The 144,179-nt window shown below is 39.2% G+C and overlaps 1 long non-coding RNA gene across 1 annotated transcript; it reads left to right on the forward strand.

Annotated features, from left to right (window-relative positions):
- Nucleotides 1-9,871: 9,871 nt before the first annotated feature.
- On the forward strand, nucleotides 9,872-112,695 carry LOC135330133 (uncharacterized). The gene is made up of 9 exons (XR_010391943.1): nucleotides 9,872-10,024; nucleotides 19,437-19,514; nucleotides 46,953-47,042; nucleotides 49,160-49,247; nucleotides 52,751-52,798; nucleotides 53,301-53,383; nucleotides 70,076-70,134; nucleotides 110,908-110,955; nucleotides 111,317-112,695. It is a non-coding gene; the product is annotated as an uncharacterized LOC135330133 (long non-coding RNA).
- Nucleotides 112,696-144,179: the final 31,484 nt, after the last annotated feature.

Here is a 144,179-nt window from a genome sequence, read left to right on the forward strand (position 1 = left end):
CCTGAGACTATCTGCTGCTCAAAATCTTCAGTGGATAAAATGGTTAATCACTGACTTCAATCCCAGCTTCCCAAGCAGATGAGGGTCTAGACTATACTACTGTGTGGGCACACATTGCTTTGAGAAACCTTCACAATGACTGTAATAAGCAGAATGTAAATTAGAGATGCCCCTTGTTTACACTAGAGGTTGGGCTACTCCCAGCCCAGAATGTGGGTGAGCAGTGGTGGTTTCCAGTCCTCTTGCATTTCTTCCTAAGATTCAGGTCTGGAGTATCTGCTGTATGTTGCACTGACTATTTATTTTCTTGTCTGAAACACAGGAGACTGCAACCCACGTTGTCCTCTCTGTTCACAGGTGCTTTAGTGTGTGTTGGGTGCATCTTCCAACACGCATGCCCACCAGTATGATGTACTTACTAAGTTAAAGTTACATGTCGAGAGTCCAGTACCAGTTCTGGGACTATCTTTGATCTATTGGCTCTTTAGAAAGGCAGCTATGTGTGTATATATGCTTAATTATATTTTGAACTGTAATATTTTCACTTGTTGCCTTTTCCACTTCTGAATCTTTAGATCAGCCCAATCAATCTGGGCTACTAGAATTTCATATCTCTATGTTTTATATATTTAAATTCTGATACTGCTTCTGTCCAAACATGCAGGTTTTGTAGCTGTTATTTCTGTGTAGATCAACTGTTTTTTCTTTCCCATTTTTTTTCTTCTTCTTCCATGTTGAAATGGGTTACAACAGTTCTGTTTCATTGAAGTGTATCCCATACACAGGGCAGGTTCAAACCTAAGAGACTCTCAAGTGAAAAGTCTTGTATGCCATTACCAGTTTCCTAAGGCAGCTGCAAGCCGCAGTAAGTTTTGTCCACGGCTGTCTTGCAGTTCTTACCATCTGACATCATTGTTCTGAAAGCCTTTATCCTGGAAACAGTAGGAGAGAGAATTATTTTCTATTTATAACATCAGAAGAGGGGAAAAAAAACGTTTACACTATAAGGTTTTTAGAAATTCCTGATAACACTGTAGGTGTGGTTCAGATGATAATGTTGCCTATATATTGTAACACAGAATTAGAAAAAAGAAATAAGAGAACTTTCTTCAAGACTGCATTTTTTCCCCAAAGGAAAAGAATAACTATTACAGAAGAGTGAATATGTAACATTCATCTTACACATGTAATTTTACAAGGAGCCGAATATTAATGGGACAATAGGAGATCCCTTGTTGGGGAGGGTAGAGAAGGGGGAAATAAATTCTGAGAAATTCTGTTTCTGTTCTTCTTCACTGAATGTCAGTGCAACTGTGCATTGTAATTCAATGCACACCATCCACACCTAAAAGCATGTATTCTGAGGTTCTACACTTTTTGTCAGATGCCCAGATACAAGATTGCAACCCTTGGCAAACTTGCACTTGATAGGCTGGCCGCGGTCCAAATGCTGGCAGAAGCACTTCCACAAATACAAAATGTTAGCTTTTTTTCTTCATTTTCAGACAGACACAATTCAACAGCGTTCCAGATTACACACCTTCTGTTAAGTAAAGGAAAGAGCGATGAATGCCGTCAGGAAGCCAGTCTGAAAGTGGAAAACATGATTCAATAGCATCAGTTCAGCGTAGCCTTCCTCTCTGGTTAGCTTTAGTCCCATTTATTTTTACTGAGTTGCCTGATTTGGATGATCAAAGATGATTGAGCCCATCCTGTCTGCTTACAGCCGCAAGGCCTGTTAGGATGAACCCAAAGTGATTTGAGAAGGTGATGGTGGGGGGCAGGAAATCAAGTTAATGATGGGAAAAAGGCAGAGCCAAGGGGAAAAATGGTTGATGTCACAGCAGAAATGGAAGATAATGTGCTGCTGGGATACTGTACATACCATCTCTCCATGCCACACCAAATCACACTGGAAGATACTCATTAAAACTCTGGCTAGTGGTGTGGGGTTTGATTTGCTTTCATCACCTAGTCCTCTGCAAGCTGAAAACAGGAGCTGTGTGAGGGTGATTTGCAGTTGTAGATACTTCTGCTGGCTGGCTGTGTAGATGAAGGGTACCTACGTGTAAGGAGACAGGAAAAGCAGTTTCTGCTAGAGGCTGTTGAGCAAAACTAGGAAGTGGGATTCTGATTTATCTCCAAGAAACATGGAGTCAGATTTCCAAAGGGTTTAAGTCCCACCTTTGAGAGCACAGAAATAACATGTTTGCTTCTGAGTGTTACACATTAGAGCTTTTTTCTTTTATCACCTCCCTTTTCCTGTTTCTTGTCCTGCTGGACAAAGAGTGACAGCCTGAAGAGCACTAGTGTCCTGGGAACCCCCGACTCTTCTCTGAAAATGATTGACAGTAGAAACTGTTCACAGTGACCCAGCATTTCACCAAGGGATTCATGAATTTTCACTACAGGCAAAGCAAAAATTTATAGAAATAAATTTCAGTCTATCTACTATTCTCATTTCCTTGCAGACGGGTAATCTCCAGCTTGAAAAAAAATGGTGCTGTAATACTCATGTAGAACAATTAAAATTAGAGGCTTAATCACACCCTAATCAAAACTGCTGGTTCAAAAATGCTGTATAAACCAAGCCTTATTTGATTTTGCTGTAGCCAAGGTCACTGTAGCCTTGTCAAAAGGCTGCCACAGGTGGGCATAGGACGCTAGGCTGAATGGACCCTTGGACCAGGTGCTCTCCTCCCAAGACCCTGTGCTGGACAGTGGGCAGATACCAGAAGAGCTTGGTGGGGCATTTGAGCTGTATTTTCTGCTTTGGAGGAAAGGAAGCAGTAGAGATGGCTGCATTCTGTGGTCAAATTCTGGGTTGTTATCTGCTAATTGATTTTTTTCACTGCTTTAAGCAATAGATCTGTGATATCCTTTTTTAATTTTTTTTGCCCTTAATAGATTTCTTTTTAGTCTACTTAAGTGATGGTGGATCTGATGAAAGAAAAAATTTTCAATTTTTCCAAATATTTTGACTGTCTTGCATATGTGTGTGTGCGCACGCGTGTGTGTATGTATATATGATCAGTAATTTTTTAGGTCAATTACAAAGATCACAATTTTTTGTATTATTCTGCCTTACTGGTGGCAGTATCAGGCGCATCAGCTTGTGAGAACTTGTTTTCCTTCAAGTACAGTGTTTGCATATACTGAAGGCTGACAAGTGAAAACTTCATGGCGCAATTTGATCCTTATTTTTCCCTAATAACTTACTGTGTTATTCCAAGAATTTTCAGAATATGCATCATTCAGGCTTTGCATGAGCTATTCTTGTGCTTGCAAAGGCAAGGCAAATTTCATCATTTTAGCTACCCAATGAACGCAGGCTAATAGTATTCACAAAGGAAGCGAGGATGAAGAAAGCTGAAGCTATTACAAGAGCCAACATGATAGATGGTCTAGGATAAGCTCTCTGCAGTTCTGTGGTTTCACAGGGAATGCGGTCATCCATATGCTAATTTAAGGGCATAGAAACACAGGACTGGAAGAGACTTGGATAATTACGTCCATTTTTCTATTGTAGGCAACAGCATCAAATAATCACATCATAGATGTGTTAAAATGACATTTCCTCTGGCTTCACACTATCAAGCGAAACTGATTTATGCTGTCTTGAGTAGCTGAGCTGCCAGTCGTCTGCAGTTGTTTGGACTGAGAGAATTTGTGGCAAGTGATCAAGAAATTCTTTATTATAATTAAAGAATAAAAGCCCAATCCACTAGAAAAAAAAAAACAGAAAAGACATAAAAAAATAATTGAGAAGTGTTAACAAGTTGACAGCAAGTACTGAGATCAATGTTTCACACTTTGATCAATGTTTCACACTTTGGTTCCTTCAATTAAGGGCAGGGGCTCTTTTCTAAGGCCAGTTGAATAAAGAAGAGAGACTCCCACTGACTTCCTGTAGTCTTTGGATCAGATACCACAATTCATGTTTAAGTGTTATGTATGCTTGGATTATAGTGTCTGGCTTTGTGTAGTCACATTGGAAGACTCTGTGTACCCTGTCTCTTTCTAAGGCAAGTATTAAGAGCTTACACCAGGAAGTTAACAAATTAAAATGATGCTTTTTGCATTAGACCTTGAATGGAAAAGGTTAAAAGACCTGAGGAAAAACATATTTTGTAGTTGTGAGATTTACAATAGTAACCCATCTTATCTCTATCATCACTGTATGATGAAAGAGAAAAGTGTGAGAAGCAGCAAGAATAGATCATCATAACAACAGCAACAATGTTCTTTATCATTTTGGACTTGTCACTCTTGGAATGATTAGATACTTGTCTTGTCCAATATACAGTAAATAAGTGGTGTGCTTCCAAAATAAGTTAAAGAATCGGGTGTTTTGATATGCAGGTAGAAATTTTGAGACACTCCATAAGTTTTGGTGGGGGCGATACATGATCTAAAAGCTATTGGCTTATCCCTAGTCCAGATTTCTTTTTCTTCTGATTTCAATAAGTTTTTGACCTAATCTTTAGTACATCCCTGTGGTATAGCCTGGCATATTTGGGTCATGCTTCTTTTCCCATTTACTGGGTAGTTTGGGGACAAGAAGTTAACAGGCAAGGCAATTTCCCCCTCATACTCCATTTCTCCTTTTTTATTGCCTTTCTTCATCCTTCTCTCTTCATATGGCTAAGAAGAGAGCTAATACTCAAAACAGAGAAGTTATTGGTTTAAAATTGATAATCTCTCTCTCTATGTCAGTAATCTGATATGTAATATGAACCTTCTGGATAAATGTCTTTTTTTGTCCATCTTTTGATAACAAATCTTTATCAATGCTGGATGTTCTCTGTCAGACTGAGAGCCAGGTGTTGTTATGAGTTGGGTGCCTATTCCACCGTACTTAGCCACATTCTCTAAATAGTCCAGACCCATGCCCAAGACAGTACGTGGTCTCATAAGAATGATCTTACCAGATCAGACAAAGTCCATTTAGCCTGGTATCCTGTCTCTGATAATGGCAAATAATGTTCAGCAAAGAGCATAGGAACAGGTCTAGAATTTAGTGATATTTCCCCAGAATACTCTCCCAGATCCAGCAACTTGTGGCACAGGGACATCCCAAGCTAGAAGTGTTTTTTTTTTTGTGTGTAGATTTTTCTTCCATAAGTTTGTCCAGTCTCTTTCTGATCTATGGAGACCTATAATCCACAATACTCTGTAGCAAGGAGTTCTGTAGCTTATTGCATGTTTTCTGAAGAAACACCTCCTTTAGCTTGATACTTCTACCTACCAGTTTCATTTGATGCTGTCCCCCTCTCTCCTTCATAGTTCTTTATTTGGAAGCAAGTCATCAGTCTTGGCTTTCTACATGATATCTGCAGTTGGATAGATTTCTATTGTACCTGCCCTGAGCTCCCTCTTTTCCAGCTCTGCCCTCATTTCAAGCCTTTCTGGGTCAACTCAAAGATCATCTGTCTTAATGATACCTACCTGACCCTTTTCTAGAGGAAAACACAATAAAACAACTCATCCTGTTAGGAAAATACAACAAGGTTGTCACATAGAGTAAGGCAGGCTGTAAGCGCTTCTGATGGTGTCACTGCTCCATGTTCTAGCAGCAGCCCATGCAGCTAATGCCCTTCAGGCACGAGCGCTAGTATTTGCAGCACTGACTGGGACTTTTACTTGATTTGGACCTGATTTGTCTTTTTCGTTAGAGCAGTTTAGCACCCAAAGACTCCATTATGTTGAAGAAAGGCCTCAACATCTATGAAAATTAATACCTGATCACTGGAGCCTTGAAACTTCTCTTTTTGGCAAAGTCCTCCTATCCTTCTGCTTTTGTGAAATACATCTGGAGCTGCATTTTCATGGCTTGGTTAGAAATGTTTCCCTGAACTGTAGGGAATGAAGATATTTTGTTTTGACTGTGCAATAGGTGATGCCATTTCCTAACAGCTGAACTGAGCATTCAGAGACTTTAGGTACAGAAATGAGACATTAGGAACTAGTTCACATTTTTCCAGGAAAGTGGAGTATCTTCATTTGGCTGATAATATGCTCCCCTGGGACTGAGGCAGGTGAAAGGTAATATTTCTTTACTAATCTGATATAAAAAGGGCTCAGAAAATGCTTTCTCCAAATTGCTGTTATTGGTATTCTGTTAAGACAATAAAAGGTGCAGAACTGTTTATTTAACCACTTCTCTACTCTTTCATGTTTCCCAGAGAACTTGAGTAGATGCAGAGACCTGCAGGTGGAGCAGGAAGATGCTAAGTGGCTGGTCTCCTTCAGCAGTAGGTGTATAGGATACCCTTAAGAGATCTGTGCTTGCACAGTCTGGAAGTGTGATTTCAGCTCTGTCCTTGAAACACAGAGCAAGCAATGCTGCCAATTTGTATTCTTCCCCATTAAACATTTCACTGGCTTGGGAGCCTGTGCATAGCTTAAAATGTACATCCTTTGCCAGGGTTACTGCAGTGTGGTGTGGGGGGCTTGTTTTATTTTTTTGTTTTTGTTTTTGCAAAGGATGCACTTCAGATACTTGTTTGTCTGCTGCTGAGATAACATGATTCCTTTTATTTGCTTTTTTGAATATTGCAAATTTGTGTTGTCACTGTTAAGGAATTCACTACCCATGAAATCAAGTTGCTCCAGCACAGGAAGTGTAGAGGCGAATATCAGTCCACACAGCCTCTCTCTTTCTTTGCTATAGTGCTCTGCCTTTTAGGCAGCCAGCCTCAGCTTGCTCTTCCTCGCCCCTTTCCACATAGTTTGCTCTCTTCTTTCCAAAGAGCATTTCAACAAGAAAGCTGCAGGAATGCCCGGTTATGTGTCTCGCAACCAATGCATGCATCACTGAGCTAGTGTGAACACGCTTGCCCCTTTCCTTATTGTCAAGGATTTGCCTCTCTGTCAGTCCAGCTGAACTAGCAGCTGCTATGGAGACAGAACAGTATTTTAAAGCATGATTTCATATGTGTAATTTGAGAGATGCCTAATGATTTGGCAGGTCCTTGGGTATGTTGACCCTCTTCCTTCCTTCACCAGCTGTACTCATGAGAAGTTGTTCTCACCTTTTCCTCCTCTGTCCCTTTTTTCTCCTTAGTGCCTTTTAAAATGGGCCAGTAGATCCTTCACTAGCTCTGAAGTCATGGCATTTGAGGGTCTACGGCTTGATTTCTCATCTGAAGTGGAATTGCACCTGCTGAAGCATTTACCTCTTGGAGATAAAAGGACTGTTATGTTTGGCGTCTTGTAATGTGTGCATTCACCCTCACAGTGCCCGCGAGTTTTCTGGTGTGTGTTTGGTGTTCCTGAGCAGTAAGGTGGTGGTGTTCATGGCAGAAGTGCAGTGCATGGCCTGAGGCAAAGAAGTTGTTACAACAGTCTTCATCAATGGAGAATCCTCCTACAGATTGGTAAATTTACTGGTTTCAAGGCTGCTATTAGTGTAAATTTCCTGATAAGTCAAGACCATCCTGTTCTTTTGTAGCAAAACATATAATAAAAGCTTAGAATAACTGCTGAACCATCACTGGTGTAGGAAGAACTTGTTTGTAGCACTCACAGATGGGGCTTTCTTTCGGCCAGAAGAAAAATGCTTGCCCATGTTGATTTCTCAGAGAAATCATTTATTTTGGGTTTGTTTTTATTTTTATTTTTTTGTAATATGCTAACCAACATTTCTTTCTTAGGAGATGTACGTGCCCAATTCAATATAGCTCAAGGGAAGACTACCTTTTAGAGGAGAGAGGCATGGCACTTTTTGAAAACTGTGAAGGTATTTGTAAACTAGGCTCTAGAAAATGGAGACATTGAAAATCAATTAAAAATTAGGCTCGCAGCTTGCAAAATTATTAAGAAATCAGTGACCTATTGAGGACTTGTATTCTGCAATAGTTTAGAGAGAAAACTTCTAATCTGAGAAAGAAGAGAGGATTAAAACTAGTAGTGTTTTCTTAGAAGAATTTCAATCTGTACAAGATGAACTAACACACCTCTTTTAGATGACAGAAGAAAACTGGGATGTATATCACATTTGTTCTTGCTACTCACTCATAAAGAAGTGTCCTCCTTGTGTGTGCCATAGTTGCGCGCTATTGGCACCTTGTCAATCGTTAAGATAAAAGCTTAGGGAAACATCTGCTGTGTTCACTCAGCCTGTAAAAACACTCTTTTCAGAAATGGAAAGCAAGCCCAAAATAAAATAAAATAAGAGGAAAACAGGAAGGCGTGATATATGATGATTGTGTGTGTTCTTCCCATTATCTTTTTCCTCCCCCTCCATTTGGATAATCTGCTTGTGTTGCAGAAACCTCTTTTTTTTCCCTTTCCCTTTCCCTTTCCCTTTCCCTTTCCCTTTCCCTTTCCCTTTCCCTTTCCCTTTCCCTTTCCCTTTCCCTTTCCCTTTCCCCTCGCGTTATACCTGTAAGCTGTCCCTATGAAGTCAATCCAGCCTCTGTGCTCTCTCCTCTCTGACCAACAGTGTCTAAGCCATCCTGTGTGCCATGGGCTGGGTTGTGCCCTCAAGCTCAGTGCAGGAGGCGAGCCAGGCAGGCAGGCCAAGGTGTTTTCACCCAGAGGTTAGAGCTCTCTCTGTTGCAAAAAGCAGGACAAGGAGGGCTGGGAGAGAGCTGGCAGTATAATTTTGCAGGATTTACTTGAGTGTGTTGGGCCTCCTAGGACTGAAATAGGCAAGTGATGTGGGAGAAATGAGAGTCCTTGGTGCGCTGATGTCTTCTCCATGGTAGAGCAAGTGCCTGGTCAGGGCTGTTGCTCTCCTGGGGGCAGTTGGATAGTTTCCATAGGGCTCAGCACATATAGTGGGGTTCTCATGAAAGTCAGCCCTCCCCAGTTTGGGCCTTGGTCTGAACCTGAGCTTGGCAGGGACAGACCATTACTTACATCATCAGTCACCTCCAGGTAAGCTGAATCAGGCACAGGCCCAGAGCACATCTTAGAGCAGGACACAAACAATGTACTTCCTCAGCAGTTTGTTGTTGTTATGGTGTTTGTTGTTGTTTTTTAATTTAAACTTTTTGTCAGTGTTGTGTTTGCAAAACTCAAGTCTTGTGTAGTGTTTCATCTCTGAGTTGAGACCTAGTTTTCACTCAGTTTAGATTTAGGTCTCCTTTTTGGGCTGGATTTATTGTAGGATTGACTGAGGCTACATTCATTCAAAGCCATCTCGTGAATGTTTTCAAGGCATTAGCACAGTGAAAAGACAAACTCTATTGATTGTATCTAACAGCCTAACAAGCAAGGCCTTTGCTTCCTTCTTGACAAATACAGATATAAATAAATCACATATAGAGAGAGATTTAGCTATCTATATAAGTATATATATGTATACATACATTTGCTTAATTTACCCCATTACAGAAATAATGCAAACAGCCTATGTTAGGCTGGAAGGTACTAATAGCTGGCAGCTGGAGGGGTAGCTGTTCTCTGAAGAATCTGAAAAAACCTTTTAATGACTCCAGAGAAGTAACAAAGCTGTTTTATCAGTGACGAAAAAAGCTGCGGATACTGGCCCCCCTTGACTAAGGTGCCTGGCATGTGTGGCAGGTACATCCAAACTATGGGGACTGAGGAGTATCCTTGGTTGCAATAACATGGCAGGGTTATTGCTTGCAGGCAGCACATGTAGCAAGAGCAAGCAAGAGATTTGTGTTTGGACAGCAACTGAAGTGGTTGCTTCTCGAAAGAGAGTATGTGAGAGAGACTTGAGGTTTATGAGGTGGGGAACTGTTAAGCTACATACATACGGCTCCTGCTGTATTTGAAAGGTAGGTGGGTGTTTTTTGAGCATGTTTGCAGTTAAAAAACCAATTGACACCGGGTCATTTGTTTTCTGAATTTCGTTTGAATGGATGCAGAGCTCTGAATATTAGCTAACTGCTCAGGCCAAGGAGTCACAGACATTACAGACTTCTCAGATTATCTAGATGCTGATACGTGATGAGCCATGCTTTGGGTCACCTGACAGAGGGAGGCTGACCATATGTCTGGGACACATGCTGGGCGTGATGAGCCCAATGTGGGACCTGCCACTCGGATGGTGAGTGCGGCTGGGGTGTGGGGTCAGTGGTGGAGCTCCTGCACTCTCGCAGAAGCCCCTGGGTGTGGGGACCGCAGCTGGTGGTGTTGCTTCGGCTGTGGCCAGCCTCGCTCCCCTCTCTCGCAGCCAGCGCGACCTGGAGCACAGCTGCCGGCAGCTGATAAGGGAGCAGGAGTCTCCTGGAGTGCAAGGCTCGGCGAGTTCAATAAGTGCTTTCTCACAGGCAAACAAAGTACGCGCCTGTTTAAACTTTTTCCAGTCGTAACCTTTCCAGTGCTAAACAGCCTATAATGAAACTGCTTAAAAAATGATACGGCATTAAATTGTGACAACTTTATTAATGTTTAGCTTTGAGGTTTTACCTTTGGAGAGGCCTTGATAACATCTTTTGGTTTTTTTTTATTTTAAAAGTGTGCAAGTCAAGCTTGGAGACATAAAGAGTGAAGCAAAGTTAGGCATTTCTAATTTTAATGAAATAAGCTGCAATGAGAGAGAAATGTATGGTGGATCAGAGATACTAAGGTGAGAAATAGTGAGGGTTTTGCTCAAGGATCAGGCAGTAAAGTGTCACTCAGTAATTTAGGAAGAGAGGTAGTGAATATCTTAGGAGTAGGAGGAGAGCCTCCCCTAGCCTTGGATCAGAAAAAGGAGTGTGACTTCTAGCTCCCGAGACCCCAGATCTCAGAGGCTCTCTTTGAAATCGCAATGTAAGGTAACAAGAAAGGACAGCGGCAATCCACCTTTGTGTGCCAGCACAGCCAAGGGCACTGAGGGATAATATTAGGGCAGCTTCAGAGCATCTTTAACTCACACTGTGCTCCGCAACATGTACCGGCAGTGGAGCAAGTGCGGTGTCGCCTGCGCCTGGCTTGCTGCCCCTGCTCTGGGTACGGCTCTCCCGTTACCCTGGGGCCTGCTCCCAGTCCATCTGCTTCTCAGGATGCCATTTCTAACTCCCTGTAAAGTCTTTTCTTCTTCTTCTTCTTTTTTTTCTTTTTTAACCTCCAGTCAGAAGGGGAAAATGAACTTTTAACTTAGAGACACATACAAACCTGGGTCCCCAGAATGTGAGAAACCAAATCTGTTGTCTCAACCATCGCCACTGTGCTGGGAAGAGCTGAATGCTTTGCTGAATGTCTTCCATGGGACCCCATGTTCTCACAGTCAAAAATTACATCTTCCTTGAACAAAAGCTTTCCTTCCCACACGCACGCAATCTCATCCAAAGCCATGCCTAGATGAAGCCTCTCTTTCTGCTCAGCTGCATAATACTGCTCTTAAAATAGCTGCAATTTGATTCCTGTTTATGAGGTCTACCAGGCTGTAAATAAGATTAATACAGAGATACGCTTACAGCTATGGAGTTGCCTAACGTAGATTGAACTTCCTTTAATAGGTTTAGTGATCCATAATTGCATTCTTTAGTAATCGCGTTAAAGCATATTCTTTACATTGATCATTTTAGCTGTGCTTCAATTGTTTTTGAATTGATCACAATGAAACTGACTGTGATTTGGCTGGTTATCTTTAGAGCTGAACATAAAGTGATCAAACTCAGTCTGTGAAAATGTCAGAATATTTTTTAATTTCCTGGCAAAATGTCTGTAAGCTGAACATTTCTACACTTAAAGAAGAATGTTTCCAAAACAGAAAATCTCATTCAGTTGCAAAGAGACTATATTGGCCTCTGGAGGGGCTCCAAAATTGGAAAAATCTCAAGAAAGAAAAAGATGATCTCTCTAAATTTGAAGACAGTATTTTGCAAGAGATAAGATATTGATCTCAGGTTAAGTGAATTTAGGCTATACCCCTGTACTAGCCTTGTTCTAGTTAATGTGACCTATGGAAACTCAATGGGTTTTGGGGTCATCAGTTTTGCAAACAGTAAGAATTAAACTGCCCTCACTAAAATGTAAAAAGTAATAACCAAAAACTCAAAAGCTCTTTGTTTACTTATGTTTTCCTATCCTAGCCACTTCAAGTCTATTTAACCTAATAAAGAAGTAGAATATGTTAACACAAAATTGAAAAAAGAATTGAAATATTTTGTTCATTTTGATCAATTCTGCTTCCCCATGAATGTTTAAATTAGAAAGCAAAAAAGGAAAAAAAATACTATGTGATTTTTCTATCCTCCTCTCTCTCCAACTTTTTTTGGACACTCTTAGCTAAATACAGAGATAATGGAGCTTAGTCCTGACAAAGGAGAAATGCCAAGCCTGTCAGAATGGAAAGTGACTTGCTTGTTGGTGCCTATCACCAAGCTACTTTGTTTCTCTCCCCATACTGCTTTTCCTAACACTCCTCTTTTGCTCTGATAAAATTAAATTTAGTGCCATACTTGGAAAAGAAAGGCAAAATGGGATGCTGGTTTGGATGTATGTAATACATGCAGTGCAACATGTGCAATGCCACCGCGGCAGACATCAAGACTGCAGGAATTTTAAAATGAGATTATTTTGCAGAAATTTTAAGAGAAGATTTTTTTTTTTTAATCTAGTCTCCCCTCCCACATAAGACAGGCCAAGTGCTTTCACCAAATGACTTTGATTTCAAGGGATCAGGTCTCTCAAATGGCTTCATGTCTGATGCATGTGGCAATATGTGATGAGGCAGTAGCTGCAGCTGCAGGCTTCTGCTGGAGACTGTGCTGCTCAGTAGACGTTTTTTGAGGATGGGGCTCTGCTAGACTGAAATATACCCCCAGCTGCTATAACTTTTCTGATTCACGACCCTGTACAGTGTCTGGTCAGCAGGTCAACCAACTGGTTGTGCTGGTAAGCAGATCCACACACTATTGCAAAAGCTCAGCTCATGCTGTGGAGGATCATGAAAGTCTCACTGTGTTCTGCCTCTCCCTTGCTATATAACACTTGACAGCTCTGTATGTTTTTCAGTGGTTTAATTAGCCTTGTATCAGTGGATTAAGAAAAGCAAAGGTATAGTGACTACTTTGATGGAGTTCTGAAGGCTGTGAAAAAAGACCTAAGGTAAAGCGGGATTTCAGCTATCTGTACCTGACATCCTCCCCAATAAGCTTGCTTTAGTTTTTTCCCTGGAGCTTTCCCTGCATCTGTGATGAGCTGCATTCAGATTAACATTGTTAGTGTTTCGGTATGAACAAACAGGCCGCTGCAAGCAGAATTTATTCACTCTTTGACTCCACATTTGAACCAGTAATGTATGGCTTGGTTTTCACTTGTTGCTTAGCATTGCAATGTCAGGGCTGGCTTCCTTTTAAGGGATGAAACATTCCTTTTAAGGGATGAAACAAAACAAAACCAGAAAATGTATGTTTGGGTGCTTACCGCTACTCTTTGCCAATGCAGCAAAAAGGCAGACTGCACAGGTTTCACTTGCTATCTGGGACTTCTTTTCTGCCACTGCTTCTAATACTGTGCTTCATGCATAGCTAAGGGTCTAATGTTGCTGATGCAACTGTACTTGTTTAATTTCATCCCCCTAACTATGCCACTTGGTGTGCTTAGTCATCTGCTTAAAAATCCTTTTGTTAAGATGAAGAACCAAACACAACATCCAGTGTTTGATCCCATCTATTTATATGTTGCTAACATCCTTTGCTTTTATGTTCAGCTTGTTTCTACAAAAATAGAGAAATATTAATTGAGCTGTTAAGGATCAGAGTTGTCCTTCTCTCATGATTAGATGGTCTGCAGAGGATGTTCCTTTGGAAAAGGGGAAAAGCTTTGGTGCTCTCTAGCATCACTGTCAAGAGAGAGGCTGTATGTTGACGTGGGCTATATGTTATTATTCTGATGGGCTAAATATTTTTGCTCATAGGAACTGTGGTCAGACTCTTTCAACTTCTGTGAAATCAGAAGAAACTGAAGGCTCATTTTAGCCAGCTTGACTTCTGATCATCTGTTTAATGCTGTGGTTCTTAGAAGGTGGGGGCGCTCTGCAGCCTGTCTTTTTGTTAGGTTTGGCACTATCAGCGTGGCTGATATGATGACGATCTGCAGTGAATGGAGCTCTGTAACACTGTAAAATCAGTGAGGGGTGAATCACGATCAGATATTTAGGACAACCAGAAAGGCAAAAAATTTTTTTCCCAGTCCACTATCTGGGATACGTGCTTTTTGCCTGAGGTTTTTTATACTGTAGACCAAATGCTGGGGATTTTGAATGTCTCACCTGAGGGGTAGGTTCCTGCACAGATGAAGCCAGCTGAGAAATTCCTCAATACATTTAGCTCACCATATGTTTTCAGAAAATTCTTCTCCTGGAATAAGCATTCTTAAAAACAGGAGCACTGAAAGACTTAGCATCTGTTCATTTACTTGCTAAGACCTAAAGTGCACTTAGACAAGAGACAGTAAGTGGTGGAGATGAGGGAAGGAGAAAATATAATTAAATGATCCCCTCTTTCCTCCTGAAATACTTACATACCCACAGATTCTAAAAAAATCACCATTTTCTTGATGCTGTATGCTTTTCTTATTTCTATTAAATTAAGCATTTACTGCAAGTGTGTGTGAACCTCAGGCTGAACTTCATGTTGAAGTCTGATTTTTGTATCGTTGAAAATCTCACCCAGATTAATTTGCTTCTGAGAGTGAGGTCAGTAGCAAGAAAAGCATTTTTGTCAGCTTAAATTCTCTATCAGTGGCTTTAATATGCCCAGGCCTTGAAGAAAGCACTTTTAGTTTGAAAGAAGGTGGCCTTTCTGTCGGTGCTCGGCCTTTCTAACCTATGAATCTCTGCTTAAGTGTAGTTAAGCAAGATGCTCACAGAAAAATATCACAGCTTTTTCATGCCCTGTCAGAATATGTTGTAACTGTTAGAAAGATAAAATTTTTAAATATGCCATGTGTGCTGTTTTGTTTTTTTGTTTGTTTGTTGTTCGTTTTCAACCTCCATCCTTTCACTTCTTCCATGTGAGATGGCTCTCCCTAGTCTGCCAGGCGATTGTTTTCAGCAAGGGCACCACCACTTCATTTCTTCATGTGAGTGTGTGTAAGAGCAGGGTGTCAATGTCAAAAGATGGTCTGCGCTCCTTCTCTCAGACGAGTCGGGAGCAACCCATCATGCCCAAGGGTAGGCAGTGAGCATCCTTTCTTGTGCGACTGGTTCCTAAGGTTATGGCTGGGAATAGAGCCAGGCCTCACTGTTTTCCTAGAAGCAGCATCAATTGCCATTCTTCTTACAAACCTCTTGTGTCATATGCAAGAAGGAAAGTTGGGATGAAATCTCAGGTGCTAAATCTACTGGATGCTAAGGCACCCTGCTGAGGCCGTGGAACCAGACCTCTGTTAATTCAGAAGAGAGATGCTCTGTTTTAAGTGCTAGTATTTGGAGGAAAAAAAAATTGGGAAGGAGAAGGAAGATTAGCATTGCACTGTAACTCATCCTTGAGTTTAAGGCAGCTCCTGACCTTCTGCCCTTGTTTAGTGCCTTGTTCTCAGGAGAGAGAAAAGCCCATGTGAATGTGTCTGGAGAAGCAGTTGAGACATCTTGGCTTTTCTTCTGAAAGGGTACAAAATACAGCAGACATCTCAAACAAACCAGAATCAATATGTTGCCTAGAGGTAGTGAAGATGGATGGTTTCGAGTGCAGTGTGCCACTGGTGACTGTCATAGAAATTGAAAGGAGTTTGGAGCGAGCATGATATCCTCGCACTTCATGCTGTGTATTGCCATAGTGGCAGGAGCAAAGGTGCAGATGTGGCAATAGGTTGAGCAGGGGGCAGATAGGAGGGAGCTTGTCTGAAGATGCTGGCGTTAAAGTAGAACATGCTCAGATTGAGGGGTAAGCTCAGGGAGGGGACGGATGTCTTTTAAGTGCTGTGGGAGGCTGGTACTGTGCTATTTTTATTTATGTAGAGTTCTGAGAAGGCTTAAAAGGGGCCCTAATATGATCCAGGTACTTTTGAAATAAGGTAGAAATACATGACAAAAATACCCCCAGTGCAGAAGTACAAATGAATATTTCAGAGAAAGTGACAGTAAAATGAATTTAGGGTTGAGAACTCATTTTAATAATGTAGGCTGATCTACAGCACCTTCATTTTTCATCTGTAAAATGGGGCTAATGATGCTGACCCACTTTGTAAATGAGCCCTGAGATCTTCTGAAGAAAAGCAGCACCAACAGAAGTGGTGGTGACAGAAATCAGTGTTACAGATGTGGTATAATTGTTTCAAACTAAAGTGTTAAAAGTACCAGGACATCCAGAGTAGAAGTTAAAGAAATCCAAATATTTTTAAGCGTGGAAATGCTCTCATACAGTATTTGAACACTTCTGCTGAGGAGCGATGCCATATGGTAACCGTGCAATTATAAGCAATGTGTGTTGTTTTTTTATAGTTGTGGATCAAACTGATCTTTTTAAAAAAGCATGAGTTTTCTGGAGTCGGCTCCTTCTGCTGTCTGTGTGTTGCTGTTGCTCTCCGATGCCACGTTGTAGGCTGTTTCCCAAGCCTCTCATCCTTTGCTCCTTGATGCTCTCAAGGCCCTTTGGCCTGGGACCAACAAGTCCCATCCTTTTCACCCTCAGTCAGTGCTGTCTGTGCTGCCAGAGCTGACTTGCACTTTGCCCCTTCAGTTTTGCAACAATCAGAAGAAAAATCTCTGCAAATCTCAAACAAATAAGTAACTAGGAGGTGATTAGAAATGGATCACTTAAAAATATAATTAAAAAAATGCCAGGCTCTCCAGGCATAATCCCTCGACTAGGGAAAGAGATTGTACTTTATTCCACTAATGTGTTTTATTGACTCTGCTTATATTAAAACAAACAAAAAACAAAAAAACAAAAACCCCTTGGCTTCTGAGATCCTATCCATGTATATTTAATATTGAGGGTGCAGATATTCTTTGGGACTTCAAGATAAGCAGGTGAATAAACCTTTACTAGATGAGAGCATTAGAAGCCAAGGCAAAGCATGAAGCTGCTGTAGGAAGACCTCATGAGGTGCTGCAATAAATGGCAGTGGGAGTGTACTTACCTGCTGCTCTTCAGGTATTCCAGGGCCTGTTGTTCAGTGTGTTTGGTTTTGACATGTAGAATGATTGTAAAAGAAATAAAGAAAACACCATTTTCATTATTATTTTTGGGGTGTTTGTTTCTTAGTTGGCTAAAACTTTATGTGCTAGAGGATGTAACAGGAATGTTGGCTTTTATCATGTCTTTATATTGATGTGCCTGAGACCAGAATAGAACCTTACGCTAATAGAAAGATGGAGTTGGCTGAAAATTCAGCTAATAATGGAAAGCTACCTTCCACTTTAGCTATGCAGCCTCACTCTATAATAATAAATCTGTCAGCCTTTCTCCCTTCTTGTAGTTACAAATGTTTGCAGACTTTTCATTTTAGCAGAGGGGACATTTGTATAAAAGAAAGGAAGAAAGTTTATATGATTTTTGTCTGTTAAGTAAGTAAATGTTATGTGCAGTTTTTGTAATTTTGAATCTACGGGGGTTTGAAAAGTATGTGTACTCCCCCATTTTTGACAATGCTATTTGACAGATTAAGAAATAAAATGCTAAAGTAATCTTGCATCTGAAAACAAAGTGGAAATAGAGCAGATGTCATTCTGCAAATGGGGAGTAAAAAGGTTTTTGTGTTTGCCAGCATGCACAGTTTAGAATAATTTCAGTGCATCAGGAATTGAGCTTTAAATTATTCTAAAGTGGTTGATAAGTGGAAGCAACACAGTTAAATTTATTAAAGCATTTTTTTGGTAAATAATTGACATAATGTTAAAATAAGACAGTACATTACATATTATAAAATAATACATTATGTAAATAGATGTAGCACATTTCCTTCTTCTTGAAACTAGATTCTACATTGTGACTAAGAATTTGGAAAGAGCTCAGTCAGTTTCTCTCTAAGGGCACAGGCATTTTACCTGTGGAAAATATGCAGATGTGTTGTTTAAACTACTTTCTCTATCTCCATACAGCTTTTAGTTTGTTTTTGAAATTAAAAAAAAAAAACAAAAAAAAACCCAAAACAGATCTAGAGGGAAACACAGGCCAGCTTACTTAGTACAAGTGGCTGGAGGAAAAGACCAGGAACTTGACATGTCCCCCAGTGTAACTTAAACTGTTTTCAGAGATCTATTTCTCTGGGCGATTTGCTGCTGCTGAACTCGTACATTTGTCTATACCTAATACAAATGCTGGTTTGAATGCTGTCTTTTTGATTATCTTTTAATATGGGTGTGTATTTGTGCTTTATAAAGGCAATGATACAATTGTAGTAAAATGGACAGTTATTTTCAGATTTTCTGGAAATCAGATTTAAGGTAGAGCATCTCTCCAGAGTCCTTACCTAGGTAACACACTACTCGGATCCCTCTACTACTTCTTGCCTGTTTGACCGGCCCTGTTACATGCCTCAGCAAGGCCTCTGTAATGACATGGGGATCTGTCCTCTTTTTGCTGTCAGCTGGTTGCAAAAATTTCTCTTCCTTTACTGGCAGAATTGATACTTGTAGTGAGTCCATAGTGTGAGTGGGCACCTTGTTTTGGAAGTTTTGCTTACAAATAGTTTAGGAAAGTTTTGCTAAATGCTGAACATAGGCATGAATAGCATAAAGTATAAGCATAAGACATGGTTTTTATGTCTTCTGCTAGTAAGCAAACAGGCTGTACTCTGTAATAACTGCCTGGAGCAGTTAACTGATATCAGTTGTTAACTCTTTATCAATGAGGTGCTGATGAAACCTATATTTAGAATATGAACAAACATTTGTTGCAATAGACACTCTCTCACTCTCAGGAAACTATTCTCAGGCTTTCTACTATGTAAGGAAGGTATTTTCCCCAGGCTCTTAGCTGTGTTGAAGGAGACTACTAAGAACATTTTGGAACATGAAAATGTACTAAATGCCTAGTAAACTGGGTGAGGCTCAGCATCTAACGTAGCAGGGGAGGCACCAAGTTCTCATGACACCTTTCTCGTGTGCCCCTATAAACTTAATTCCAAGTTACTTATGCTCAATCCATGTAAAATATGTTTCTCAGAAAATCTGTCCAGCGGTGGTTGTTTTTTTTTTAATTCTTTTCCTCTGTTTCTTTCCATCCTGTGTAACAGTGGGTGATCACAACATTATTTCACGACTATGCATCTTTGTTTTTCTCTCGAACGTTAAAGAACAACAATTTTCAGAACAGTGTCCTTCTGTCTGATCTCTCCGGACAGACGAAGACACTTGGGTAGAACTAAGAGCAATGTAGGGTGAACGTAAACAGAGGACTTCAATCTCCGCACCTTTTCTGATCTGTATTTACTAAGTCCTTGTACGTGTAAGTAAATAATTAAGCAGTTTATAATGGTGAATGTAGATTTTGCCACCCACAGCTGACATTCAAGACATAGCCATAAGCTCTGGAAGGGACATTAAGCAATTCACTTTACTATGGTTTACCCTCTCATTGCAGACGATACACCAGTGTTGTGGTCAGCACTACGATAACCCTGTACTTACGGAGAAGCGCTTGATATACATCTCTCAGGAAGTATGTATCTTCGAAATTTCCACATTTCTCAATGTGATGGGTATTCAGAGGTGACTGTTTAACATTCAGAGAGAGACAGAAATGTTTGATATTGTCACAGGGAGTGGATAAGGGAGCACCCTCTCTTCCCATCCCCTCTCCTCCTCCTTCCTTTTCCACCTTACTGCCTGGTACAAATTCGTCTCATGGCTATATGGGTATAAGCCCATAGAAACATCACTTGAAGTAAATGGATTTTTTGCTAGTGTGGCTTGGAGCAAGGTTTTTTTCTCTCTTCATAGTCTTTATCTAAGCCTGCTGGAATTAGCAAAAGAAGACAAATAGTTAGACAACAATAATATGGAAAAATTGCTCCAATTTTCCTAAATGCATCAAGGTATTTGTTACATGCAATTTAAATACAAAATGATATGCAGGAAGTGACTGTAGAGTTTAAATATGCAGCAGGACTTGCTGTGTTATTTCCACCTCTTCTCTTCCCCTGACATCTTCTCACTTGTTTCATTTTTTCCTCTGTTCTTCCTTGGTACCGGTTCCTCATCTTATTTGTATCATGGTTTAGTTCTTCTCAGAGCTGTACCTTTGCTCAGCAGTGATATGCCCAATTACCCTTTCTGTCGGAGCCCTCCTCCAAAATCCACACCACCCAGGCTTGTCACATGGCAGGCTTTTGCACTTTTTCCTTTTCTTGCTTCTGCCTGCCTCTGCCTGCATCACCATGGTGCCTTTTAACTGGGTGACTCCCTGACCCTTTCCCTTAATGTGTATGGAAGGCAGCTAGGAGCACAGCACTAGCTAGCCTTGTGAAAATTGGCAAGGGGAAAACCACGTTGAGGGATATGACCTGAAACCTCCTTCCAAACGTCGCTGTGATTTTATGTATGAAGGACCACAAAGACCCTGTGGTATAGCCATAGCTCCCCATACCTACCCCCACACCATGCTCTCAGTATGGACCCGCAGTCCCTGAGAGGGGACAGGATGGGTGGGAGCTTGGAGGACAGCAAGTGAATGGGTCCATGGGAGGAATGGAGAGTGGGACGTTCAGCTGGAGGTTGGAGGGCATCAGAGGAGGATATATTAAGCCCATCGCTGGGGAGAGCAGGGATGCCTCGTGCAGAAAGCAATGAAAATGGAGGTAGTAAGGAGCAAAGAACTGACGGGTGTTATAAAGCACTTCTGGAGTGCTCACTGAGCCTATTCCTCAGAGGGAAAAAAAAAACAATACGACCTTTTTACAGCACAGTACTTAAATTGAACCAGATAAAGAATGACCCTTTTGGCTGGGTTTTTATCCGGGGTCTCCAAATCCAGCTGCTACTTCTTTTAATCAAAGTCTGCTCTGAACCCTGCCACTGCTCTCCTCTTTGGTGTTGTTTTCTTTTGCCTCCTGTCTTCTCTCTCACATGCATCTCTGAATTTACAGTTTCAGTTGTGGTTTCTTTCCTTCTGCTGTGCTCACCATGTGAGACTTTGAAGTGGGAGTGGGGTGGAAGAGAGAAAGGAGTAAGTGCAGCCTGCAGCCCTGCAGGTTGTTTCGGAGATGGGGAGTGACCCCGGAGAATCAGCTCTCTTGCTGGGCTTGTGAAGACAAGGGAAAAGATAGAATTAATGAGATGAGCATGAAAATACAAATATTGCTTGTTTTCATGAGCCTGTGCTCTTCCTGTTCAAATTGGATATTTGAGCATCCGGGGGTGTGCATGGGTGTGTGTTTGAAGGTCTAGGGGGTGTAGAAACAACTATGATGTGCCTGGTTTGGGTTAGTAGAAACTTTCCCCTTAAGCTGCTCCATCTGCAGAGCTGGATTTCTGTCTCTTCTTGCCAGCAGCTGGCATTTCTGACTATTGTTTGGCCTGTTTCAGTGAACTTGTTTGGCTGGCATATTGTATGGGATATCGCTTTGTCCAGTAGCAGTTATACTCTGCTGGGCAGATATAATACCCATCAGCTTTTATCCTCTCTTAATTCACTCTGATACAGTTTGATTTCTCAGCTAGAGAGTCATTTTTAATATGTCTGATGGTATGATAGTACTTGTAGGAAAGGAGAAGAGCATATTAGTGTGCTGAAATTGTAAGCAGAACTAGAAGAGAAAGATCTTGGGAGAAATTGGGTGTGTTTATGACAGTATTGTGACAGGAATTTTAGGGAAGGAAAGACGTTTTGGAGTAACCCCTGGAATATCCCCAACCTGGAGCCCTAACAGCAGTCATGTGGCACTTCTGTGTTTTCCTCTACTCTTTCCAGCTGTTAGTCCCACACTGTAAAGTGTCTTAAAGAAATCCTTTTGGGAGCGATAAGAAATGGATGTTTACTTTTGGCTAGGCTTTCCAGAGGAGCTGAAATTATGCCGAGAGCAAGGTGTGCAGGTCATTCAGAGATGGAGTGTTGGTCATTCTGGGAGGGCAAGCTAAACAGAAATAGAGCCCCAGTCTCAGCTTTGACTGCTGATTTCCAGTGCAAGGTTTAAAGCAATGAATGCATGCCACGGTGCTCTTAATTTATCTTTCGGTTTTTCAAAACCTCTGTATTACCCAGAATTGAATGGAGTGCATTTTCCTGAGCCCAGTGTGTGTGTGTGTGTATGTGTGTGTGTTTGTGGAGAGTGGATGGAAACGGAGCAATTGGCAGGAAACAGGCTGCTGATGGTCTGAGATAAGGAAATAGGTGAGGCTTTGTGATGGGCTGTCAAGAGTTTTGTCCTCTGAGATACTTGATGGTTTTGTATAGGAACTCTCTTCCCCGCTGGTGATCGGAGCCTGTTTGTACTCCTGATCCATGTCTGCAACAGCCTGGTCTGATATAACACTGCTTCTCACTGACGACCGCCTGGTGAGGCGCCCACCAGGTGGACAGTGTGAGGGAGTGTGGAGGGGAAACTTGTCAAACTGTAAATAGTGAGCAAGAGCAGTATTTTAGTGTGGCACACAGAGTATGGCACACAGAGTATAAATGACACACTTCTATGAAATGAGGGGCAGAGTAACATCAACGGTTGTGACTATGAGTCTTATTAGATGTGGTGTGATTACCCTTAAGAAAAAAGTACTGAAAGCTGTTCCTTGCAGTTTCCAATGCAATGGGATAACATCATAGGGGAGGCAGGAAAATACTATCTTAGTCCAGGACATCCTTGTCCTTAGTCAAGGACAGCTTTGGTTCTCTGCTTTTTCCATTTAAAAAATTACGATATGGTTTGCCATCACTGCCACCTCTGTCTCTTATATGTCTCCTGCTGTATGAAAGAGGTTGTACTGTAATCAGTTACTCCTGTTTAATAGAATACTATTTTCCCTCATTCCCCCCGTGGAAGCTTTCATGGTTTTTGTGACTTTTATAGAAGAGTTAGTCACATAGCGTTCCATAAATTCTCTGGCCAGTTCTCTGAAGACCAGGCTGATCTCAGTTCAGTTGAATGCATGTGGTACTCTTCAAGGTGATTGTCTTAAAAGTTGCAAACATGGAACGTAAAAATCTCCAAATGTCTGTCCTGTTCATCAATAGATAGTGCCCTTTGCTTTTCAAGACCTGCCTATTGTTTTTCAAAGTGTATTTGTACCAGTTGCAGCATCAACGGCACCATAGCTTTATTAGGGGCATGGCAAACTCCCTGGATACTCCTTCATGCTGGGACGCGGATTGCCCAGTGGCTTCCTCATCTCCAAACTGGGTGCTTCTCATTCCTCTGTACCATGCAGGCACTACCTCAGTACCACAAGAGGGGCAAGATCATGGCTAAGACTAGAGTTGAAGGATCAAAGGAAAAATTCTCTCTGGGGATCTGACTTTTGCATCTAGAGCGGCAAAGGGTTCTTCTGAGGCAGATGAATGTCAGCTGATACACAGAGGGCAAAATTTAAGTCACAGTTTATTACAGCAGGACCAAATGGTCCCTCAGGGTTTTATAGATGGTCCGTAACTAGTCACTCACTGGGGAGTCTGATTTTTCTCACTTTTAAAACAAATCCTCCTTTCCAAGCCATTGAGCTTATTAAAGACTGCTTAAATAAGCTGTTTGTAATTGTTGCTAATTGTTTCCCTCTGTTTATTTAATAGACTAAATATATTTATAAAATCCATCTCAGTTCCCCTGTGACTAACATTAGCACATTTGGTTATTTTAGTTCCCTTATCCCTGTCATGTAACCATGAACAAACTAATATATATTGTAGTCGGCTGCCATCTGATTTCTCAGCGAACATTCATTTTTGCCTTCAGATCTTTGAGCAGTCTCTCCAAAAACCACATTAACCACATCTTGTGCCTTGTATTTTCCTTTTTTTCAGGTAATTTGTAGATCTTTGTAGAGATTTGCGACACACAAAACCCTTTTCCCTGCAGGCAATCTCTGCACTTTATACTGTATTCCTAATCTTTTTGTTACTGTTTGTATGTGCCTGTACATTAAAATATAGAACACGAGGAACATTTTTCAAGAGGGCTTTTGCCTAAGCTGTTTAATATTCTCTCTAATTCCATCAGGAGGAGGATAATCACTGCTCAGCTTTAGATGCTACAAGCATTGCTGCCAGTATCAAGTATTGGCTATCTTTAGGGCTGCCTTTCTAGGGAGAAAAGATGAGAAACTTCATGGATCTTTTAATTGCTTATATGATAACACAGCAAATAAAGCTGGACAAATTCAGTAAAAGAGGGTTGGTGAATATGTGTTAATAAATCACATTGTGCTAACTTTAAACGACCAGCTCTGGCAGCACACACTTAGGTAATGTGCATTCCCTTATGAGCCTTGGCAATTAAAAATTCCTTCAGTGAGCTGATTTATTCCATTTGTCCTGCATCCTCCAGAGTAAATTCTAAACACTGGAATGCTGTTTCTGATCTGGCCTGAAATATGGTGTTCAGAATCTCTGGGGTCTTATGAACTTCCACAGCATCCAAGGCAGTGTGTGAAGGGGTGCCTTTTCAGCCGTAGGACAGACTCAACAGGAATCTACTGGAAGCTGCTGGTCCCTAGACCTGAAGAAAGAGAGGTATTTGCCTTTGAATCAGGGAATATGGGAGTTCCCTGAGTCCTTTCAGGGGGAAATATATATATAAATATATTTTTCGTTTCTGGATGCCATTTGTCCTGAAGAATAGGCTGATCCTGGGAGTTTTCTGTTATCCCAATTAGAACAAAATATTAATTGCTTTCTGTTAAAATGTGACCAAAACCAAACAAACCTCAAACATCTCCCTCCCCACCACCAAACACATTTCAGATTACCAGTTCTGTTCCCAAACTGCAGTTTTTGCAGAGACTGTTGGTACAGAGCCCTCTATCTTTTTTTTTCAAACTATCATTTTCTGCCTTAAACATAGGCTCTGCATTTCTAAGTTGAACTTTTTACATCTCTGCTGAGATGAGCTGAAACTTTCTGCTACGGAAGAGCATTGACACCTGGATTTTGGAAGAGCTGTAAAAAAGATTAGACATATAAACCCGCGCTTTGGATCCTGAGCAAACCTAGGGCTATTACAGAAAGACTAACAACTGCTTTGGAAGGGATGTCTTCCAAAAATATTGGAAGGGCTTTGAAAATCGTATTTGGGGAGACCTATGCCAACTGTTAAGTCCATGTGAATACCAGAACATGGTCCATGAAGCAAAAATGGCAAGCATATATTGGTTTACAAGCCAATGACTATAGCTCTAATCTGGCTGGGGCTTCCCAAGTTCCAAAACACCATGTTATTCTGATGAGTGCACAATTGTATTGCAAAAAAGTGTTTCTGATCATTCTCTTAGATGTGTTGTTATACAAGCATAAGGAGCTGTCCTCAGTTGCAAAGCAGGATCTGACTGGCACAGGGGTTGCCCTCCAGCATGTGTGGAATTTGTCGGCTATGAAAATACCTTGGAACTGCCTCCTTCTGGGCCATTTTGCTCTTTCTGCCCTCTCATTTCCTCCTGACCCATCACTTCTGGGCCTCACCATCTCTTTTACTTTCCTAGTGTCTTTAGGGGCTTTTGGAGTTTTCATATTTAAATGTCTGAGGGACGTGTCATCTGTCTGGCAGGCACACAAATGCCTGAAGATGGTCTAGTTCAGCAACTGCATAATATACTACAAGCTTGTTTCTTTTGTGACATGAGAACCAGGATACTGAACAGAACTGCGAAATCAACATCTTTATTTTACACTGAAGAAAAGGCCTAATTATGAGTGGTGTCTGAAGGAATTCATGCTGGGCTAGGCCCTTGGGCCACCTAGCACAGTGCTGCAAAGTTCATTTTCAGAGGAATTTGTGTAGTGCTGAAAGCCTTCAACGTCATCGAATTCTCTCTCTCTCCCCTTAACGAAACTGTTCCCACTGAGTGATATGTTTTTAATGATTACCCTCACCATATACTCCATACTATGGTGATTTACAGTCTTTAAGATCCTTTTTTATTTGACAGCTCCTTCCTACTCAGTTTTTTGTCTCTGCATGGCAGATACTGCAGTGATATTGTAGTGCTGACAAAATGGGAATTACAAAGAAGCACTTACTGACCTAAGGAAGCTGTAGGCGGAGAGACAATGTGAGTGTTTAAAACTACTTTCTGTTTAACTCATCCACCTGAGCAATCACAGTTTGTATTTAGTGGCCTTGTTCAAAATTCTGAAAAAAAAACCCAAAACCCTTGTCTTGAAAGTTGCTGGTCTGGTCATTTATTTAATGGGAGAATGGCCCTTGATATAAGGCGTCTCATCTTTATCAGGCAGAGACCCTTTGTTCTTGTAAAATCCTATTTTCTTCCCATAGGACAGGTTACATTCAGAAATGCTAAGATGGTGGCTATGATATCCAGAGAGCATGGGCTCTGTGTACACTTGCGTATTAATCCGAGAACACAGAAACGCCAAACAGAAAGAGCAGTTTCCTGGGATCTAAACATACTTTGTTCATTATGGAAAAATAAATCGTATTGCCTTTTACTGTTTCTTATTAAATGATCATAATCTTTCATTATTGTCATTCCAGCTCTGTTTTGCTTGGTAGAGAGCAGCCTTCTGAGGATTGCCTCTCAAGGAGCCAGGATGCTTTGATTGTACACCCTCTGTAAAAATACCCGAGTCATTTAAATGAACAGGATTTGTATCTCCCTTCAGCTTAACTGTTTCCTATTTCCCACAAGACACCCTGTCATTGAGCTATTTAAGCCATAGCTACAGCACAGCAACAACGTGAGCAAATCAAGCCTTGGTTTATAACATTTTACTCTCTCTTTATGGTCTCTCTGTTGTATAGGTGGCATTGTTTCTGAACAGGAGCTGAAGAAAATCTATTTGAAGCAAGCAGCTCAATGAATGCAGTCCTTTTATTCTGATAATGAATTATCTGTGTAGAAACTCACATAAATAGAAGTCTTTGTTGCTAAAAATTATCATGAGAATGGTTTAGAGTTAACATATTTTGGCTGAACGTCTGGCTAGATGCACACCACTGTCTGAAGTAATATCTATTACTTTAGCTACTTCCTATACCAAACTTGCTATTTGCACTTTGTGATTAGTCTCCTGTATCATGTGATATTGGTTGTTTTCCCCCCAGCGTCTCACTCCCAGACCCACAAGGGTCATCACACCACAGCTATCAAATATTTGGGATACGTGTGTTCCCTCCATACATTTGATTGTTCTGACAAACAAGAAGGTACCTGCACTATAATATTTGTGTAAAGTTGGTCAACAGAATAGGAAGGCAATCAAGGAGAATTTACATTTGGACAAGAGTTTACAAGTAGCTATTTTGCATTATTTGCCCAGCTCAAGCGTGAACAAAGCTGATTTAATTACTTTCCTTGTTCACAGATGGCACATAAATAGTAACTACAAAAGTACTGTGCTCTCTATATAGCTGGATTTTGTTTCTTTTAAAGTCTCTCTGCATTATTATAGCAGTTAATCTATCTTAGCTACTTCTATGTCCCCCATGTCATAGTGTCTGAGCAGCTCATAATCCTTAATGTATTTATCCTCATAACACCTTTGAAAGAAAGGGAGGGGCTATTATCTTCTTTTAATGGCTCTCCTATTTATGCCTGTGTTCCTTTCAGATTGAAGATATGTTGGCTTGAAGAGGTAAAATCTTGTGATATTCACCTTAATCTTTCTCTCCCCCCTCCCCCCATCCAACACCCCACATCACTGTTAAAGGCTAACATTCCCATGGAGCAGCCAGGGCTGGCTGGGTGAGGAACTCCCTAATGTGTTTTGGCCAAAATGAATGAGGGAAGCAGACACCTACCGTTTAACTTGTTAAAATAACCTGACTCCTTTTGACTGATGGAGGGGATAGTGTGATTAGATGAGCAGCTGAGATGAGATGTACGAGGCATAGGAGAGAAGAGGAGCTTGAAGGGGATGAAGGTCACAGTGTCCTCAGCAGGAGGAGGAGGTGGGTGTGAGCCCATGGGGTGCACTGCTGCACTGGCTCAGCCGAGCCACAGCTGCAGGCTGCCCCTGAAAAGGAGGCATGTTCCCCTGTGCCAGCTGTGTGCTGCCACCATTTCCCTTGTGCCAGCACTGTCTACCTCCACACTGACCTTGTTTAAGGACCTAAACCAGAGGAAAATTAACCCTGTACTCAAGGATTGAGTAGTTTTCAGATGGAGTTTCTCCCTACCCAGCTTGCAGTGGTTGGGCAAGCATCTGCTTGGAGCAAGGCTGTAAGCAGAAATGCACCACAGGTGGCCTTTGCAGAAGAGAGGCAGAACATCTCCTGTTTCAGCAGACACTGTGTCACAAAGCTTCACCCCCATCAGACAGGCTGAGCCGCACTGCAAAACCATGTATGAAGTGACTAGCCAGGGTTATGCAAAACCTGTAGCAGAGCAGCTACTTCTGCCCATGTTTTCCAGTTTCTTGGCTGCTGGCTGATACAGTTCTTCTGTGAGCTTGTTCAGTTCTTTTGGTCTCATCTGCTGTCATCTTGTATTCCTGTGGTATTATACTAAATGAGATGGTTACAGATTTTAAAAATAATCTTTCTCCTGAGGCCCAGGTAGCTAGAGAATTTATAGTGGGAAATACTGTTGCTTTGTTATCTCAAAGTTACGTTAAAATCTTTTCATTAAGTAGTATTTCCATACAAATTTTATGTATTAAGATATATTGCTAATTTTAACAACAGCCTACAGAATTTGTTGAAGCAACATGTGACTGTTCCTAGTATGCGTACATGGTCTAAGTATCCCTGGTTTCCCCTTATCTATCTTACTATATGTTAACAAGGAGCTATCTGATAGCAACTCCAACTTGAGAAAGTGTCTTTGTCCAAACGTAAATTTTTCTTTATTTTTCCCCTGTTTGGGAGCACAAGAAATTGCAATGATGATGTGTGAGGTGCTTTTTTGATTTGCAAATTGGTTTTACATTTGATTTGATTTTTCATATTTATGTAAGAAAATATTTTTCATACTTGGTATGTTTTTTTCTTCATTCTCCAGAATTTGACTTCATGAGAAATTTTGAAATATATCTTTTCTTTGATTATTATAATGAAAAAAATATTGGACATTGTCAGGTTTGGAAAATCAAGCTCTGATCAATTCTTCATGCTGACACTCTGAAAAATGGAAAAACATCATTTGTTTTTAAACAGATTTGACAATAATTTATACAATTTTTGAAAGCAATTCAGAAGAGCAAAAGTGTCATGTTTCTTTGTCCCCTAACAAAAAGGCAACAGTTCTCTAGGAAGCTATTTAAAAACAAGCTGTCCATAAAATAGAAAGTAGACATTGCAGTAAACGGGAGACAGTAAGTGTAATTTAGCTCTAAAAAGCAGGATGACTAGGAACTTATAAATAGAAAGGGTCAAAAAGAGCAGAAGAGCACATTAAAAGCCAGATTTGAATATCATTCTGCTAATATACCCTTGTGTTTTAATTAAAAATGGTAACTCTTATCTCATGGCAGAGTTTATAAATAACGTCATCTGAAGTTCCTAGGCCATAATCCTTCTCTAATTTAGAAACCTATTTGTGAAGAGCATAAGACAGGGCTGAATGTCTCTAGTGAGTCTGTTGGAGTTTGCTCGAATGCTTTAGCATTCTAAAATATGTGGGCATTTTTACGAGACCCGCTTTTCTTCTGAGCTCTGGTATTTCCAGGTCCCAGCATATGCTATTGAAAGAGTCTTCCTTGTGTCACTTTTAATTCTCTGTGATAGTCTTTTGTTGCTGACTTTGTTTGCAAACCAAATGCAGGGCCTTCAAAACCTGGTTTTGGCCCTGAGATTGTAGAAAATAATGTTTCACCATTGTGTCAGCAATGTAGCAAATCTTAACCGGAGACCTTATAGGAGAGAAAGGTGATTTTATTTAGAAATAAGACTGATTTCAGTCATTCAGCTTGTGTGTAGAGGAGTGTGAGTCCAGGTAGCCTATTCATCCTTCAGGCACCAGGATGTGCATGTCCAAGTAGTCCATGCAGGATTTTGTGCGATGACACTGAGGACAAGGGATGCCACCTACCAAGGCTTCAGCACCTCCTCGAGGTTGGTGGCCATGTACTGGTTTTGGTGTGCCTTTTTGTACCATTTAGGAGCTGACAGTGATCAGCTTCTCCATCCCATCCCATCTCTGTGGGTCATCAGGATGTCCTCTGTCTTGTGACCTGGGTGTCCAGAGAAGCTGTACGGAGATGTGTGCTGGGGTCTTGGTGACCTGTTCATCTGAAAGCCACCAACACTTGAAGCTCTTACAACCCCTCTCTTGTCATGGTGCTCCCACACCCCCTGGTTTCCAGTCATTCTCTGGTCATACCGGCGCTAACATTTCTCTGCAGGAAGAAGTGGTGGTGGCAGCTGTGGGTAGGCAAGCAGGGCTGTGTGTAATTCGCTGCGATGCTACCTCAAGCGTCCCTTCTGCCTTCCTGGAATTTCCTTCCTAAATGTATAAAGGGGCATGACATGAAAGATTGTCAAAGAACATTGTCTGAAGTTTCTTGAACATTGGACAAAGTGAAATCATATTCTGACTAAACTGGCAGGTCACATCTTCCCTCATGCAAACTTATTTATAACTTAGTTGGTTAAAATCTGCTGCCATTTTTAGGAGAATTGTTTTGGGCATTATATATTACATTGTGGAAAGAACTGTTCAAATCAAGTTTCATGCTAAGGCAATTTTAGTAGGAGATTGTTTGGCACAATAATGAAAGGAAAAATTACTGCTTTAGTAGTATCCTCTGTGAAAGCATGTGGTATATATGCCTCCCTTTGTTATTAGTAGATCCATACATTTAAAGTCAAAGAAATTCTTGCCATCATCCTGGCTGACACCCATATGTAACACAAACCACAGAATTCATCCAGTAGTTCTTGTATCAGTCCCAGAACTTCTGCAGAGCTAAAACATAAAAAAGTATTACAGAGGAGCTGGTTTCTCCAGCCATCGACTCTCCTCTCTGTTTTCTTGATACATGTGCAACCCAAGTTCTGTTACTGAAAGTCCTTCTCTTCAGTATATTGTTTTGCCCAGTGTGAAAGGTATTGGTGGGATGGGTCTGGTTTTAAATATATCAGTAATGGGGGGAAAAAAGCATTAGAAGTGGCCTATGGTTTGCCAAATTGCTGTTAGGATGCTCAGCAGTGCGTGCAGGCTGAGTAGCTCCTTCTGTAAGGCCTTTGTGATAGTGTGCTTCTGCATGGCTTGGCTTGTAAGAAATGCTGTTGTACCTAGCATTGGAAGCAAAAGACGTTCAGCTTCTCATTTTTTTGTTAATGTGTTACAACATTAGTATCTAGGAAAGAAATAAAATGTTTTAATCAAAAGTGCCATAAATTTAGGTATACATCACTGGTATGTATGTAATGAAGGCTGTCTAACCCACAGTGAATACTTCTTCATCTCCCAGTGTTTACAGTATCTTTTACCATCTGGAATTTCCTCAGCATTGTATGAAGTATCCTGTCTGTTTCAAAAATTAGTAAGAATGAAATTAATGTCAAAATTCACCTCAGGGTAATCTAGCTTTTTTTTTAAAAAAAATTTATTTTTAATTTCTGAATACGCTTAGTCTTCTTAAGAATATATACTTAGTTTCCTTTCTAGCCTAGTTTTTTCAACGTAAGAACAATATTATTAGCCAAATATTCAATTTTATGCCCCTAAAATATGTGAAATTGTGAATGTATATAAAAGAAATATCACCAACATTCATTATTAGCTGTTTTCTGTTTTTCAGGTTTCTATAGAGTCTTTTTGCTGTTATTTGAAGCCATGAGATCTATAATTGTAATCTTGTTTGCTTGTGAACTTCTCTCCTATACTCATTTTCATGATTCGAGAACCACAAAACCTGATGAGGTGTCTATTTAATACTGGTTCAGTTTTGTGTAAAATTCTTGTTGGAGGGTGGTATTGATCTGAAACCTAACCCAAAAGTACTGTATAGCCTGGTGCTACTGAAGTGCATGTGGATGGTGTGTTTGCCAGTTCCTGTAAAGTGGAGCAGATAACCTCTGCCACTTGCTGCAAGCTCTTCGGAGTGAAGCAAAGGAAGGGATGGGGCTGTAACTTTACTGGGAGGACATCGCTTTTCCATGATCCACCATTTCCCATCCTTATGTTAACCTGTAATACTCTTATGTGTGGTTAATTTTTATTGCATTGTGGGTGTAGGGAAGAAGAAGGAACATGGAGGTACACAGAGAAATGTACAGATATGGCCGTATATGCTGTGGTTGATGCAGCATCTCGACCACAGCTCTTGGACAAGCCCTGAGGATCTCTGAGCTCTCATCTTGCTCTCACTGCTAACTTCTCACTGATTGTGGCTGTGGCTATTTCCTCTACCTTCTTTGGCCTTGCACTGGATCTGTTCTCACCATTTTCCTGTTTATACTGTGAGGTTTTCAGGGAGGACTCTTGTTCTCACTGCATTGTATCTGGTTCCTCAAGGGCCTCTGATTGTGGTTGGGCTCTCTCAGTGTAAATGATAATGGACTTATGATCTCAAGATGGTTTTACTTTTAATCCACTCAGTATATCTATCCCTGGATCTTTTATGATAGAAAAGCAGTGGCACAGACAGAACAATTTTTCATTTGACAGAAACAGAAATTAGTGTGCATGCACAACGTGGCCAAGTTCAGATCCCTAAAGTCAGGCTAACTTCTATTTTCAACTGTGCAAAGTAAAAGTATGTTAACATATGTAGGTAGGTGGGGTTTTTTTGTTTTTTTTTTTTTTGTCTTTAATATCACAAGCATTAGCTATAGATCCTTACAGACTTTTCTTTAGTTCAGGCTTATCCCATCTGTCAAGGAGTTGTATAATTAAGACATATTCCATTCACGTTTAGTGGGGAGCCGAAGGAAGGGGCTGCGCTCTGTGCAGAAGTATACAGTGAGCGGTTTGTGTCACACTGGAGACAACAACTGTGTCACCCAAAAAGGAAGGATCAAAACATGTTATGAATGTGTACACATTTCAGAGGGGACTTTACATATGTTGGGCAAAAAAGCAAGCTTCGCAAATGGGGATGCATACATCTGGACTCTCAAAACCCACATTTGGCCACTAAGTGCTGCCTAGCTGTCAAAAGGATTGGCCGGTCTTCTCTTTCATTAAGGCATAAGTACGTGCTCAGCACCCTCTAGAAAATAATATTGCTTTTAGTTTCAGTGCCTCAATGTGGATTTATGTCCTAGACTGATCTTCAAAGTCCGAAGGTATTTTGGTGGTCTATTACTTTTGATTATAATAATGATCCTGGCTAATTTTAATGTTTGAAAAATGTTGATCTTGACCTCTCCATGTGCCAGTTTCCTCACTTTTGCTCCAGATGCCAGAATGGAGGCAGATGGAGTCTATGCAGCTTAATCTCTTTGGGGTCTTTAAGTGGTAGGCATAGTATCAGAGAATAGTAGTATTGGAGCTGCATATTTTGTGGTTGTGCAGTATTGTCAGTTTTTTCTATCTTCTCTCCCCTGAATAAGAGCATGCTGTCCCCAAGGACTGCAAGCAGATAGCTTTGGATGGAGGGAAGCAGAAAAAGTTGAAAGATTAGTTCGTCATCCCCAGAAGTGTGTTTTCCCTTTAGTGCCTCTAGTTCTTGTTTTTCTGTAGATCTTGTGTGTCAATTTTTGCTGTATGGTGTGCTGCCGTTTCACCACAGATGAGGCCTTATTTTGTGTATATTTTAGATAACTGTAGATTTTTCAGTTTGTTTGCCCAAAGATTTGCAATCCATCTGATTCTTAAGGAAATTTTCCACTTTCACTGATGAAAAGGGAGTTCAGATGGTTTCTGATTTGGAAAGTGGCAGTATATGCACTTTGCCCTTCAGTTTAAAGCTGTGTTATTCCAAAATCATAAGGCAGTGGTAAGTCCTCTGTTTTGCATTTTCTTAAACCTTCTACAGCATAACCTTAGCTGTCGTGAAGTGAATTTGAGGAAGCTGCTATTCATCCTATGTGGAGGCTGGAAATCAAGTATCTAATCAGTGAAAACATGTTTTTTTACCCTGGTAGTGTTGACATTCTCAGTCACAGTGGCAATATCAAAGCCTTCTGCATGAGGTTTTAGCCAGCAATTGAAACATATGGTGGAATATTTTTGTGCTGCTGCTGTTCTACTATAGTATCTTGGATTTGTGCTTGCATCATTTTCTTCCATTAGTTCGGGTCCCCCAGCTTCACCTTTCCAATTTACTGGAACTTAACTGTTCATTGTCAACTGATTCATGAATGCAGAGCCAAACTCCATAGTCAACATATGGCCTGAAGTTAGTAAATTTAAATGCATGAAGTAGAGTAAATTGGAACTAGTATTTTAATGTTGATAGCTTTTACTGCAAAACTCTTATTACATCTGTCTTGGAGATTTTGACTTTTTTTCAGATGTTCTCCATGCATATCATTTTGTACATATGCGTGGCATACCAACTCTTTTTTCCTTACAGGGGCCTAATGGGAAAACATGAGTTTTCGTACAAATAAAAGCCTTGTATTCACTGAAATGAAAATGATATAATTTCATCTTTTAGTAAAGACCCTTGATGACATTCTCATAAACACCAAGAGGAAAAAATTGAAAAACACATTGGGATGTGGGTGAGAGAAAAGCTTTTAGTGCATGAAGAAGCAAAAATTTTCTCTCTCCTTCCTTCCTAATACTGGCAAAATATCCAGGCAATAATGATAAGAGCAGGCAAACCTTTCATGGTTCAAGATCAGTATAGGCTCATGGAAAAAAGGTCTCAGAACTGAGTGTGCTTTCACTATGTGCTTTCATTTTATTTTTGTAGAATTCAAATGTGCTGTGAGACCCCCAGCTACCTGCAGGTACTTTATCGGAATTTATTGAACCCTCTTTATGTTGACTTGGAAAGAAAATTGTATTGTCCCTGTGTGTTGGCTGGTGGGTAGAGGATACAATTTTATTATCAGGTAGCTATTTATTTAGCTTGCTGAGGCCTGAGTTTCTCTTCCCAATTTCCCTGTACAAACTGGGGAAGTTTTAGCACTTTTACCATTCAGCATTTGCAGGGTGGATTGGTTAGAGCCTGTAGAAAGCTATAAGCCTGAGGTATGAGCCTCTTCTGATCAATATTGAAGATTTCACTTCCCTTTACTCAAAGTCATGATACAGTCATCACAGTCTCTCATTTCTCCTGATTTTTATTGATGCCAGTTCCCAGGGCTGCTGTTGACTTTAATGGCAGTAGGACAAGCACCTTAACTGATTCTGTCTTTCCTGTTCCCCTCCTCCCTCAAGATCTGTGGTGATAGGACATAAATATTTTATTTTACTCTATTCTGAAAGGGCTGGAGACTCTGAAGAGACTGCTTGTGGCATCCCCTTCTGTGGAGTGAGTAGGAGATTATTGGGGTCAGTGATCTGAGACCAGCTGAAAGACTAACTCGCAGAGAATTTTTTATTTTTTCCTTCTCATAAGACTCGGCAATGAAAGAGCAAGAGTGACAGCCTTGAGGCCTCAGTGGCTGCACTTTCCACCATGGGTTTCTGTGGGTGTGTTATTCAGCTCCAAGGGTGGCTTTCGGGGAGGTCCTCAGCCCAGCATGCCCTAAATCCTGCTTCTCCTTTGCTGCGGTAGCTTTGCAGACAGGCTGCAGGCTGCCCTGGACGCAGTTGGCTGGAGCAGGGCATTGCAGGCCCTTGGCCTGGCATGGAGGCTGCATGGATGGTATGGTGTGTGGGCAGCACGCAAGCTCAGCGGTGCTGTGAGAGACAAATGTCTGATGCTCTCAGGATTCACCAGGGTTTTCCATAGACACTACTTCCACCCTAGCTGTGGTGGGTCTTTAGTGACTATTCCTTTTATTCTCTATTGTGAACACCCATGCTCTTTTTTCATTAAGTCTGTGGAAAATCAGCCTGCTTATTTTGTTTTAAAAATACTTCCTGAGCACTTTGGGGTGAGGGAAAGCCTGGTCTTTGATGAAGATCCATGGTTGTCTTCAGCACTGTTGCACCTACCCTTCTTCCCAGCCTTGCTGCAGGATGCTGTGGCTCCCCCGTTTCCTCTCCCAAGCCCTTGAAACCAATCACGGAAGGCAGGGTGGAGACATGGCAGCTGGAGTTGGGATTTGGGGTATTATCTGCTCCTGCAGAAAGCTCCATATGCTTTGGCAGCACCTTGCTCATACTGTATCTCAGATTAAATGGTTGGATGTCATGAGGCCATTGCACATGGCAGCACTCCATGATTTCTGAGGATTATTCAATAGTTTTAACTCCCCTACACAAAGAGCAGGCCAAAGCGCAGTTTTTGTGGAAAAATTTCTCATTATACTTGATGCTGGAAAACAAAAGAATTGACAGTGATTAAGCATGGATCTATACAGATGGCAGAAATAAAACTTTATGAAATGGTATATGATGAAGAAGCCAGAATGGATGCACCAGTCATTCTGTTAGTATCAAGCATTTGTGCTAATCAGGGGAATGATTTAGGTGGTGGGGGCATATTGTTGTACTCCTGTTACAGACAGAGAAACTAAGTAATGAAGAGATTAAGTGTTTTCTCTGAAGTCACACAGCCTTGTGCAGATTCTGTATGCCCTAGTTTCTCCTCCTACTTTGTGCCTTAGTCCCAAAGCTTTATCTTTTTCATGTTATATACTGCTGTATCTGAGTATATGGGCTATAGCATTAATTAATTTTTTGTTGGACAGTTGAGCTGGTAAATTTTAAACACAACAAAATGGATTAAAAAACTTCTTTTTCAGACTGACTCTTCCTCCTCTCTTTTCATTCTCTCCCGCCCCCAGAATGCTTTGACATGAAAGTAAACACTCATTTATGAACACTTGGAATAAAAACAAAGGAAATGAGTGTCTATCATCACCAAACAGAGAGAAGGAGGAGTTTCTTGCATCTCATTTTACCCTGTTACTAGTGACTAGGGTGCTTGTTGAGGTAATAGGAGATTTGGAAGACTGTGTCAGAGGAAATGTGAACAGCCTTATAGAGGAATGTCTGCCCTATATACAAAAATAGGTGTTGACTTCATAATCTTCTCTCTATATAGTGTTTAAGAAAGCCTTTTCCCTGTTTATTACAGATGGCTGGCTTGAGTGGGCAGCTTGTGTGAAGTCATTGAAAAGCTTTGTGGCTGAGCCAGGAACTGAACTCAGCTCTCTTTATTTGTAGATAAGCAACCAAACTATGAGGCCGTCCTCCCATATACTGCTGTTCGGCTCCACCACTCCAAATGGAGTGAGTCCCTGTTAGCTGGCTTCCCACTTTCTCTCCATCTGCCATTCCTTTCATAGGTTTTGGTGACTACTCACACATGGCAAATACACAAGAAGCTCAAGAAAGTTATCACATTGTTTAAGGATAGGATTGCTGGAGAAATACGTATTCAAATGACTTTGGCTTCAGGTTCTGCAAGACTGATTCCTTGGACAGTATTATTGGCCCCATGGGGGTTTCAATGCATTTGCATGTTTAGATATTTTCTGCTGCAATGAAAGATTTTGCATTACACTTGTCTTTCAGAGTAACAAGGCACTTACATGAACAAGGAAGCAATAACTAGATTCTTTTTAATATGAACTTAAGCTAGTCTAGAAATGCATTAGTTCAAAGAATTTGATAAACCTTGCTTTTGTGTTGTGTGTGTGGGAGAGGCCTCAGGCACTTCTGGTGTTTGTCATTTCTAGCTTGATCATTGTCACACTTCTACAATGCTTGTTGTGTTTAACAAAAAAAATCCAGTATATAAAATGCAAAAAAATCTATGCTGACACTGCTTTTTTAAATGTGAAAAACCCTGCAACAATAGAGCTTAAGTAGAAGCAGAGAATGTAAGTGGTTTCACTAGTAGAGAGAATTTCTTGCTTCAGTGTTTAGACATATGGATCTGATTCATACAGACACCTGTTCACTTTTAATGACATACTTAGATCTTACTGGCTGTAGTGTTTTTTTCCTTCTATGTTTAAACTTGAGTTTGCAGGCCTGATTAGAATAGCATGAGTCAGTTGCCGTAACATCGTTTATGGTGTTGTAGTGAGAAGGGCTGTAAATTCCCTGCTCCTTACAATATCACTTTTGATACGTGGCTTACCTTGCTGAGTGCACCAGACGACAGGGATATTTAAAGAGGCACAGGTCCATACCGTAAATACTGCAAGCAAATAGAGTGGCTTAGCAGGTTCATCTGGCTCATACTTCATCCTCAAAATTGCTACCCTGGAAATGTATTGTGTAATGGAGTGGTGAGTACCTGAGGAAAATGCTTCTCATTGGCGTTGGCTTGCTCCATTCCTGAGGCTAGATGGGGCCTGTTGTGGGACTGAGAAGAATCAAGGCTTGATGGGCAAAAGAAGGCTGCAGCCCCTGCGCTTTGCCTGGCCAGTTCTTCAGACAGTCTCTGCTGTGAGAAATAAACGTGCAGCCCTGAAAAGTCCAAACCCTAGAGACATGCCTGTGAACGTTGCTGCAAGCTCGGATAAAAGTAATTTGGAGCATAGAAGTGCAGAAAAGAAAGGAGCTAGAAAACTGATTATGTCGAGCTCTTTTTGGTTTTGATAACTCAAAGTAAAGCAGTTTTGGTTCAAAACAGATTATACTGCAATGAGCAATTCAGGCAAATGCCTCTTCCATGACTTTAAACTACTTTGAGATTTTTACAAACTTGACTGCAATAAATAAACATACGCATATAAATAAAAGATAGCATGCAGACCCATGCTTAACAGAGTGTTTGTAACTTTAAATTCCCACAAATCTGAAGATTAAATCTCTTTTCCATTTGATACTGTGCAGCCAGTCTCTTGAGACTCTTTTGGCTCTGTGAAATTAAAGTATGTAAATTTGAGGCAAAAAGATGTCGGGAAGGTAGAAAGTGGTTTTTGTTGTGATAGAACTGAGATTTTGCCCCTCCAGTTCCATTTTATGTTACAGAGCCTGGAACATGCCCATAACCTGTTACCTGACTCAAGGATCATCCCTGTAAAGACAGTGGTGGTATGCTATCTGTTCCCTTTGTTCCCTTCAGCATTTTGGATAAAGGATCTCATGGTACTTTATGGGCTGCATTGGTTTTAGCAGGGATATAAAATGATAGATTTCCTAGTTTTCCTTCATCGTTTCTTTTTCCAAGATAAAACCTTTTCTTGTGACACAGAAATCAAGAATCTTGTAAAATCATTCACCTTTGCCTTTTCTCAGTGTTTACAGACTTTTCTTAAGTACTTTTTCCTCACACTTCTTTTTATAACATTGAGGCAGTTTACACAGCTGGTAGAAAGAATTTGAGTAAAACCACAGTGAAACATTATCTGTGAAGAGGAAGAAGCACTACCTTTCTTTGGCCTCAGATACCTTTCTTCCCTTCCTTTATGTTCTTCCTTTTGAAAGGAAACTAAGAAATACTTATTTTTTGCAAATTTATAACTGCTCACTTTGTTCCTTGTATCTTCTTCTGAAGTAAGCATAGCTCCCAGATAATCTTGTGCTACTGTACTCTGAAGGGTGGCATCAGATGTTCAGTGAGAGCTTGGCACTTTCTTAGCCTTGGTATTTTAATATGAATTCTACCAGCTGCTTCTTTGCCACTTTGGTTCCCATTATTACATTTGGGAATCTTAGTGCAACAAGAGGCAACATCAGTGGCCAAAAACTTCTGCTCCGCTCCCCTTTCTGGGCAGTCACAGACTGATGCAGTTGTAGGACTGGGCTTTGGGAATGTCTTTTGAGTGGCAGGTCAGCTCAGACAAATTGCTGTACTTAAGTATTTTGATGCAGCTAGATGGTGCCCATATCCCTCACATTGGCTGCCTTCTATTCTCAGGATGGCAGGAGTTAAAATTATGCCTAATTTGTGAAATCTGTTTAGGGCTAATTATAAACCAAGTTAAAAACAGACTGATGAGGACCATGCCAGATGGAAAAAGCCTTTGCATTTCTTCCTTGCAGTTGTGGGTGTAGTTAAAAGAAATATCCTCCCCCAGTTCGTCTATCAGATATTACCTCCTGTTGTAACAGTTCTTAAAAAAAAAAAAAGGAGGTGGGGGGGAAGGAGCAAAGAAACTAAACAACACCAGCAACAAAACTGCCTAGCCACCTGTCTCTTCTCCCCTCCCCCCCCCCCCCCAAAAAAAAGGGGGGTGGAAAACTCATTTTAACCTCGAGGCTTCGGAAGAAGTTGCTCAAGCCCAGATGACTTTCACTGACAACATCAGAAGTTAGCTATATAGTACAATTTGAAGCTTCGAGCTCTGAGTCTCATGTTATACACCATGTGGTTCTTTACCAGCCTCTTGAATATCTCATTAGCTGGCTTAAAAGGCATGAGAAGACAGGAGAAAACTGGGATTTTTCTAAAATACTCATCGAGCAATTTCTGTCCCTTTGCTAGCTTCTAGTGGAAGAGGTAGGGAGCTGGCTTGAGTCACTTCTAGTTGTGCTAGAGCACAGCTGAAGACAGAGCCTTGCTGGTGCTCAATTTAAGCTCTTTACTTGCTTACTGTTTTCAGTGGATCAAAACATGATTCAGTCAGAGAGGAGAGATGGGAGAAAATTTATTTTATTTTATTCTTTACATAAATTTATTTTATTCTTTACAAGTCTCAAGAATTTTGTTCTGATAGAAATCTTGTGACTCATCTTGATCTGATTAGTGGATGCCTTTTACCTTACTTGAAAAAGGTTTCCTTTCTTTCTTTCTTTCTTTCTTTTTTTTTCTTTCTTTCTTTCTTTTTTTTTTTTTTTTTTTTTTTTTGGTAAATGTAAAAAATGACAGAGTTTAGTTCTGAGTCAGATAAATGTAAAAGATCACTGGTATTACAAGATATCCTGTTTGGCTGCTGGCTGAATAGGATGAAGTACAGGAGAGGTTTAGAAGTTGGTGTTTTAATGACATTGAAAGATGTTTTTTGATCTTCTGAAATGGGCTTTCTGTGGAGTTTTCCCCCCACTGCAGCTCCCTGGTTCTTGTTATGCTAGATCTTCACGGACAGACCTAAAGTACATATTTTTGCTTAATAAATTTCCCTTATTCTGCTCTCACTTATTTCAAAATAAATCAGAATAATTCCATTATTTTCAGCGGAATTAAAGCCATGGAGAAAATATTGGGGGAGCAAATGGAGCCAAAGGTGTCTTTATGACAGCAGAGCAAATGCTTTAATCTTAGAGCTGGCTATTCTGGTCCTACATTAAGAATTACAATTTCTTTTAACTTTGGAAAATAAGAGTCTAATAAAAACCACTAGTGTGGAGACTCTTGAGGAAATGTTTGACATTGAAAATAATTTAATACCAAAAGAGGTGAAAGGATTCTTGTCACTGGAGATTCAGAGTATCTCTTTCTCCCTAGTTTATTCAGTCTTTCCTCTGAAGATGTCTAAAAGAAGGACAAAATTAGCAAAGTCCCTTCTCACTTCCTCCCCTCCTTCCTTTTCCAGTCACAATAATGTGCTACATTTTAAGTTTAGTTTTGCGACCCATTAGAGAAATAGAAATGCTTCTTTTCAGAAGGGTAAAGGCTGTGTAAGTGAGTTGATACAAGAAGGTTCAGCTGCTGCCCAAAGACTTTCTTTCCTTTAAACTTTGATCAGCATCTTCTCTTCATCCAGCATTAGACAGGATATTTCTTTGCCTGCAGCCAGTAGATGAATCTGTAAATATCCTGTGAATAATTGTCAGATGATGAGATGGCAAAGGGGCCACAAAGGAACAGCTGCATGCTTTAAATATAGCCTATCAGCTCAACCCTGGCAGGAGCATTGCTCCGCTGGAGCTTTAAAATCCAGGTAGCCCAGAGCCCCAAGAAACAGTTTTTTGATGTGCAATGTAGTGAGGTTACAAAGTAGAAGCCCAAGAGTGGAATTATCACATCTCCCCTCATTTACAGTAGGGAGTACTTTATGCATCTTTAGCCCTTGGAGATTGATTGTAGGCCATTTACTCATGTGCTGAGGAGAAGGCATGTGGTGCAATGTATTTCAAAGAAGGTGGACGCACCTCTTTTGTAAACAATCCCTTCAAAAGCATTGCGTGAGGCATTGTGCTTGGCTACACTTCTCTGGGAAGTATGGCACAGAGGGAAAAGCTCTATGTTAAAAAAGAGAACCAACAACATTTGTGTAGCAATTTTCACTTTACCTAATTTGAATTTTAATGGATGAACTCTTACAATAGTGGCAGACTGAAAAGAAACAATGATTGAGAAGAGCCAAAGGAGGATATTACTAGATAATTACCATACAATTTAAAATGCATATTCCATTCTTTCTGTACAGAGTTTCACAAGCATAGCATGTGAAGAAGTTATAGCTGAGAGTCACAGCCAGGAACAGAGCGAAATACAGGCCCCCTTGATGGTAGTCTGTGTTTTCCCTTCCAGCAGGTGCCACAAGGTGTTGGTGGTAAATGAAAGGGTACCTTGATGACTATGCATGTTCATCAAAGCAAGAACCATTTGCAGAGCAGGTTCACAAAAGAAATGAGAGCCATGTAAACTGTAGGAAGACAAAAACTTTGTGTGAGAGAATGTGAATGAAGATGGTGGAGCTGGTTCTTGCTTTTTCTCAATCATAAATGGATAGACTACTGAAATATTGTCTGCTGTGATTTCAGCAGGAACACCCTTTATAAAAAACTTCATGATACAACATTTAGAAACATTTGTCAAATGGTGTACAAGTTTCTACCAGAAAACTGTCTCTGTGCTCAAGTCTTAGTGCCTGAGCAATTAGCAAAGGACAAATCAAGACTGAATTTTAAACTGTTGTGGGGTTTCAGCCTGGGTTTGTTGGGGCTGTGTTTTCTTTTTTTGTGTAGCTTTCCAACAAATGTTTTCCGCTTTCTGCAAGTGTACAGACATGTCATACCAAAAAGTGGATGGAGCTGGGCTTTTTGTATCCACTTGGTAAAAAGGAAACAGAGAAGAAGGAAAAAAAAGTCCCCTTTCTGAAAAGAACATAGTGTATGTAATCACCACTCAATTTGTGATTTAAAAGCCTCTGTTGAATAAAGAATTTGTTTCAGCAGTGTTTGCTTGCTCTACCTTGCAGGGTTAACTACATGAGGAAAGCATTTCAGGCCTCACTTGAAAGAGGGGCCAGATTACCTTTATCTTTAATAGCTGCTAGGCTCTTCATTGCTGCTCTTCTAGCAGATGTCTAGCTTGATTGCTTCTCCAATTCTTTGGTGTAAATTTGCAGAAAATGGATATTTTGTAAAATTTTGTTGCATTGTCAAAAGTCATTCAACTTTTTTTTTAATTCTCTGAAGGGGAGAGAAGGCTACAATATCCAGATATGCATGGCTGAATGATGCCCTTCAGCTTTCACCATTCGTATATGAGGAAAATAGATGAAAGCAAGCTCTGGAAATGTATTTGCTGTGTTTGGGGACACACACGTTTTTACTCTTGAAGACACGTTCTTGCACTTGAAGCAAGTTGGACTATTCTTATTAGTGAAAACAGCCACGAGTTTCCTCTTATGCTTTTAATGTGTACGTTAGCAAGGAGTCCCTTGCCAGCTGTGTTCTGGAGAGTGCCTGTTTTACACAAAAATGAAAGTAGGCGAGTTATATTGAAAATAAGTCCTTTGTCTGTTTGGTCTTGTGACCTAAACTTATTCTCAGTCCAATTTCTCATGCAAAGGATCAACATGTTAAAACTCCTGCATGAACCTACCGGCAAAGAGAAGGAAAAAGACCTGAACATTTCACCCTTGGCTTACATGGAAGTGAGCCAGTAGGTTTTTCCTGATCAAGAACTGTCTCCCAACATCTCTAGATTGGATTTATCTTTCTGTATCGTCTTTGGAATAGGTATTCATTTTTTTCCACATTATTGCCATTGCATTGCATTGCAGGTTTTGACCTGTGAATGGTGTAGCCCCAGAAAGACGCGGGCAGCCCTAGGCTGGGTGGGATGCAGATGCCTTGTCCCTGCTCTCTCCTGACAGGCTCAGGTTTGTCTCCTCAGGCTCAGATTTGCAAGAACCTAGGGCCCTAAGTTTCACCTGTACTACTGCTCTTGATATTGCTTCTGTTTGAAAAGCTTTCCTTTTTTTAGAAAAACAGTTTCTGTGGTACATATAAGTGCTTTAGATAACTTAGAATAGGACAAGCATAGAAACTGTTTATCGTTAAGACACTTCATAACAAGACAGTTTGTTCCCCTTTCCAGACTGAACTCCTGTGGCCCAAGAGTGCCCACACTGGCATGTGAGGGAACAGAGGAGGGGTGTTTTACCAATCTCATCTTGCTCATAATCACTAGTGGTAAAACCTATGGATGAATAGACAGGTGGTTTCTGGTTTCTTTTACTACTGCAATTAGCCCTTCCAGGTCTATGGATTTGTAAGCTGGTGCTGAGGAACTGTAATTGCTGACATGTGTCTGTTCAAGGAATGAGCACATGCTTTTGATATCTAGAACTGTTAATCTGGCTGTGTCAGCCACTTCCTTTTGTTTTGAAGAAGTTTTTAATTTTCTGTCCAAGTTTTGTACAGGAGATGTGTGGCTTTATTTTTCTTTCAGAATCAAAGAAAAGAAAGGAAGTAAAAGACATTGCTGAGAAAGAAATACATTTTATCATTAATATAATTCACTAAAGAAAAATGTAAGGAAATAGCCCCTATGAATGAGTCCAGATCAGCTTCCCCTACTGTTACATACAGTTTCTCATCCTACATTTTTGGTACTGACTTTTACATGCTGAGGCTGAAATACTTGCCAGTATAGTTGTAGTGCCAGCACTGTCTAGCAAAACCATACAAAAGCACTTTATACCTGCCAAAAGCACTACTATTAAAGTCATTTACATTGGATTGCTAAACAAAAGCAGTTATGTCATCAAAAGCTCATTTAGATTCCTGTAACTGCATCTAAACAAGAGCATTGATGGTGTAGAAATGTTGCCAGAAAACCATATCTCTACCTGACACTGCTACATAGACAACAATTTCCTAAGTAGACCTGGACAGAAAGAATATGACTCGTGTGTGCACGTGTGTGTGTGTATCTCCATGTATATATGTATGTATCAACTTTTCTGTTGGAAAAGCAAGGATTACCAAGTTGCTTTTCCTTCTGATCTCAAAAATGTAATTTAATTTTTTTTTCTTTCCATGGAAAAAGGTCAAAAAGACACTTTGCTTTCAGTTCACCTGACTTAATCCATCTAGAATTTAATCATTCAGGATCCTTCTATTATTCAAGAGAAAGCAAGAAGCACTTCCAGGAGTAAGTCACCTGTCATTTGTCTTAGGAAGGCATAAAATATGCCTTTGGAAGTGTCTATGTCTCCCCATTAGGTATAGAAGGGACCCGGATAACTAACTTACACTGGATAATTAACCTTTTAATGGCCAACATTAGGTGTGATGTGGCTCCTTCCAACTAACTTTCTAAATAATTCAAAGGATATAAAGAGTAAAGAAAACCTTGAGCTGATGCCAGGCAAACTCCTCGCTGCACTGGTGGGAGCCCTGCCAGCATGCTGCGGTGCACTGAGTAGGCAGTGGCAAGAGCCCAGTCAGGCTGTGGCAAGTGGCAAGGTCTGCGTCTGCCCCAGGCTGCTGGGCACGTGTTGGGGGCTTCGCACTCTCTGCTGCAGAGGGTGGTGGGGACCCGTGCCCCGCTCTTCGGCATTCAGTCCTTGTTATAATACCTAGTGCTTTTGCTTGTTGCTTTTTGCATGAAGGAGCCCACCTCTGCAAGCCTCCAGTCGTTCCTCTAAAGCAATCAAGTAGTTGGTAGCTTCTGTATCCTTTGGTGGGACAAGCTTCCTTCTGAAGTCACTGAAAATCTAATTATTCTTGAAAACGCTTTATCTCCAGCAGTGGATCTGGCAACCACTAGAGGTTGTCTGCATGCCTTGGGTCACACTGGGCCTCTCTATTAACGAGCAAAAGAACATTTGAGTGTTTGGTCTCTGTTTCATTTATTGATTTGAAGTCTATGCTGCTCTGTACTTTCTCACAAGGTGTGACAGTCACTCATGAATGACTTCTATATCTTCTTGTGGCAGAAACTGTGTGGCTCCTCATTTTGTGAGCTTAAAAGCCTTTGCAGCAAGATGCTTTACATTTCTTTGTGCCATGGCTGTGAACATTGTGAATTTAGGAACATTTTTTTCAAAAGCCAGGGCACATGTGAACTCCATAGAGGTTAGTTATAAAGGTACAATGTTTGTTTCTCCATTCACTGAATGGAATTGTATGGCTCTGCATCCTCGTGGGATTTTATGTTGGTTGATTTTTAGCAGAGATTTCACAAACTCCTGATAACTTTTTCTACTACTTTAGTTTTAGAGTTTGGAAATTATTTTGTTTTGTTTTGTCATTTCTTGATAGAAGACCCATGGCTCAGAAAATGAAAGGAACAGCACAACTGATGAACAGAAAATTTATGAACAGAAAATCAGCCCAAGCTCTTTTAATCAACTGATGATGAAATTATCTGTGAATGTGTTTTTTCACTGTTTAACCAGTAGTTTTATATAAGGCTCAATAATATTCATCATAGAAAATCTTTTCTGTTCCCCCCTGTCAGCTGCTAAATAAATTACCAGGGAATAATTTTTTCATCCTTCAGACAGAGCTGTATTGCACAGATTCTGTTTCCATCAGATAGTCCATTTTGTAGCTTTGTAAGCAGGCAAAGTGTGTGTTTTTGAAGTTTGAAAGAAGCTGATCCCATGTTTTTGGTTTAAGTGCCTCTGTAGGTTCACAAAGATGCCCTTACTTCTGCATGTCATTTCTCCACCTTCCTCAAAAAATTAAATATAGAAATAATTGACAGTTCTGGAAGAACAGACTGCCAGGCTCTGCAATACTGTCATACTCTTAAAGACCTGAGAAAGGTTCTTAATGAAAACTGCTGGTTTGCTGCAGTCAGGATCAGGACTGGCTCAGAGCTTCTGAAAATTGGAGGCAAAACTCAAATTTTCTGCCAGCGCAATGAGACAAAACCAAGTTCCTTTGTCCTCTTCTGCAGGTGGTGAAATTAAGTGTGGTGCTGGAAGCCAGATGTATACTCCAGGTGCTGACCTCTCTGCCTCTCTCTTAGACTTCAGCAGCAAGGACGGTGGGTGTCTGGCAAACAACAGTCTTCTCCTTTTCTCCACATCTGCTGAGTTCATGTGCAAACCCCAGAAGATAATGTCATCATCTGAGGCACAAGGAAATGAGGGTTAATAGAACCAGCCTCTGTCCTTTCCTCTCAACTTCACTGGGTTATTTTACATCTCTTCTTGTAGCAGCATGAAGGAGTTGAGTCAGAGGCAAACAAAAACTGTGCTGGACACCCAGAAACTAAAACTTGGGTGTCCACTGCTGGTTTCCAGGAGCTTGGTCTCAATCAAAGCTGCTGAAGGATGGTGATGGGGCTGCTGCTGCTGAGGCAAGCCACAAGCAGTGACTGCTGCTGCTGGGAGACCCAGGAGATGATTGTCCATTGCTCAAGGCCATATTTAGGGAATAATTTCCTATATGTAAACCTTGTGGGTGATCAGCAAATGAAAGAAGTATTCCGTGAGCTTGTTGTATGTTATGTATACATGCCATGAATTATGCTTTGGTTTCTATGCCTAATCCTAAAACAAACTTGTTTCATCCACATTTGCTCTGCAGTGCTGGCTCTGGAGTGCAATTGCAAAGTAACTAATATTTATAATAATTTGCCCTATTTACTTCCTATTACAATGTGGAAAGCTAATCTCCTTTCATTTCTGACCTGAGTTAATATTCAACACCCCTTTTTTTTAAAGCAGAGAGCTGAATTTTCATCATGAATTACAAAGGCAGAAAATCTATTTCTTTAGGAAAGTCTGTTCTAAAAAGGTAGTCTTCTAAGTCTTCTAAGACTTAGCAAGCTAAGTCTTCACAATGGAAACTTTCAGTATCTTTATAAAAAGAAGTGCACAAAAACAATATTTCGTTTCTAAAATGCACACTATAGATATATATATAGTGGAGAATCGATGAAAATACTTTCAAAGAAATGTTGCTTGACAAACATACTACATTAGCCACAGCCTTTGTGAAATCTCTGCATTGTAATATTTTGACAAAACAGGCTTTGAGGCACAACACATTATACTTCTGTCAGCGGTCAGAAATCTGAATAAACGGCAAAGAATTACATATTTCAAGTGAATGAATACTTGAAACAAGTTCTTAGCTTTCAACTCCTGGCTGTTTGATATTCAGCCATAACTGCCTAGTAACTAATAACACAAAAACAAATTGTAGCGAAAAGCTATGGAGCTGCACAGGATTCTGGGTATGTACCCATAACTGGCTATTTTGGATCATCTGAAAAAAAATGTATAGCCTCACTTTTTGCATGTTCTGTGAAATATTATATACCTGCATTGTTCTCTTTATATATGAAGTTAATTATAGTAATAGTGACATTAAATTACTTAGGCTTCTTTTTTTAAGGTATATGGGGTGCATATGATAAAAGCAGCGTACTGTGTGTTCATTCACAAGGTGGCAGGTATCCATACGCTATTCAAGGCCAAAACAGGGATGATACTTTTGGATGTTAATTCTTGTCCTTAACAAGCCTGTATCTTTTATCCAAGGGGAATATATTGACCTTAACTGCACAAGTAAAACTCAAGTGGTTCGTTCATGTCACCAGAATTCCAAGATAAATGTTATAACAGGGATCAGCCACCATGTATTATATATCTACAGACAGTGAACATTTTTCTCCCACTGTTCTTCAGGACTGAGACTTCTTTAGGTGACAGTTATGGAAAATCTGAAGTGCCTGGAATGTGCAAAAATAGAAAGTTCTGAATGCGTTTAATAAAACTTTAATTTGTGAGTTATGTCAGTGTAGAAATAACTACTGATGGGTGAAAGGTGCATCAGTTCAGACAAAGTTCTATATCTGAACTTTTTAAAGAATTTAGTCTTGTCATGTAGGCTGTACATCATTTTCATTCCTCCTGCCTGCCCTCATTTTTCTGTGTTTTTTATGCCCAAATTGACCTGCTTGTGTGCAACAAATCTAAACATATCTTCTTTCTTCCTAATGTTTCAAATGGCTTATCTTTTATGCCAATGTGTTCTGGGGGAGTAATGTGTTTGTTTAGCCTTTTTCCTTTTTTCTTTCCCCCTGTGGACTTTGGCAAGGGTGTTCTGTACAGAACTCATGCCTTTCTTGGACTTCATTGTTATATTTTTTAGGTGCTTGTTCCCCAAGCTGAGAAGCTTTAAAGACCTCAAGCCAGCTCAGCAGATGTTGTTTCATCAGATGAACTCCAGCACAGATTGTGTAAGTGTGTTGAGTAGTGTTTAGAAATGCAACCTTGCTTTACCCCTTCCTCCCATCCACACTTTCGAACAAAACATTTGGTCTTTTAGCTAAAATTTAGGAGTCATTGTTTGAATTAATTCTTACTACACAGGAGGTGCCATGAAGACTTCAGCATGTGCAATGTCCTAGTAGCTGAAGAACTGCAATTTTCTCCCAGTCGAGGGAAGGCCTTAAAACTAGTGTCACCTGGTTGATAAACTTCTTAACTGAAACTTCCATTTAGCTATATGTATGCAGTTTGGTTTACCTCGGACAGAAGTTCTGGTTTGTTTTAATTTCTTCACTGATGTAGAGAACTTTCTCTTTCTGTTAAGGATTTTATCACATGGGTTCTGCAGACTTGCCAGGACTCAGCAAAATCTTCCTGCAGATTTGGGCTTCTGTTTCTGTCTCAGTGGGGAAATCATGTGAATCTGTAATCAACCACAAGTCTTGATGACCAGTGTAGGGCTCTTACACGTTTGTGAGGCTTAAACAAAAAGGTTTCATATTAATAAGTGCTCTATGGTTCATGTTGTTCCCTCATTTCTCTCAGAGGTGCACGTATCAATGGCCAATATGTAGAGATAAGCAGAACCAATTATTGGTGAGCAGAGATCAGCAAGTGAGTACTGACAGGTAAAAAAGGGGAGTATTGTTATAGCAATTGCAAAGGCAATTGGTAATGGAACTGGCTGAAGAGCTAGAATTTAGTCGTGTATCCATTTTAATGATGTCATTAAAATAGGCATTTCTGAATTTTTTTCTTGATAATGCAGTGCTGTTATATACTTTTTTTAAATGTTATTTACCTTTAGAGGTTCTGCAAGGAAAGGGATTGTGACTAGATCACTTGTAAGTAAAAGCAAAAGGTACTGTTATTTTTAACCTCAGTGGGAAACATTCCCTTGTTATTTCTTCAAGCTGTGATTGAAGAGCAAAAGAAAGAGCTGCCATTTTCTAAAAGAGCATTGTATTAGCTCTGGTGACAGCAGCAAACCACCTTTTAAAAGATCATTTTTCTTCCTGTTGGACCTGATTTTGATGTTTGCTCTAGTGTAAATCAGGAGTAACTACAGAAGCCAGTGCATTTGCACTGAATATGAAAGTAGAACAAGTGAGATCAGAACTGTGTTTGCTGGGTGTGGTACACTCCTGTAGCCTCTGGTACTATGTATTTCTTGTCATATTTTATTGTAAACGATCAAAATAAATGTGCAGACAGTGGAGTTCCACCTGTTCAAAATCACATCTGTCTCAGATCATGAGTGACTCAATAAGTATTGAATTCTTCAGTCATCTCTGCTAATTCTACCTTAAGAAAAATTATATTAGCTCTTTAAATCTCCTGAAAAATCACTGGACTTATTCTAGAATCCAGGAAAAAAAATCCATGCTAGCACAGGTGTGGCCTGGCATAACTCCTAGGATGTAAAAGAAAGTACAGCAATATGACAGGATGTGCTGATTTGAAAAAGTTAAAAATGAAAGCAGTAAGCAGGAAGTCAAATTTTGCAAGGTGACTGACAAGATATGGGAAGTACACGTCTGCTGGCAGACACAAAAAATGAGAATTGACACCCTGGTGAAGCCAGCATAGTAGGAGGTGTGAGAGAAAAGGCAGCCCTCAGAAAAGGAGGCTGAGGAAGCATTGGAATGAGTGCATCTGAGAAGGTGGTTAAAATGTGGATATTGGTGCTGCTTTGGCAGACAGATGAAGATTGTTTGCACAGTTATTTAAAACTAGGTGATGTGAGGAGGAGGCAAAGAATAAGAAAGAAGAGACGCTGATTAGCCCTGAGGAGTGGAATTTTTTTTTATTTTTTTCCCTAGAACAGGTGCTAGCAGTAAGTGCCTCTGAACTTAAAGGTAGCTGAAGTCAGGAACATCCAGAGATTTGCCTTCCTCTTGCAGCTACAAAACTGTGAAACTTGTCATGGTATGTTATGTTGTGGACATGGACTTTCAAATCATTTTACAGACGCTACTGAACAACTCTTTTACAGCTGTAGTTTCTCAAGTCTAGTACAGGAAACAATATAGGAACATGCAATTTGGAAGAGGATCCATGTCCCATTTTTTGTTTCCCAAGTTACTGGGCTCTTTCTGCTCCCACTTGCCTATCTTGCTAACCTGTGGCAGTCAGTTAGTTTAGAAATGTGTGTGAAAAAAGAGCAAATGCAGTATAAGAGTGAGGGGGAGAGAGACAGAAGGCAGGGAATCTTTTTATAGTTCAGGAGGAGAGAAATATAAAACAGGGAAATACATGGAACAATAAAGCTATAATACATTCTTGATGCATCATGTCAAGGAAAAAATAACTAATTAAAAGTCAAACCTTCAAATCTTCTTACTGCTTCAAGAGACTGAGCCGGGGCTAAGTGGCACAAATGAATTAAAGCTATTTGTATAAAAAGTACATCTTGATTTTTAAAAAAAGTAACTGGCAAGGAAAAGGGACAGCTTAGGGATATACTTGAACTTTTATAACATTTTTGGAGTATTACTTGATTATTTTTCCCCATTTATGATTGACTGATGATGGGAGAAACTCTCAAGAGAGAAACTTTTATGATTTTTTAGATTCTTAAGGTGGGCCTGATAAAAACAGTAACCCTGTAACTATCTCTGTGATTGTTCAGATTGTCTACTGTTGATGTGTTCAAAATTTGTCCCTGGATAATTATCTTTTGCTCTGATTTCCCTTTGTTTCTTTGCCATCTTAGCTTATGGACTTGATGAACATGATGGTCAAGGAACTGCACCATGCTTTGGGCAGTTTGCACCACATTACTGGCAGTAAGAAAGATTTCCCAGGGATAATACTGAATCAAAGCAAATTGTTCTGACATTTCTGTTCTTCTCAGTCCAGTACTTTTGGTGGAGTGGATTAGGCTCTTTTTATTCCATCCCTATTTCTGAATCTGCTTCTGGTGTCTGCAAGAATCTGTCATAACTAATGACAGTCCAAACAATTCTTCTAGCTACACTGAGAGTTTCCCAGTACATAATTGCTTTAGGATTAAGATTAGCAGAGCACACAAGCATTTTTGTCCCATTTCAAGGACGGATGTGTTGAATATAAACTGCCTGTAGGGCTTCCCCTTTCGAAATGGCAGCATGGTCTATATACCGATGGTCTGGATCTATGTTTGTTTGAAAGTTTTTTCTCTTTATTTTTCGTTAAAGCCTGATGACCTGTTGTTAATTTCTGCAATCCTTACTGCTTTGATCACTCACAAGGGAAGCCCTCGGGCAAGAAAGAAAATGATAAAGCTGGATGGTTAGGGTATTTTGAAACCTGGACTTCTGAGCAGTGTTCCTCTACAGATGGTGCCCTTAGAAAACCTTAGCGGGATTTTCACATGTGCAGGTGTGTGCACTTGTGAATGTGTTTGTGATCTACCAGGTCATATAGAAAGTAACAAAGTAAATTGTGAAATATTACAGAATATTTTAAGATGCTGTGAATCTTTTTTTAGATATTCCTGGCAACGTAGGGAACTACTGTACAAGAAAAACAAACTTTGGTGAGTGACATTAGTGAACATGTGGGTAGTGATGTGGATCTTGATGTGAAGGTTTAAAGATTGATTTATACTTAAGATTTATGTAAATATTATCTGTGTTTTTCAATGGAATAAGAAATCTTCCTTCTCAAACTACAATTTACAAGATCAAGATTTAAAAAAACCTATTTCCTTCATATTTGCAATACAGCAGGCTATTCTCCTCTAAGATCATTGCCCACAGAAGTCCAGTGCTTCATCAAATTCATAGCACAAACACTAAAATAATTAGAGTTTGCAAATCTTCTTTTGAAAGCAATGTTGAAAGCAGGTATTTCACCTGGGAAAATTGTTAAGAATTTGAGGAACTAACTTTTCTCAAAAGCAGTCGTAACCTTTGAAATGTTAGTGAGGTTCATATCTAAGAGGCTTTTAAAAAGTGGGGTGAGGGTGGGCTGTGTATTCAAAGCAGTCTTCGGGACTGAATGTTCTGAATTTCCTCTTATGTTTCCTCTTTGCACAGATTACTGTTGACAAATTGTGAAAAAGCAACAGATTGACTCACAGGTATAGAGCAATATATGTCTCGATGCTCTGCTGCCAAAGGTGAGTTATATTTTTTTAATGGATAGTTTTCATTTCAAGCATTTTTATCCTCCAGATTCAGTGTGGGGTATGTTTTTAGCAACTAGAGATGAATGCTGAAAATAAAGAACACGCTTGTCAATAGCAGTACTCTAACTAGCTCATCCTATTAACTCCCTTCCTTCAGTACTGACACCTTGCTTATCTTTGAGGGGACTAAAGAGCAACAGAGGCAGGATGAGAGTCAGAGATGAATCTGAATGCTTGCCCTCAGGCCATTGGTCCCAAAACACAATGCCAGACTTTATAACAATATGCTTCCTATGAATAATGAACAGGTCTGGCTTTATGAAAAATACCTCTATTCAAAAAACAATTTAAAAAAATGACAGAATAACCCTTATTCACTGCAGTCTGCCAGCCAAGAAAGCAAAAAGACAGGAGCACAATATAAAGTTCTATTTGCTGACAACTAAATCAAAAAATGTCATCCCACTGGGCACACAAATACATGGTTTGGAGAAAAATATACAGGTGAGGACTGTACACTATATCCTGTTCCTTCCCACAAAGAGAGCTGACTCCATTTAAGGGCCTCATCTTTGTGAGTTACTAGTACTGTGGGCAGAAATGGTGAAATGATGCAAAGTACTGTTTATGTGCTCCACCTCCATTTCAAACAGTGGTTAGCTCCTGTGGCTGAAATGGCTTATTTAGAAAGCATTTCTGCTCCTTCACTGCATGGGTGGGTATACAGACCCTTTTAGAGCAAATACTCATTGTTTTGCATTAACAATAGGTTGTCTATGTGATAACTGTGAGGATAAAAAAAAATACCCAGAACTTTACTGAAGCCCTGTCAGATAGTTGTGATAAACTTTGTGGGTTCTAATCTTCGACTGAGGGCTCTCTAAGGAGGTCTTATAAGTAATCTTTGCAGAATTAACACAGAAACCTCCAAATCTGAAAGCACAACTGTCTGGGCCAGACAGTTTGAATTAGAGGATCAGTGTGGAAGCATGGTGGTTGTTAGAGACTTTACATAGTGTGATGGGTCTAAATCTAGGGATGCAGAGGCAGGCTCTATGAGTTCTGTATCTCTGGCATACACATAGACCATTTATACCAAATAGCTTTTGATTTCATACACAAATTTTGCAGATAGTCCTGCCTGTAACAGGAACCCTTGCTTTCTGTGAACATTCACATCAGCTACACGTGTAAGGTGTGAAGTTGAAAGCATTGGTATCATTCATTTGTTTACCAAAAAAAAAAAAAAAAAAAAAAAAAAGGAGGGGGCAGCATGTGTAAGGGGAGGCTGGGTATCAGTAAGACATTAAAATAATATGGAAGCTAAAAACTTTTGTATGTCTGAATGCAGCCCCTGAAAAGACATTTCCAGAGAAGAATGAATGAAAATACACATGAAATCCATGTAAATATTCGTTATGCTGTAGTTAGCACAGCACTAACGGTCAAAGAAAATTAGGGGTGCATATACTTTATTTTTGCTCATACTTCCATGCCCGTGATTTCCCAGAACTACATATGGGGTAGTGGAGAAATGAAAGGACTGCTTTGTTTTCTGCTGCAGGTTTCTTCTTCATTTTCTGGACATTTTTTTTTTCAGTTGACCAAGATTTTTTATGAGATTGTTGGCATTCCTGTTGACTTTAGTTGATGCTGATATGAAATGCTTCAGAAATCAGTTTTAATCCAAACCCAAGCTATTGATTCTGAAAGCATTAGCTCAAAAGAGAACAAGCTTAGCCAAAATCATGTGGCACTAAAGCCTGAATTGAGAAGTGTATCTGCTCAGTGACCTCTCACTCTTCAAGAGCTTACAGCCTTGGTTTCCTGCCTAACTATTTCACATTACAAGTTATGGCTAAAATTGTTATTTTCTTAATAGAATATTGTTGAAAACTAAGTGTCTTGCCTGACTGTTATGTCCAGGGAAGCATGAAAACTGTAATAATAAAAAGATTTGCTTTTACACTCTTTACATTTACTGTTTTGAAATCCAATTATAAAAATGGACAGTGCTAAAATGTAAACAAATATTAAATTATTTGCAGTACCTTGTCCAGCTTCAGTGACAAATGACTTTTTTTTTAAAGTATAATTTCACAGCCTTGGAAAGCTTTACTTCAGTAGGAAAGCATAAATACTGAGTAAGTGCTTGTGATACAGAAGATTAAACTGGCTTCTGAAAAAGCTCACCTCTGTTTCTGCAATTGCTCCAACACATATATCTTAACAGAATTTGAGCAGCAGCCACAGCACAGAGAAGAACTGTGATTTGAGAGTAGCAGATTGGCAGTACCATTAGGCAAAAAAGGAAGACTCTTCTGTCTGGAGTGAGATCCCGTCCTTGGTCTTCTGAACAACCTTGTTCATATATAACTAAATGGAGCAAATTTTGGGATCTCTGAATTTGGCTTGGCTTGGATCTCTGAGTTTGATATAGTCTTTTCCTTCTGTCCTTCCCAGTCCTGAGGTGACTAAGACCTGCAACTGGCAGTCCTTCTCACTCAAACAGCTCTCTTACCTACCCACAGGAAGCCCTTTGCAGTTTGGTGGCATATGTAGCATATCTTTTGCCTGCAGGATTCATGTTGTTTGATTCCCTCCCCTCCATGCAGAAACATTATGCGTACACACTTGTTTTCTTCTGATGTTGTTCATGGACTGTACTGAAGATGATAGCATCTTTCCACCTGTTGGGAGGAGCACTTTTGCTTTTCACAAGGTTTCTTGTAGATTCTTCTCTGAAGAACCCTATCAGGGCACAACCCTAAACAAGAAAAAGGGAAATATGGAGTTATTGTGAAACAGCATCCTTTTCTTACTGGCTTGAATGACTCGTAGACTTACAGAACAAATTCAAGAACTAATGCCAACACCTGGCAATAGATAAAGGGTGAGAACAGACTAGTAAAAACAAAGACAGCCAAGTTTAGACACAGGATCTAACTCAGCAGGAACACATCTAGGCAGTCTTTAGGCAGAAACTGCAATGTAGCATTACATTAAAGGCAAACAAAAATCTGCTAGAACTGTTAAGTAATGGATTTTTCAGTCTAGTGGCCAAACTTAAGGATGGGGTGGGTCGGTGTGTGTGTGTGTGGGGGGGGGGGGGGGGGAGGGTTTGAAGAAAAGGCTCGTGTTGACTCAAAATGGAAGGTTGTGAGATTTTTTGTTTTGTTTTGTTTTTGGTAAAGCAAAGACCTGAGGAATACGTTTCTGTTCAGTTCCAAAACATATGATACAAAACCCAGATAGACAGTAACCTTTTCAAGGTATTTAAACCTTTTTAAAAATGAGGTCAGTTTCAAAACAGATGTGCTGGTTTTTGTTTGTTTTTTAAATGTTAAAATGCTTCAATTTCCCCCCCTTCCTTCCTGCTTGAAAGTACTTATCAAGTCTGATCAAATTTGTGAATCAGAGTACATTAAAGGGCAGAAAATTAAAAAGAACCCCTGCATTTTTAGATAAATTTACCGAATAAATAGATCAGCCTATTTATACCCAGTTTCTTTTATGTATACATCATTTTCTGCAGAAAATTAGATGATGCATTACAGTTAAAACTCATCAAACATTTCTGTCAAGAAATTTTTCTTAAAAAATAATTTCATAAAAAAATTCTGCTGACCTTGTAATGATTTGGATTTTCCATTAAAAACATACCTAAAGGACCTCTTCCCTCAAAAAGACTGCTCTTTTTCAGACTGCATGAAATATCTTTAAGAATGCAACCATGAATTTGCTTCCTTTCTTCCTTTAAACATGAGCCTTCACAGACTAAATTTCTGTGTGTATAATTATATGCATACATGCTAACAGGGAATGTTTTGTAATATTACGGCCCTAAAATTTAAGAAACAACATATGCATTCTTGCCTATGCAGTCTTTTGTGAGGGGCAGATATTTGCAGTCATGAAAAGATTAAGGTTCACATTAAGATTCCAGTAAATGGTTGTTCTCTAAGTAGTTTGTTAATAAGGGCACAGAGGCTCTTGCAGCCAGCCTAAGTTTCTTGCTCTGTCCATGGATCCCAAACTCGTCATAGGTGCTCTGCAAGTTTCCATGTTTTCCTAGCAGAGATTATATGTTGCCACTCTGGCAGCAGTATGAACTTGGCCTAATGAGGTTAATATGTTTTCTTATTATTTCTGATGCATTGAGAAAGAACAAGTAACAAGGAAAGCAAAATCTTTAATCAGCTTAGAAGTCTTGAGATATTTTCTGCCGCTGCACTGAAAAAAGCTCTGAGACCATCTTGGGTGGAGGGAGGGAGGGCACCAGCATTCTTTACAGAAAATGTTAGTGCTACAGGGAGAGCGGTTCTTCTTACTATAGGGCCCTATAACTGTTTGGTGCTTGCCTCTGGGCATTTGTCTTAGAACTAGGAGACTGCAGGGAAGGAGAAGGCATGATGCAGCAGCTCGGCTCTGATGACTGATTTAGTCTCCATTTGCAGTCAGCCGTTGGCAGACCTTTAATAACAACGTAATGTTGTTGTGAGACAAGGGCTTCCACCTTGGGACTCTTCAACTTCCTATTCTTGTGTCTTTACACTGGCAGAACAGTCTTTTCTAACTATTCTGCCTTTTGGATGTCTCATCTGATATTTGTAATAATTTGTGTCACTTGGACATATTTTTGCCATTACCTCTGAAAAATAAATACAGCCTTTTGGGGGTTTGTTTTCTTTAGATACATTTTCAACCCTTTAGAAATGTGTTGGAAGGCAGGGGAAAGCTGCACCTGTGTTGGTGTAGTGAAGTTCAAGTCTTATATGTCGGGAAATTTGAAAGAAGGATATAATCTGTAACTTTTGTGTATGGGGAATTTGGAAGATGAAAAGATGATTTCTTTCAACATTAAATGTAATTCATTAAAATATTTCTTCTCAAAGCTCTTATTTTCCCTTTAGCTGTTGAGCTGAAAAGCCTTTCTCCAAGGTCCAGCAGAGGGATCAAAACAATATACAAATAAATAGAAATAAATCAGAAGAAATAGAGCTTTTTAGTAGCCTGGAATTTCATATCAAATGAGTTTGGCAGGGGCTTGAGCAAACTGAATTGCTATTATGAGACAGAGTGAGGATTTTTAGTCTTTTTTGTTTTTAGTTCTGGCTTGAATATAGTCTAGTTTCTTATGCAGTAAAAAGAGTTGACTTTTTTTTTTCTTGGCAAGGAAAATATTACTAGGTTACAGCAAAAACAAAAAGGAAAGAAATGATGAGCAAGCAACCTTATATTGGTTATGATAAAGTTTGTATGGCATTTCTGTCTTGTATATTTAACTGTATCAAGTCTGTATCAAAGTCTGTGGAGATGTCCTACAGTATACTCAGCTATTGCTTTTGTGAGAGAGGAAAAAAGCAGAGGTCATTGTTGTTATTTTAAATAATTTGAAAATGTCATATACACTGTGTGCTAAGTGGCTGAACTTTAGGTTGATTTACATTAGCATTATGCAGGATTATTTTTCGTTATAAAAATCAAAGACCAATTTAAAATTGGTCTTGGAACACTTTTCAACCTGGCCTCCACTTAAACCACGTGTTTTTGTAAAATAAATCACTTAATTTGGAGAGACATTAATTATTTCTAAAACCTGCATCTCACTGTTGTGAACCAATATGCATCACACACCTTTGAGATGAATTTCTACAGAGCACTGGAGTAAATATGCCAACCTTTGAAAGTTAAATACACATGGATCTAGGTGAAAGCCAATCACAGAGGTCCTCATCTGGCAGATACCTATGTACTTAACTATACGCACATGAATATTAACAATGAAGTTAACTGGATTATTTATGTAAAATTAAGGACATATGCTGAGGCCCGTATGTGTCATTTCCTTCTCACTAAAGACCTGAAAATAAATAATAATGAACTCTGTTCTGTAGAGTTTTGCAAAGAAGTTTGCATGTAGGCAGGTGCTTAATTTCTAAGGTCTGCAGAGTCAAAGTATTTGTGTCTCTAAAATGTAAACATGTGCAGAAGACTTGGCAGAATCAGCCCTAAGTGCCTAAGCATATGTATTTATAGCATCAAACCACACTGTTTTTTTCAGAATAAAGCCATTATTTGAGTGACTTTTTAAGCTGAAAAGACTTTGGGAAATTGGAATGGCTATGAAGTTCCAAGCATAATTAAAAGAAAAATATTCTTGTACCAGCTTCCTCTTAATTTTAATTGTATTACACCTCATTTTTAATTCAAATGAGCCAAACTCATCCCTGGCTGTAAATCCGTAGAGTGTTTATTTTCACTCATATTTTCTCCCAAGAAATGTATTATTAACACATCATATTTGAGCCTTTGTTTATTGCAGATAAGTCCTTTTTTCATTCAGTGATAATTTCACATTCAGATAGTGTATACATTAGCAATATGATTTAATTCTCCAGTTTATTTATGTTCGAAAGGCTAATGCTTTCCAAACCACAGTTTAAGGGTGCATGTAGCAAGACAAATTACAGGTTCCCAACAGAGCCACATTGCGTAAATTGTGAGCTTGCATTGACATGCAAAGAACTTTCAAAACTGTCATAAGTTATGTGTTGTGGGGCAGGACAAGAATAGGGTAACAAGCAAATCAAGTGAAAAAGGAATTTGCCCAGCAGGAATTCCCTACAGAGCAGGTAGAATTGCAAGTCTTGTGAAAATCACTGCAAAGAGAATGGAAACACAGACTGTTGTTATTTAGCCTCCTAGCTTCTCTCTTGTTCAAAGAAGACATTCCATAAACTTTCTATTTTAGTGGAAGATTGTGGTGCTTATGTCTCTGCCATGAATTAGGTGATCTATAGCTGTATCACATCAAGAGCAATTCAGCTCCTTTCTGCTGATGCAGACAACACTCAGCGTAGAGATTTCATTTATATCTAGCAAAGGTGCTACTAGTATGCTACTAAGGATTTCTGTGAAAGTAGCATGTGAACGTTTCTGGTGAACCAGCTTTTCTGGGTGGGCACAGAGAAAATTCCATTAAGATTCTTCACTACAAATATTTATTGGGTCCTTAAAAAAAAATCTGGGCCAATCCTACCTCTGTGAGGCATCATGTAAATGCAAGAGATTTTTGTCATCAACTGGGATTATATAAAAGTGATTCTGGCTAACTGTCAGTATAGAAATGGGGTTGACTTCTGTAACATGAGCTAGACTATGGCAAACTTTTCTTGGCTTGAAGGATGTATTGTTAATACATGGTAGTAGAGGACCGTGGTCCAATTCATAGGCTGAGTAGCAGTTTCAGGAATTTCTAAACATAAACTGTCTCAGGTATAACCTTCCATTCCTTTCTGAACCTTATTTTAAGAGATCCTTGAAAGCCTGTGCGAGTGTATGTGGGCACATCAGTGCACTCGTCTCAAGCTGATTCGGATTTTCTAGTACCCTGTGAGACCACTTGCATTCTGCACCTTCTTATCCACTTAGATAAGCTTGGTAGGATGTTAGTTCATTGACTGTGATCTTATCACTTCTTGATCAAAACAATTCATACTACGTAATGTCAGTTGCTTTTACAAGAAGTGAAAATGGTGATGGCCAGCAACACTTGGAAGCTGATAATTACTGCACAGAAGAACTAGTAGAGGAGAGCAGGACATTATCCAGAAATTTCATTTGAACTTTAACATGAATTTGTTCCAACTCCATTCATTCCTTATTGACTCATTCTTCCTGTGAAAACTTGGGCAGTTGATCCTGAATGACATCGGAATGGAACTGGATGTCTTATGCACATTTTTGAGAAGGTTGTGGTCAAAGGAACATTTTTGTTGGCTTTCCGAAAATTGTCAAGGACCAGAATAGCAATGGCAGGTACGCACCTCACCTATTTAACTGCTTCAGAAAAAACACAAGAAAATGAAACATTGGGCACCTCTCTATATCCTTGAGTGCCAAAACACATCTGACTATAGCCATAAACAATTGGATTGTTTTTGTAGAAATGATTCTACATGGTGAAAGACACATTCATGTATCTGGTGCAGTTGCAGAATGGAGACAAGATGATGCAACTTCTCTCATCTGTAACAGCAAATACTTATATCTCAGCATAGATTTTCAGAAAGCGTCTTTGAGATCAAAGCACAGTCTAAAATTTCTGGTTTTGTATGCACTGCTTGAAATTCTGATCACACCTGGATCATACAATTTTAGTCTACATTTGTTGAAGAAATTAATTATTTTGCTTTGCTCCACCACATAATAGATATTGGCCTTCAAAGGAATATTTCTTTCTTACAGACTTGCTGGGGATTGAAAACATGGTTTTTTATGGTTCTTATTGTCACTTCTCATTCAATGGTCAACTGAAACTGAGGTGAGCCATGGTAAGGGTCTAAGCTGGATAAAACCATAAGGTCATTTTGTTTTCTCTAGCTTAAATATGAGACTGAATTGATTGATTCTCTTCCCTGATGCTAGATTTCTCTTGCGGGGAGGGAAACAGGGGAAGTGAGGTTTCTTCACTTTCCTCTTATTGTAGGTAAAATGACTCTTCCTGGTTTGTTTCTACCAGGTACTACTGCACAATTTTTACTTCCTTTTTATCACATTATCCCAACTTTAACATTAGTGCTCTCCATTATCTTTTGCAGGTTGAATTTAGTTGGATCTTTAAAAGGGAGAGGAATTGATACGTTTCTCAAAAAGCTCACTTTTGTGTGCATCATATCATCTTCTCTTGTGATGAGTCTACAGCCTAATCTTAACTGAAAGATACTGCCTGGGCTTTCCCATTCAGTGTCTTTATTACAGACTTTATATAGCTACTGCAGAACCACAGCTTTTTATCAGTTTAGTAAGTGTAGTTTCAACTAGTTTGTCTTGTCCTTGCCTTTCAATTAAATGTGGTCTGTACTGGAACTTTTTCAAGAAAAATTCTACCATTTTGGAAATGCTTCCTGTTATGAGTCACCCATAATATACACACCTCCACACAAAGAACTATCTCTGTATACTTAATTATCTCACACCACATTAAAGTGCCCAGCTTTGGAATGAGGGGAAAAAAAAATCCAGAATGAAAATAAAACAACATGCCCCTGAACTGTGGACTCCAAAGAGAAATGTTACTTGCTTTTTCACATCTTCCTATTCTGAATCGTGGAAGTGCTCATTGATTTATTTTTATTACTCTCCCTCTTTCTTGAACGTGGACTCTCATATCTATATTTGCAGAGTTCTGAGTATATTTTAAGAGTTCCAGAGTATATTTTAAAAGCTTCTTTGGCTCTTTCTGCTGAGCTCTTTCTCACTTCCTTGTCTCATCAAAGTGTCTGAAAGTAAATGTATTAACCCTTTGTTGCCAACAGTTCATCTGTTTGTCAGTAACCTTAAATTCATTCTCTTTCTTCATGAGGAAAATTGAATAGAGACTTATTTCAATCAAGTTTTCAGTAATTATGTCACTTAAACACACAGATAACTTCTAATGTGAAGATTCTTAGAGCAGTTACACAGGGAATACTTCGGGTGGTACTGAATAGCCTTATAGTGATTTAAATATTAGTTTTTCATCTACAAGAGGGAATAATAATGGACTTGAAAGAAAGATGCAGGAGTCAGTAGAAAGACTGGTGTCTAATGAGGAACCCACTAATCTTGGGATGAATCCCAAGAATTCCAGGTCAATGTATTTGCATTTCCTTATGATGTACATCAGATTATTTTCCCTGTAATTTCTACCTTGTTCCTCAGACACACAAGAAATGGTTAGAATCATCCAGCTTGTACCTAGCATGTAGTACAGGTTGTTTCCAGCCATCTCCTGAGCAATTACACATTTAGTCGCAAGAGTTCATGTCTGACCATGTTGGAGGAAGGGACTGCTGACATAATGCCAATACAGGAGCTCAGGTGGAGCCATTGCCTCACCTGCAGTGAGGCACTTGCTGGAGCATGAGGTAGTTTGCTGTCAGACCATCAAGAAAGCAGGACTTTTTGGGGAGGAGGGGATGATTTTCTATTCTGCAGAGAGGGAACTGAGCTCCTGCCACCCCCCCATACCCACATGTGCATGTGCCAGGGAAGAGCAAAGTAAATGATGATGTCATGAGCCCAGATTTAGAGGCATAGGATAGATGATCATATATTTGGTATCTGAAGGAGTCCTATAGTGAAGTATTGACAGTGAAAAGCCACACAGCTTAGACTGGTGGAACTTAGCAAGTCCACTAGTCCTCTTAATTTGCTCAGGTTGGATACTGTGGATGTTGAAAGTTCAGCTTACAGTTCAGTACTCCTGGAGAAGATACTCAGTGACTATATCCTATTGTACATGACAAAAAACTCCTCCGTATTTCTCTTATTTAGCAATGCAGTTCTTAAAATGTGTTGTCAGTAGCCTTCTGCTGATAGATTCCAGCCAATTGTAGGTGTTCAGAATTTGTTTTTAAAAGCACTAGATCAGGCTCTCTTTCTGTAAAACATCTAGTGCATTATGCTATTTTCCTTAAACAGTAGGAGCACGGAGGTAGCACCTTTTGCTGGTTTGCAAAGTGGAAGCTTCTTGCCTGTGTAGCATTTAGCATACTCAGAAACAGGTGCATCCAAAATAGACATGGGGATCTAATAGAATGATGTCATTTGAAGCTTCTTTGAACTAGTGAATTCAAGTGGAAGAAAACCAGCAGTGTTTAAGACAGTTTTAACCATAAACAGGGCAAAAGGGAAAATGAAAATATTAGGAAGGAAGCAAGAGGAGGGATGGGCTTTGCAGTAGATTTCAAGTGAGGTGAAATGACATGTAGTGACAGGAGCTGTAAATCAGAATCCTACATCATAAGGAAGGGAATACACTGTTTATTTCTGAGAAACCTAAGGAGATTCTAGCCAATGCCAAGTCTTAAATATCACAAGTACCTTTCTGAAATATATGTGTGCATCCATATTCCTAAGTGAAGTTGCTGCATCACCAGAAGCCACAGGGGATTGGTCCTATGTCCACAGAAGTCAAGGAAATAATATGTGTTGACTTAAAATGGAATCAAGCATTTCCGAATCATTTCTGCTCTGGTTTACGATAAACTAGTTGTGGCGATACTTGCAATATATTGAAGTGAGGTTTTGGAAATGTTCAGCAAACTATTTTAAACCCTCCAAGTGAATAATTGCATTTCAGACTTGATGTCTGTCTGTATGGGGAGGTTGTTATGCAGTGAGCTGGGGCAGTGCTTACTGCCCTCACTAACTCCCTGTGTAGGTGCTCCTAATGCACATGAAGTGCAGCGACATGGGAAGTCCCCATGAAGGCCTGTAGCAACCTCACTTCCATCCTGCCTGACTGCAGTCATTTCCTAGCATTGATTCTCCCTGCCCAAGGAGGTACACAGCCCATGCAGCCACGTAGAACCTGCTGCCCCACCGGTGTCGTTTCAGCTCACACAAAGTACAGTTTGGCTTGCATGGGGATGTGATTATCCTTTAAATTCACCTGTCAGATGTTTTGCTTTGAGGACTCTCCTAAGTTTGCTGCTCTTTCTGTCCCTGTGTTTCAGATTCCTGCCATGGGCTTGTAGATACTGTATTGCGGTAAATTTTAATAGATGAATGCATGATTGTTATACATTTTGCTTTTACATTAAAATATTTGGGATACACAGCACTCCTAAAAACTAGCTTTGCTCCATCTTCCTTCATCCTGGATCTTTTGGTGATGTTATTTTTGAGATAGGAGATGCTAATCCCTTTGTTGAGATCAGCCATATGCTCTTTTCCTCTGATTGTAATTGCTTTCTTTTTATAAATTGCCACGGTATTATTGAATGCACATTGGTAAGGGGATTTGCACTTTGGCTGGCAGGGAAAATGTTATAGGTGTGAACTGTGCTGTATAATAATCTTCATAAGAGCTGGATGAAATTTTTTTTGTCAGTTTTTCATCAAAAATGTACTTCTATTGAAGTTGAAATGTTAGAAGAAATGTATTGATCCTGACAAACTGACAGGAAAAAGTAGAACCACCAGGTTTTGACAACACTGATTTATTCTTCTTTATTTGAAATTTTAATATCAACTATTGCTATACTTAATGTCATATGCACATATAATTTGCATTTAACCTTGTATTCATCTTGTTTCAATCTCTCTGTCTGCTGTAAGGCAGGCTTTGCTAAAACTTAGCCATTTCTAACAGAAGTTGCCTAACCGATTCTTAAAGATCTCAGGTCCATTACCTCCACAAGCAATCTATTCTAGTGGGGGTTTTTTGTTTGTTTGTTCTTTTCCAATCTAGAGCAAAAATAAATGTGCAATGTTGAAATTCATGGCAGAATAGAGATTTTAACTGTGGACTAGCTCCAGTTTACTGTCCTGCTATTCTGGGCAGTGATCACTTCAGGTTGTACAAGCTAAGTAGAGTTGGGTCTAGTGTCTAAAAATGTCTGGTTTTTCAGGGAGACTCAAAAAAAAAATGGTAAGCAGACTTTAGTTTGTGGAGTTCTTCCATGTTAAAATTAAGCTCATTTTCCTATTTGGTTAAAATTATTACTAAAGTGTCATCAAAATGTTACCAGACATTCCGAAGTGTGAACTAGTATTGAATTATTTGCTGGCTTTCTGCAATGGGGTAAAAATTTAACTAGGCATTTCAGAAATCTCTGGCACTTCCCTGCCATCAAGAATCCTTTCCAATTGCATTCCATCATCTTCTGCTTGAATCTGGTTTAGGCCTCATTTCCCTGTCCTTATTGTTTGTGCTTCTGCCTTGCACAACAACCCCAAGATGATTCTTCTGGGAAATCAGTGAAATTATGTTTTGTTTTGTTTTTCCTCCCCCATTAATGAAAAGTTTTCATTCGAAAAACAGTATCCATCCAAGCCTAGACTTGTACAGTTGCAGCTCTAGGGAATCTGGTGCTGAATTGGCCTTGCAAACTGATGGCCCCTGTGGCTCTGGAGGTGTGCTCAAGCCTCCACAAAGGGAGCACATGAATGAATGTAAACTTGTGACTTAATGAAATTCCTCCCTGTAGGTTAAGTTCAGAGTCTCCAGTCAGACATCAGAAATACTGATCTGAAAATTTAGGAGTATAGGCATGAAAGAAGAATATTAGTCACACTATGCTGCTACTGTTTACTTATTTCCCATTGGGGCAAGATTGCAGAAGACCTCTTTGATGTGCCAGTTGGCCCATGTGCACGTATAGACAAACTTACTGTGGGGTAAGAGCATAGACATGGGCATTATTACAAAATATATGTTGCATTCCAAGTTTGTGGCATAACCAATTCCTTCATAATTTGTTGTGTGTCAATCAGTCATAACAGCCGGGGTCAAAATGGTTTCTAATGGGCTTCTCTGGTTGCATCTATTTGCACTGGAAATTAAGCCCATTTCATTACTTTATACAGTCTAAGGTAAATTAGTGCGACTCTGATTACATTTAAAATACATGATGTTGTAGTTATCTTGTAAGTTTAAAAATACAGGCATACTGTCAACCTAAATGCTAATCTTCTGCAGTCTAGTTGGTATTTCTTTCTGAGGCAAAGTATTTAATGTCATACAAGCATTGTGTTGGTAGTTCTCTACTGTTATATCTAATTAGATCAATTGCAAACTGTATGTCAATTAAATCTGGATTGGATAGTCCTCTTTTGAGGACTCTTACAGGACACATGCATACACCCATCATTTTAAACAGGGCAGACAGTGGTTACACATAAAGACTTGAAAATAAATTAGATAAGTGATGTCAGAATGAAATTCACCAAAAGCAAAAGATTGTGTATTTATTTAAACATATCCAGCTACAGAGAAAAAAAAATCTAATATGTGTTGATTTCTTTCTAATAAACATTTTTCATTTTCAAAGGCATGCATGTAGTAGCAGACACCATTTTGTGTTTTCTTATGGAAAACAACTAATGTTTTTAAAGCTGTTGAAAAACTATAGACTATATTTAAAGACAGAATTAATGCACCTCCAGCACAGCTTTGGGAACATCAAATAGCATTTATTAAGAGGGAAAGGATAAACACAAAGCCAGATTTCTCATTCTGCAGGCATTAACTGATCGTGTTGGGAAAACAGAACTTTTGAACATGAGATGGAGAAAACAGTTATATTTGTGTTTTCAAAATAGCTAAAATTGGCTTACTTGTCCTGACTAAATACTTTTGTTTTGGAAAAGTTGAGTAAATTAATCTAGGTTGTTTCAGAGAAAGCATCTCTCTTCCAGTTGCTGATGAAGAATGATGAAGACAATTGTTTTGACTTCATCATTTGCCTTTTTAGATTATAAATCATAGTAAATCAAAATGACCTGGCAGTTGTATATTCAGTTTGAATACATGAAGGGGAGATAAAACACTGCAATGAGGTCAAAACAAAAAGTCATTTTGACTGATCTGAAATGAAACCATTCTAGGAAAAGGTAGCCAGAAACCTCAAATGTTCTTTTTTCAAATGAACAAAATAAAACTAAATTTCTTTGAACTTTTCTGTTATAGCAGTTCTAACTGCATATATTCTGCTTTTTATGGCTGGATATTAACATTATGAATATTTCTGTTTTATTTGACAGTATTAGGAGAAAGCTACAGAGCTGATCAGACAATATCGATGATTAAATACTGTATATTCATAAATACATTCTTTTGTGTGTTAAATTTTTACACAGAGATATTCACTAACATTTTAATGTAAGAAACCAAAATGCAAAAGTTGAAATGATACGTTACTGTGGATTTTTTAAAGTATTTTTCTTTCAGGTAATTTCTAAACTTGTGCATCTGTTCTGATTTAGAAAAAACACAATTTTGAAATGCTGTAATACCTGCAAGTGTAGTTCCCAAGCACTCCAGTTCATTTTCTTGTCACTGCAGGAGACATTTGTTATTGGCAATCTCAGAGGAAAGCTATAGTCTTGAATGGGAAATGAAAAAGGTAATTTTCATTAAAATACAACAACAAAATCACATGAAAATTTGAGAGTACAGTCAATTCAGCCATGTAAATAAAACAGATGTTTTTGTGCGATAAAAGTGGGGAAAAATATGGCAGAGAATTAAAAAGCCCTACTCTTTATACTTGCATGAGGGGTTATAGAGGTTGCAGGCGAGTGAAATACCAGACCCAGGGCATATCCCTACCAATTCTTCAGCCCCCATCTCTATACTGGGTCTCTAAATGGGCTGTCCTGCCCAGGAGAGGCAGCTTATCTTTCTCCTGGTAAAATCCCTATCTGTGGTTAATGACAGAAAATTAAGTCCATCATCAGCGTGAACAGTGGCACAAGGTATTCAGTAGTCCTACTTGGGGAACATCTGGGTGGTGTTTGCAAGTTTATATATTACTGTTTTCAGAGCATTGATTGGCATTTTGATGAAAAACGAGGCAAAGTGAACAGTTTTCAAAAAACAAATTAAAAAACCCTGTTCTGATAAAGCCATGTTGAAAATTCATTTGAAAATTGCTGAAGACTACCTTTTCCATAAGAATGTATTAGGGGTTTCAAGCAGCATTACTTGATAATGGATTGTTTCTTTCACAAAGGACCATGTGTGATGGGGGTGACAATATTTTTTAAAACATATAGCGGTATGCTGGAGTTGCTGCGTGTCTCTGCTTATAAGGGAGAAGACCTGACTAATACCATGCCTTCACCTGACAGATGAGGCATCAGGCTCTTCTCCTCTTGTACCCTTGGGCCCTTCAGGAGCTGAATGAGGCCATTGCTGGAGGAAAAGGACCATTTGGGGGAACCTTAGCAGCAAGACTCACCGAGTATTAAATTTAAAAAAATGAATTCTCAATGGTGAGGATCAAAGAAATCCTGAGGGAGGTGAGACTGTTTCAGAATAAACTGGATGAGCTGGAGCGCATGGGGCCAGGGCCTGGCAAGCACGTTGGGGCTGTCTATAAGGCGGCGGCCTGGCAGCGCCTCACTGCCCAAGGTCGTGTCTGCAGCTGTGGGACCAGTACGGGCTGGTTCCTCCCAGGAAAGCTGCCTTGCACTGCTGAAACTCACTGCTTATGCACGATCTTCCTTGCAGTTGACTCAGATGTGCCTCCGAGCGGATTTACGGCTCCTTGGATGCCAGGGCTGCGACCAAACCCCACTCCCCCAAAATGGCTGGGGGCGCCATTTTGGCCCAGGCTGGCTCCGAGCGGCACCATGGGGGTGCTGGGCCCCGCTGCCCCGACTGGGCTCCCCAGGCACCTCCTTGCCACATCGGGACCCTGTGAGCCGCTGAGGCGAGGGTGTCGCTGCCACCTCACCATACCCTGGGCCCACCAGGGCTGCCAAACCATGCAAAGAGCACTGGAAAATGCCAGTGGGGCACCACAGGGGAGGCAGGGGAAGGATTTAACACGACGCCATCGACCTGCCAGGACCCGGGCTTGAAAGCTGGCCCCAAACTTCCTACTGCTTTCAGCTCAGCCAGCATCAGAGGCGTAGGGACACACGGGCCAGCAAAAAAGAAAACAGAATGATTTTTAACGCTATGTTATTCTTGAAATGGAAGCCACTGAATTCACTGATTTTGGTTAAATTTAAAGCACTGATATTGGTGGCTGAGGGAGCCTGTATTGTTCCAAGCAAAGGAAAAAAGGTGAACGTGGAGCCTGAAAAAAATATTATATACGTACATGTTCTTGAACGCTGTGACTTAGGTACTTTATCACCATCCTTAACTTGAGTAATTCCTTGCTTTCTGTTGATTTTTAGGAGCTGCGGCACTGCCAGTTTAACAAAACGTGAAAACCAACAATCTTCAGGTCAGTTATGTAAGTATTTCACTTAATCGCTGCTCTTGCTTGGGCCAAGGTTTAAAATACAGAAGGTATGTATTTAGTGTTCTAAATACCAGATATAATGCAAATTTTCATGACAAAAAGCTGTTTTAACTCACATTAACAGCATCACACAACTCTGAAAAGCCTCCCACTTGAACATATTTTGCACATGTCATTTAAGGATTTTGGTGTATATAGACAGAAAAATTAAAAACAAACCTCCATGAGATTAATATATAAAGATTTAGTTTTCAGTGTTGTCAGTCAATTTTATTGTTATTGTATAATAATAGTAGCTGTGCCTTTCCCTGCTTAATGTTGTTTTTGAATAAAAGCAGTGGCTTGGAGCTAGAATAATTGAAAATCAGTCAATCTTAAAACAAACTAAGGTATTTTCTATTCCACTATCAACAGCAATAGGCATTGCTCAGTACTGCTCAGCAATATCTTGACTTTTGGCATAAATGCATTTAGAAAAACTGTCTGTGCATCTGAATGGTGGAAAGAAAAATATAATTTTGGAGGTTTTAGTCACTTTCACTTCCAGAAAAACTTGAAACAGCATGGTTATGTAGATACTACCGTCACCAATAAAACACATTTTATCAGATTCTTCTCTCAGGTAAAATATGATAAAAGTTATCCTGTAAATAGAATATTTTAATATGGGTTTAAAATGTCCTTCAGATATATAGCCATAACCAAAATTGAGAGTATATAGATTTTCTTTAAAAGTTTACAAAATGCTAGCCATTATTGATATTAACAGCTTCTTAAGTTTTCCAGGTCTGATCTGTGTGTGATTTTAAATGCTGGGATAATATTTTTAGCTCTGATCACCAAACAGGAGCTTTCAAAATATCTTTCTTCCGGTTTGAGGGGTAAAAGGTTGAAACAATGAAATTCTAGATAAAATGAAAAACTTTGAGAGGATTTGGGAGCATCAGATTACTTTGTTAAAACTTTTATTTTCAGCTACCTGTGTTTTTTATTTGTATTCCTTCTGACTTTGTACTGTATTATAAGAGACCATATGTTGCATTTCATGTAAAAAATAATTAATAGTTTACCATTTCCCAGCACTATTAAATTTGAAAGTTTTACTGTGTTCAATGTCATATTTAATTTTTATCTATTGTGCCATCTCACATCCACCACTTTTTTTCTTTTTATTAAAAAAGAAATGTAGAAAGCAATGTAACTATTAAGGGTATAAATATAAGGCAAATATTTATTTTTGAATAGCTCTTTGGATGGACTCTCTTATTTTCACTTACGGAGTGTTACAGTCCTGTCAAGGCCTTACCATACACCACTGAAATGTGATCATTGTAGGAACTGCATGATAAAACAATAATAATAAAGCAAAAACATCAGTATATTGTATTTTAGTGTATTTGCTATTAATCATGGTTTTATTTTTTATTTACATGGGACTGATGTAGGGTATGTTGTATGTTGTGTGTGTGTGTGTGTATATATGCATGTGTATACACACATGTACCTAAATATATATATGTGTGTATATGTAAGAATAAGGACTTTACCTTTAGGATATTGCAATCTTGGTTAAGAAGTGCATTATATATGGCATCTGCTACTGGAGTTCCAGTTACTCTTTTGAAGCTCCTGTCCCCTAAAATGTCTGACACTGTTTTGGAATATGGCATAATTTATTTTGGCAGTCTTGCTTTTCTCTGTCGGGATTAAGAGGTACAAGCAGCAATAGCTGTGTATTAATGCTTTTACTATGTACAAGATATTTGCATACTCTTGCTTTACCATGGCAACATATTGCCATTGAGTAGTGTTATTGGCTACTGTCAGTAATACCGCGTTATATTCATAAATTACAAAGGCTGGCTCTTCTTGTAATGTGGAGGGTTGAAGGGAACTGAAGACAAATGACAGCAGTGATGTCAAGCAACACTGACTGATGAAGTGTACTTGCGTTCTGCCCAAAAGTTGCAGGATGGTTTCTCAAGAGGTGAGTGAACATCCTCAGCTGGTTTCAGTCATACTTTAACTGCTGTCAGTAGGAAGAACTGTGTTGCATTTTCCTCCCAGCTGAGGAGCTCTCCCTCTGGGCTTGATTTTGCAAGATCCTTGCCTTTTAAAGATTCAAGGGTTGCAAACACTGCCTAGTTCCACAGGGGATTTGTGAACTGATGACAGGGGAGCAAGTAGTGTATGAAGCTACTGGCATAGCTTTGATTTGCAAGGATATCCTTGAGTATCCACCCAACCCTTAGGTTGGTGGTAGGAGGGAATACCGTTACAGAGCAAGGATAACTCCATTGACAAGAAAGGAAATAATAAGATTCTTGAGCCTGTTATCTTCTTCCAGCTATCACAGAGATGTGGGCATTCTGCTTCTGGGTTCAGACTTTGTAAAGTTTGTATTTGGGTCTGAGATTTACCACTGTAATCTATCTGTTTTTTAATTATGGGAAATAAGAAATCATCCAGCAACCCTCCCAGCCTGAGTATCCAGGTTATGTTGACAATCTTTATTGTGATCTCAGAGTGAGCTTTGAATCTGTACAAGGAAAGCTGAACTGGGCAATGTGTTGAGATTTGGCCTTTGCTAGGCATATTTTACACAGATCAGTTTGAAATGGGTTCATTATTTGCAACACGTTGTGTCAAGCACAAAGGCAAAATCAAAGAATGTTTATGGGGAGTCTGGTCACATCTGTGGGTTGGATTCCTAAATTCATATCTAAGAACTGACATATAAATGGCCTAATTTTTAGAAGTACTGAACAGTCCCAGATGCTACAGAACTGACGTTTTTCAATGAGGAGCAGGGTTAGAAACATAAATTTGGATGTCAGTCCTTGCAAATGAAGATTGTGTGCACCTTTGCTGTTCTGCTTAACTAATCTGATGGCAGCTTTTGGAAGAATCCTGTAATTTATTAATGTTTGGCATGAGTTTAAAATCCTTTAAATAAAGATATTTGGCTCACTGGGAATATCATTGTTTAAGATTATCCATGTTCTCCGTATTTTCTCTTCCCCAAAGGAGTTCACCATGTGGCCAACTTTATAACAGACGTGCAATACTGAGATTGCCAGTCTTAAGTTCTTGCATTTATCAGCCTTTGTTAATGCTGCTCTCTTCATTGGAGTTTGGATCTAATAAATCTTTATTTTTTTTTCTCTCTTTCCTTTTTCATTTTAGACAAACCCTTAGACATATTTTTAAAGTTCCTGCATAATTTGCTCCCAAGCTTCTTTTTTTTATTATTATTATTATTGTTATGCTAGGTCTCTCTCTTTCTATTTCAATTTACTCAAGTAAAGTCTAAATAATGAACCTTGTGTTTGGGGGCTTGGCCAAAATTTCAATGAATATTAGTAAAGTTGTTTGTTTAGAGAGAGAATTCTATGTTGACTTGACTTCCTGTATTTTGTTATTGTCTTTTGCCTTTTCAAAATTTACAGCTAAAATCATTTGTATTGACAGAGGCTGATGTTCTTTTGCTTAGCAAGTAAAAATGCGAGGCTAAACACCTAAAATGGCATACGAAAAAATACTTTAAATTGTGTTCATATAGCATCTCAATTCATTGTGCTATAATTTTTTTACAGATGTCTTTACAAAGTCTCAAACTAGGGGAGTTATACATAGAGATTTGATACAATGTTTATTGCTTGGTGATGTAAGCACTGTATACACATTTTTAAAAATGCCTAAACTGAAATGCCTAAGCCTAAGCTTCCTTTTCTAAAGCTGTAAGTGGGAGAATTTTGAAAACGTGGAGTTGCTTGAAGATCTGCATGGATGCCTGTTAGGATTTCTAAAACTTTTTGAATTATGAGTCAGCAGGAACTATGAAATAGAAACCAAAGCAAGGATAATCAGAGGTAATTAATGTTGGCATCTTATGCTGCTGAAGTGGCTATTCAGCTTTTACATCCAGAGGAGGCCTTGCCTACTGTAAGCTTGTTTGTGTTTATAGCATACTCCACTGGATCATGTAGATGTGTCCTAAACCGGGTTAAATTAGGTAACTTATCTGCCTTAAATGTGTTTGAAAACTTCCTGTATGACTTTTTGCATTTTTAGTTATCCAGATATCTTTGCAGATCTTTTTCTGAGTTGGAATTTGCAGCGTTCACCCAATGCCATTGTGGATTAAACTGCTAGGGGATTAAAAGGTGGCATTACTTACAATAGGTAGGAAGCTAAAATGGCAATTCTGTTCAGCACTGGCAGTACACAGGAGTGAACGGTCACGACAGAATGTAAACAAACAAAAATTGAATGTAGGCAAGCAAAACAACTCTTGTAACTAGTACTAGTTACTCTTGTTAATGGTGGACAGCTGATAAACTTCCTTAGTAGTAATTTGCAGTCTCTCTCTTCTGGAGCACCGTCACCAGATTTGCTGGCTGTGTTTATGCAAGTGCACTAAACCAGGGTATGCTGAGGTCTGTAAGACGGCATACATCTGATCTGTCTGCGACGTCTTTTTTCCCATCATCCAACCTTTCTTCAAGTTCCTTTACAGGCTGGGGGGATGAAGATTTTGCCTTTGTTTACCAATGTGGCTGGAAGGCTGTTGAAGAGGAGATTGTTGCAGTTGTTGTTGTTCCAAGAAGTCTTTTCTTAGACTGTCTGCAGATGTCATTTTAATACTTTCCCATGGCTTAACTCTGGGTTATTCTGTGATTTAGAAAAATGTACAGTGTTAATCTTCTGACCCAGATGCCTCCATAAGACATTCTAGAGTTGTATTTTGAAGAAAAAACTAGCATTAGGACCTAAAAAGGGTGAGATTCTGCTTCTGATGAAGTTGCTAGTTTTGTTGTTGGCTTCAGGCCAAGATTTCACTGAACTGATCTGAACACATAAGAGCCAGTTTGAATATCTAAATGTAGATACTCTGTGAAAATTGACTCCCCTCTCATCCACAGAATATGTTATCTCCCACAGGTATATAACTGTATCAAGGAAATGTCATTTTTTTTAAATTGTATAATTTCTAACAAAAAGTGTGGTATAATACTTCACCAGGGTTTTTGAGTGCTATCATAATTCACATAATGAGTAAATATTATGTTTGTTTTAACAATACTAGCATTTGCTCATGAAACACTTGCAGTGCATTTCCATTTGGGTTAAAAAGAAAGCACCACTAATTGCATGAATTATTAAAGATTGATTTTATTTTTACAAATACTCTGAAAATTCAAACCTTCCAGAACCTGAAGTATGTGAGTACTCTATATGCAATGTATTATTAGAAAATTAATTCATTCCACAAAATTTATCCTACACTTTGCTGTTAACTAATATGACAGAACAAAGTGACCAATGCTATTTGTTTGACCTCATTTACTTCATTGCTGTGTCATGAGAAAGTGTAACTTTCCATTGGTAGACACAATGGCTTTGTCAGTGATTTGTGACTTTGGTAGGCTATTAATGTATAGATAATAGTATAGATGAAGAAAGCATCCAGGATATGAATCAACTAATTGACTGTGGGATTATCCTCACATTCTCTGATTTCTAGGTTTCATATGGTTTAGACCAGGCAAGCTGTTGCCAATTGCTGTATCTTCGATAGGTAATTAAAGAGAGCACAGAAGTCCTATAGAAGCAGTGCCTTAACCTGTGTGTCCTGCTGAGCCTCCTGAATATTCTTGCCAAAACCAAGTGCACTTCACCCATAGTATAGTAAGTTCCTTTTATCTTCCTGCAAGGAAAATTGGATAAAGGAAGCTACCTGGAGTGCTGTGATCTGCATTACAAAGTATGAATAACAAAGTTTAGAGTAGAGTATGTGTGACTGTAATGAGATATACTGTATAGACAGATAATGCTCTGTGTGTGTTAAGCAAACTACAAGCAAAATATATGGCATAAAATTTGCTTTTGCTCCTATTAAGATCAACATTTCTAGTCTGTAATGAGAAACTTTTATCATTCTGCGCAAACTCCTCAGCATTAGTGTGTCTTGTGGTGAAGCCCAAGTAGAGACCAACCTTCAGAACAGAGCAACAGCTCAGATACACAACATAAAATGAAATGGCCAGATGGGCCACAGGTGGAGCACCATTTGTAGGACTGCCAGCAGATACTGAAGGATATGTCCACCCTGTAGTGCAGAGGTTTGGTTAAACCTCAAGTAAACATAGCTGAGCTGTTTTTAAACTGGGTCAGGGTAGTATAGGAGATGCAGCGGTGTGAGCTTTGACCACCAGATACTTTAGTAGTCCTCGCTGAGGCCAGCTACACTACATTTAACACCTCAGCTTGCTTAAATAAAGCTTGGCTAAGTAGCAGTGATACCCCTTAGATGCAGTGCCAACGTGGTGGTTGGAGTTTATTTCACTGGTGTCTCCTCTTGTATTCACAGGTCCTAGTGACCTATAAGCAGCGGCCAAACTGAAGCTGTAAATGATAGTGACACTGCCCAGAATGTCAAACACCTGCACTGACACTTTCATGTGTGCTGGCTGCAGCCTGACTAGTCCATACCAAGGCTCCCATGTTTGCATGCTAGCTACTGGCTGCAGGTTCATGCCAGCATCCCTGTAACAGCTCTTAGAAATGGTCATGTGGATTACTTGTTTTGAGCAGCATGGCCAAATTGGACAGTGCAAAGCTGCTGGAATGGGGTGCCTCCAGTATGCCTCTGGAAAGGGATAAAAGCAAGTATATTATCCCTACAAAGCTCTCAGGAAGCCTTGAGCAGCATATGGATCAAACTGGGAATTGCTGAAGCATGAACGTGACACTCATGTTGTACTGTCACAGCGTGGAATCCCTGCGATCCAGCACCTGCCTTGACTTGGTGGCCTCATCTGACCTGGCTATAACTACTGCATTAGTAAAGATCAATTTCTTCTCTTGGAAACATCCAGCAAGGTTTGTATCTTCACCCTTATGCCCCTTAGGAAAAAAAACTTTCAGTCTTTCAGCTGCCACTTTCAGTCTTCTCATGCAATGCAGGCTTTATTTGGCATGTAATTGGAAATGAAAGGTGAGAGAGTAAAAGCCAGGTTAGACTGAATATAAATGTAGTGCATACAGATACAACAGCAAGCATATCATAAGCTGGTAAACAAAAAATAAAGGTGGGCCAAATTCAGAATGAAAAATCTTGCACTGCAGACATTTTTTGTGGCTTGGTTCCTGCGCTGTCAGTTTTCTTTGAGTCCACAATGAGCACATACCACTGCCTGGAGTAGTGGTTTTGGTCTGTATTCTTTCTTGTGGGCAGGGAACAGAAAGGGGTACATGCCTCCTTCCTCCCTCTCTGTCCCCAGGCAGTGCTTCTTGCCTGTGTGATTCTTGGCATGTTCTGGCAGATGTTCAGTGGCCAAAGAATATGGCCAACAGGAGGAATGTGAGGGGAATCTGTTTCCTATCCCCACATGGAAAACTCAGTTTGTTTTGACATGGTTTTCAGACTCTTTGGTTCATGGAAACAAGTTAAATTTTCTTTCCTCCTCCTTTTCTCCCTATTTCAGGACAAAATCAGAAGTTGAAATGTTGGGTTGTCCTGTTGCATAGAGACTTTAAATCACCTGTCTTTGTACTCCATGCTAATGAATGCTGGAACAGTTTGCAAATAAATTGGAAAAAAAGATTTGAGTATCATACCTACAAACTCAATTGAAGTGATTAATGGGCCATTATTTGTAACACAATGGAAGGCACAAAACTAAACCATCAATGATTTAAAATGCTGTGCACATTATATTGGATAACTTGAAAACATTGCACGCAAGAATTAAGCTCAAAAGTGTCCTGGCCGAAATGTTAAAGTGAAAATGACAGGTTGATTAATTTCTTTGAACTGTTTGAAGAGCAGAATGTTTGAGTAGTGATTCTGAGAAAACAGAAACGAGTTGGGTACACAGGATAGCCTGTATCCCAGCACTGAGTGTGGTGGATGACTTCCTATACCTTATGTAATAAATATTAGAATAGGAAAAAATACAAGTATATTCAGTGCAGAAAACAAATTTGTCACTGGAAGAACACTTCATTCCATCTGCTGATGTTGGATACAGTCTTTCAAAGAAACCCTGATTCAGCACAGGATTTTAAACATGTGCTTAAATTTCAGACATATGTTTAAGTCTTTTTTGAGATTGATGAAGCATCATAATGAGCCTAGATTGAAGTAAACATTTAACTACTTTGGGGAGGGGGAGGGGAAGGCAGGGGCGCTTTTAATAATTGGCTTTTGAGAAGGGGGGTTATGAAACAGTATTTTAAAGATTATCAAATAAGAAAATGTGACAAAGATGCATTGGCTATATTGAGACTGGAGGAAGGAAAGGGTGTCAGTGCTGCCATAATTTGATAAATCACTTTGTCTATTGCTTTATTGACAAAGAAACAGTAGTAGCTTCCTGAATACAATAGGAAATATTTTGTCTGTTTTCATGTTTTGCTTTGAGTTTGCTTATCTATGATACAGTTCTATGGCTTTCTGGACCCCCAGCCAGTGAGATGCTAGTCTTTGTTAGAAAGCTACTGTATTTGCCCTAACTTTCTAAATTCTTTCATATTTTATGCCAGAATGTTGTCAGATATATAGTGCCTGAAAAGTTACTGCTTGCTTGCCTGATTACATGTGCTGTTAAGTTTACTTGGATGTGGACAGTTTAGTGGGGCCCAGAAAACACAGATCTACACATTTTCAAGTTTGTGGTTCTGTTTTCTTTGTCTAGCCTGAACTCTTATATAACACAGGAGATATAGGAATAAGTGTGTTGTCTTCCATTTCAGCTGAGCTTCTGAAGTATATTGAGCATCAGAAACTGAATATACTAATCCAAAAAGATGCATTGATCTTTTTAATCCTGTGAAAGATTAGAAATGGGACCAGGTCAGAAGATTGGTTTTGGAAGATTTCCCCAAAAGTTTATTCAAAGTCTGTGATTTTTGTTAATGCTTTTGATCAACACAGTTATTCTGAAGAGGAGAGAAAATGAGCCTTCTGTGCTTCCAAATAATGTGTATGGTAAAGAAGACAAATTATTTCTGGGTGTTCTGTTTAAACATAAATTAAAAACCGTCCCTCCCTGCAAAGCCCTACAGTTAGATACACCATGAAACATTTTCAAGCAGTCAAAAGAAACATTATTTTACCCAGCTAGCCTCTGGAACTTACTGCTATACTATATGGATGGGGAGGGGGAAGGGCAGAATTAAAAAAAAAAAATCGTGTGGACCACTTACATAAAACATTAGGAATATGCATTACTGCAATGTTAGGGGTGGGAGTTTAAAAAAAATCCCAGGAATTTGGGTGAAGCATAAATTCTCATGCTTAAAAATACCCCCAAAATATCAGGCTTCCCTCCTCCTCCCCCACAAAACAAAAAACAATAAACAACCCAATCTCCTTGGAGGCAGGAGGAGTTCCCTGGTCCAGAGAGAACAGATGTCTCCCACACCATACTGTGTTACTTGCAGGACTCCTAACAATAACTAACAAGAGAAGAGGGGCCCATTACAGAGAATTTAGTTTCCAGTAAAGAAAAAGCTTTGTATAATGTTTGGCTTTTTTTTCCCCCCTGAAACTATTAATCAGCCTTGGACTTGAAGAAAACAGATGATTGCAGCTGAACCATTTTTATGCTTATAAATCATATATAATCCCATTTTATGTTGCATCTGGCATTTTAGGTTGCTTTATAGAATAAATGCAAACCTGTGAGTCTAGGTTAGTCCTTGGAGTACATTGCATCCAAAGAAATAGGCTTCATTTCTGAAGTCTGATTGGATATGAGTGTTTGATTATGACTTTGGTTATGACTTTGAAAGGGTCTGCTGATCTACGAGGTCTGAGTTGTAAAGCTGCTACATAATGAGTTAATATCCCATCCTTTTGATACGAAGGTTTGTCTCATACCATATTGGGAAATGATAAAAACTTGTTGTTAGAAAAAAGGACATTGATTCTATTAATTCCTTTGTGGGTTCACATAGGACAAATGAGAGACTTTTCTTGTAATGTTAAAGCCTGATCCTCTGAGATCAATGGCTGTGAGTGTGCTGAGCATCTTACAGGATCTGACTCTTAATTAAGTTATGTTAACATTTGTCTCACTTGTAGATGATGCCCATGACCATTCATCTTCTAACTCTGCCTCCAGTTTGGTGAAATGTGGAAAGTGTTTTTTCCTGAAGAACTGTTTAAAAATACCATTTTGTGTTATATTTGTTGGACCTGAACATTCAAATTATGTTTTTAATACCTTTTTTGTTTTTATTGCTAGGATGATCACGATTGCAGTTTGACTTCCAAAGTGAATTCCCATGTCCCAAAAGTACAGGACAGGCTGGTGCTGGGAGCAGCTGTCAGAAGATGTAGATTGCCTGGGTTCTATTCCAAACTCTGTGACCTTGAACAAAGTCACTGAACCACTCTGTGCCTCGCTTTAGTGATTCCTGTGATGAATACCAAGTTATACAGTAGCTAGGTGCCAGGGGTATGGAGCAGGCTTAATGAATGGGTTTGCAATGTGCTTTGAGATCCACTGATCTGACCTTTCTGCCTGTACTATCAAAGTGCTTGTCCATGTCCTTATCCATGAACAAATTGATTATAGATGTCTCCTTCTGCTGTCTCTTCACTTTGTCCTCTCAAGTCTGTTTGATGTGCTTCTGCCTGACTCGTCTGCATGGCCATTTCTTCTGACCACTTTGTTCATTTCTCTACTGCCTTTACTCTTTCCACTGCATTAAGCACAGGCATCTTTCATTTTCACCTGTACAACTATCTATTCAGTCTCACTGACCTATCAGGTTTAACTTTGTATGACAAGATCAACCCCTAACTTTCTGTGCAGAGGAAGTACAGCCTTGAGCATTTTTCTCCCTACAATCACCTTCATGATTTCTGTCTTGCTACCCCTTATACTTTGGAAGAATTTTGTGTGAATATGTACATGCTGCCCAGCTCCTCCCTTCCATCCTTCCCTCTTTATCCTCTGTATGGGAAAGTGCAGAAGAACGTCGAGGAGATAGGCGATGGAAGTTAGCCAGACCATTCCGTGGGAAAAGGAGCATCAACAGGGCATGTTGACCCATAGTCATGTAGTTGAGCCTGTGCCAGGGTGGCGCTGCACCTGGGCTTTGAATCGGGAATAACAATGAGCTCAACAGGCTTAGTGCGCATGTGTATGGTGCATAAAAACTTCATCTAGTGCCCCCCCCCCGGTGTTCCTCACCCTGGACCGATGCTCAGCAGTGCCAGGGATCCCCCACACCATTATTGCCTTGACCAGGAAAATGCCAGGGAAACTCCGTTCAGACTCAGAGGTAATAAATGCTCCATATCGACCATTGTATGCCTTGTGTTTGTGTATCTGTCCCTGCTGGGAGTCCAGGCGGTGCCCCACCTCACCCTTACATCCCCTCTTGGGGTTCGGTTTAGGAAATGGTGTTACCAGAGATAGAATCCATCACAGACTTAAGCGTGGGAGTTGTTATGTCAACTCCTAAGTTATGCTTATGCTAAAGAAATTTCATGGACCGTGGTTATGATGTTCAATTAGTTATAGGCTTTAGCCCTTAAATCTTCACTGGAAAACCTACCCTGGTTAGGGTTTTGCATTTGCCTAGCTGAGATCTATTCCACTGTTTGGCTAGGTGTGGCCCCTACTACAATAAAGCAATTGTGCCTTCTCAGCTTCTCTTCTGATTATCTACTTATTCACCAGCATATTGGGAACCTAATCTCTTTTTGTGACTTTAAAAAATGCCTTCAACCCCAACAACTTGTTGCATAAGGGAAAAATGTTCATAACACTAATATAATAATCATCGTCAATTCCCTGTGCAGAATATAGATTTTTCTGTTAGTGAGCAGAGAAAAAGAAAGAATTATTTTCCAAGTTTTGCTAAGTATTTCTTGTATGTGTGTATATATATAAGCTTTTAATAAAATGTAGTCAGAGGAAGAAATCTTTTAAAGGTTTATTTTCAAATGTAGCTACAATGAATAAAATGCTTTTGAAGTATAGGAAGCAATATAGAATTATGCAGAACCAGTCCAGAAGCCCAAATCCAGTCTTAGTGCCTGTAATGCTCCAGCTTTTCTCCAAGCACAACATTGTTTGCACTGGAAAGAACTCAGAATGGACTGTAACATTTGGCTTGTAAATGTACCTATTTCAGTCAGTGTTCCTTGCTGTTCCAGACAAGTGTTCCTACCCATCCCATGCACAAATGTAACTCTCCTAGAAAGTCTTCATACAAGGTGCAAGTAATTACATCATGAGATGATTGCTACCTCAGAAAGAAGGCTTTCCACATGTAATGGAAAGAAGGAAAGACAAACAGACCAAACATATAGATGAAGGAAAGGAAGGTGAATTAGGAAGTATCTAGCATGATTGTGAAGCCCAGCTGACAGAATATGAGAAGTAAAAGGATGTATAAAACATTTATGAGAATGCATGGCAAATGTTACTCTACTATAAAACCTTCTGTTAATACTTCCACAATGAGAGAGCAAGGAGATACTCAAGCTTTCCAAATGGCTGATAAAATCATATCCTGAAATCAATGATCTATGTCCATGTAAGTTACTCTTTTGATGCAGCAAAAAGTTAAGAAAGGAGAGATCCTGCTTTTCAGCACTGATGAAGTGGACAGACTTCCTAGTTTTGGCTAAGAGTTGTAGGTCTTTTACTGAAGACAGTACACTCTCATACATTTACTGTCTCATTCTCTCTCACAGGCTATACAGAAACAACAACTAGATTTGCCTTTGGTGGCTGTTGTTGAGGTCTTAAAACCAAGTATCTTGAATTGATTCTGTTCATGCTGACTCCTGGGGCTGGGTGATGGTATGAGCAAAGTTTGTGCCCTGTGCTGCAGAGTCAGAGCTTGTTCTAGGCCTCAGCCAGCAGAGGACTTATGTGGAGGTTGTATGAACAGTCAAGGAGCTGAGTGTGATCTGTGAGCTACCAGCATGATATAGATGCTGCCTTAAGGAGCTGAAGTGACAGATTAGAACTGAGCAGATATCCTTTAGGTGTCTGGAATACTGACTTTTTGGTACTTTATTTCATTTTTTCTAATAATAGTTTACAGAATGAAGTCAGCCCTTTTGGCTGAGGAAGCCTGGTACATCTGTAGGGAGCCCTATGAAGATCAGCTGGGATCCATAGAGGTGTATAAGGCCTTCCTTACAGAGGTCTTTGATGCTTGAACTAGGGCAAAACCTGTTTGGGGGCCTAATGCAGGACTAAGAATTTGTGCAGCTGTGCTGTGACACTTTGGCCTCACTTCAGTGGGGTGAACTTATATAGGGACTAGTAAGTCTGCTTGTCTCAGCTGAGAGACCAAATGTGTCTCATATCTAAGGCTGGAGATGCACATACAGCTCATATGCTCATATGTGGGTGATACCCACAAGCCCAGTCTAGATTGCTTCTGTTGCCATCCCACTTAGCAGTGGAAGGGTTAAAAGTGAAATGGCTCATGTGTCTTGACACAAGTAGACTGCAAATCACATGTACTCTGTGCTTGTGGAGAGGACGCCTGAACTACAGAGTATATGTAATAGGACTTGGGACAAAGTGCACAAGACCATGAATTAATCAGTCTTTAACTTGAAGTCTGAAATGAAACCAGCAGAAATTATTATTTAGAATTCATTGGACTCAAAATCATGAAATGAAAACCAGTATTAACATAGGTATGTGCTTGAACTGTGGAAAAGAAAAGGCAGGCCTAATTTACAGGGTATGGATCTAAATGTACAAGCACTCATTTTAGGAAAAAAATAACCAGAAGGTTAAACAGGAAATTGGAAGTGGCTTTACCTATAGTGTCAAGATTTTTATGCTCTGAGACCTTCTTCAGTAACAAGTACTAATGAAGAACAAGAAAATTTTTGACTAAGGGCTATTGTAGCTGGGAAAACACTAGTTTTTGCAAACCTGGAAATTTGCTGAAAAAGCTGAAAAATGCTAAGTGGTATTGTAGGCAGGCAAGAGTGGTATAACTCAGAGGAAAAAATGGTATTTTGACAAAATGAAAAAAAGTAACAGTTTAAGCAATCTGGACTTGCTTTCAAGTGGCCAGATTATATTTCCTGAATAATTGCTGTGGGATTGGGCTCTGTTTGGTTTAATTGGTAACGTGTGTTGAAGCCAGAGCTGAATGAACTATTTACAGCGAATAATTTATTTGATCAATGTTTTCCTCTTTTCTGTTCATGAATTATCCACAAACAGGTTTTTCCCCCTCTAATTTGTTCATTATTCAAAATTGCTCAGCAAATGCTTTGTGTAAGTGCCTTTTTGAGTATTTTTCTTTCTTCTTTTTTGGAAGATTATGGTTATACAAGAGTAAATACTAGAGTTTTTACAGTGGGGCTCAAGAAACCTGAATGCTGTTTTTTTTACTGTTCTGACTGAGGGGAAAATAATCTATTTTCTATGGGTTATTTGCTATATTTGCTGAAAATATGAATAGTGCAGAAGCTTTTCTTTTTATGCATAGGATTTCAGGCCAGAAGGGGCTATTAGATACTCTACTCTAATCTTTTTTATGATGCAGATATAGGAGGAATACATCTAATTTCTCTCATACTGAGTCCAATAATTTGTGCTTAACTAAAGCAGAATAGAATTTTATTTTAAAGCCTTTTCAGACAAATCGCTAAAAAGTACTGTATGAAGGAGTTATTATTCTATTTTCCCCTGCAAGCTTATGTAACTATTTGATATTCATTATTTTTGTCATGTGGGATTGTTTGTTGATGCGATGACTGAATCTTTTGAAAGAAGGAAGGACACAAGAGCCTTCATGGTCATGTGAAGCATTCTTTCACCAACCTTCCTATCTGTTTGTCCAGGTATAGCTTTCCTGTGAGCAACTTTGCAAAGAAAGAGAAAAATGGAATGAATATTCATGAGAAGCAAACAATGACCCTTGTGAATGCTGTCAAAGCAAATGTATGCTTTTAGTCAAATTAGTGTTCGTGAATTTTCCTTGCAGTATTTTCCCAGTGCTAGCCAAGAAAGACACTGTTAAATGTAAATTGTAGTGACAGTAATTTTTTAAAATTTGGAATAAGCCTTCTTACTCAGAAGGCAAGATAAGTGCATTTGTCGCACACTATTAAGATGGAAAATGTAGTGAGATGCTGCCTTTCACTGCAGTTTGGATTGGGGTCTATATGGGGTATAATGTTGTAGAAGAAAAAAACAAACTTTCAGAGCAAAATCTGGTGGGAGTTCTGTCCACACAGGCTTGAAGGAGCTGTTTTCATGAAGTGGAAATATCCAAGCTTCCACCCTAAAAAATGCTATTTAAGTGGATCAAAATAAGGGATGCCTACTTTCTCTCAGTGGTATGCCTGGTTAGATCTCCTGCCAGAAACCCACAAGCTCTCAAGTTCAAACTACAAGCTATCTCCATGGTGCAGCAGCAGCATTGTTGTACACATGCAGGCTGTCCTTTAAATTGGTATGAAACTAGCTGTATAGTCCGATGATCCCAAGCAGCTTGTTTACCGCAGTTTGACAGGTGGCCAGGCAGCTAATCCACTTAGCACAGCTGAACTGCATTTACTGGCTGCTTGTAAGCACAAAGTCCACACCACTTATGAAGTGGTGGTTTCAGCTAACATATTTTACTCTGCTGCTGCAATGGGCTGTGGCAAGCGTGAGGGTAGTTACAAGATATCACTTGACAGCCAAGCTGTGGTATGTTTGATTGTGTGCGGTGGTGTGACCAAGCCCTAAAATACCCGGTGCTCTGTGAGTGCAGTTCTAACCATCTCTCTTGCCTTCTTATACAGCCCAAGTGCCTTCACGTCTAAATATACTGCCAGTGTCCAGTGATGTTATTCTCTCAAACATGCCTTTGAGAAGTGGCAGTGCAACAGGCCTCATTTTACAGGTGGACAGTCAATGCACGCAGCAAACACATGTAAGCTTTGAAAATAAATTTGGGTATCTAATCCTCTTTGGTGCTTCTCAGATCAAGCAGCAAAGGCTTAGTCAGTAAGATTTCTATGAGAGTATTGGGTATAAATACCTTCAAAAATCTGCTTGTGATGGTTGGATTCATCTTGCCTGCCTCTAGTGATTTAAAGGGTGTTAGCCCAAAGTGGTTATGTATTTCTCTCCTTTGTCAGTGGAGGACAATCTGTCCTACTGCCTTAGGATGTGGTGCGGGCCTGTCTTTCCCCCAGTTTGCTGGAAGGACCTGTTTTTCTTCAGTGACTTTTAGGGGGAACTAAATGACTAGCTTAGACCATATACATTTGACTTTTAGATGGCTAAAATGAAGTGAGATGAACATCACCCCAAATTATTTTGCCTCAGAATGGTTGTGATAAAACAGTTAAATCTAATGCATTAGCAAATAGCCATGCTTTCTCTCTCTCAGCTGAAGAAATAAGCACTTAGCCATTTTTCTTGAGCGGAAAGGTCTGTGTCATACTGGAATGTAAGTAAACAGGTGCTTTTTATTCTCAAGGATTGGCTTTTTGTGGGTGTTTTTAAATACTGTGCTGAACCTGTAGGTTGTTAGGGGGTATGATGTGGTATTGAGACTGAGTAAGGCATGCTTTACCTTTTGTGTGTCATGATGAACTAACTATAAATGCAGCATATTGTGAGAAGGGTAAAGTCTCATCTACTCTGTATGTGACTGGGAGAAAGGATTACCTGAAGCATCAGATTACTTTTTTCTTTCATTAAATCAAGTGTCTTGGCTATAAAGGCATTTCCCTGCCAAAAGAAGATAGTAAGAATGGTAGAGCCCTGCATTCTGGAGTTGTCTCCTTATTGTCCTGAATGCATACGCAAGCAGTTCTTTATGTGGTATCTGATGTATCTATTTTTCCTGGTCTCTGTCATTAGAATATATTCCATCTCAAATGGAACAGTCAGAAGCCACTATACACCTTCAGGTGAGGTGCCTTCAGGTGACAAGCTGTGTATGATACTTTAAGGAACATAGTATACATAAAATTTTATAGTGCTCAAATGTTCCAGCTGGTTATAGTCTCCAGACCTGCAGTTAAATTATTATCCTGATCAGAAGTTTAATTGCTCTCACTTGTTTTGTTCTGTATGTGCTTTTGGCAGGATGACAGCACTTTCCATCACTGTTTCTCCATCTATTGAGTGATTTGAAATACGTCTATAAAATCAGAGGAAAACATATTAGTGGGGATGATGTTGCCTGATAAAGTGTTTTGTTGCTCTTTTCTGATTTGATGGTAGTATAAGTACACTTTAAATATTTTATATCATTCTTAGAACAAATTGTGAACTTTAAGGCTACAGTTTTACACCTGGTGTGAAAGTAAGTTTGATAAGTATTCAGATCTCAGATGTCTTTTGATATTTTTCCTTGCTTTTGCTTTTCAGCACAGATTTATAGTTTGTAACAATCCCACTGAAGGTGAGATAGACAACATGTTTTCTACTGTATCAGAAGGATGAATGTCACTTTACTGGGAATTTTACTTGTAGTTATCAGGAATTGTCTTTAGAAAGCAAAAAAGGAGCCAGAATCAAAGCTAAAAAATTATGATCTAAGCTTACTAAAGCAGAAAGAAAAAATAAAGCCAAACAAACATACAATCCAGAAAACCCAAGATGTTTGAAGATTTAGTATCACAGGTTTTGAAACTGCTGAGAAACTTTGACTCCTGGTTTTAGTATGCTAGAAACTGTGTTTTAAATGGTAGGACTGCATGTGAGAAAACTTCTGCTCATTATAGCATTGAGTAGAGGAGGAACAATGCTAATGTTAATTTATGGTTTGAAAAGTCTGGGTTTTTTAGCTTCTGAGGCAGATGAACTGTATGTTTTGCAATAAATGCTTTTAATTCCAATAGCAAAAATATTTGTAACTGTTTGGGGGCTTGGGTTTTTTTGTTGTTTGTTTCTGTTTGCATAAATTTAGGACAGAAAGCAAGTGAGATGATGGGATACATTGTAGAGTCTATTAAAACAACAACAGCATGGAATGCAGATGGGAATTTGTAGATGTGAGGGCCTTAAAACAGAGTAGGCTGAACCAATTATATTCAATGTATTTGAAGTGAAGCTAGGAAGACATATGTAACTACAATATGTATTATTATATCTAATATATAGCTCCAGCTATATAACTCCATTGGTTTAAAAGAGGTAGTTATCATTCTCCTGCAGTAACTGCTTGAAAAATAAGCCTTCAAATTGGAATTTCCAAATGGAATTTTTCCTGAATTCTATATGAAGGAATTAAGCAGCAAGTTCAAATGTGAACATTTCTTGCTGCCTCCTTTAGAAAGCGTCATAGTGGTGTGCCCCCCCCCCTTTTAGGCAGACTAATTCTTTGCTCGCTTTAAGTTTAGCATCATGAAGAGATAGACAGGCTTAGCTAGCTTTGAATGAGCCGGGGTAAGCGGTGGAAATGTGGCTGTGTTAGCACAATGTCTTGTCTTGGAACAAATCCTCTGCCTCTTGGCAAGGCCAATTAGCACCATCCAACCCTTCCTGTGCCTGCCTGGTACCCAGTCTGGATATCTCAAAGCAAACTGGGCACATATACAGGGTGCTTTACGGCTTCACATAGAATCTTGAAATAAAAGTTAGGGCATGTATCACACTTTGAAGGACTATAAATATTTGCATTGAAATAGGCTTTTAAATTTTTTTTTTTTAAAAAAAGATCAGTAACTCATGCTGTCTGAAAGCGGGAGTTGAATCTCTTTTGGTGTCGCAGTCATCACAATGACCACCAATTTTTGATATCACGTAGAAGCATATTGTAAATCAATTTAAAATGATAGTAATTAAACAGCTTTAATTTATAATTTAACAGGCTTATTGATACCACATGGGAGGTGTTAAGCTTCCCAGACATTTTATGTTTCCAGAGCAGAGCTAGGCCCTGGAATCTACTTCTCTGTAATGTGTTTCAACATGGATGCACTCTGGGAAAAATAAGAATTCCCAGTGTGTTGATGGCTTTTTACTACTACTTATAATTTGCCCAGATATAGTACTTCTGCTTCTGTTTTCAGGCCCTCAGTGATCCCTTCCCTCATTTGCATATCTCTCCTTTTGTTCTAGGAAAGCAAAAACTGGCATAGAAATAGATTTAGATTTCTTCTTTGGCAGTACAATGTACTACAAGATGACCGGGAGAGTCCAGCCTGCTCATCCCTTCACCTTTATTTTCAACCTCTTTTGGGTAATTTGATCCCACCTGACACTTCTGACACTTCTTGATGCATAAATTGGCTTTTCACAGCACTTCTCCTTTGTGACTGACAGGGAGATCTGTTGCTGTCAGCATGGATTTTCTCCAGCTATTTCTCTTGCTGGAACTTCTCTAGCCTGTGCTCTGACTTACAACAGTTTTCAATTCTGTGCTGTGTCATTTCTCTCTAGAGAATCTCCTTTCACCTCTCTCTTCCCTCTTTTCCACTCCATTTTCCCTCTTTTGCCTATCTTTTTGTCATTCACAGATTTACTTTAAGTTTCCCATTCTTACTTCCTTTTTCTAAACTCTTTGCCCTTCTCCTCATTATTAACCTGGGTGGATTACCTGGTGTCACTTGGTACTCATGTTTTCTGATCCCTCTCCTGACTGCGTAGAGCCTTTACTGCAGGGCTTCTGATTGGCTTTCTAATTTGTATTTTGTCAAGCTAGCTTTTCCTAATGTTAATGTGAACAATGGAAAAGTCTTCCTCTCACTGGGAATTTTTATCAGGGCTCTTTGACTCATATCCTCAACTTCTAACCTCACAAACTAGGAGGTGAAGAGGGGAGGTCTCTGCCTGATGGAAGAGTCCTTTTACTGAATTTGGAATCGTCAGTACTTGTGATTAAATCATCAGTCTCACCGTGTGTTTCCCCAAGTTTCATGAGAAAGATGAGACTGAAATTCTAAAATTGTCCAACTCCAGGACTTCTGAGACATTTATATAAGTTTTTTTTTTTTTTAGCCTTCTTTCATGAAACAAAATCTTATCTCAAGAACCCAAAAGTTTAAGCTTCCATTCCAATAACAGACAAATAAAAAAGACCCCCCAAGTGGTCTTTATTATCTTTCCCCTGCTGTTGTCTGAGTTGTGACTTTTTAAGCATTTCTGTTCAACCGTATTGTTGACTGAGTTCCAGAGAGAAGGTCCATGAGCAGAAAGGAAAATAATTCCTCATTAAGTTGAGAGGAAGGAATATCAAGAGTTTTGGTTCCAAAGCAGTCTAAACGGTGTTAAATTGTGTTTCTGGTGAATGATTATTATGTTAAGCCTTGCTGGAGCTTGTGTTTTGTAATACAAGACAAATAAAAAGAGCCATCAACCTGTGAGTTGTTTATTATTAACTTAATGTTTATATGGCAGCTTCTATGAATGCTGCAGCTAAAAGAATATACTTTGGGGAGAACGGAATTATTTGGAATGAGCTGGGACATTTTGTTTTTAGAAAGATATAATGAATACTGACAATTTCTGGAAGAAAACTTGAACTAATCTTAAGGGAAATGGGGCTGAACAGAAACATTAAGACTTTGCACACAATGTGTTATTCCAACAGTATAAGTTGATTTGAGGGTCATCTGTAAGAAGAAAGGCAGATCTTAGTGCAATAAAGTAGCTGGTCTGAACACAATGGCGTATTAAAGATGTTTAGTAATTTGGACTTCGGTTTTCAAATGCAGTTCAGGGAGCTGGGGAGGTCTATTTCTTGTTAATTTCCCAAACTTAAAAGAAATCTTCGTGATTGTGGCTCCCTTGCCATAACAGGTTTGGACATAGATTTTTACAGTACTAGAACAAGATAAGAACTGTCACCCAGAACATAAAATTTCTCACTCCTTATGTAGTATCTGTCCATAAGGAAAAATGAGATTTAACAGCGTAGCTTTTTTACAGGCGGAGTACCAATCATGCATATGATGCTGTGGCATTTATTGGCAACATGTTGTCCAGTAGTTGATAATGTGTTCATACTGACTTTGGCATTGGCACTTGATATTTTCTATTTGTACTGATCTTACCAAGTGCAAGGTATTCTGTAAGGAAACCATTGCAATGGAGTGAATGGAATTTTATATTCAAAGTCAGATGATCATCTGTTCGTGTCTCTTGATCTTTATTTATGACCAATGCATGTATATGCAGTGCTATATTTAACCTGCCCCTCCAGCAGTGAGGTTGTCAACTTTGACAGAACCCTATTCTCTTTCAGCCACTAGACAGCCTTTGTTAATGTTATTCTAATAAAGGTAAGACACAGTTATATCTACATGAGTGTATCTATGCTGCAAATGAAGGTTTAATGTCATCATGGATGGAGGGATGGATAGCCTAAACTACATGGCATTGGTAACAATAGCAGTGAAAAATGTGTCAGTGAGTGCTTCACTGTGGATGGAATTAGTATAGATGAGTCTCACGGTTTGTGGATTTCTGCCCCTTTGCTGCTCTTTGCTCTAGGTAGATTAAAGCTAAAAGGGAAATAACTGTTTATGCTGCAATCACAGCTGTATATTTCTCTGTATATTAACCCAAAGGGATGTGTTTAGTATATACTTAGCATTTAGACCTGCAGATTTCAGAATGGAAGGAAGCTTATAAGCCTCTTTGTTATGTCATTTGTTCTAAGCTAGAAAACGTAGAATTGAGAGGGCAGCTTGTCTTCTTGTCATCATGCCGCTTTGATTTTGTTAGGTCATGTCATCACTCTGTACTTTGTCATTATTGACCTGTTTGTCCTGTCTGTTTAGATAATAAGCTCTCTCAGACAAATCACTTTCTCACTGCAGATGCATGCAGGATTTAGAGCTGTGATGTCCAAATCTCACTTGGAACTTGAATAAAATTGAAATTTATCTTACTTGAGAATTCTCAGAGATGCTAGTTATTGCCTGGACTGCATCTGTAGGCACAGGGAAGAGCCAGGGATCTCCATTACACAACCCATCTAAAGATTTTAGACACCTATCTTAATGTGAGGCATATTGTGACCAAGTTGGCTATGGCCCTAGTTGGCTGTAGAGGGTGTGCAGATTATAGTTCTTTATTTCAGATTATGTTCACCTTAATGTGAACAGTAGTTCAACTGGAAATTTAGAAGTTGCAGCACAAGCCCTGTTTGATCTGCACCTTGCATTCTCCAAAATGCTGAAATGTGTTTGACATGTTGAAAAACGCTAGTAGAGCATTTTGATTAGAGGTGATCACATTTTTTTTCCCTGACATCTGTTTATCTCCAAGAAAATAGGCTATTTACACCTATCTCTACAGCTCCATATATGTCTATATATAAAAAGCCTCTGTATGTGCATAAGTGAGGGGAAAAATGTATCTAATTTGGGGAGAATGCTCTAAATTCTCTAATTTGTAAATGTTTTGTCACTTGTGGGAATGCTTCTTTTCTCCTCTATAAAGTATTTAAACAATTAACTCCTTACAATTCCTAACAGAAACTAAAATAAAAAGTGTTGACATTTTTTCCCATCAGATTCACTTTGTTTTTCTCTATTCCTCTCATGAATAAAAAAAGGAAAAGTAGTAATAATATAAAGAATGGCTGGACTTTCCCCTGCAAAACAAAACCAAACCAAAATTCAAGTTGAGAAGAACAACTTATCTTTCAGGTTTTTGTTGCCTAGTCTAAAGGAACTAGAAAACAAATCCTCTTTTTTATATCAATAAAAAGGAGGAAGGGAATGAAATATCTTTTTTTACAAAGAAGTATACCAGAATTACTTGTCTTTCTGTGTTTGTCTGTTGAAATTGTGCCTTAGTAAAGAGCAGCTGCTGTAGATTCCTGGATGGCTTTGCCATAAGTCCTGACATGACAGAAAGCCATGGAGGCTTGTGGAAAAAAAAGACATTTTGTAATAAATAATAATATTTTGCCCTTTACATGAGGAGTTTTGAAAGCACATTGTCTATCCAAAGCAGAAAAATTCACATAACATGAAAAGATAGGGGAAGATGGTGATAAGGAGGAAAGAACAACAAAAGAAAAAAGGATAATTGTTAATGTTCAAAGAGAGATTGAATTTAACCTCTTGTCCATTTGCCCAGTGGGGGAATAGGAATGGCTTCGTTATTCCTCAGTCATCCTCCAGTGAGGTTTCTAACCTTGCTTATTTCCAACTGATGAGGACTTTTTAACTTCCCTTGACAACTGGTTCATTTGCCCAGCTCCTCTTCTTACTGTATGAAATTCCACGTAGTAACTGTATTTGACCTAAATTTCCCCTGATGCAGCTTAAGTTCATTACTCCCTCTTTTGTCCTTATTAATTAAGGGGAATAATTGATTCCCATTCTTTTTATAACAACACTTTATGTACTTGAAGATAGCTCTCTGTCACTCTCCCCCTTTTTCTCCATGATATATAAATACAAAGACAAAAAGGAAATATTTCTCTGGCAGGATGATGTTGAAAAAATAGAGCAACTCTTCAAGGAGATGGGAGATGAGCAATAAGAAATAGCGTAGTAATTGAGATCAGGATGGACCTGTAAAACAGCTCCTTGCCTGCTCCTCTCTCGCCAAAATAATGAGATTGCAGTGCACCATTCTCATCCTCATAAGACATAGGCTACTCAATCCCTAGCTAGTTATAGGCACTGCTACAGCCATTTAGCCAGCCAAGGAACTCTCTCCTTTGCATTTTTAGGTAATCTGGATGGGAAGAGTTGTTTTGTGAATAGGTTTTTGATATACTTCAAATTTAATTGAGTTGTTTGGAAGGAGGTGTGCATTTTTAGGTTACTCACTCCCAGCCTTCTGTTGAAACTGAGCATAGCTCTCAATACTTTCAAACTTAGCAGTCTGTCTATCATTTTGTTTCCTTCTATATTTTCAAGGTTATCTCTGAAAGAAAAAGGGATAGAAACTTTTTTAAAAATAAATGAAAGCTGTGATTATGTTTTATGCATATATAGTTCCTGCAAGATAGGGAGGCCTGCAGCTGCCTAGCCTCATGAATTCCAAAGATTGACACAGATTTGATTATCACATGGTTGTGCAATGATGAGGTCTGGTATCTGTCGAAATCATGTAAAATATTGCATACTGTTTCTTTCCCAGGTAATACCAAGAGCACAGCTGTACCTTGCATATGTTTTCAACCTTTCTGAAAGTGGAATAAAAGAACCATTTCTGACTACGGTGAATATTTAGTCTAGAGACATAAGGTTGTTTATATTGTCATTATCATAAATGGTGTGATCATTCTAGTTACCTAGGTAGAGGAAATATTATCATGTTATTCCAGAGTGTGATCTGGCACTGACTTAGTGTTTTATCACCTCAAAGCTATCATTAACAAGTAATTATTTTAGAAAATTGTTCTCCTGCTCATTTATATGACTTGATAGCTCTTTTGGTGATTTTCTTTCTTTTTTTTTTCTTCTTTTTTTTTTTTGTTAGTGATATCCTTTAGTACCTGAGTATGGTGGATGTTCTGTGGAAAATATTTCAATACATTTTGATGATGGATAGTGGCCAACAATTGCTTTCCCTTTTCCCTTTTCCCTTTTCCCTTTTCCCTTTTCCCTTTTCCCTTTTCCCTTTTCCCTTTTCCCTTTTCCCTTTTCCCTTTTCCCTTTTCCCTTTTTCGCAAGCAGTTCAAATACAGTAGGACCTTTTGCTTATTTCTTTTACAGTGGTGTTTTTCATCTCTGCTCTTTGGGTGCCAGATATCTTAGTGGTTTGATGATGGGAGAGCAAGAATTGCCTTGCCAGAGCAGTAATGTTGAGCAATAAGATAGGAATTTTTTAAAAAATTTTGTGAGTTTCAAAGCATCTAATAAAGGTAGGCAAGGCTTTGTTATTGCTCTTTTAAAGAAACCGAGGGTTTATCTGTACTCCTGGCATTTCTGTTGTCATTTCTATGATTGTACCATATGCAGAGGGTCAGAATTAGAGAGGTCAGATACTATAAGCAGGAGAGCTGGAAGATTTTGAACTAGCTGCACAATGTACTCAGGAAGTTGGGTCAGATGATTAACTGCTGGTTTTACCCAGTGAGTTTGGGAATCTCCACGTGAAATTCACTTCACAGTTGAAGCAGGAGCCAAGGCTAGTGCTTCAGGCTCTGACACACAATTGAGTTTCTCTGATTTAATGAGTTAGTGTGTGATAGTTGATGGTAACAGACATTACTGCACTGAGGTTTAACTAATGTATTTTATTCCACTTTTGCCACAGGTAGGAGTACTCATGCTGGCACATGCTGGGGCTCAGACAAAATGTTTAAACTCATTAGGCCTTAGTCACTCAGTGCCTGTAGAGCTCTGCAGTCAGAGTTTCAGGAGCAGAACATGGGGATTTGACCGTCTGCTTTGAGTCCTCTGCTTCTGTTAGGCTATTTCTGAGCCATGGTAATTAACCCAGTGTACACTATGGTAAAGACTCCAAAGATCTTGTCCTGTTTTAGCTGACAAGTCTTCTAACAGCATCAGCCAATTCAAGAGGAAACTCTTTCATGCTTTAACAGCATGGTTGCTTCCCACTATTCATGGGTTGCATAGAGTTCAGGCAACGAGCAGTTAACCAGTGGTAACTGTTGGTGATAAATCTTTTTTTTCTTCTTCTTCTTCTCCTTGTACAACTCTGTGGATTGCAGAGATGATGTTTGTGATGTGCTCTAGAGCTTTGAAATTCAAAGAGAGCAAGTTCTATTTATAGGTTGTAATACTTGGTTTTCTTTTTTTTGTGTGATTTTTTTTTTCTCCACAAAAACAGGTACTTGAGAAAGTCTGACAGTGGTGATGATATAATCACCTATATAGCTATTTATCTCTCTGTTCAATAAAATCAATATTCACCTTCATACAAAGAGTATTTTAAAGGGATGGTCCTCTTAATAGTCCTATATGGTAAAATTGTTCCTAGTCTACTTATAAAGACATCAAATATCAATCCAATAAACTTATTAACAGGACTTCAGTTAATTAGTGCTGTTGTCACTGTTTCTCTTTCAGGATATGGCTACCTAAAGAAGTTCCTGTTAAGTAATCTATATGGCCGATAAACTGGCTTGTCAGCCAGTCTGTCGTAACAGCCCCCCAAGACAAGAAGATGCATTTCCTCTCGTCTTGGCCAAAGGTGTCATAGCTTACCAGACATTCACTGAGGAAAAATCACCGGTGTAAAATCATGCCATGCATCTTATGCTGTGTGTTCCTGTCCTTAAGAGACATAGACTTCTGCTGCTTGGGAATCTTCCATGACATCACCAGATCTTCTTTCTTCTGTATATTTTTCCCCTGTACTTTGTCTGTTGTCTCACTGCTGCAGGCAGTACTGCTGACCTGCCTGCTAATGTGGAGGTTTGCATATTGATAACATTCTGATAGGTGTCTGACATGTTTGTGGTGTCTCTTTCATTGCAATGCTTCTGGGAGAGATTTACAACTGAGGCTTACCATATGAGTTGAGGACTGAGGTAGGTCATCAGACAGATGTTCTGTAGACTTGATGAAAGCTTGTACACATGGAGAAAGGCTGTGTTTTTTTTTTCTTTCCATGGGGCTTTCTGTATTCTGACTGTGGCATGATGCCTAAGGGAAAATTTAGGAAGTATTATCAAATAGGAATATTTTGGTTATATTCCTTGTCTTAAGCTTTCTTTTTTGTCTAGATGAGTAAGGAAATCTTGGGAGGGCCATCAAGAAACGTGGCAGTTCTGCACTTTCAGGTGAGATTTAACCACTGCTTTCCTGGCTTCCTATTTTGAGGCAAAATGGCTTAGTACATCAGCCTTTCTCTTTTCCTGGCTTGGCTGATGACCTATTGAGTAACTCTAGCAAACACACTGCCCTTTTCTGCTTTCTAGGTTTGGGTTTAGAGAAACTTCTGTTGTTCTGGGATTTGTACAACTTCTTACATTCTGGGTGCGCCTCTCTCTCTCTCTCTCTTTTTCCTTCATTTAGAGTTACTGTCTGCTGCTGTGCTACAAAGAACCAAGCAATCGGAAAGGTTAGTTGCAAGACTCTTCTGAAACTACTGTGCATGAGAAACAGGTCATCTTTAAAAGCAAGTGCTCTTAGCAGTCCATCGCGTGGGCAATACAGGGTGTAACACAGTATAGTGTTCCAGTTGGGTTGCAACATCTGGAGAACTGCTTGGTTGTAATAAGACTGATGTGAAACAAACCACTGTTAACTATGCTAGTAAGAACTGTAGTGGTTCAGAGCATCAGCCAACCACTTGACATTTGTGAACACAAAAATGATTGACTCTCTGAAAATTATTTTGCAGTGGCTAAACTCATGTAGGTAGAAGCAACTAACTACTCTAGCCACCAAATGGTAGAAAGAGAGAGCAAGTGTGTTACACTGCCAGCTCATCTTTGGTTTCAGCTCATTTCAAGTATGAATGAAGATGGTTAGAGTGAGCCCAAAATATATGGGTCAGCTGAGCTACACACCTAGCAGGTTTAGGGATTATAGTTGATTACTTGCTATCTAACCTGTTTTTTCTAATATCCTCCCTATTGTTGCAATTTTACCTTTTTTATTTCAATTTAGGTTTTGCTACTGTTTCGGTGCCTGCAGGCTTGCTGCCTCTGCTGCTCTTATACTGTTACAGTATTGGATGACAAATCCATCTGCTAAAAAGATATATTACCCCAACTCACTGGGCAGTAGCAGTGATCACTGAACGGACAGATTTGTCAATTTGTTGTACAGAGATCTTTATGGTCTGTAACAGGTGCAGTGGAATGGCAAGTAGTGAAAGAATGTTTGTGATGGCAAAAGAAAAAATCTCAAAGAAGAATAAGGTTCAAGACGAATGAGTAGGCAAAGGTAGAGGAGGGAAAGCAAAGAAAAAGGGTTTAATTTTCCCATGTTATGAGACATATAAACTAGTGGGATGAACTTAATTGCTAGCTCACAACCTGCCTTGTGGCTGAAAAATGACTATTCCAGCCACTCTGTTTCTCCCTGCTGCTCACACTAGCTGTCTTTTACTCTTGCACCAAGGAGGAAAAAAAGAAGAGATTATAGCCAGAAGCAACCTGTGTGAAGGGTCCTGAGGTTTGGAGCTTTCTCCTTTCCCTTGGAATTCCCTACTCTTCCCTACTCAGCTCATCTCTTCTGTGGAGACAGCGGAAGCATTTTTAGTCTTGATTTTTGCTGTTTTTAATACAGAGGGTAAAAAAAAAATGGATGCTAACAGTTTTATTTTGTGCCCTCAATTATAGTGCAGTACCAACATCCAAAGAACAGATGCATCTCTGATTGTTTGACAAAGATACTTTATTAATTTGTTATCCATTCTATTATCTATGATCAAGTATTCTCTTCCTGATCCATGTGTCCCCCTTCCCCTGTCTTCTGCAAGATACCTGTCTTTATTTTTCACAGTTCACTTTACAGGGAGTAGACCTTTGTGCCCTTTGCCTTTTTGGTGGACTTAAGAGGAGGGTTGTCAGCTTTTTTCTGGTTCAAGTTAGCCTGTATGCTTTTCTTCTGTGTTCTTTCTCCCTTTATTTTTTTTCTCTGGCTCTACTGAACTAGCTAAATACTTGAAAAATGGATTTTTAATGAAAACCTGAACAATTTCTATGACAGAAGAATTTTTTCTTGAAACAAGCTTTGGTTTGTCACAGGCTAATTCACCCTACAAAGAATAAATAAACATTGGAAATATCTTTAAGTGTCTCCGATGAGAAGCCTGGTGGACAAATCTATTAGAAAACAGATTGAAATAACCCCACTTTAGGGTGGAATTGCTTCTTTATTTAAAGCAGATCTATGTTGCAAAACAAAACAGCGAGACATCATCTTCCAGATTAACTAACTGAAAAAAAATGAATATCCTTCTTTCTTCAGGCAGATTCTTCATACATGAATTCATGTTTTTCAGTGGGTTGGTGTTTTATGTTGATTTTCAGAGGGTACTGAGTATCAACAGCTGGCACTGAGTTCACCAAGAGTCATGCGTTCAGCATCTCTGAAGATCAGATCATTATTTCTTGACTCAATTTTGAACGGATGCCAAATAGAGCGAAACATTTAAAATAAATGAGTGCCATTGCAATAGGTATGGAGAGACTTAATGGCTTGGATCGGGCAGTCTGTGTGTGTGTGTGTTCTTCACTGTCTTTCTTTTTTTCCTCCTTTATTTTTTTAACATTGACAAAAATGCACCATACGGGATCTTTCCTCCCTCCCACCATTGACTGCGTTAAATAAAAATCTCCCTGAAAAGCGTTTCTCACTTTCTCAACCTAAATGTGGCATATTCTCAGACATATATGCTAGCTCTTAAAGAATTAAATTTATAAATAAAATAAAAACCCATACACAATTTGTCCAGCCTGCAGGCAACCCAGTTGGCAACTAAAAGCTCTTTGAATCTCATGCGGTGAAAATGGCTTTTATAGAGATTTATTTCTAATCTTTATTTTTTTATAAAGGTTAAAGAGAACAAATGATAATGCTTCACAGATCTTTTTGTGAGTGAACAGTGTTCACATAGTATTCTAACCCCTTTCTTCTTTACCATGTTACAATGCTGAGCATACACAATTACAAGATAAAGTTTATTAGCTACATCTCTTGGAGGCATTATTTCTCAAAGGCAGAAAGATAAAGTATCCAAGGACAGTTAAACAGAAGGAGGTGTAAGAGCTACAAAGGGAAAGCAAAGCCATATGGAATACAGAAGAGTGGGACTGGTGTTTTGCACTCTTCTCCCCAGTTAGGGCAGAATTTGAAAAGAAAAATAATTTGCATTCAGTCCTACATAGTAACAGCAGCCAGCTCATTCATGTTAGTATTTAACGATCATCATAATACAGTCTTTAATTACATGATAGCGCACTGTTCTCCCCCCCCCCCCCCCGCTTTCTGCCTTGTTCAGTGCACAGAACAGTTGTGCACGTTGAAAGAGCAGAAATTCAATAGTTTGTTTTTCCCCTTTCCTATTTGGTATGCAGACCCAAGCCTGATTCACTGCATGCTGTTCAAAGTGTGATCTCACAACATTAGTTTTTAAAATTTAGTTTTTTCTGACAACTTTTTTTAGCCTTCGCCTTTGAGTGCAGTGCAAACACTGTTTTAGTATCACAAAGTGTTTCTTTTTTTTTTTTCTTTTGTGGTTTCAGGGCTGGTCTGCATTGTAGCAATGGAAACACCAATGCAAAGGCATGAAGCTACATGCAGCCACTTACTTTGCTTGCCCTCCTTGACATAGGGCCTGTATTTTCTGAGTGCTTGACATATGAGTGTATTTTATGTCTTCAAAGCCCAGCTCCTGGTGACTTCCATTGCAGCTGTAAGTGCTTCTCAAATCTGCAAATTGGAACCAGGCAGGTCCCCAAAAATTACAAAAATGAAGAAGAAGCAATTGGTGAGTGCAATTTGTGAGAATTCGTGAAAAGCCTGGTTGGAGTAGCTTGCCTTGCATCCTAAAGGAATCGCCTAACAGCAGTAGGGATTGAATGCAATTTTCCAGGCAGGATTCAACTACTTTAACTATGACTGTCATAGGGAAGTGGCATGGATCACTGAGTGCTATTCCCTCCTATCACATGCAGACAGACCATATTATCCTTTTAATAAATTAATCACGTCCTTTCTCAAAACAAGATACGTTTCACTTTACCTTTTAGAAAGTTGTTGCTGAATTTATTTATGGCGAAGTGTATTTATATCTCTTCTTGTACCAGTATTGTTCTTTAGCCTAAGTAGTTCTTCTCCTCTTGGTTTTTACCTCTATGATATGTTTACAGAAAACAATTAAATCTACTCTTAGCCTTTGTTTCGCTAAGCTTACAGAGGCCCATCTCTTTAATCTCCTTTTTTCTACATGATCTGATTACTCAGATCTCCTCTAGCAGCCCCTCTCTGTGTGTGTTTCAGTTAAATATGGTTGATGATAAACTATATACCATATCTGAGAGGGAGATATTAGTGCTATCTGCAGCACAATGTAAGTATTTGCCTTTTTCCATGTCCCTACCACACAGTTGGCTCATTGTCATCATTTGATTGACTAAGGCATCTAAATCTGTATTGTTTTTCTTGGCTCAGCCCTCAGCTTTCACAGAAATGTGTTAGTAGTCTTTAAGTGGTTAATTGTCCTTATGTTAGTGAACTTGTATGTCCTCTCTTCCAACTTCTATGACAAAGAAAAAGGTCTTATAGGAAAGATTCTTGCTGCGCAGCCTGACTCAGTCTGGAACAGAGGCACACTGTTCACTAAATGGAACCGCAGGTTTGTTTCAAAGCTGGATGTGACCCTGTGGTTAGACTATATTATAATTCCCTTGGCAATCAGGCTAAAGTAAGGGCAATGGGGAATCTTCTTTTTGGCTTTAGCTCAGATTGGAGAATATGACTTTGCTGAAATAGTGTGGTTGAGGTTGAAGTAACGGAGTGCTGCTAAAGAAAGTATATCAAAAGCAAATTCCTTCAAGTGATGTATTTTGTAGGCTTATCTTGAGATCAAGATCAAGTATTTAAGGTCCACTCTGTGGGACCATAATGTAGGCTACTGCCATTTGAACTGACAGAAAAACTTAGGTTGTCATCCTGTAGGTGGACTTAAGAAGAGATAGATGAGATCTGTTTTGCCAAAGGGACTCACAGATATCTGCCAATTGCAGAAAAAGGATGCCAGTCCAAGTTCTGCATGGGGTGCAGACTCTTCTTCATTGCTTCCCTCATCCTTTCTGATCACACAAATTGAACCCCTTCTACCTTGTGGAAACAGCAAAGGTTGATTGGAGACCTCATGTTCTTCATTGCCATGATGCATAATTAATATTGTCTTGCATTTTGTTACCCCCTGTTATAAATATGTCAGGCATCTTGTTTGATAAAGTAAGGAAAGGTACCCCCAAGTTGAGCAAGATAATAGGAAGGATAGTTCAGTAGCTCTAGGGGAGAGCTCAGATCTCTGGGGAGAGCCTGGTCTGCCATAGACCTTTGGGGTAACCTTCAGATAATTGCTTAACCTCCCTGTGTTCCAGTTCCCACTCCATAAAATCAGAGTAAAAATATGTAAGGTAATCCTTACGTAATGGGCATAAATACACTAACAATTCTGAGATACTCAGTTATTTCAGTACTAGAGACCATATGAAAACATAAATGTGGCTGTGCTTTAGTTAGCCTGATTGGCTATCTAGCTTAGCAGCGTGTCCCTGACACTGGGCCAGAGATGATGACCAGAGAAGAGCATGAGAACAGAGTCAGCACATAGCAGCACTTCCCCAGAATTTCCACCTTCTGCCCTGCAGCCTGAGATAAGCATATTCTGGAGAAACAGCTCTGGATCTCTGCCTTTATATTTTCCAAAGAAGACTCTCTTACTTAAGAAAAGTTTTTCATGATGACTTAAAGAGCCATAATGCAGTTACTGATTATTATTATTAATTTCATGATTTTTGGTAGGAAAGAGAGAGCAGGAAGAATTGCATTGGCAGTTTTGGGAACCACGTATCTTAGTTCTTAGAAAATGATCCAGTGTATTCTCAGAACTTTTAGCTGGTCATGGGAAAAGCCAAATGAAGAAACAATCTCTAATTTCTGTGGCTGGCAAAAACTTGAGCATGCGCTTGCCAGGTTTTGGCTGTGTATGTGTTTATCATCTGCCTCTGTACTTGGCCACGTGCAGGAGAGGAGGTAGCACTGTGCACAGGTTTGGTGGCATAGAATAAATTTAGCAGGAGTTGCCATGAAGCTTGCCTCTGAGACAGAAACAAAAAGAGAGGGAAAAGCTGTAAAATAGTAGCAAGTCTTTGATGGTACAGGAGAGAAGTGCAAAAATAGCAGTTCATTTCATTTAAAGTAGTGTCTTAGAGACCAGCTTGTTTAAAGTCTTGATCCTCTAGTCCCTTTGGAAAGCTATGCAAACTGTCTCTTGGCAGGAAAAATCTGCTAGTTTGCTGTATCTACTTTGAGGTATGGCAAGTGCTTCACTAGCATTTTGCTTGTAACCTCAAGGATCTCTGCAGCTAACTAAGCACAGAAGCTGTTTCACAGTGAAACCCATGAAAAAGTACCACTGTAAACCAGGGCTTACCTCTCTGCAAGTGAAGATACTTGTGCATCTGCTGAGCAAAGAGAGGAAGAAGGGCTCACAGAGACATGCCACAGCTAGTAGAGGAGGGAGGAGAAAATGGAAGAACTTATCTCAAATGTTTGGAACGGGAAGCCTCAAGAAGAGCAGAAGAAGGGAGAAGGGTACAGATGGACATCTACTGAAGTGCTTTTCAAAGAGATGTGCTTCATACCTGTTCCCTGGAGATGCTGGAAAAAATTGTTCTTTCAGGCCTCAGCAGAGTGCTGGTAGGTCACCAGGGCTTTCCCTAAGAAGGTAGAGTGGCTGACATAACCCATGCCTTGTGGGGTTGCAGCGTCCTTTGGGCTAAGTTTATACCTTACATGTGGTATCTCTGAAAATTGTCTTATTGACTGGCGTGTTGCTCTGCTTATTTGTATGTGTTGGGTGGTGCATGCAAATATTAACATTAGCTATTGCATGAAAAAAAGTTAGTATTTCTGGAGCAAAGCTAGGCAACTATTTACTCTGAAAGACTTGGAGTAAATTGAGACAGTTGTGTTTTTAACAATTACATGTTTTTGTTTGGTATGACAGGATTCTAGATACTCATAAAATATCATGCATTTTGTAATTGGCCTAGAATCTCTTGTGAAAGTTGTTTTTAAAAATTGTAGGGTATGGAAATATATTCTTGCCACACGGGTAAGAAAGATGCAATTATAGAAGATTACAGCTTTTTTTATCCTCTCTCTCTCTCTCTCTCTCTCTCTCTCTCTTTTTTTTTTTTTTTTTTTTTGGATAAAGTGTGCCAAATAAGCCAAATCTCTGTTTCTGTCACTCTTGTTCTTTCTGATTTGCAGCTCTGTTGTTATAAGGATAAGCTGTGAGGAGTCGGGTAAGGATGGATTAAATCCAGAAAAGGATTTGGGTTCATCTGCATTTGGGTATCATACCTGGTTTAAACTGATTTAAACCTTATGGAAAGGATGTATTCTGATGCTTCCCTGGTGGTTCTGCAGAGTAAGTCAGTCCCCAGATCCAGCACATCACTAAGCCTACTAGTACTAGCACAAAATGGGGGGCTGGAACAACCCTTTTGGTGATAGGGTGGCTTTGGACCACCCCCTTTGGGTATGCTTTCATGGGCAGTTTTTGGCAATGGTGCTGAGTTAAGCAGTTGCTGTCCTATCTATGCCCTTGGTGGCTTATCCATACTTCCCTGTTACTGACTCCGAACTGAAAATCAAACCAGAAAAAAAGGTCATTTTTTCATCTGGGTAAGCTCTGTTGTCTGGTTCACCGTGTGGCAGAACAGAAACATATCCTGGCACAGAGCAAGAAGTAGTAGGGGTAAGGATAAGCAGCCAGGGAGAAGAAATAGCTCCTTACCCAGCACTGCTGCCAAAGATGAAGCTGTAGCATTTGCTGGCCAGCTACCACTGTGAGCACCTGTCCCCTGGCCACCCGCTTCCACCTGATGTAGGAGGGCGCCTCAATTTTTGTAACTGGTTGTACTTGAAAACTTTGTGCTGTGGTAAGCAGTGGACTCACTTGTCAGTCTCAGCAGCGTAAAGGGGTGAACAAGAAGGTATTCTCAGAACAAAAAAGGAGAGAAGAGGGAATGGTGGTGACAGCCAGCGTTACAGAGACTGGAGTGCACAAGTAGAGTGTGGAAAACCCAACTGGAAAACTCTTCCCTGGAGGAGTAGATTGGAACAAGGACAGGAATCATGGTCTCTCTCTGTCCTTGGCAAGTTCCTTAACCACAAGGGCACTTTCAAGCAGTAGGACTTTTTTCAATTTCTTCTATGGAAGCTGTTTCAATTAGCATAAATTAATTATCTACTTGTAAGCATACAAACCGGTGCATTTGCCTCTTTTGTGAATGTACTATGCATGAAGATATGGCATTTTTTGCCTCTCTGTAGCCCATGGAATATCTAATCTACATACAGAAAGAAATTTGAAGAGCTTGCACGCAAGGAAGAAAGATCAGCTGTCAGTATGGTGGGAAATGTGCACTCTGGATAAAGATAATGAACCAAAGGTTTTCACAGCCCAGCTGAACACTCTGATCTTGAGGTTCAAGGTTTTGTAAGTGCCTGGGTGCCTAATCGGAGGCTGCGAATTATGTGGTAGGGTACACAATACCTAAGAGATAGGTACTGAGAAACTCAGTGTAGCAGCACTGAAAATCCAGGACTTAACCCTGGGTTGCTGCAGAACATCTATCTTTCCCATTCTCTCTGTTCTTGTTTTCTACTTGTTTTCCCATTGCTTGCTTATTTGATTTGTTTCGGTTTCTGAAAATTAGGTCTGTACTAGTCTGTACTAGCTAGATTTTTCCCTTTTCTGTTTGTTTATTGAGATACAAAACCTGAATGTTGGATCCACAAGGGTGTGACTTTGTAAAACTATGTGGACAGAGATCAGGGAAAGAAAAAAGCTGCTACAGGTGGCTGCAGATGGTGCAGTATCCTTGCAGATTGCAAACAAGAAAACAACAAGGATATAATCCTGACCCTATTGAAATCAGAGGGAAGTTTGCTTTGTACATCCACAAGGCCAGGATTTCATCCCCAGTGATTAGCACGCAGAAGATGAGTCAACTAAAAGAGTATGAAGACAATCTTTTGCAGAGCCTCATTTTTACAGAACAATTTGCTAGCTGTTAGATTCCAACCAAAATATTTTGATCTTCTGAAGGCAGAAAAATACCAGCTTTATTTCATGTCACTGCTTAAGTTGCATGTTAATATTTTATCCATTATTATAATGAAAGTCTGCCAGGTACAGAACATGTTCATTATGGAAAAAGGGAAGATAGAAAAATGAGATAGGTCCATGCCAATAAAGAGCTTGACACTCTTGGACAAGACATCATCAAAATTGCAAAAGCAGAGATGTGATAACACTGTAAATAGACTCAGGTGTACCAATATCTGTTTATTCCCAGCCTAAGTATCCTACATACTTATCTCTACCAATAGAGCATCTGAATATCTGCCTCTGGAATACCACAAGCAGTCAGCTAGCCAAAATCTCTTTCTTCTCTTGGTTCTTGTTTTAAGGATATTTTCCCTTTTCCTGTATCTCCCTGTATGTATTCTCCTGTATCTCCCTGTATGTTCTCCTGCCTGTATTACAGAAGCAGTGGGTATTATAGCAGCTTGTGTTTCATGTTACTTGGTTGCCAAACTGACCTTTTTCAAGGATTATTTTGGCAGATAGAAGAGTAAGGCCTGCGTGAACTGTAACTGTGCTGTGACTTGTGACTGTGGCAGGCTGTGGTACCCTTTCTTTGATAAAAGTAGTTGGAGAAGAAGGCATGTAAAAACTGGATAGTTAAAAGTGCATGGGGCCAAATTCTCTGGTATTTGTGGGACACCTCTACTTCAGGCTTACCAAAAAGACTGTGCAAGATTCAAGGAGCAGGTGAAAGCCATGCAGTTATATATCTGCTATAGTTTGCAGGCAGGGCCCAGTGTGTGTTGTTGTATAGTACTTTGCTAAAGGAACCAGGAAAAGAGCCACTGTGTTGTGGGGCAGTCTTATTTCCTACTCTAGGATGTTCTTGTCCTACTTGTGAGCTCTGTTTCCCTGAATAATGTGGACTCCGTAACAAAGCTCAACATAGGCAAGTTCCAGTGTACTGTGTCTTAAAAATATTTTACAATACAGGAAAAAAAGATGATTCAAAATAAACTAGTAATTGTAATAATAAAGAATTAATTCATGTTTAGAGTTAACTTAAGTATATTAAATATACAAGAAAAATGTGAAACCTGTAGATTCCCCAAACTTTAAATTTAATCTGTGCTATTATTTTGCATGATGTGGGTTGGTTGCCTCTATTCTGCACGTAAATTGGTTACTGGGTTTGGAAAAAAAAAACCCCACATTGTTTCTGCTCTTGGATTCCTATGCTTATTGTTTTCCTTTGATACTTGTGAAAATATAATTGTGAGAGCATAGGGCTGTCTGGAATTCATAACATTGCTGTCATAAGTGGGGAAAAAAGGGGTATAAGAAAGTAACCGGAACATGGTGATTATCCAGCGCTGCCTGGGCTAACAGTCAGTCCATGCCTGGGGTTATGAAGAAGTGCCATTGCTTGAGACCACCACGGACCCAGGAACAGGGAGTGAACACCCATCAGTAATGACCTGCCCTCTGGAGTCTCCTGCACAGGGATGCTTAACACAGCTGGCTCAATCACATGCTCAAATTAGAGGGGGTAGGAATAGTTCTTTCAGGCTGAGGTTTTGCATTATAAATTAGTTGGAGGCTTTAATTATACAACTTTGTTTTTTGGTCTGGTAGCATTTCCCCCTCCCCAAGTTGTGTCACAACTGAGCCAACTGAAAGATAACATGACCAAAATAGCTTCTTTTTTTAAAAGTCCTGTCCTGGGTACAGAAACAGTTGTCTCAGCAAAGAAAGAGGTCACTGTGCTATGGTGGGGCAGTCGATTGGCAATAGTTTAAGCCAATATTGTCACTGAGGATTTCATATAAGCAAACCATAACTACAGTCTCTAAATGTGTAAACCAGGGTTCGTTGTGTCTGAAGATTTTGATGGTGCTTCAGAACACTTGCCTCCTGAATAGACAGGCAGACAAACACCGAGAGATTCAGCCATGATGTTCATTCAGAGAAACTTTTCAAACACAATAGACTGATAGTAGTGGCGCCTACAGTTAAGGAAGGCTGACACTTTCCATGATGAGATTCCATTTTCAGTTGCTTATAACTTTGCCATATTTGAATCAGGAATGAAATTTTCCAGGCTGAGTGTTTGCCTCAGGCTGTTTCTGTGTGTCTGTGTGTTTGCTGTGTGCAAATTTCAGATAACATGATTCAATCTTTTTCAATAACGTGGTTGAAGGAAATTACATTACTTTGTGCTTGTTAAAAAATAATAAACATGTACCTATTTCACTCACAAGTTATGGCACCTGGATACTTCAACTAGGAAGATACTTGGCATTTGGCAGCCAAAGATGTACTTTTTGTTGCGTCAATAGAAGTCCACCAAAATGTGGGCAATAAGCCTCCCATGTGTTCTGCATAGGAATACTGGTGCCTGATCATATAATTAGACACTGTATTGTAATGCATGCTCTTGAAGGAGTTGAACTGGCAGCATTAGCAGAAATTTTCTATGACTGGGGTGCTTGCAATTTTTTTTTTTTTTGTTAAAAGATCAGTGAAAGGATGGAAATGTTGGCTCTGAGATTTTTTTTCCTAGCAGTGATTATTTTGTAAGATACTCTGCAGATGTGACACGTTCCTTTGGTTGATTCAGCTCAGACAGACACTGAGGAATCACCTCTGGAAAAGGTGATGTGATGTTCCATTTAAACTCTGAAGTATTGCTGTGACTATGGCCATCCTATTCCCTTATTCCTCTAGAGTCACGGGGCAAAATTATATGGCACATATACTTGACCATTATTGTTGCCAGGCTGAACTGAGACCATTAGTTTTTGCATAGGAGGAACCTGAATCTTCCTGATATAGAAAAAGGGTAAGTGAAATATTCCTAAGTTAGAGACAGAAATAAATTCACATATAATTTATTTTGCTGCTTAGATGAAGTAATGAAATAGAGCAGCTTCATACCCTTACAGTGTGCCAAGCCTCATCTGAGAGAAGACAGCTGAGGATCTAACAAGGAGACATCAGGATGTTCCTGATAAAACATCAAACGTAATGGAAAAGCAAGGACTAGTGATGTGGCACACTGAGTCCTATAAAACTATGGGCAGTCAATGGCAATAATCCATCATGGCATGAACCTTATGTCTGGTCTAGATCTTAGTGAGAATTTGGATTATTGTGTTGTGTCAGAAATCTGTGGGCGCTGTTCTGTACCCGTTCAGGCTCTTCTGTGATAGTGGTCATTTCTGAAATCTTGTTTGTCTGCAGAAGGCAAGGTCATTATGAAAGCTATAGGCTGGTATGAAAAAGAAAAATGTGTTTTATGGAGAAAATTACGTTCTCTAACTAGAGTAGGAGGTTCTCTGAATCCATCAGCCAGCTGTCTCTGTGCTTTTCCAATGTAAATAGCTGAGGTGAGGTGCCAAACAGGACATGAGAAGATATGTCTGGAGGACATAAAAAGAACCCCAAGCTATGGTGAGGAATGAAGAGATCCTAATGAGGAGATAGAGGTTTGGCTAAGCAGAGTGCTAGTGCAATAGCACACGGACCAAGAAGTTTGAGTGTTGTTAGTCTCAAATGCTTTTTTATAAGAGTCTAGGCTTGTCTAGTGGGGACCTTATGTCGTATTTATACATCTTCTTGTCCAGAAAGTGTATAATAATAATACTAGTGTCATATGATTTTTATATATCTGCTTTGGATTACTAGGAGCATAGCCTTTTAGAGTTCAAACCAAGTTAGAGTCCCTGAGTCTCCTTAGATTCCCAACAGAAGTGTTTTCTGGTATAAAGGCTATTCTTTTGGCAGGGTACTTACAACTTCTGGTCAATTCATCAGGATAATTTGTCAGCCAGTCATGCCTATCAGCTTGTTCAGAGTGAGACCTTCCAACTGACTTGTGAATTTAATTGAAAAATATGGCAGTGGGTTTGTTTTTGCTGTTCAGTTAACTAAAAATTCTTGACAAAAGGATGAATCTATTGCAATTTTTTGTTTTGGTTGAGATATGAATATTGTGGATTTCAAAGTGTATTTTTCATTAGAAATCTTTTCCCAGTATGAGGAATGAGAGAAGGAATTTTTAAAGCTCTTGCGTACAAAATTGCAGGAAAGTTGCAAGAAACAAGCTGGAATTTTTAATCTTTGAGGCCACCACACTGCTTTCTAAATGTGCTGTTGTTTTCTTGTTTGTTTGTTTTTTTAATAAATTTTTAATGCATAGACCCCAAAAATGTCTTCCTCTTCAAATTGCTGAAGGTGTCAGCTTTTGGTGTTCATGATGTTCCAGTTGGACCAATGTGTTAGGTACTTTTCCAGAAGACCTGAGTAGAGCAGATGTAAATTTCCAGTGTAAAACAAGCCAAAATCAGTAACAAAATGTTTCCAGTATTCTTTGTTATAAAGAACCCAAAACCAGTAAAACTCTTATTATTTTGCCTTCTGAGGTCCCCTGTTAAAAGATATAAAAGCAACCTATTGTAGTTTTTTAAAAGTAAATATGAAAGTGGGAGACAATCTTCAAGGTTCTGTTAGAATTCAAAAAAAATTTATTTAGATAAGGTTATTTGCCTTTTATCCTCCTAATTCTATCCTTGAGACCTAGTTATTCTGGAACATTTTTAAAAAAGAGTGTTCTAGCAGTAATGCTTCTTTTCTGACATTGTAATCATTCTGCACTTTTGTGTTCATCCATCACAAAAGAGTTAAAAATAACAACAAACACTTTTTATTTCCTATCTTGGTATTTACCTGAAATGTGGTCCTCGAGAGTTAAAACAAAGTTTGGGATCCAGGGTCTCAACAGACTCTTAACAAAGTATTTCCTGCAATAAAAAACTTCAGATGAGAGTTGAGTGAACCATTAATTTTCAAAGTCTTTTGTTCCCTTTAACCGTGTTTGTTCTTTTGTCTGTCTTCAGCAGATGGCTAGATGACTGGCATCCTCTAACAATGTTCAGTGCTCATTAGCACCATGTCATTTTGAGTGCTGTTTCCATCTTTCCTTTTTTACTGCATTTATCAACATATACATTCATATGTTTAGCAAGTCATTGACGATGATATAGGTTTTAACACTTAATTTTATTACTTTCTCCAGAAATCCTACTTGATGGCTGGGAGAGAAGGGAAGAAAACGACATACAAGGTGATTAATGAAGTATTAACATTGGTAACTACTTTTCTAAGAAACTTTCAGAAGCATGAATTATTTGTTTTTACCCATCAGCTATTGAGATCAGTGCATGTGCTTTAAAATTGCAGCATTCAAGACAGCCTTCTTTTCATAATGTCTAAAGAATGCTGATTACAATGTGTGCTGGGTGTCATAATGTTAAATGAATTTATTTAAACAATGCAGAATCAAAGCTATTTCTTAAATGAAATTATGAGTTAATCAGTGCTCCTCCAGATCTTCATATCGTCAGATTTGCTATTAAAGCACTGTACATACTCTGCTTTCTCTTTTGATCCCATATTGGCATATCTGATGAGTACTGTATTTGCAGCTTCCAACACAAATGGAATGAATATTGTCCTTGGACGCAGAGTCTCACAGAACCTACAGTAATCTTCAGTGGAATAAATGTATCACTGAGAAAAAAGAAATGGACCTTTTATGCTCGCGTAAATCTGAAGAATTTCTCCTGTAATCCCTGGTTTTGCTTCATTGACTTCAGTGGAATTATTTATACTGGTATCAGTGAAATCAGAATTGAGCCATATATTGACAGTATATTCGTATCTCTCCAAAGGCTCTTCTTGAAATGTATTCTCAAAGATGAGATTATCAAAACCCTGGCCACTGTTGTCCCAAGTCTACTATTGATAAATTCAGTGATGAATTTCTTGTTGGCTCAACTGGGGTGAGAGAAGGACAGTGCTGAGCCTATTTTCCTAATTCAACTGATAGCACACAACTGTGTGACAAGCAAGGAACAAAAGATAAACAGTAGAAAGGCAAGGTAATACAAGTTAGTACAATAATAATAATTGTTAATACAATTAATACAAGCTAGTAACTGTATAAGCCTCCCCTAACTGCTATAAACCAAAGCAAATGATTAGGGTCTTCTGTTTGTTCCACATCAATACTTTTCAATGTTATTCTTCAGAATATTACGTTCTGCAGTCTTCTCTGTTAGACTGTGAAATTCCTTGTGCCTCTCTTCTTAAATTATTGGCAGAAGACCTTTCTCAGAAAATCAGTCATTGAACTTTCATATTTCCTTTGTGCTTTCCTCATTAAGTTATGAAAGTAAGAAAGGTCTGACTGCAAATCTTTAATTAATAAATCAGAGGAAATTCTGCAACTGCATGAAACATGATTCATGTCTGCCTCTTGACTATCCATAGCATTTTAGATTTGATTTTTATAAATTACCTGTGCCACCACTGTAGTGCAAATGGATGTGCCATGGATTGTAATTACCAAGAAAGTCAATAATGTCTGAATGAAAACAGTGCATAGGGAAAGAATTATAGTCACAAACACCATATTACTTAATATAGTAAATTTTAAAGAAAAGGCTTTTTTTCCCCGTAAAATAGAACAGCTGTATTTTCATCATAATGCAGATCATTGACAGACTCCTCTCTTTGTGCTGGAGAGAATGGTTCCTTGTGCTGCAGGAATCTTTAATGATTATAATGAATATTATTTTGAATATATTAGAAACAGGAAGAATTTATGTGGAAATAAAATAAATGTACAGTCCCTTTTGTTCAGTGACCAAATCAATTAGCCATTTTGCAAGAATTCATGAATAATGTCATTCAAGTCATTTGGGGTATGGCCTCTACTAAAATAACATATTCTGTAACTGCAAATGTAACTACTGAAAGTAAGCATTACATAAGAGAAAAAAGTTGCATTTGAAAAATGCCAAGTGAGTTGCAGTTAGCACAGATTGCACTTGGCATGTTGAAATGAAATGAATAAATATAATAATCAATTATATATATAAATCAATGAAAATAAAAACATTGGCTTGAGTTTAGATAGCACTTCTTCCCAGTCCATATTTCAAACTAGTATTTCCATACAAATAAAAACACTTCATTTTGTGATCAAGTTTGTATTTGAGTTACTTCAACTAGAAGGCTTGTCAGGGCACCTGGATTCATTTTGTGGTTTAATCACAACTGAGAATAAATCTATTAACTTCCTCTGAGTCCTATGATGTCTGGAGCAGTAAATGAATACACAGATAGGCAGGTAGCACTTTCCATCAAGAAAAGCCTTCAGTTTCCCTAGAGGTTTACCATTGCATATTTCCATGCCATTTGCCCTGGACTAGATTAGATGATGCAGTATCTGTTCAGATTTTTGGATCAGTAAGGACATGCTATAAGACTTAACTCCACTGAAATGTGGTCTGCCTTATCCTCAGATGTATCAGATGTTTACAGAGAGAGGGTACTTGGGACTTGAGACAGGAGTGAAATCTCAGTGACAGAAATGACTCTATTAGGCTGTGAGATGTGGCAGTATCTGGTCAAGAGGAGTCTTGTTTTAGCATTGTAGGTACTATGTTTCTATGCATTCCTGACATCTCTTAAGAGTAATTAATGCAAAACTCACTAAAAATTAAAAATGAATAAATGGCAAGAGTTTTGTGTTTCCTCTCAGTTTTGCTGCTGTTTCTCTCAGCACAGGAAATTCCACAGGGTGTTTTCATAGAACTGTAGAATAATTGAGGTGTGAAGGGACCTCTGGGGAGCTTCTGGTCCAAGCTCCTGCTCAAAGCAGGGTCAGTGCTCAAGACCTTGTTCAGTTGAGCTTTGAACATCTCCAAAGATGGAGATTCCACAGTCTGTCTGGGCAAATTCTTCCACTGTCTGACAACTCTCATGGTGATTTTTTCTTCCCCAACATTGGAAATTTGCTGTGTTGCAATCTGTGTCCCCTCCTGCCACTCCTTTTTTTTATGCACTCTAATTCAAGAGATCTGAATCAGAAAGAAATGATGAGCATGTGGCAACTTGATTTGAGGTGGTACTATTGAGAACATCAGCCAGGACAAAATATTATCAGTGTTACTGATGACAATGTTTGTTAATCCATCAGGTGTATGTATTATGTATGGTTTGATTGTGTTTTTATCCACCCCAATAATAATTCTGACCACGATGTTTCAGCTGGGTAGCTCTGAGATCATCACAAAGAAAGGTGCCTGAACTTACATATGTTGGGAAATGGGCCATAGTTCCATGGAAGAAAACTGGTGTCTGAAGGTGTGATTATAGAGCAAGATACCAGTGGGAGAACACAAAAGGTGTCAGATTAGTGACAGAGACCACTGACAGCAAGTATTGGAGTGCTTCATGGAAGTTCCTGCACTTAAGAAATTTTTAAAACAGGTGTTTAAGTTTTCTAGTAAAACACAAAGGACTAGAGAGGCTATGCAAGTATATGGAATTCTAAGCTATTTTTTTCAATTGTAAATTATGCTCAAGTGCAAAGACTGTCAGTTTAAAAAAAAAATGGACACTTGCATTTGTGGTAGTCCACAATGGAGACAAGGTCATGTCTAGAGTACATACCCATCCTTGGGAGATATCACAGTTATGTCAAAGCCAAATATAAAATAAGGCTAGTCAGAGTTAAGGTTATCCTCAAAATACTCCCACTAAGTTCAAGGAAATATCTCCCCTCCTCATCAGATATTCAGACAGTCCTGCAGGGAACAGGATAAGTATGTTGAAGATTGTGGAGGGTGAGGAATATTTGCTAATATAATCCTTGTATGACTAATCTGCTGAGGCTTCTTCATAGTCACAGGAGATAGAGTGGGAGAAAGGCTTCCAATAGAGGAAGGATCCTGAGTCCCTCCACTTGGGATAGCAAGCATGAAAGGAAGTGAGTCTCATTAAGCAGAAGTTTATGAATACCCATTGGTCTCAAATGAGATTTCACCAATATTTAAGTACATGTTGCTTAATTTTTTCCAAATGTGTTGCACTGTGGGCCTGTCTCTGGACAGTGCTGTTCTGAAAAGGAGAACATGACAGAACTCAGTCCCATGTGCATGGGAGGATGGATGATTCCTGGCCATGCCAAAGTTACCAGTGTTCTCTCAGTGGAGTAATACAGCTGTTGATGTAGATTTATAAATATCTTCTCTTGTTCGGTCTTTATTCAGACTCACTGTAAAACTTGGTGTTAAGCAAACAAAAAAATCAATGTAAAACTCAAAAGGTGAGTTTGGATTTGTTTGAGCTGAAAATCTGTGCAGCCCTGTCAAGCTAAATATAGTTCAAGCTTGAAGCAATAACTGAGTCCAATCTTGTTCTATAATTTAGCCTAAGTTTACAAATATTTCAGCAAGCTTAATCTGTATTTCCAGTTTAAAATAAAACCAGGCATCATGAAGGCAATGCTGCGTTATGTAGGAGTTTCTCTGTGGAAGTTTCACATGGCTTCAGTCAATCATCATCTATATACTAATGACCATACACCCCTTTGGGTTGTTTGTCTGCTCTTTTTAGCTGGAAGCCAGCAAACCCACGTGCTGGTTTTCTCCTCTCAGTTATACAACAGACTAGACAGCTGTCAATCTCTGTCTAATGCTGTCATAGCTTTAGTAATCCCTAGTGATGACCAGCTGTGTCTAGGGATATAAGGGAGAATAACTGATGTGCATTCTGTTGTCTGTGCAGTACTCTTATGAACTCTCTGTCCATAATTTGTATTGCTTTCTGTGTCTTTCTAACTTGGTGCCAGTCATTCTCTAGCACAAAATTTCCAAACTTGCATAAAAATGTTCAGTTATTAGCATACAGACATACAATGAAAAGCAACTGAGTTTCTTTCAAAGTAGTTTAAAAAAAGCTCTTGTGTTTGCTTTGCTCTTAAGCCATGAAGGAGCACAGCCAGAGCAGTCATCCTGGCCCAGCTGCAAAGCAGTAGCTTGTTAGGCTTTTTGACTGTTTGGACACACTTTCCTCAGAAAAGTAGTTTTTGATGAAAATTACTTCTTCAACATGATTTCCTTTTTTTCTGACTGATAGGAGTTGCTGCTCTTCCAGGGTTTAATCTAATGTGATACTCTGTATTGGGCCTGGCCAAAACTTGCTGATGAAAGAGTTTTCCTTTGAGAAATTTTTTTGACAGTGAGAATACGCAAGTGTCAATTTTTATTAATCTGTCACTAGAAGAATTGCAAAATAATTCAAATCTGAAGTTGAATATTTTGATTAGGTTTTCTTACTATGTTTTGTTTTGATTTCTTATAAGAGAAATTATCAGAACTTTCAATTTTAATATACTCTTGTGTATGTATGTCTCTATATATTTCATAACGCATATATCATATTACTATTTTTGCCGGTATTAAAACAAAACATCTAGGAAGGGCTCTTCAGTGTTTTAAAATCAAATCAGTTTGGATACATGAAATAACAATGTTTTCTAGGTAGGAAAAATACCGTAAGTTGTACAAATGTGTGCTTCCATTTTCAGACAAGCTTTTTTCAGCAATAGAGGTCACTTTGAAAATGGGGCTGCTGAGCGAATAGAGAATTTGGCTGGGGAGGAAGGAGAAGTACAGAGATTAGTTGCAGGAAGTAAAGTGGAGTTTTATGCTCCTGCAGGGCACCAGGCTCACAGAAAGTAATAGGCACCCAGAGCATATAAACCAGGAAGGTTTGCCATTGCCGAGACCTTTATTTTCTTTGTTCTGCAGAGCAGGATGTGTGTATTTTTGTGTGTACTAAAGCAGCTGCTGCTTCGAGTGTAAGAACGCTTGCAGACAGTGGAGGAGGATGCCTCCCATCTGCGCGTCTCCTCAGAGCCAACTCCAGCTATCCAAGCTTGCAGGGTTCTTGAATTTAGCCATAATATGATGAGCCTCATTCATCTTTGGTGGCTGGAGTGAGTCACATCCAGGATGACTTTCTTCCCTTAAAGTTCAGATGTGGGTAGTATGTGCACTTACGTATAGAGAGCTATGTGTATGTCTGAGTATGCCCATTGTCTGCAAGTCAGTCTACAGTAAAACACTTAATAGACTGTGCATTGGTACTTCAGATCAGTACTTCATTAGCAGCTCCTCAAAGGCCACTCTCAAGTATCCTGTGCTCAAAATTCAGCCATCCTACCATGAAAATGCTGTTGTTCTATCACATCCCCATGATATAGAAAATAGAGCTGAGAGCCTTCTGCCTCTGTATCCAATAGAGAATGCTAAACTCGGGCATTACTGGACTCTCACTTTATGTTTATCACTGAGCTAATCCACCATGTAAAGGCATCTTTTCTCTTTGTGGACAAGCTGGGTAGGAACTGTCTTGCTTAGTGTGTCTTATGGGGAGAGAGCAGTGAGAGGATGGAAAAGCCACTATATTTATGGGTGCATGAATGCTTTGGTCATGAATTTCCACTTAAAGTTAGGTAGATTTAAACTTCTATAACAGCCTTGGTCGAAGAGTAAATTCCCCCCCTCCCTTTTTTCCATTTAAGTTTCAGGTTGGACCAGAGTAAGGATTAGCCAATCTGAGTGACAGGCCAGCAGTAGTTTTGTAGAGAGCAATTAAAAGATTTTGATGAGGTTACTTCAGCAAAAATAATAACAATAATAATAAAGGCCAGTTGGCCAGGCACACTGCTGTGTGACAGACAGCCTCAGAGAGCTGTTAGGAGTGCTGACAGATGGAGCACCACGTTCCTTGGTGCTCTTAGTGAGAAGCTCTAAATTATGTCTGTGGTAGATGCATCCTTATTAGATTAGGGTAGTGAAAGAGAGCTCCCATTCCCCCCTCCCCGCCAAACTTCTTCCGCCAGCATATCTCCTACCTCAAGAATAGATGTTGGAGGCATACACTGACCTCCTCCACAATTGCTTCTATGCCAAGACTTGCCCTTCTACATTACCCTCAGCCATTCAACAGAACATGATCTCATAAGAGAATACTGGTGTGTTTTTTAATTTTAGTTCTGTTTTTTTTTAATCATGGAACAAATATGCAAGTGATTTTCTTCACTTGCATTTAGCAGCGCTGAAATTAAGGGCTTACATTATGGATACATAGTCATGAGGGAATAAATAGGCAGAAACCCTCTGAATAAAACAGAAGCAAACAAAAAGCAAAATGCTAATTCACTTATTATCTTTAAATGGGAGCTATAAGACTAAATTTAAATAAATAAATAAATAAAGATTCAATTAACTGTGATTAATTATGCTGCTTACATTAGTCCTGCTTGTCTTTTTCCTCAGCATAGTCCAGGAAATTATTCCAAATTAATTCCTGGTCAGCCATGCGGTTCCTGGCAGAGTAAACATCCTATTTTTCAGACAGACAAGTGATGTTGTATCTCTGAACTCCAGAGTTCTTTTTTAGCAGTACCAACAAATCCATAGCAATTTAGAGCTATGAGTATTCCAAAGAAAACTCTCCTGTCTAGATAGTATCTTATAGACTTGATATTGGTCATGTTACTTTGCAAAGGTGTCCAAAAGCATTTCCAGTGGAAGAAAGAAACAGGTTACTAACTTAGCCAGCTGGGACAGAGAAGAGAAGGAGACAGAAGATATATAGTAATTACCTACCTTGCTAATTTAAAGAAGAGGACAGAAAAGCTACCAGGGTAGAAACACCACTCTGTCTGCTGAGATTCCAGAGGCAGGGAAAGGTGCAGATTAGAGATACAAATAATACAGCTTTCAATACAAGCTATTACTTGAACACTTGCCTAGACTAGAGATGCTTTCCTGTATGAGGGGGAGAAATAAGGTCTGTACACTTAGTGAGGCTCTCCAGTGCAACACAGAAATAATGAACATGAGATAATGCAGAAAATAAAAACAAATAAAGGTGTGTTTTAACAAGCTGGAACATTACTTTTTTTTTGCCTGAACATTTTGAAGGATTTTGCTGCCTCCAATTTCCTTCATCTACCCATTAATCTGATATCATTTAAGAGTCTGTACATTCATCTATTTACTTTTGAGGTTCTAGTATGCAAAATAATTACCTTCCTTTGTAACAGGATGTTCTGCTGTTGCATAGTTAACATTTTGTAAATGACTCCGCTAGCATTCTTTATCAATTATGCTTCTTTGAATAAAAGGTAATGCCTCAGGCCCAAAGTTAAATTATTTACTTGTAGCTTGCTGATGTGTTCTTTGTTCAGTTTATAATTTCACTCTACCTGCAACTTTGTCAAGAGGCTCTGCTTTTCCTTGATGCTCTGAAGATGGGATAGATGTGGAAAAAAAATAAACAGGCTTATATTTTTTAGGAGGAAGAGGGATAAAAAATGGATACTAGACAGCTTAGAGGTATTAGATACATAATATTATCTGGTAGAATGCCTTCAATATTGGTGAACAAAATGGGATGATGTCTGATGGCAAATTGTTGGTGTATGTGAAATCCACTGGTGGGATCTGTCATATTCTGTGGATTACCGTGCCTGGAGCCTCTGCAGATAGCACTAGATGTGAAGCTGGAATTTATTGTGGAGAACATACTATCCTCTAGCTTATGTTTCCTCCTTCTCAGCACATTAACAGGCCCTGCTGCTGACTCTCTTTCCACATCTTTTGGCTGTAACAGTGCTGAACCAAGCTCAAAGAGCACTTTCACCAGCACTCTGTGTCTGAAGACGGGGGAAATTTCATGTTTTGTCCTCTCCCTCCTGTTCTTGCATTTCAAATATAATCAGGTTTAGGGCAGTTTCTTGAATAACCATGGGAAAAAAGAGAGAGAAAAAGTGGGTTTTTTTTGTTTTTGTTTTTGTTTTTTTTTTTACTGTATCAAGGAACCAAACACACCTCTTCACAGAGCTGGCCAGTTGTGGCACACCATGTAGCATTCCACCTGTGTTTCAACAAAGATATTGATGGCGTGATGCAGGTGCTCCATACCATGCCATCTGGAAATGGGGAGGAAAAAGCAAATGCTAATAAGAACATTAATAATGGTTTGAGGTGACATTATTACATTTTGCTTGAATAAGTTCTTGCTTCCTTTGAATCCTGGTATGCCCACAAGAAGGAACACATTTTCAGACCTGGGTGCTTCAAGTTAGCCTGCTGAATTCGTATGGGAGCTCTTGAATAATTGTCTTAGATTGCTAAATCACATTGCTTCTTTCTGATGCTGAAATATTTCTAGCATCAGACACCATATGAACATTTGTAATTTTCTAACTTTTATTAGTGTATTATATGTAGAACAGCAGATTTTATAAAGCACTTTGAGATCTGCTGTTGAAAAACACTGCATAAAAAAGTGGGTTTTTTTATTTACTCTTCTTCAGAATTGCTTGATATATACAGAATATATGTTCCAGGAACAGTATATAGTTATCACTTTTAATAACGGGTAAAACTATCTACTCCTAGAACACAAGTTCAATCAAATATCAGTTTGTTTTGCAAAGAGCTTCCTCCTGTGCGCCATACTGTCTCTGAATTCCAATATGGGAAAGCACTTTTGTGGCAGTGGAAACAAGGTAGTGTTGGCAACTGAAGGCCATAGAAGAGTGAGCCCTGCTGCTCAAATTTCAAAGATACCCTAATGTACTGCTATGAGACTTCCTCCGTTGTATGTGGCTGATGGAAATGGTACAGATCAATGCAAAAGTTTGCAGACCAACATGATTATTAATTTTTAGTTTACTAAAACAATATATAACAACTTGGCCAAACTTCACATTTAGTATAAGTGTCTTTTTATTATATTGGTTTAGGTTTGCATTTTTGTAGTTTGAATCCTGTGTATTTGTGATTTAGGGTTTAACAGGAACTCATTTAGTTCATAAATATTAATTACTGCATAGGCTTTATTCCATATTAGAGCATCTGGGGGAAAAGTGCTGATCATTACATTGCTTGTGAGGATGTATTTTTGCCTAAAAATACCCCTGAATAAATTCAGTCTGATTTAGAGAACATTAGTCTGAAAGGTGTAATGCATTAATTTCAAGCATAATATTTTAATAGCAGAAACTGTAATGTAATAGTGTTCAGCCTTGCAATCTGAAATGTGGTGCATTGTTACAGGGTCCTCCAGACGAGTTTGAGTAGCCAGCTGGGAGAGTGATGCCATCAGTTTAATGTTATGTGATAGTATCAGAATATGCATACCCATCGTCATTATATTGTAAAAGGCTATTTGTTAGGGCAGCTCCCCAGGTAAAAGTAAATCAGAAAACTTCCCTGTCTTCATTAGCAGGATCCTCAGCTGACATCAATCAGGATTGCTCCATTGATTTCAGCATTGAGTCAGATGAGTGCCTGACCTTTCTGTCTTTAAAACATAGCCCGAGGTTGGAATGATCGCAAAATATGTGGGATGTTCCACCTTTGCAGTGTGGTGCAGCATGTATTATTTTCACAGGCACCTTGACTCAGTGAATAATTTGATTACAGTTACTTGCTTGGTGTCTGGAGATCCCATTTGCTCTTTTACCAGGTCTTCATCATCTTGATGTATTACTATGCCTGCCACCGCTGCATTTGGCCAGTTCTGCTGGCTAGTAGTTCCCTAGCCTGTATTTGGAAGGTGAAATCATAGCAGGTGTCACTTGTAGTCGTACCTGACTTTTGATCAAGATAGTAACAGTTTGTTGGTATCTCTCGAGTACAACACAGGGCTGGGTATAATCTATTCAACAACCCATGCACAATGCTCGTCATCGCTCTTCACGCCTGGGCTATTGTGTGGACTTTCTAAACTTGACCTTGAAATTTACAGCATCATTTCTGAATTTTTGAATGTCCTGAGTATCTAGGGAAATTCTTCAAGGGTAAACTGCTTATAATAAAAGTCTCAGGTCTTTTCATATATTTTAATATGCCATATATTTCCATAGCTATTTTGATGAAGAATCTGAAAAAATGCTGCTTTTCCTCATAAATATGTTCTCTGTGCTGCCACTACAGCCTGCAGTTACCTTCTGTTTTATTCCCAGAGAATGGTATGAATTAAGACACACATGACCCTAAATCCCTCAACACTGACGTGTTTAATAGAGGATCGATAACTGTATACAACATTAAGCAAAGCATAGTTTAAAGAAGTACATATTTGCTATTTGCCAATGTTCAGATAATCATGCTGGAGTGAGGCAAGAAATCAAATCGGAATATTTGTACCATTGTATTTTGAAATCTACATATTGTGCTGTTGTATAACTAGCCATGTTTTCTAATGTATGCATGGGAAGAACCATGGCTTAGGCATCAAATAGCAAGCTGTGATCATTGTTGCCAAAAGTAGATGCTGCTTCTTTATGAGTATGAAAAAGAGGAAGCAGTGTTCTCAAACACAGCCCAGTCGCTGATGAGCCCAGAGTTTGTGAAGATAAAACGTGAGAAATGCTACACATTCTTTGAAGAAGCGATGGCTAGCAGCAACTCATTGGACATAAATGAGAGGTGGAGCTTCATTTTGAGAGGCTGATGGATATTATGAGTATGCCAGAATTTGGGATGAAATCCTGTCTCTATTCAAGTCAAAGGATTTTCTTTTCAGTTAACTTATTGCGGCTTCCAGAATTTTTCATACTTAAATACTTTACATATTACTTTGTATTCTTGTAATCTGATCAAAGGTCCACTCAGGTTTAGGAGACTAATTCTATTGACTTGAGTTGTTAGGCAAGTGTGTTAATATTATACTCAGAATAAGGTGCAATAATATGTCAAAGTCTGGATATATTTAAATGCCTATTTATTCATTTCCCTGCCAGATACTCCTTTAGGAGACTTTTCTAAATCAACTTTTCTAAAACATAGCATAATTCCTTTGTTCCCAGTTACAAATGAAATTAGAGAGATACTGGAAAATCCAGTTGTTTATTAAATTATCTGCATCATTTGTTTGGTATTCTTTTTCAGTCCAAAAGAAAATGCTGTTAAAACCAGGATGTTTAATTTTAGTAGAACATTGACTGAGAACTTGATTGTATTATAAAGATGGGGCAAATTCACATTTATTACTTTTAAAGACTTATTAACGTTCATTGACAACTGCAACCTTTTCTCTATAAAGCCCAGAGCTGGTTGAATGCAGTCTAGTTGATAGGGGGACAATTAACTGATCACCAACTTTTATTCACAGCTTAGAGGTAAGATAATTTTTGTCAATGAAATGTATGTTTCTTATGAAAAGATAGTACCTTATTTACATTTTTAATGAAATAGGGACATTTGAAAATACTGCTTTATTGTAGGAGAGTAATTGTTGTATTAAGAGAGATGAATTCTGAGATACTGTTGAAGATAAAAGTGATTTCATAACACGAGTATTGGAGGTTGTCGTTCTGGCAAAATGAAATAAACTGTTTCTTATTTTTGCTATATCCTTTCTCAGATGGGTTCAGACATCCAAAGGCAATGAAATAATCTGCAGCTCAGAATTAAAAAATCTGGATAGATGGCAGATACCTGGCTTGCTAGTGGTAAAACAAACTTCAGAAGTTTCCTAGTACGTAACTTCTCATCATGATAAAATTCTTGGTTATTAAAATTTATCTGGCACTGTAACTGGTAATGAGTTTTGCTACTTCCAGGGCAGTATCTCACCTCAGGCACTCAGATGTGCGCTGGAACCGTCAGCTTGTTCCGTACTAGCATCGGCCTCTGGGCATTAAGGTGCCCAGGCTTCTCACTTAGCTTAGCTGTTAAATGATTGCCATTTGCTTTTTTTGTTAGTTTCAAAAGCTGTCCAAGGACTCATCTTTCCCTTTCTCTTCCCCTTTTAGTTGGAGATTTCTTTCTGCAGCAACATCTGAACTTCGCATTTTATCTGACTTCTGTATAAAGGGGGAAGGAAAGGTGGTGTAACAAATAACTGGGAACAGGCATTTCCAACAGTGAATGAGCTACAGAGAAAACAGGATTTTATCCTTCCTCAGTAGATTTAATTGGGTTTGCAATTAAAGTGTTTGGCAGTGAGGATGTATAATGATCTGCAAGAAAAAATATTTGACAAGGGTCCATGGTCCAAAGAGTTTGGGACCACTGTTATGAGGCATTCAGTCTCTCTAGCACTTGTTCTCCTTTGAATGGTTAACAGTCCATAAATAGCTGTATCTGGGGAGTGGTGTGGGGAAAGCAAGTAACCTGAGGAAAATCAGAGTTAAGAAGAAGGATGTAATGCTCACTTTGTCACCACAATCTCAAAACTGTGGTGAACTCAAACATATTAGCTTTGGAAATAAAATATGGACAATAAGCAGCAAGAGAATAGCAGTTGCTTGAATTATAGTGTCTTATAGGAGTTGATTTACAGCATTCTTTTATGCTTGACCTAAATGACTTCTGCCAAGTTTAATGAAAGCTACAATTCAAAGAATTAGGCTGTGCTGTCCTCTCCCTCTTCCTCTCTGTTTTCAAAGAAGGCTTCTCTCTGGATAAATCAATGTTTTATTGTGATTTAGACTATATTTAAGCATTCACAGTCTGACTGCAGCATGTTTTCCCCACAGCTTTTTACACAATTTTAATGAGGACAGCACAGCAGCCTATGCAGCATGTTTACTTCATGAAAAATAGGTCTTATCCTTGTTTGCATAGTCAGAATATGGGAGATTGCTGAAGACTTGTAAGAGCTGATACATGAGACTGAAGAGAAAGATGTATACACGTAGTCAGGTCATAGGGTGATGTTTCTCATCCAGATACTTGGTTATATATTAAAGATATGTACTGTGTTCTCTTTCCAGCAGAGAACTTACCTCTTGTCAAATGGAGTTGATTCAGTTAGTGAGAAAATGCAGAAAATCCATAGTATTACACAGACCTGCATTTTGAGACTTAGGAAAGTTAAGTTCTTTTGAGATCTGCAATGCTTAATGCTTTCTGTGGTGAAACTATGGGAGTCAACACTTATGATGGATCTAAATGGGTGTCTTTGGCCAAAAGAGCAAGCTTTTCACTTGTTTGTTTGTTTGCTTTGGAAGAGTTTTTTTAATGATGATGTGAAATTTTGGGAGGGGGACCCTTCCTTTCTTCTTCTCCCTTTCACCCTTTCTACCACTTCTGTCCATGAGAGAGAAGGACGTGGTTTGCTCTGAGCTGTCAGTTCAGGTGCACGGTAGTGGCTGGGCCAGCATGCTTGTTTCCAGCAGAGGTGAGCTGCAGACCCTGGGCTTCCAAGCACATTGGGCTGCTCTCCAGGTGCTTCCCTGCCTTTTGAGTGGGAGAGGAAGGAGGTCCATTTTGAGTATGCTGAGATTGTGTAATTGGTGCAATTCAATGTAAATGTTAAACACCTGATCATTTTTCTTATCCCAGTGTTGATATATCCTTTTAAGAAGTATCCACAAGTGTTATCGTTATTTTCAACCTTCCTGACAGTTGTAGAGATGCTTTGTTTTCATAGCTGTCTTGTGACAGTCACATCAAAAGATGTTTCTCTTCATCCTGCAGGGAAGCAGTAGGTTTCAAACACATATTTTTACCCCAGGGCTACTGTTTTACCTTTGCTTTATTTCTATAATTGACTGAAATACATGGTTCTCTGATGAAGCTTAAGAAAAAGTGGCAAATGTACTAGTTTCCTGTCTTTGTGTTTGTCTCCTCATCTTAACTTACATGAAATACATTTAGGTATTTCCAAATCTGCAAAGTGGCTGCCATTCATTCTGGCATTTACTTTGTTCCTTTAGGTGCCACTGTATGCTGCAGCAATCTGAATTTTTTGTTCTCAGCAGGTGGCAGGCAGCTGTATTTGTTTGTCTTTGGGAATACCTGGCTGGTGGAACTTTTTGTGCTGTGTTTGTGTGCAGATCAGTCAAAAAACACAGGTGACCTCAGAGCTCTAGACCTTGATTTAATAAGGTCTAAAACATTTAGAAATGCTTAAGTGGTCCCACTAACATCAAAGGGACTAACTACATAGACTGTTCAGGTATTTAGGTGCTTATATATATGAAAGCATGCAACCTTAATATGTTCTTTGCTATTTCCTTTGCAATATGCCTTCAGATGCCAAAGAACAAGTTGCACTCATCTTTGGTAAAGAAAACATCACATTTTTAACAGTGGAGTTCCTAGGCAAAGTGAGTTCTGAGATGTGGGGAAAGGTAAGGTATCATTGAACCTAAACCTCTGTGTCTATGTTGAGTTGACCCTTCTTTCCTCAGTAATTTTCAGGATGCTGGTGTGAGGATGAAATGTCCTGAACCAGGACAATTTATCTGCATATTGTTCGGAGAGAAACCAACATCCAGCCAGTCTGTAGTCTCATATTTTGTCTGCTGCGTATTTTGCAGATAACACTGAAGTTTCTGAATAGAAAAAAGCCAGGGATTTTTTGTTTTGTTTTGCTTCGCTTTACTTTGCTTGGCAGTAACATATTTAGCATGTTCTCTGATATCTAGTTCCAGCAAAACAAACATTGTTTTGCTTTATTTTCCTACAGACTTTTCCCCATCAGAGCTTTTAGACGTTTGCTCTCATATTGTTCTATGTGCTATTCATACCTGAGTCCTCCGCCTTACATTGTCAGAAATTTTAATTCTGTGTTCTCCATGGCCATCTTGTCTCTTGTTTCATTATAGTGCTTTTGGGGGAAAGCAGGAGGATAGAAGGGTTCTTGGCTATTGCATTTTCAACATCACAGCAAAAAGCTTTAAGTGATGTTTCTGTTTTATCACTAGTACCTTGAACTTGCTTTGGAGAGTAGAATTTCATTTTATGCATATGCTGGTATAAAACTCCTCACAAGCTCTCTTGCTGCTGCTGAAGTGAGGGTGCGAGGTGGCAGTTCCCGTGACATCCGTGCTCAGCGGAGCAGTGAATAAGAAGCAGCAGCTTCACATTCAGCCCTTGGCCTTTGTTTTTTCCTCCCCCACCCCTCTCTCATTCTCAAGCAGCTTGAACTGTTCACTGTTCATAGCTTCTTGGTTTGAGAAACTGTACGAGCAAGCTACGGCAGCTTTTGTGTGTTGGTCCTCTTGACAATCAGACCCTTCCACCCCAATTATCTTTTCTGCCGTGCTGCAATCAGCTGGTGAATAAATAGTATACATTTTTGTCCTCCCCCTTTGCTGTTCAGCTTAGAACCAGCAAACATTAACGTTACGTAAAGTGTTCACAGCTCATCCACCAGCGTAGCACTGGGGACCTCTTGGATGCAAAACATCTTAGCTTGCTGTGTCTCACAACTGAAAGTAGCTATTTGTACTGTGTGGGGGGCAAGGTTGAGAAAAGCCATTTCTAGCCCTGATCACTCAAAGGATTGTCCAAAGAGACCAGCAGACCCTTTTTGTAAGTCTTGGACCCAACTTTAGACTCCCCTTTTACACCTTCTCACTCACCTCTTGCCACTGGAAGCCCACCAGATGACCAAGTGGTGTTTGTACTCCACGACTCAAAAGCTGAGGTAACTGAATGAAATATAGCATATGAAGTGCAGGAAGGCTTCACGTCCTCCAGCAACCCCCTCTGGCTTAAAAAACTCTCTCCACAATGTCCTTTGAAACAGTGCAGCATTATTCCACACTTTTTGTGTGTGTGTGGGGGGGGGGGCTTAGCCTTGCTCTGGGCAAGAGAATATTGATTGTCAGCACAAAACGTATCACTTTGGGGACCACTATGTGCCTGCGAGCTAATGTTGTGAGAGGGAGGGAGGAGTCTTTCTGTGTATGCAAGTGTCTGCCAGAGAAACTTTAACTCTGTGCAAAGAAGGAGCTCATTGCATGGATGGAGTATACAAGAAACTACTTGCAAGTAATGGGCATCTGGAAAGCCACCTGGTTTTTCCTTCTCCTTCATCCATAGCTTAACAACTTGGGCTTCTGCCATCTAAACATTTGCCCTACTCTGTTGCCAAAATTCACTCTAGAAATAATGCCAGATAGAAATAAAGGACAGGCAGGCAAAGGACTGTTTTAAGCATCTACTGTAAATTCAAGCCCTATTGGTAGGAGGGAAAGTTTGGCTAACTTTGTCTCAGTCACTTCCCTACACTTTTTTCTGTTCTCTGCTTCTGTGCAGGAGCTTATGTCCCCAGAAAGTGCTGCAGTATTTTTTGACCCACTTTTGCAGGTCCAAGACTTTCAGATCTCCAAGAATAAGGTTCAAACAAATCACCTTATGTGAGTGAGCACGAGTGAGCTGAGCCTCCAAACATCCAACATTTTATTCGTTGTTCACCAGAACCCTCTCTCTCTTGCTAGAGTCACACTTGCCTTTGCATCCATCTCTTTATGGACAAGCTATTGTAATTCTTATTGGAATAAACAAATTCCATATTCATGTTTTAAGAACAGAGCTGAAGACATTGTTTGTTTTCCCAAGTGCTTCAGTCATCCTGAGTGAACTCTGTGAAAGTGACAGTTGACATGTCTTTGGAGAGGCCTTGTACAAAATGTATTCTGTTCTAAATCAAATGCTGAAGGGTACAGTTATGTGACAGCCCTTAAGGAAACCATCTGAGGGGCTAGGCAGGCTCTAACAGGAAATATTTAAAAGAAGGGAGAGAGTGAGGCAAAGAAAGAACATATCAGAAAGTGAAATGGAGGGTGAAAATGAGGGTATAGAGGTAATTACTAAGCCTCTGACTGGAGCTAAAGCTCTGCTTTCTTCTTTTGCCATCCTTTCCTTGTTCCTTTCCTCCATCCTCTTCCTGTGCAGACAGGATGGATTCATGTAACCTAACTTTAATTTTCTGAACTAGCCACCTGCCCTCACTTTGCAGTCAGGGGAGATAAAGAAACACTTTTAAGATGTGATTCATCTGATCTTTTTTTGATGTCCATGTTAGCATGACATTAATTGTAACAGAATGCCCATATCTCTCCTTCATCAAAAAGGCAAGACAGGGAGTCAACCTCAAATGTAAACTAGAAGTCTACACTGTAGAATATTATATTTGGTCAGATGAATTGTACTGAGAAAAAAGACTGAAGCTATGATCACCATCTTGGTGCTGGTGAGTGCTGAGTTTAGGGGTCAATAGCAATACGGTAATTAAGTAGAGGATGTTTAGCGAGACCATTAGTTGGTCAAAAAGCAGTCTCCCCTCAGTCATTGCTGAAGCTGAGATGAAACATGGGACTCAGAAAAACCTGCCTAATACAGAGGGTGATTGTTTCAAAAATTGGGCCACTTGTGTCATTCTTAAAAGCATCTGATCACAAATGTTTGGGGTCTTTTGGGACAAGAATTCAGAGCATGGGAACACTGTAAGAGGTTGCAATAAACCATGGAAAAGCGCTGTGGAGCTGAAATTGTGAGGTAACCCAAAGCTTCCCAAAATGGAATGAGGAAAGCATAAAAATACAGGACTGAACTTTCCTGCCAATAAGAGCCTGCCATTGGGACTGTTGGTATGAGGGAGAGTGGATTTAGAATGTCTTCTAGGAAGGGAGTTGACTCTTCATATAAGCAAATAACAATTTTTCTTTTGTTGTTTCCTCTTTCTTTTAGCAGAAAGTTGAAGAGTTGGGTTTATTTTGATTTTTTTATTTGTTTGATATTTTAGGCTTTCTGAAAAGAAATAGTTTGTTCCAAAAGGATTAAAATTAAACATTTTGGTTTTTAAACCAAAGCTACTTCGTTCTTGTGTCTTTTTTTCCCCCAAGAACTATTTTTCAAATTCAGTCTGAATTTACAAGAATTTCTGGGTTCTTCCTAACTGCTATTGAGTTTAGCATGGGTGAAAACATTTTATCCTTTTCTAATGGGGCCTTTCTCTATAAATAGATGATTTCTGGCAGACACTTTTTTCTCCACTTACCTCCTAAGTTTCTTATTTTCTATTCTTTTTGTTTTTAAATTGCTGTAATTCATGATCCCTGTCAGGGCTGAAGGCCTCTTGAATCAGGCATTCTGCCAATGCAGGAAAAGCAGTGGTACTTACCCTAAAGAGGTCATCACCTGAATGCAGAGGAGAAAACAAGAAAAAGTACTTAGCATAATTTCAGATAACTTTTTTTACTGAAATTTTCATTACGTATCTTGTCTCCCAGTTCTTAGCCATGATCTTGAGAACTATGTTTTGTGCCTTGTGCCTCTTTATGCTGCTATATAGGAATGGCCATTAGCCTGCTTATCATTTGTTTTTTAGGGTTGCCAGAGCTACATTTGGGGCAGTGAGGTGGCTCTGTGTCTTCTTTATTAGTGAGAAGTACTCTTCTTGGGTCAGCAATCATGGTTCAGCGCTTGGAGCCCCTGAAAACTTCAATCTCAGGTAAATCAAGGACTGACTCAGCACTGGAAAAAATCTTATCCTTGTACCGGCCAAGTCTGGCACCTACAGACTTGGAGAAAGTGGTTCTGTGATTCTTGCTTAGATGAAGCTGCCAGTGTATCTTCTTGAGAGACTGGGCCCACTGGATGGATTCATTTTGCATAAACCAATTCAAAGAGTGAGAATACTCACTAGTAGTGGTCTCTAAGGGCTTTGCTAATACATATTCTCACTCCCGTTGTCACCTCTGCTGCAAGCGTTTGGCTGTGCATCACAGCACTCCTGCAACCTCCACAGGCACTGCTTTCCAGAAGTTTCCCAGAGGTCTGTGGCTTTAAGGAAGTGTCCTATAGGTGTCTGTAGGGAGTAGCAACACTTGAAGAACTGTTACTGGTGAGCCACCTTTCATTCCAGAATCTTTGCCCAAAATTTTGAAACTGGGACAGTGTATTTAGCTTTGAAAAGGTTTGTAAGCATTTTATTTTAATGTAGTTTTCTGCATTACTGTGCACACATGCACACTTCTCGTTCCCTAACCACCTACAAGAAGGATATAGTAAAACACTAAAATGGTTAGCTCTACAATAGTCTCCACTCAACCCAATAAGTACAGGAAAGTTCCCTGTAATGTTTATTCTTTTGAGAATTCTTAGTGAGATTTCCGTGTGAAAGGGCTGCTGCTGCTAAAATTATGTACCACTAGTAAAGCTGAGCCAATACTCCCCAGCTGGTGGGGATCTTCCAACAGTAACTGGCAATTGGATCTACAGTAAAACAGCTGAGCTCCTGGATCACTTACCATTAAAAATTAGAGTTTGTGCCCATCCAACGCCTCTATGCAAGTGCGTCTGAAGCTTTTGAAAGTTTGTGCAAATCAGACAGGGATAACAAATAGCAAAAAAACAAAAAACAAAACAAAACAAAAAAAACCTGTGTAGATGTTTCTATGTCTAAATGCCAGTTCACAGTTGGTTGTTCTCAGAGAGCAGCTACATCTGGGTTTTCTTTTAAACCGGACATAAAGACATAGCACTGCATTTCTGAGATGCTAAAATTAAGGCAGGAATAACCTTGTGGTCCTGGGAATCAAGATATTCCATTTGCATACTCTTTTAGCTATAAAGCTGGGAATTTATCTTAGCAAAAAACCAGACCAAAACAAATAAAGAAACAACCCAACCCCTAAAATAAGACTATCTCCTGACATTTTCCAAAGTTAAAGGCCAAATAAACTTGACTTGATACATTTTTTTTTCATTTTGAAAAAAGCCAAAGTTGTCATGAATCTCAAACAACTTTTTACCTGCACAGAAACATGTAGGTTATGACCTATGGTTAGTTTTGAGTGATATAGAGAGAATTAAATACATGGACTGTCAACACTTTGAATTTAAACAAACAAAGCAAAACCCAAATCTGATCTATCTGATAATTCAGTTAGAGTGGGAAGAAAAAAAATAATAAAAATTAATAGTTGAATAAAACATATTTAATAAAAAGTCATATCATCTGTGTATTGGCTTCCATGCATTGCTGACCAGTTGGTGGTTTCCTGTTTCCTTTGTTGTATACTGCTACTGCATTAAGACAATATATAGCCACGGATATTACATTGATTTACTGAAAGGGTACGGCAGGAGAACAGGAAACTTAGTTGGCCAGTGTTGCACTTCCATAACAAGCATTACTGCCAGATAATTAACCTCGCTGTTTGTTTAGCACCCTCAGAATGCTTCATTACTGATGCAGTCAATTATCTTCTGGTAATGGCTAGTACAGAAGGTAGAATTGCTTAATTAAAATTATTTAGACCAACAAGGCTGTCTGATTGGGTAACGAATATTGGAATGGAATAGAATAATCTCTCTGAGCTACGTACCGCACCTAAATCTTGCACTTCACATTTCAGAATGCCAATTTCTGTATCTTTTTTGTGCAAAAATAACAATAATAGCAATAATAATTATGTGTTCATTCTCCCACCTACTTACATTTCCTTTCTCAATAACATCTTTTTATAAAGCAGTTCCAGTATGAGAAGGAAAGAGCTCAACCAACCACAGAGAGGCTTTAAAGATTAAGGCTAGAAATGGGTCCATTGCATGGAAGAAAATGTATTGAAAAGACGAAAAGATTATTGCTGGTAAGAGATGTAACACACAGCCACACAAATACATATTCAGTATTGCTGAAGAGAGTCTCTTGATGACTTTGCTGAGGAAAAGGATTTGATTTGTTTCCTCCTCTTTCTGACGATTTACATTTCCACCTCCTGTAATAGATCACCAGAGTGATCCTGTAATAGATCTCCAGAGAACTAGAGAGAGGTCTGAATTTTTGACAATAAGCTCTAAAGCAGGCTTATCATTGTGAAAAGTTGGTTGATTGGGAAGATCAGCTTTGGATGTCTGTTTCAGTGGGGTTTGAAGATAATGTTTGTTTTCTATACTATCAAAGTCTATTCAGAGCTTTGTTCCCATTTGCAAAATCACTTGGAAGCCTGGTCAGGCCAATACTACAGATTTAAATCGATTACTTAGTCTTGGAGCTAGTTCTGTACTCCTAGACAAGTGAGCCTTGACTGATGTGCCTTTGCCAACACAAACCCCAGTGGGATGGAATTATATTAGTAAGATTGTTCTTTTACTAGTTTATCTTGTTCTACTCGTAGTTGACTTTCCTGTATGGCTGGAAGCTTGCAGCCTTGTTGGTTCACTTAAGCACATAGTAAGAACTTTTTGCTGAATGTACAACATAATGTTGGTATTGTAACTATGTAATGGCAGCCTTAGTCTAGGCGTAGTATATGACGTATTCAATGCCTGACGTTGCTCTAAAGGACTATACTTAAATGTAGAATACATAAGGCAGCTAGAAAATGAAAACACTAAAGCAAATGGCATAGAAGGGAACGTCCATTGCAATCTGGCACATAAGCTACAAATTCATGTTTGAAAATCTGATTCTGGACAGACATCTTTGTGTGCTAGGTTACTTTGGAAAACTTGACTCTTGTATTATTTCCTATGATGGGACTTGGGCTTATATGTCTCCTATGCACATTTTAGACCTTTGTCTGAACTTCGTGAGTAATGCTCTTTTTAGGTGAAATGAGATAATTGCTATGGAATAGACTCAGAAGCTAGAAATTAATGAGATGAGGGAAATCCTAATGCATTGAAGTTAATGGCAGAATTCATGTTGCTTCTATACAGCCAAGATCCTACTTACGTTTTCTGCACCAGGCTCTCTGTTTCTTGTGTCTTAAATACATCCCTAACAACCATAGCCTTTTTATCCTTGAAAACCACAGAAAACATGAGAGATTATAGCTGAAAACACATTTGCTTTAGTATCTCCATCTGTAAATTATCTCTGCTATTAAGAAAATAACTGTGAGCCTTTCTGCTAATTCTATCTCAAAAGAATAACCACAGAAACAATAGAGAAACCAGGTACCCTACTTTACTCTTTCAAAAAAAAAACAAACAAAAAAAAAAAACCAAAAAACCCAAACAAAATGCAGGAATAAGCAAACAGCTACTTAAGAGGCACTGCTTCTTTACTAAGCATGCAATTAACCTGTGGACCTTGCTGCCTTAAGATATTATTCAGGCAAACAATTTAGACGGATTCAAGCAAAGCCCAAGCTTTTATATAAATAATAAGAATAATCCAGAGTATAATAGCTGCCATAAAACATGATGAATTAAAAAACTCAGAGTTAAAGACACAAGCAAGGTTACTAACTCTCATAATTCTGCTGTAAATCTTGCCATGTTCAGCGTTTTAACAGAAGCATGTTGTTATGTGAAAATTCTTAGATCTTTTAGTTGAGAAGTTAGAAAAAGTGAAAACTAGAATTCAGATTAACAGAATACTTGCCTTCTATTAAAAAAAAAAAGATATTTCATATACTGAAGGTTGTGGTTCTTAGAGGAGCTGACCTGCAACATTTTGATATGCGGATATTGGTATTACACAAAGACAACCACTATTCTGTGGAGTATTGCAGGAAAATGAAGCATTCTGTTATTGACAAGTGATACCCATTCAATACCAGTCCCAGGTTTTGTGAGGCTTTGTAGAAATGCTGGTAGCTAGGAGAGGCAGGATTGACTTAGGTCAGGGCAGTATTTCTGCAGAGCAGAAATCTTTCTTTTTCCAAAATCTGCCTACAACTTTAGAGCATTTTATGGGTAACCTTTGCAATCTGCTCCTGCCTTGCTCTGCGTGATACCTTAGCAATGCCGCAAGGACACTTTGCTGCCTAGAGCAGATGCTAGTACCACTTTAAATTAGCTCTTATCATTTGGTGATTGATTTGCAACCAGGTGCCCTTAAACATGTTTGTTCCCCCCAAATACAGTCAACTCAAAATAGAACTTCAAGTGAGAGAAAGTACAAACAGATTCAAGTGCATGTCATGCTTGCAATTACCATTTGGAAAACAATAAAATAAGGAAAAAAATAGAAACCACTTCAAACCTTATTTCCTCCCAAAAGAGAGTGTAATCAAGGTATAATGAGCATCAAAATTAATAAATTAAAAATAAATGTCCATAAGAGGGAGAAAAAATGTGTTAATCAGTTGGCAATTATATTTTTGGCATTGTAAATTAATTCCCCAAATGAATCTCCTTCCAGCTTATTTCACTGCATTATCTGTTTTCTTCCTTATTTTTTATCTAATGATTAGTGTGTCTGAACTCTGTACATAATGATAATTTTTAAAAACCAAAGGTGTTTATTTAAAGATTAAAAAAATAGAGAGGTGCCAAATGCAAGATTATAATATTTTGTCCTTTTCAATCTGTAAGGAAAAGAACAGGAATGTCCTCATAGTAAAGCTGTCCTTTTAGGGGTGTGTGTGTGTGTGTGTTTTCTGGATTAAGCCTTGTGATATTACTCATCTTTTTACTAATGGAAGTGATTTTCAGTTGTCTCCAAACTACCACTAAACAGCTATTTGCAATAAAGCTCATCTATTCCAACTCCTCCATCTTCTTTGCCCCACCCTTATGTACTAAGAGGCTTGCAGGCAGCCTGAGAAGTTTTAAATTAGGAAAGAGGGGAAAAAATCATAACCGTTTATTGACAGTTGCTTCTCACTTATGTATCTCCTGATTTAATCAGCATTTTCTTTCTGCCCATGTGCTGAAATCTGCAGTAGCTTGGCTATTATTGATGCAAACCTGAAATAAAGAGGGGAGTAATAGATTAGATAGCATCCAGGAAAATGATTTGATTTGGGAAGTAATTAGGAGAAAATAAACAGCAACTGGAATGCTTTCAATTTGTTCGCTTTGTTTCCCCCTCAGGCCCACACCAAAAACAGCAGGAATTTCAACGTTATGCATTGTAAATAAAAATTCCTGAAATAGGGTGAATGTCCATGAATGTAATTTACCATAGCAATATGGTTCAGAGGAGGCGAGACAAAAGGGTATATTGTTCATGACTTTATGAAGAAGTGGAGAAGAGAAATTTATTGCAGAAGCAGGAGGAAGGCCAGAACTAATACATAAACCAAGGTGCCACTAAGATTTCAGAACATTGGGAGTTTAGGATGTGCTGTACAGTAAATATTTCTGATATCTGAGAGGCTCAGACACTGCTGTCCTGAATCCTTGTGTACATTCCCTTGGAGCTACATCCAATCGAAAGGTGGACAGCGGAAATCTTTTGCTCTGTTTTCTTGTCACCCATCTTGGGAGATGCAGTTTGCTAAGTGTGAGACTTTGTGAGCTGAGGAAGAGGGATCCTCTCAGTTTGTCCCTATGATTTGCTTTATTAGGAACCTTGCACTATTAAAAATAAAACATAAATGTGCTATTTGCATTTCTATTTGTCTGTATGTTTCCAGCATCTGAACAGAGAAGTACTCTACTGTGCTGCTTCCTTCCTTCCTTCCTTCCCCTCACCCCAGCCTCTGTAGCACCCGGTGCAGCAATGATTCAGGGATCTTCACAGCAGGGTGGGATTTTTGCGAAGGTCCATTGCTGCTGGCATCCTCCCAAACAAGACCTATGCTGTTTGGAGGGCGAGGGCAGAGAGAGAATGATCTGCCAAACAATTTAAATCACAATAATGCTTGGAAAGAAAAAACACCCATAATAACGAGTACGTGATAGGCATGTCTAATAGCCCAAATGGTTTCTATATGAACGTATACGAAGCATGAATGCCTGGTGCTGGCTTGCTAAACACTTGTCTGTGGAAGAAAGGAGGGATTTCTCTCTACTAGCTTCAAAAGAGTTCTTTAGCTGAACAGGCAGCGTCCAGTAGTTTTGAAGTGAAAGGACAAAATACTTGTGTAGGAGTCTTTGTGATAGTCATTTGAATGTAGGCTTGTCACCCAATCGTGTGAATGTTTCTAAGTGAGCTGTAGCAGCTGTGTCACCAAGCAGCACATTTGTGAGTTGTCTCAACTTCGTATAGGCCTGTACTGCTCTGAGCAGGGAGCACCCCATCCACACCCATGGGGCTGCACTGAGATAATCCCCTAGACACTATTCACACATGACATAATGATTTGCAATGAGGTACGTGCAAGCCACCTCGGAGATGCAAGAAAGCCTTGCATGAAACCCTGATAGTGGTATTCCAAAGTCATCAGCAACCAACCATATTTTGCCACAGTAAACACTTCTCACTTTACATCGTTCATACTAGTTTTGCCAGTAAAGAAATAAATTACAAGAGATTGACAGAACAGTGAGATGGTCTGTTTTTTCCTCGTGCTCTCTTATTTTCAACACTAAGTAGACTCAGACTTTGTCCTCTGGAGGTGTAGGGCTATTCAGACACGTGGAGTCACTAAGCCATCCGCTGTACAGTTCTTTGGATTAGATTTTTCTGGCAATAATTTCAAACTCTTCTGTCTCATGTCTCCCTTTTTCTCAGTAAAGTTCTTACAGCAGTGTTCTTAGCACAACTGAAATTGGGCAATATTTTAGCAAGGATCTTTGGTGTATAAAAAAGCCTAACATTAAATATGCCTGTATAATGTGCTGACAGCATAAGTGTTTCTCCACAAAACTTAGCAAGTCTAGAGCAAAATGGCTCAGGGCTGTTGGAAGCTGGTTAGCTGGGCTGTGACTGTGTGGACGCAGTCACACTGTGGACTGTGTGTTGGCCCACAGCCATCCTTCCACTGTAACTGATGTTATTACTGTCTCTCAAAGAATTTCTTTATTCTTCACTTGCCAAGATTTGCACAGCCTTATTAATTAAAATTACTGATCTATTGTTACAAACCATTTAACTTCTGGAGTTTTAACATCAGTGTTATCTAACAACAGTTTCTTTTGTTAAAAAGAAGTAAAAGATATCAGTGCGGTAGTTTCATGCCTGCTATTCTTGAATAAAATCCTCCCTCAACCATGGCATGATCCAAACAGTAGAAAATATTAACATGATAATGCCCGCGCACAGGCATTATTTATTTCCAGCATCATTTCATGCTGCTCATGCCTCCAACAATTGTTCCTGAATCAGTAAAGTCAATGGGAGCTTAGTCCCGGATGAAAGCGGAGTCATGTTGCATCCTGTGAGCTTGATCCTGCAACAGGTCTGTGTACCTTTGTGTATGTAAGTGCAAAATTACGAGCCTTGGTTCAAAACTTTGCAAGGTGGAGGACTTTGTTTTTAAGCCCTCCTAACCAGGGGGCTTTTGGTAGTTAAAACACTTTTCTTGCTATAACAGAGCATTCATCGTACAGTGTAAGTAACTGATAATAAGTAGTGTTAGCAAATGGGTCACCTCCCTGCAATTTCAGGGTCTGCTCAGAAAGTGGCTGGTGGTACAGCAGCAGCAGTGTGGAAAGGACTGTCTGTTTAAAAGGTAATTTAGAGCTCCTCTGAGGTGTTCGATATAAGGACTGTGCTATGAACAAAAAAACCCTGTTGCAGTGTGAGGATCCTTTCCCCTGTTTCTACATTAGCTGGGTACTAGATTGGTCTCCTAAAGGGATATTTGTATGCTCAGTTGTCAATCTTAAAGTTCAAAACTTTCCCATTCTGTACAAAATAACTCTGTATTTTAATACTGAGCTTTCCTACTATTCTTCCCTTTGCCCAGGTGCCAGGGAATAAAACCTAACTGTCCTCAGGAAAGTCTGCTCTCTCTTCTGCCTTCCTGTCCTGTCCTCACAGCTGGTGAGAACAGTTTTGTAGTGTTGTTCGCTGCTGCCAGTAGCCACATAACGAATGGAGGAAGCGTCACAGGAGCTACTGACTGGAGAAACAGCTGGGGATTTGCAACCCGCAATGAAATATCGCTGGCAATGGATCTTTCCAGTGACGGTGATGCCCCTGAACATGCCAGCCTGGCCTTAGTGGATGGCTTTGCTAGGATTAAGGGCAAGAAGGAAAGGGAAATCAGAGTTTATCATCTCTCTCTAATCTGGTTAATTTGCATTTAGAGAGTTGTCAATGTGGTTAGGTAGTGTGCTGTTGCTTTTGGAGGACAGGGCCCTCTCCTAAGACCTTGGTGTCAGCTGTTGCTGGAAAGGGGAAATAAACACGGTAGGCCAGGAGGCTTGAGGAAGTTACTGATTCTCCACGGGGTCGTGGAAAGCGGGAAGGTGACTTATTTTGAAAGCCATTTGCTTTCTCATTCTGCTGAAATATGAATCCACCAGAAGGTGGAAATGATACAGCAAGTAATGAAATCACATTATCCTTGTGGTATTAGAAATGTGTTTCTAATAAAGCTCTTTCTCTGTAAACAAATACTCTAAAGCTTTGAGGAAAATCTAAATGAACACACACATACATACATATGTATATAAAACATATATATGATAATTTTATATTGAAACTGAATATAAATTATTATATTTTATTATTATATTATACACATGTATATAAAATAGAGAATAAAAGCTCTATTTAATGACAAAAGCACATTGATGAATATATGCATCTTCCAGTAAAATTCACATTTGGAGAAAGAGCTAAAACTTTAACTGTGGTAACTTCTTCACTCTTTTTCTTTGGAAATCATGAGGCAGTTCAGGACATGAGCAATCAGAGCTGTCCTTCTGCTGAGGTTTGTTGATCATACATATGCACCATCTACTCCCTTGTGTTTTTCAGCTTTCTTGTAATTCATAACTGCACTAGGTTGAAAAACTGCCTAGTTTGTGCCTAGCAGATCATGTGATGGCAGTATGTGAGAAGGGCAAGAGCGAATATTGGGACAAAATAAGCAGTAACTTGTTTTTCCTACAATAAACCCAATGTCATCTTGATATCCTGCAAATCCAAGTGCCGTCTACAGGAAAACTGTATATGTAACCTCTGAGAAAAGAGACCTGGTAAACTGCATGATTTCTGAAGCTGAATCACCAGAGTTTGTAAAGCCAAAAATTTGTTTCACATTGCAAACAAGATGTATTCTTCATTCCCAGGTTTTAGGCAAACTCAGGTTCACTATTCCAACTTCCCTTTTGCTCACACCTCAGTCATTTCTGTTTAATCTCCTTTAACGATAGTTCAAAACCTAAAAAGCTTCACTATTTACCACTCCAAATTTCAAGTCCATATTATTTAATCAATAAGAGTTTGAGAAAAGGTCTGGAAGAAATCTACCCAAATCTTGCTTATCTGTTCTTACTGGCATTCAGGTGGCCTAAGTACCTCTAATTTGCTGCTTTTACGTTTCGCATAACTGTTTTAAACAGCCATGCGGATTAGTGTCTGCAGCATATGGTAATTCCAGTTTTTTTGAGGACTATTTTTAAGAGGATGATAGTGTTCTTCAGACTGTGCTGTATTTATGACTGCTGGCATTTTTAGGACAGGGGTCACTGGAGGTGCTTCTTTTCAGCTGCTGCTGGGATCCAGACAGTGTTTATTGGGCTGAGATCCTGGGACACAGAGATTGTTTATGTGTCCCTTCATCAGTGTTGGATGGGACACCTGTGCAGCTGTAGTGGAGAGAGCTTCATAAGGTGGACGCTTTACCAAGTTGTTCATATGGTGAAAATTACAGCCCTTCTCTGTGTCCTTCACTAAATCTACACCTGCTTAAAACTGCATTTGTTCTGAGTTCAGTGCTGGTAGATAAACAACACAGTTACACCAGTTTTCCTGTTACTACTTTGTAAAAGGATCAAAGATCTTAACGATGTAATAGAGGTAGAAATATCATTAATTTGAAGCTGCCATATTGTTCTTGTCCTGCCTTTGCCAAGGGAGAATTTTCTGTAAAATACTATTCCTGAGGGCAAACGTGCTGGCAGGTACTGGACCTTACATTCATTGAGGGTGTTTACTTTTAAATAAAACCTTTCACTGGAATGGAGTTTCTGAAGATTCTTTATTTTTCTAAAAGTCTGAAGCTGTTGTACAGTATTTTGTACAGTATTACTTTAAATATTGCTCTAGGAAGTAAAACACATCAAATTATACCATGCTTCATCAAAGCTGTCTTTTGACCAGCAACAAAAAAACAATGCATGCACATAAGGCTTTTTCTTTTAAACAAAAATAAAACAAAACCACCACCCCCAAAATGCAAAGTCAACCACATTGCAAATTGTCTAATCAATAACATAGGCAGTTAATTTTTAATGGGATGTTAAAAGCCCTCTCAAATTTGATTCATATTTCCATAAAACTGCTAGAGACAAATTTAAAAAGAAACAGTTATTTATCAAGGAGATTCCACTGCGACTGTGTAGTTGTGAGTGAGAAATTAACCTGCAGCACAAAGCCAGGGCTTAACTCCACTCCTTCATTTGACTTCCCAGCATAATTTCGGATTAACAAAGTTAATCTGGCAAGCCACTGTGATTTTCAGCTATTTATTTTATTTGCCGTTTCCACTGCAGGAGTGACTGAGATCACACAGTGCAAGGTGCTTTGTGGAAGCAGAGGAAGGCTGGCTGCCTCTTCCAGTGAGCTGATGCTCCATGTAGGTCAGTATTCCTACAAAGTTTCCTGAAAAGAGTGATCCAGTCAAAATAGGCTGCTAGCAATGTTCATTGTTAATGATAAATAAATGCACATCCATTATATGTAAATGCTCCCCAAGCACTCTTTTCCTGAGCATTATCATGAAAGGAAATGGGTCTTGAAGAAGAGTTAGCAGTGGGTTTTGAAATGATTTCTGGGAAAGGATTCCATTTGCAGAGTGTAGCAGTGAAGAAAATGCTGAGGCTTTGACAGCAGAAATAAGCAAGCAAGGTTACTGTTATTTACAAAGTAAGCCTTGGAAATCAACAGATTTTTCATCAGGGCAACTGAAATGAATATTTAACTTGGTATCAGACCCGATGAAGAGTCTATTTTTTTGCACCAAGATGTTGAAAATGGAATCAGAGTGATGCACTTGAGCATTGGGTTGAACTATCTGCATGGTTTCTTCTGGGAATGGTTAAGGCTCCAGATTACTTTGCCCTAGTGCAGCACAGATTTCCCGAGTGAACATTGCTGTTCCTCATTACAATTAAATAAGTGCAAATGCATTGTGTTAAGAGGAGGCTGGTTGAGCAATCTGGGTCATATGGTTTACTGAGGACTACAATACTAAGGAATGAGTATTCCCAGGAAGCACCATGCAACTGTGGAAAAATACAGCTTGATGTTGAATGTTAGACAAAGCATTTGGGCCTAGTTAAATATACATATATATGTATTTTGATATGAGGAATGTTGATATGCTTGATTGTCTTTGTCAAAAGTATTAAAACATTTATTAGCTTAATTTCTGTGAAATTACTAGGAAATAATAGACGAAATCTAAGTGGGATATATGGAAATCTCTCTGATGCAGGATAAAAATAGATGCTGGAATTTCCCACAGTACAAATATTCTGGATTTCTTTCTGACTGTTGATGCCTTGCATCTAGATGAGATTTAATGCAAGTTACGTTCTAGGCGTTGCACTTCGTTTCAAGACCTAAGTTACCGGGAACCTTTTTCCTGCAGACTTTGTCTATCACTCTGCCAACCTCCTCTGAGTGAATCAGCAAAAGTTGTTAGATTAAAAAAACGGGAAGCTGCTGGGAGCATATGTCCCGTGAGAAGTCAGCAGAAACTGCTGTTGGTGTATAATATCCATAGGCTGGTCGTTGATAGGTTTGTTTGTTAACATTCTGGAAGGGTGCGGCTATCTGACTGGAAACAATGCAGAAAAGTGTATTTTTACACTGGGTTTCTTATTACAGTAAACATACAAATACATGGGCAGCCCCATACAGTTCATATATGATGATGTGCAATATGTCTGTTTTATATATTAGGAAGTACCTGGACTTTGAGAGGAAGCATTAATAAATTCAGGTAAAAGTATGGCACTGCAGGAGCTGTGTCAGGCTGTTTGAGAAACTGCATGATAAAAAGGGATATCTGTATTTTAAGCAATTCTGTGAAAAAAGGCAGCCTTAACTTGGCTTGTATTCTCATTATCAAGTGGTATATTCCTGCAGGAAGCCATAGCTGGCTGGGTTTGCTTCAACAGGACTGCATGCAGGAGGAAGTCCTGGCTCCAGCAAAGCTGGGGAAGAAAGTCTGGGCTGGCATTAGGTGGTGACAGCATGCGAGACTTATCTGAGTGTTAAAAAGATGGGCAGACTTTGGGAATGAATAGGTCACCTTTGTGACTGTTCAGGAATTGGTGAGATCTCAACTCTCTGGTCAGACTGCAGGGAGCACACATATTTAGACAAGATTATTCCTTCAGCTCTGATTTTCTGCATTTGCTTCAGTGGCAGGGTGTTGCTTCTGAACAGTGTCCTTGAACAGTGGAAGCAGAGCAGCAGCAAGGTGAGCTTCTCTCACTGCCTTCTGAATGAAGGCTCAGCATCAACCTGAGAGGATCTTTTTTCTGCCCTCAGATAGTTTATAGTATGTATTAAATAATAGACTAGATCCAGGTGCACTTTCATACTGGAGAGTTTGTTTTGGTCTTTTATTCTGCCTCTTCTTTCATCCTGTATGTTATTTTTGTTGCTCTTCATTTAATACCATGGTGTTCCTGTGTGTGCTTCTTTGATACTCTTTCACTCAGTTGCTCTGTGGAAATGATCAGCATCATCAGTTCCTTCAAATTATCTTTTCCTAGTGGTCTGTAATATTTATTCTACAATGTGCTCTCTTATGTTCTAGAGGAACTCTGTGTTATAAGGGGTTTTTTGGAAACAGCTGAACTGATTATTGGAGGTATAATTATGCTGTTTCAGGTTCTTTGTTATTTAATTAAAAGTGATAAAATGAATACATTTCATCATCGCTTGACCACATGATCTGGTCTGACTCAGCCCCTGACTCCTCTGCTATCCAAACTCTCAGTTAATAGAGCTTTGCTTAGGCTGGAGATCCACAGGACCTTGGCGGAAATCACTAAACCCCTATGGTGGATGTGAATCACTCAGAGAGTGGAAGAAACTGTGTAATCAATTATTGATCTTTCCTTCTGCTCTGTGCTTCCTTGTTTGATTAAATCTTCCAAAATATTGACACAAACTTATAGCAACAGAAGGGTATCAGGTGGGGGCAAATGTGCCTGACCTTGCCATGGGAGGAGGGCAGATGAAGAACATCAAAACAGGGAGAGGGCAGGAGGAGAAGTGAAGCAGTCTGGCAGCATGTGACTGTCATTGCACAGCTGCTGAGAGAGAAACTTTCAGAAATGCTGGTGCTGGATATTCCTTCAGGCCTTAACTCAGATAAGATTCTCCCTTCATAACAGCTCTAAGAAATGTGAATCGAGTCCTCTTGAAACACAGGCCTAGAGGTAAGCACCTCCATAGTCCATGATTGCTTTTCCCTTTGGTCAGAAAGTCCAGATTTGGTAGCCTTCTTGATAGGCTGGAAAAGGCATTAGGTTGACTGAGTTTATTAAAAAGGCTGTGTATTCATTTCATACCCAGTTGAAAGGATGGAGAGGAGTTTTGCAGGAGCTAGCTAGCTTCCTATTGGATTGATTGTTTAATGAGATTTGACCATATTATTACTGTTGTACTAAGGGATCTCATACCTTGAAAGGAATGTGGGATCCTGATTACATTTTTTCATGGACTCAGCACTGCAGTCTCTGGGAGTTAAGTGGTTAAATACAACTCTAGTATGTTGTAGGTGAACATTTAACAGGTATGGAGCTTAGTAACAGCCTTAACTCATCTGAAGTTGTCGCCTTCTGGACAGGAAAAAATAAATAAAAGAATGCAACCCCCCCAACACCACGTGGCCAGAGACCAATCTAC

The sequence above is a fragment of the Dromaius novaehollandiae genome, chromosome 1 (genome assembly GCF_036370855.1).
Source record: "Dromaius novaehollandiae isolate bDroNov1 chromosome 1, bDroNov1.hap1, whole genome shotgun sequence".
Classification (NCBI taxonomy): domain Eukaryota; kingdom Metazoa; phylum Chordata; class Aves; order Casuariiformes; family Dromaiidae; genus Dromaius; species Dromaius novaehollandiae.